Below are 144,179 nucleotides of genomic sequence, written 5' to 3' on the forward strand. Positions count from 1 at the left end.
AATGCCAGTAACAATTGCCTCATTCACCCACCTATTTAAGCCCCAGATAATTTCTCTCATGTAACTACAGGATCCCCAATTGAAAGGTAAGTATACATACAACAAAGAGCTTACCTCTCTACTCTTGCATATACTGAAGCTCTGTAGGTATACAAGAGTCCCACAGCTTTGAACTTCAACACAAAACTGCAGCTGCCACCTTTTTTGGCCTTCCCTAAATATAACTTGGAACACTCAATATTCAATTTTCAAAGCTACCCGGCTATGTCTTTAACTTAAGTAGGTAAATTAGTCTTTCTAATGAGTGTTATTCATCCCATTTTCATTTTGTGTAGTGTGAGCAAAAGTATAATGTGGGATTATTTAACATAAATAAATAGTATTGGAAAGGTTAATATGAATTTAAGTACCATCTGGCATTAACTTTCACAATGAAAGGGTGTATGTGTTTTTAAAAGAGCAGCTCTGGCTTTAGGTTTTACAGGGAAAATATATTTCAGAGCTTCTTTTTTCCAGGTGTGCCAAACAATCTTAAAAATAAGAATAAACATTTTTTTAAACAGTGTGTTATTATTGCAATTAACTACTCCCCTTTTCAGAGGCTCTGTGCATCAGATTACATCTAATTGCCTCTAAACAATTTACTGGTGGGTTGCTTATAGAAAGTAAACAAATACAGTTTAACAGCCATTTTAGTGAAGGTTGGTTTGCTTTGCTCTGCTTTTCCTTCCCTGTTTTTTGTTTTTCCTTATACTAACAGGGAGAATCATTAGAAATTCCTCTTAAAATCCAGCCATCTATGCTTAAGGATCAATGCTTGGTAAACTGGCGGGTATTCTGCAATAAATTCTCCCATTTATAGACTTTTCTTAGACCTAGTAGCTGCTAATGTCATTGAAATTGATTATTTGTGGTGTTTTTATCACTGCTTAAAATATCTAATTGCTTTTTCTCCACGGACTTGAATTTCGGTTGCTTGTTGCTTGACAATTAATGAAGGGACAAAGCCCAAGTAATGTGACAAATTTGGGGCCTACAGAGACATTATTCTGTTGATAACCATAGACTTCATCAAAATGGATAGATTCCCAATTTATTATACTGAATTTTAGTTTCAGTTGTTTTAGCTGAATGCCATGTGCCTGTTTTCTTATATAAAAACCAGAGCCACTTTGGTTAAGACAGTTCTGTTAGATTTGATCAGCAGTCACCTAGCCATGTTTTCTTGCTTCATTCAAAGCTACATACAGGTTACACTGTGAAAAACTGAAGGGATCAATGATCAGCAAAACCAGGTATCTGAATCAATTGTAAATCAGGAAATATATTCGTAAAAAATTTGATGGCTCATCCATTCTATTCCTATTAGTATCTTATATTACTTATAAAATACTTATAAGATACTTATATTAATTACTACCAACCTGCCTTCCATCGAGGACCTGTATACTGCATGAGTCAAAAAGAGGGCTGTGAAAATATTTACAGATCCCTCACATCCTGGACATAAACTGTTTCAACTCCTTCCCTCAAAACGATGCTATAGAGCACTGCACACCAGAATAACTAGACACAAGAAAAGTTTTTTTCTTGAAAGCCATCACTCTGCTAAACAAATCATTCCCTCAACACTTTTCAACTATTTACAAAGTCTGCACTACTATTACTATTAATCTTCTCATCACTCCTTATCACCCATCCCCTCCCACTTGTGACTGTATAACTGTAACTTTGTTGCTTGTATCCTTACGATTTATATTGACTGTTTCCTAGTATGATTTGATTGCTTATTGTACCCTATGACTATTATTAAGTGTTGTACCTTATGATTCTTGACTCTTGACGAATGTATCTTTTCTTTTATGTATACTGAGAGTATTTGCACCAAGACAAATTCCTTGTGTGTCCAACCACACTTGGCCAATAAAGAATTCTATTCTATTCGATATAATTGTTTGGTCAGTTCAAATGAAGGTGTTTGTTGTTGAGAGTTATCATAATATTCATACTCATTGATTGTACCTAAATCAATTATTTCTCCTAAAACTAAGATGCAATGTAAGTATTTTAGAGAAAGAATGGAATGGGAATAGTAAAATTTGGAGGCAGAAAAAGCATGGGCAAAAGTGAGGTCAGAAAGTTTGCAAACCAAAACATAATATATAGAAGTAGAATGAGCTGAAAAGCTAGAAATAAAAACTGCTGAAAAGTCATAGACGATAATAACAGAAACGCTGGAATCCCTAGAAAAATGGTTTAGTGTCAGTTAACTAAAGATGCTCCGAAAGTTATATTACGTTAAATAAGAAGCATTTGACATTTCTTATATGGCTCAGATTCTGTGTTGGGAAGAATATAAGAAATGCCAAAGTCTTCTTATAGATGCATCATCTTCTAATCATCCCTTCCAGGTCACCTTCAGTAGCCTTGCCCAGGATCATCTCTTTTGGCGGGGTGAAATCTTCCGTGTCAGACTTAAACTATTTCTAATTTTTGATTCATTGGGTTTCAACGCAGCAAAGGATGCATGCATGACTTGCTCCACACCACGTCCTTGTCCTTTGAATCACTGAGTTTATTGTGTTGATTAATAAATTTCAAAGGGGCTTTTGTGAAATATTAGTGAAGGCTTCATGTGATCAGGAAAAATGTGAAGCCTTTCCCCATTGCTGAGTTAAAGTACTTATTATCCATCCTCAAGTCAATACAAGATTATGCTACCATGAAATTTGCTGCCCATATGGTCACTTTCTGACCTGTTTGTGTTCTGTCTGTTTCAAATCACCAACAATTGGTAGTGTCCTGATTACACAACTGCAGAGTGAAGGAACTTGCTCTTGTTCACTCTTGATTTCAAAGTGAGAGTGAGAGTGGTTCAATCTTTCTCAGTCTTCTCTGTGATACAGCATGAGCAGATAAACTCAATTTGAAACCCTTGCTTATTGTTGCCAGATTACTTCACTCCCTATCTGACTTACTTCCATATTTTACTCCCTACATGTACCTACCTTTATCCTTGCTCTTGCTTTCTTGTTCACTAACTCATCCACTCACACACACACACATTTTAACCCCTTATTCTTTCCCTTCTGCTCTCTTCCCAGATTTGAATTTCCTTGTCCTTGCAAATGGCTAGGCTCTGATGAAATGAAGAAATCATCACAGGACACAGCAGGAAAACATTTATACTGTAGTTAGGTTGATGGAGAAATGCCATATATCTTAAAATTATCCTTCAGCAGTTCCATGTCCTGTCCATGAATTTCTATTTAAAAAAACTGGGGAAGGAATAAAATGTATCTCAGGAATAATTTCTGTCTGTTGTTTAAAAAAATGATGAGGCATTCTATTGCTTAATAAGAATTTATTTGTTTATTTAAATTGTGGTGCAGAGGAACAATGTTTTAACCCTTCATGGCAATCTGATCCTTCAAAAATTATGCCTTGAAGCAAAGACTTTATAACTTGAGAGGATGGACAGATGAAACAGTGGCTATTGCCCTGACTTTTATGTTAAATCCCTCAAAACAGTAATAGTATGGAGGAGCACAGTGGAAAGAACAAGGACTCAGCATAGACCAACTGCAAGAACAGTTCATCAAAGATGAAGCTTTGAAAAATGAAACTATTAATTTCTACTCTGTCATTCTAGTCTAGTTACTATTACAGATGACTAACAAATGTTTGAAAAAAGAAAATAGACTCTTAAAACATTTCTAATCATTAGATATACAGATAGATTATTACAAAGAAACAAGATTCTAACTCAACTTCAGCAAAACCCTAGAAGAAGGGGGTAACAAAGATCTAAGAGAAAAAGAGAGAGGCACCACCCAACAAAAAAAAAGAGAAAGATATGTGTAAGAAGGAAAGACATAGTTGAGGCTGAACTATGAGAAAAAGTTGCAAGTTAAGGATTCAACAGCTAGAAATCCACCATCCAACCCCCTGCAAAATTAAAAGTATAATGAAATAAGGAAAAAATTGCCAGTTCTTGACAAGTCTTATCCTCTACCTATAATCCATAATCTTATAAATCATCTTTAGAATGACTATTAATTCCTGTTCATAAATTAATGGCTCCATTTATAGTCTAATAGCTTCTTGTATGATTTGGTTTAGGTTACAACGGCAGTCTATAGTGTGTCACTAATTTTAAATGCATTTTTTTTACACAGAGATACAGATGCATAGAAACCACTATGCAATTACGAAAATAGCTTCCAGATCTCCTTAAGCATAAATAAGTCTCCAATTGTTTCTGTCCATCCAGAGTGTTCAGGCAGAGTGGGTCTCCTCCAGGTCCCTTCAATTAAATGTCGTCATCTTAAAGAACCGAGGAAACGTGCCTTCTCTGAAGTGGACCTTGTCCTCTGGATCAGCAGCCCCAGAGATACATATGGCATCCACCCTTCAACTGTTCCAGAGGTTTCCTAAAACCTGGCTTTCATCCCAGGCCTGGGATTTGGGTGGAATCTCTGGCAATTTTCTTTTTTTTTTCTGGATCTTATTTATGTGGTTTTGCCTGGGTGGTCAGGTTCTTTTTTAAATTACGTACTTTTAAAAATTACGTATTCTTCTAAATATTGTAAAAGCTACCAGAATCTTTTTGGAGTCAGGAAGTCTAAACTCCTACAAATGAAATCAAATAAATAATAGTAAAAAGATTAACTGGTGGCATTTTTATTTTTAGACTTTGACAGTTCATATTAGGCACACATGGGATGAACTGATTGCATGATATATATTTTTTGTAATAAATTGATTGAACATTACAATTAAAAAAATAAGAACTAGCACATAATAAGAATAAAAAGAATAAAAAGATAAATATAAAATGCAGAAAAGAAAGGGGGAAATAAAAATAGAAAAAAGGGGGAAACAATATAGTAAGAAAAAGAAATGTATAAAGAAGTAAATTCATCTTTAAAACAAGTATAAACAATTTTAGTAACTTATCACCTTCCTTTAAAATACAAAAAGTAATCTTTTCTTCCTATATCTCATCTCTTATTATAAAGAAACCTTTAAAACCGCGTCTTCCCTTTACTTTTAACAAACTTGTTCCTTAATCCCATTAAATAATATCCTAGGAGTTGATTTTTTTTCTCTCTCTCTCATTTTTTTTCTTTGTCCTTTCTCACAAAATTCTTCAAAACTTTTAACAAATATCTTTTGTAAATCCAATATAAGAAAGTTATCTACATTACCCTTTTAGTTTGTTAAGACATCAGCCGGTTTCATTTGTATCTCCTGTATACAATATATACCGTATGTGGTATAAGGTATATTGGTATATTGAAAAAGAGCCAGGTTATGTTTAATAAATTCACCAAAGAAACATTTTTTATACATCTGGAGAAGAACTAGACATAGTAGACAGCAGTGGGGTTCTTCTTTTTCCACTACCGGTTTGGTGATTGTGCGTGCACCTAACGTGTGTGTACCTAAAACTGCAGCATTCCACACACCAGCTGAGGGCTGCAGCGCTATTAAGCTGAGAGGATAAAGAAGAGAAAAGCGCAAAGGGAGGATGGGAGGGCCAATCCTGAGCTCTTCTCTTCTTTATCCTTCAGCTGATAGTCAGAGGCTTTTTTTTCTCTTCTTAGCTGATGTCGGGGGCTTTTTTTACTACCAGTTTGGCCAAACTGGGCCGAACGGGTAGCATACCACCATTGATAGTTGACCACTACATATACCTTAGCCAATGAATCTCAATGGAAGGTGATACAATAAAAGAAATTGAATGGCATGTTAAATGGGGTTGGCGGAATCTAAGCATCATTTTCAAGAACAACCTCTCTCCATGCCTGAAGAGAAAAGTTTTTGATCAGCGTGCCACAACCTGTTCTATCATATGCTGGTGAAACATGGACATTAACCTTACTATTGATACAAAAGCTATGAAGAAGAACTATGGATTACAAGACCAGATAGAAAGATCTGCACATGGATTAGACAGCAAACAAAAGTATATGGGTTTACTCTCATCAGGAGGGTAAAAGAATTCAAATGAAAATGAGCTGACACATAACAAGAAGAACTGATGGCCAGTGAATCAAGGCAATCATAGAACGGATCCCACTTGATTAAAAAAAAAATCCACGAAAGATACCTAAAACCAGATGCATCAATGACATCAGCAAGTATTGCAGGCCCAATTGGCAAAAAAGAAAGCTCAGGGCGGTATTAGTTGGAAATATGCAAAAGTGGCCTTCATCCTGCAGTGGATAGACAATGGCTAAAACGATAGTGATAATGAAGGATGTACCATTATATCCTTCCACATCAGCCCATCATTTTTTAATCCACTTTCAAATCAGTCTTGGTCCTTATCTGGTAAATTGATTCTTCTTCTATGTAATCTTTTAAAAGCAGTCAATTTATATTGGCAGATATTCTTAAAATTCTGGATGCCTTGTTCACAAATACCCTTCCATATGTCCAATGTTAAAATAGTTTGCTCTATTTTTTAGCAGTAAATCAAATGTCAATGTTCTTCTCCTTCAATTTTAATTTTTAGTTCCTTTTGGTTCCCTCTAGTGTCCAACCTTCAAAATCCAATCTTATCATTTTTTAAAGTATTCAAAACAAGAGCATTTTCCTATGGGAAGGGGTTTTTTTTGATTAATTTTGAAATCTTATTTCAAATCCATCTGGACCCTTAGTCTGTTTGTATCAACATTCTAATCACTGTTTTACTATGTATTCCCCCCAAGAAAATTTTAAGTTCTTAAATTTGTATTTATAACTTCATTTCCTAAGGATTAAAGGACACTCACCTGGTGTAATTAAAAAAAAAAAACAGCCATTCTAAAGGTTCCCGGTATCTGAAAAGCTGTTAACAAGCAACTTCCAAAAGTGTTTAAGAAAGGAAGTATATGAACTTTATGCCTCTAAAAAGGCTGACTGCAGTTTAAGTAAGCTGACTATTCCCTCATTTTCCAGAGCATTAAACCTACAGGATGTTATGAACTAACAAAAACCATTTAATAAAACTTATGATAAGCAGGCTTGTAATCCTGCACTTTGGATTGGCCCTTGGATAGCGAACAGGGATTGGTCCTCACAGAACAACCTGATTGGCTATTAGTTTAACATCTCTCATTGGGCAAAAGTTAAGCATTTGGACACAGGTCATTGGTTAACGGGTCAGTAGCTAGCTCTATAAAAGGGCTGCTGCTGCCAAGGGATTTTGCTCTGTTTTCTGATCCTTAATAAAGAGTTGAAGTTCACTAATTCGCTGACTTGTCTCAGTTACTTACACCCATGCCCAGAATATAACACAGGAGACAGTCTGTTTGGCAGTCTCCTTATGAGGAGCAACTGTCTGGAGAACCTGTGGGCAATCCCAAGTTCTCTCCTTGTTCAGCTCAGCAAAAAAATGTCTCATCTTGAAGTGCATTAGTTGACATGACAAACATGCATTTGTCTCTGTCTCCAGCTGATCCTACAGCTTCCTATATGACTTAGAATAACTTTTGTCACTTTGAATGTACACTAATCGGCATACATTAAAATGAAATTTCGTTGCATACAGCTCTCAAAGGGTCACACCCTATATGGAATAAATACCCTTAATAATCAGTTTTGCCAACAGAATATAGCCATATCCAAGTCCCAAAATGGTTAGCTCTAAGAATCTAATTTTGGCTTACTTATCTAATTGACCACACTCTGTAAATTTGCAAATCTTCTACCGCCACTGAAATGGACATCTTGCCCAATAAGTGCATCAAAAACAGGAGAGAAGCTGAATCCAAATGGAAAAATACTGTTCAATTTCTTATCCTTCAGCTTGAACCTGAAAAGTACAGCCTCCATGGATGAACAAAATTATACATTAACAATGCACTTAAATATCAGTCTTTAAGCACAGGACCATATCTATGTGCTTGTAGGTGTAAATGTGTATGATTATTTTGTTTTAAAAGTGAACCATGCATGTATGCCTAGATCAAAATAATTGAAGTTCCATAATGTTGGGTGTAGGGAGGGAAGAGAGAGTAGTTTCTTCTTCATGAAAGCATGATAAATAATTAATCAATGCAGCCATGTGGCAGTTTGAAATGCAAATGTGATGGCTGAAGGTACAGTGCTCGCTATCAAGAGGAAAATGATGTGACTGAAATATACAACCTGTTCTACCTGCTGATTGGAAAAAGCTTGGACATGGGGATGAAACAGAGCCAGGCAAAAGCCTCCTTGGCCAACCCTAATACCTGCCTTCGACCTGCCACTTGCTTTCATATCCTGTCCCGAAACAACTCTTGCTTTAAAAAATGATGAAAGAATTTACTGTACGATGGAATAAAAAGAACACAACCTGAAGAAAATTTTCCTCCAGGTTGCAGGCTGCTGGAGAAAAGTCTCTCTTTTAAGTCTCTGTTTCTTTTCCTCCTTTTTTTTTAGTCCTTCTTTATTATTAATTTGCAGCCTTTTCTTTGCTATCCACATTCTGCAGAGTCATTCCCGCAAATAGTTTCATGACTCAGGAGGTGACAACATCAACTTGCAAAGGAACAAAGGAAGGAGGATGGCATCCTGTGTGCAAGTCAGCAAGGGAGAAGTATTTTTTTTACTTATCAAACTTGGCTATAAGCAAGGATCTTTTTATGCAGCAGGTAAAAAGGGGGAATTGAGCTACTAAGGCATTGATCTGCACCGCAGAGACATAACGTTTAAAGCTCAGATCTTCCACACTACAGTTTGCTTGGAAGATTCCATTGGAGGAAGGAGGACAATCTCAAAGGAGACTGAATGGGAGGGAACTGAGTCAGTGTGTTCTCCATAAGCTGCTGAAGCTGATTGAACCTTGGCAGCCTCCATTAAAAATGCTTATTGGATTGATGAGGGCAAGAATAGTTGAGGGCAACCCTAGCCATTCAAAAAGAGTCATGTGTTTATAGGAACTGATTTGTACTGCTAGTCCTTGAACTGTTTAGAGGCAGAGGCAGTTTACAAGGCTGGTTGCTAATGTCTACATGTCCAATACAGTGAACATGTATATTTCTTGGTCATCTTCTAACAGGAATGGAGAAACAGTGCCCTCCAAGTATTGCCAAATTATATTGCACAACTAGCTATAATTAAGGGGTTAGCAACATCTGAATGAATGTTGTCTGCTTGTAGTGCATGCAGTTCTAATCTATTTAAGACCAGGAATTATAAGAATAATAAAATAACAACAGTTGGAAGGGACGTTCGAGTTCTTCTAGTCCTATCTCTTCTCAAGCAAGAGATCCTATACCATTTCAGACAAATGGCTATCCAATCTGTTCTTAAAAACCTGCAGTGTGAGAGCACTCTCATCCCACTGATTAATTGTTCTCTCAGGAAATTTCTCTTTTCTTCTAGGTTGGTTCTTTCATTGTTTAATTTCCATCTATTGCTTCTTGTTCTGCCTTCAGTCTAAAGAGGTGATAAAATTGTTGTTATTTGTTCACTCATGTGTCACTAAGATTTACATGAAGATGTGGTATTCTGTAGCAAAGATGTGTAATGTTTGTAAAATCTGAAAGGAGATAAATGCTTTTTCACAGAAATGTATTCACTTTAACCCATTGCTGAAGCTATGTACAGTATATCACATTTTATTGTGACAAAGTATCTCTACATCCAAAACAACATCCAAAACTTCTTACAAACTCGGATATACAAATATTCTTTAAGGATAACAAAAATATAGAGATAAGACATTTCATACAATGTCAGAATAAAGACTCCTTTGCCCTCTTTTGTAGTGCCTGAAATTTAGGTTTTGGTTTTTTTTAATGGATTATGGGTTATTATATCTTTTGTGTTTTGACATTTAATTCCTCCCATTAAAATAAAGTACATGATGGAAGTAAAAAATTCAAACCTTCCATAGGTTTGAAGTTGAAGTTTTCCCCATTGCATTTCAATAAAATTATTTTAAATGCAACATTGAAAAGAGCTATTCCTGCAAAAAAGAGTGAGCCTTTCTACCTTAAAATTAATTTAATCTAAGCTAAATAAAACACATAACTTTGAATTGAACCTAAATTACCTGGAAGTTGTGTCATCTAATATGGAACTATGCATCTGGTTTTGGTCAAACAATAGCCAGCATTTGAATTCTGGAAACTGAAGCCCATATCTCTTAAAGTTGACAAAGTAGACCACAAGCCACTTCTTGGTAAGATAAAAAAACGTGGGATAGATAGCATCATCACCAGATGGATTTGTAACTGGCTAAAGGACATGACCAACCACATACAATGTGTAGTCCTAAATGAAACTGCATCTACATGGAGAGAAGCATTCAGTGGGGTACCCTTGTTTTAGGCCCAGTACTCTTCAACATCTTCATCTATGATTTGGATGGGGGAATACAAGGGGAACTCATCAAATTTGCAGATGACACCAAGCTGTCAGGAATAGTCAACACTCCAGAAGATAGGCTTAAGATACAGAAGGATCTTGACAGACTTGAACATTGGGAGCTATCTAACAAAATGAAATTCAATGGTGAAAAATGTAGGGTTCTACAGAAAAACCAAATGCATAGGAATGGTATAGGTGGTAACTGTGACAAGGATCTTGGACTCCTAGTGGAAGATCACTTAAACATGAGCCAGCAGTGTGCTGCACCTGCCAAAAAGCCAACATAGTTCTAGGCTATATTAACCTAGAGATAAAATCAAGAGCACATGAAGTGTAATACCACTTTATAATGCCTTGGTAAGATCACACTTGGAATACTGCATCTAGTTTTGGTAACCACAGTGTAAAGAAGATGTTGAGACTCCAGAAAGAGTGCAGAGAAGAGCAACAAAGATGATTAGGGGAATGGAGGCTAATTAGAATTCAGTAGCTTGCAGTTCCGGTTTTAGCAATAATTAAAAGCAACACAACAAATTTGTTGAAATATATATTCCAGTCTATTACTTTGAACATATTTTTTAAAATAATCCATTTCTATCTCTTAGTGGCATTAAACATTAAAAGACTGTGTTAAATGTACGTCAAAATTTCCAAATATATTTCAAAATCTCTTTCCTCCCTTCCTCTAAAGATATTTATTTCATTGCTTCAAAATGTCTGGAAATTGTACATCTCTAATTTATTTCCATCTTTAATTTCCTTTGACATTAAGTAAAAAAAATTGTCATTTCTTGTCTTACTTTAAAAGATAACTACTAGCTTCATATCTGCACTTTGAAATAACTTCATTTGGTTTTATCTTATGATCTTTCAATTCTTAGATAAAGGTCTTTTGGTCCCATTTTATAATTAAAAACATAAATAGCTTTAATGTTTTATTGTGAAAGAATAATGTTGCTTTTGTCTAACAAACCAGTGTAAGAACTTGGGCTATAAATTGACTACAAAGCAAAAGTACAGTTGTAAGAAGAGGAGATGGCTGTAATGACAAGCGTATTTTGCAAACTTGGGAGAGATCTTTTGATAGATGATAGAAAGACAGTGCTACAATACACTCAAGGAAGGGTTGACACATCCAACAGGGAGCTGCAGCCAGCCATCTCAATTTGCATGACTAATCTTAACAAGCTTGGGGTTTTTTATTTCTAAATATTACTTATATTTTTGTAGTGTGTTAGGGATCTCCTTGTGACAATATTTCTGCTTATCTATTACTATAATAGTGGGGAAAAGCACAATGTTTTTGAAATGTATGTGTGTGTCTGGATCTGGGACTGGGACTATCGCCTTGCAAGTCTCAAGGGAGTTTCTAGTTGAACAGACCAAACCAAACACAGCAAGATAATATCTAACTATTTGGACATATCATGATCAATAACTAATGCTCTATGAAAAACACATATGCCCCAATATGATTTTGAAAGCTTGATGCTATGGAGTATTCCACATCTCAACAAATATTTCAGCAAAGAATACCTTTCCATACCTCAGTTAAATGTATATATATTCTCTTCTTTTAGAGTGTTCCCTACCTCAGCAAAGAAGTGTCCCATAATATGACACAAATAACATAGCATACTACTCAGTGGGTGTGGAGGTCATTTCCATTTGTCCTCCAGCTATCGCTCTTTCAGATAAACCAAAAAGCAGGGCTTATATTGAAGGATCAAATTTAGCAAGATGAAGAAAGGGTATCAGGATGTGGAATGTATGTGGAGCCTTGGCCCACATATGAAACTAAGTGGGCTTGCACTGTGATGCTCTGTCCATCATCTTACTCATTTGAACCCGCCCTCCCCTTCCATCCTGACAAGGCAGTCCTGTAGCTATTCAGATGTTGAGTCTGTCAAATTTAAAGACAATGACCAGGCCTGCTCTTTATGAAATCTTTACTGCTGAATGGCAAGGGTATTTTTTAAAAAAAGAAAGGGTAAAGATAATTAATGAGTTAGCCAATTTATTAAAAGGTTACAATTACAAATTATCCGACTGGTTGTTGCTTAAATCAAGTAATATATACTGAGCAATCCTAAATTAAGTCAAACATATTGCTGAATTACCCAACTTTGTTGTCAGATGGAAAGGCGGGTTATGATTGTCAGATGGAAAGGCGGGTCAGCCAGATGTTCAGACTGGATTTGGCATTTTTGTCCACCTATCAAGTCCTTCCCAAGGACTGAAGATAGGTAGATATGGAAGTTTGATGGGGTTAAAGATATTGACACAAGATATCTTCCAAATAAAGTTGTCTTTTGCAATTGACTGATGGTCATTTTTATCAATGCCAATGGTGTTCCAGTATTAGTACTATCTTTGCTTTCTCTTGGCATTGTCATTCTATTTCTGTTTGCAGGTCTTTGTATTGTTTTATCTTCTCCAGTTCTTTCTATTCTATTCTCCTGTCTCCAGATACTGCCAGATCTACCATACTGACTTTTTAAATTTTTATTACCAACAGTTGTTAAATCTGGGGTGTTATGTGGCAGGTGCTGTCAGTTTGAATTGAAGTACCAGACCATTTTAGCTTCTTACTTTTCTATTTATTATTATCGTTATTATGGTTTGTCATACAGTCAGCCAGATGTTTAGTCAGGTGTGGATGTTTTATGACGTTAAAGGTATTGTCACAAAATATAAGATGTTCCAAGTAAAGTTGCTAATTATTATTACTTTTTTTTTTCAGGGCGATCAAAGCAGAGGATCAATATTGTTAGAAGAAATAAGACATTGGATTTTCATTTCATTTTTCTGAAATGTATTTTTCTGTATTAGAAACTACATTGATATTCTAGGTTCAGCTGGGTTCAACAGTCCTTCAGGACTGTTAATTGTGTTGGGATATTTATACAAACTCCTAAGCACTCTGAATTAAAGGCATGTAAAATATCTATTTGCAGATATGGATTAAAATCACGTGTCAAGAAGCAAGTTTCATCTACTAGAGAGGAAACCACAATCTTGTTATATTTAGTAAACTCAATATTTGGTAACATAAGGATTATTGGATGTAGTAAATTATACTGATTGCATGAAATTTAAATATTTGTTCTGACTTGTACTGTCACAAAGTGATTTATGAATGGATGACAGAATCACATCTTAAAACCTTACTATGTAATTTACTGCAGTAATGAAGTACTTCATTCATTAGTCACATATTTTATTCCAATTTTTAAATATTGCATATTTTATTATTCTACCACTAGTTTGTTTTTGTTTTCTCCATTTTATTTCAATTGATTTATTAATTCATCTGTGTGTGTGTGTGTGTGTGTGTGTGTGTGTGTGTGTGTGTGTGTGTGTGTCTTCTCACATAACCAAGTAAAATACTGGTCAGCAATCTTATAAGAAATGTTTGTTGATTAAATATCCATTTCTGCTTTCTTGTGTAGATTATTGGCATGTTCCCACCAGTCATCACACACATCAAGATTTGGCAATGACATAATCACTCTAGTTCTCTACCCTGTTATCTTATCCACATTTGGAAGCAAATGAATTCCAGCTAGCCATCTTAGAGATTCCTCTGATACTTCACTTCTCATCCGATCAGAGAAAATCAGCCATATATATCTATCTGTCTGGAAAAACAGGTAGGATACAGATTTTTAATCTCTTTTAAGAGTGTTTTTTACTAATAAACTAGTGGAGTTTCTTCTCAAACTGAAAAGAAACTCTACCAGCTTATTAGTACCAGTCTAGACTTAAATGCATATAATGCAATTAAGAAAACGTAAAAAGTCAAACCATGTTAGCTTTTTTGTGGAAACGTATTAGCTAGCCATGGCATCATGTTAACTGGAATTTTATTGCAACACTATAAAAATAGCATGTCAGTGTAGAGATATTTAGAACAGGGAAAACTCTTCTGTTTTGATTGAAAATTATAACTATAAATTATCTTTCTATAAACACTGCATTTCACAAGTGTTATCACATTTTCCCATTGTTATTTTGCTCTAGCCCTAAGTATTGAATAACAACTTTTGGGTCCTTCAATACCCAATTTTTTTAAGCTACTGAAAAGCCAGTTTACTGTAGTTTTGTAGCTTCCTTCCATTTTTTCCCTTTCTTATATTTTAACCATTGTGAAGGAGGATGTTTTGTTTTGCAGAGAGATTGTCATGTTGTTGCTGCTGCAAAACAATCTGTGTTGTCAAAAACAAGATAAAAAGAATTTCTGTATTTCTCAAGGAGAAGTTCAAAGGTTTGAAACCATTTCTTTTTTAAAATATGGTTGCTTTATTTTGACATGACTTATAGAGTTTGACATGCATTTGTACCCTCACTATTATGACAATTGTATTTAATGAGTTGAAAACACAGTAAAATATTCTACAAGCCAGTTCACCAATGCCAACTGAAGACAAAAGGGAAGACAACATGAAGTAGAGGGGGGGGGAAACCCCAAGCTGAATAGTTGATGTATCTGAAATATAATGAGAAACTGCTCTCTTCCATTGCACGTGGGCTCTTTCAAAGTACCATTTTGGTCACACAGGATCCAAGTCTTTTCTTGAGTCAAGGCTGAATGTGAGCTTATTAAACTATGTTTACTTAGCTTCATGTCATAATAATGAGTGACTGTTACAGATGGTTTATAGCAGTTCCCCTGGAATTAAAAAAGAAAAGGGAAAGAGAAATCAGACTCCGTCTTTTCTATAACACTAAACACCAAGACATTTTTGGATATTTATTTATTTATTTATTTGATTGGTTGTTCAGTAGATCACAATCTCAGCTTGAGGCAATGTATGATTTTTATAGCCTTTTATCTCACAATAAGTTGGGAAGGCAGGGAAGTTCATCTTAGGAAATTCTGATCATCCCAAGAGATCACATAATGAAATGGGGTCATGAACATCAGTCCACCCATCCCTACCATGAAGCTTCAACCAAATTTTCTGGACTTGATGTTTTCCTCTAGCCCGCATAGTCTTTGCAAGATATAGTCCAGCAAATTCTGAAGTTGGGGGGAGTTTTCTTTAGCCAGTTCCCCATGGTAGTTTCATTTTTTTCATTCTCATGGTTAAGGATGCAGGGAATTAAAAAAAAATCAAGATGGCAGCTGTACCTGCACAATGAACCTGCACTAACCTTCCTTTTTGTGTTGCACCCACAAGTCACATGTATTTATTTATTAAATTTATATGTCCCCATATCTCACTCTGCAAAGTAACTTTTGAATGCAGTTTATATTCAAAATAATAAATATAAAAACACTAAAAGTATTCTCCTATAAAACTACAATTTTAAATTTCATTAACTTTTAACTTGTATTAATATTTAACTTTCATTATTTTTTAAATGGGAAGTTGGCATACCAATGAGATTGATCTGCCCTATCCATGCCATCAGAAGAGTGGTCATTCAGGTCCCATTCAACCAGGGTACTCTGGCTGGCAGGATCTACAAAAGGGGTGTCAAACTCAAAGCCCACAGGCCAGTTCCGGTCCACGATGTGGTGGATCTGGCCCATGGGGCTGTCCTGGACTACCCAATGTGAAGATGAAGGAGCGGGTCAGTGTGGCTTTGGTCCAGTCTACTAAATGCAAAAAGAAAAGATCGGGCCAGCTGGGCTTCGGCCTGATCTACCCAATGTGAAGAGGAAAAGTTCAGGCCAGCATGGCTTCGGCCTGGTCTACCCAGTGCAAAGAGGAAAGATCAGGCAAGTGTGGCTTCGGTCTGGTCTACCCAATGCAACGAAGAAACATGCCATCAGTTTGGGAGTGATGTCAAGCTGGCCAGGCCCACCCAGTTAGCCACACCCAGTCAGTCATTCCCACCTGGCCCCCCGAGGTCAACCACAGCACTGATGTGGCTCTCAATGAAATTCAGTTTGACACCCCTGATCTAGAAGAATAACCTTCTCTACCATCTATCCTACCCTTTGGAACATCTTGCCCCTGGAGTGAGGTTGGCTCTAGCTAACCTTCCACAAGAGCTTAAAGACCTGGCTCTGGCTATTGGCTTGGGGCTCTAATGGAGAGGCTTCACACTGAGGCTGTTTGATAGATTAATAACAGATCTCACTTTTGCCCCTGCTTATCCTACTTCCTCCCCTCTCAACTTTTAGTTAGGATTGAATATTTGTATTTTTATAGTATTTTATTTGTATTGTGCATAGTTTTGTACAGTACCTTTTTAACATTGCAATCTATTCGTAGGAAATGACCAAGCTGAACCCAAGGGAGGAGTCAAATGCATCATCAGTTTCAAGTACCTCCATGCCCACAAGAGATCCAAGTCCAACCCACTTTAAATGCCACTGACTCTTATCTACCACCGATTAACTTTGATTGTAAGTAATTCAGATTCTTGTAGAGAGCATAAGCTTGTAATAAACTTTCATATTCATTTGAACCGCCTGGATTTCCTGATTTTCCCATGCTTGACACCAGAATTGCCTTGTGTAAGATGGTCATCCAATAAATTTAATACATAATACTAATAAATAATAATATTACAAAGTAAAGCATCATCCTCGTTTTCAACAATTTCCATATAGGCCTTGTCAAGTTTTATGGAAAGTATACATCATAGGAATCTGCCATCCAATATGTTGTTTGGAAGTGTGCTTTCCTACTTGGACAAACTTAAGGAAGAATGAAAGGCAGTGTTCCTTATGGTATGGTAGTCATTTTGTGAATGAGTTTCTAGCCATTTTATAAGATCATTCATGCATTATCAGAATGTCAAATGAGCTCCTCGGTCTCTCTTCCCATCACCTAGAGCAATGTTTCTCAATTTTTGCAACTTGAAAATGTGTGGACTTCAACTCCCAGAATTCCCCAGCCAGCTATGCCAGCTATACTGTCTGGGGAATTGTGGAAGTTGAAGTCCACATATCTTCAAGTTGCCAAGGTTGAGAAACACTGACCTAGAAAGATTGAAACTTTGTTGTTGTTACTTGCGAAGTCATGTCCAACCCATCATGACCACATGGACAACGTTCCTCCAGGCCTTCCAGTCCTCTACCATTTTCTGGAGTCCATTTAAGCTCATGCCTACTGCTTCAGTGACTCCATCCAGCCACCTCATTCTCTGTCATTCCCCTCTTCTATTGCCTTCAATCTTTCCCAGCATTAGGCTCTTCTCCAGTGAGTCCTTCCTTCTCATTAGGTGGCCAAAATATTTGAGTTTCAACTTCAGGATCTGGCCTTCTAAAGGGCAGTCAGAGTTGATCTTCTCTAGGACTGACCAGTTTGATCATCTTGCAGTCCAAGGGACTCGCAGGAGTCCCTTGAAACTATCCATTGCATATTTGCTTACCACATTGTGAAATTAAGGCCACTACAGGTAATAAAGCAATACTAATAACTGGAACTAAATCAAACAAGTAGCTATCAGATACTGATTAATGGAATGTTACTAGAGAAGATGCAGTTAGTTAAGTACTCTCGTTCCACTGTTGCCACTTGTTGAACAGTGGTGGGATGCTGCCGGTATAACAACCAGTTCGGTGATTGCGTGTGCATGCCTGACACGCACTGCGCGCATGTGAACAGCTTTCCAAAAAGCTTACCTGCTATTATATATATATATATATATATATATATATATATATATATATATATATATATATATATATATATATATATATATATATATATTCTGAGGTTCTCCGGTATTTGTATGTGGATCTTTGGTTATTCGGGTTTTCTCCGCGAAGATTGGAAGTAACTAGGCAACGTTTCGATGAAGTCTCATTCATCATCTTCAGGCTTGTGTCTTCGGCTTTGTGCTTCTCAGAGTGATGTGAGCTTGTGATCCCCCAGCAACTAAGACTAACCTGAGCACAACCAAGCCCCCACCTGAACAGAACACACCTCCAGCCAATCAAAAACGGCCAAGCCCCCAACCAATCAGAACACAGCCAAACCCCAACCAATGAGAACACACCCCCACCCAATCAGAACACAGCCAAGCCCCCACCCAATCAAGTCACACCCCCACTAGCAGTTAAAAGGAAGAAGCAGCTGCAAGCTCACATCACTCTGAGAAGCACAGAGCTGAAGACACAAGCCTGAAGATGATGAATGAGACTTCATCGAAACGTGCCTAGATACTTCCAATCTTACGCGGAGAAAACCCGAATAACCAAAGATCCATATATATATATATATATATATATATATATATATATATATATATATATATATATATATATATATATATATACATACATACACACATACACATACACATACACATACACATACACATACACATACACATACACACATACATACATACATACATACATATATATATTCCTTAAGTCTTCGCGGGTATTTATATGTATGGTATTCAGCTTTGTTCGGGTATTTTCCCATGTCATTATAGTTGTGCTATTAAAGTTGTAGCAACGTTTCGGCAGAATCTCATCTGCAATCATCAGGCTTCTGTATAGTGTTGGTCTGTGAGTCAGACTTTCACAGCTGTTTCTGTTTTAAATTTGGGGCTAGCCTACTGCTGTGCCAGAATGGTTTTTTCTTCATCCAGGTTTGCAATGATGGGTGACAGTGGTGATCCCATAGGGGCTCCTTCAATTTGCTTGTATCTTTGTCCTTTGTATATGAAATATGTGTTGGTTAAGCAGTGTTCTGCTAGTTCCATGAGGTGTTTAGCTGGTTGGTATTTATTTTTGATGATTTTGAGAGTTTCTTTTATCCGGACTTGAGTGAATAGTGAAACCACGTCGAAACTTACAAGCAGATCTTCTTGTTCCATGTGTAGATCTTTGACCATTTCCAAGAGGTGGTATGAGTTTTGTACATGTGAAGTTGCTGCTTCAGCATGGGCTGTAGCTGCTTTGCTAGGTATTTGGCTAGGTTTTGTAGTGGTGCAATACAAGCAAATTGAAGGAGCCCCTATGGGATCACCACTTTCACCCGTCATTGCAAATCTGTTCATGGAAGAATTCAAATCCAGAGCCCTAGCCAATGCCACCCACAAACCCAAACTTTGGTTAAAATACATCAATGACACATTTGTTATTTGGCCCCATGGAAAAGAAAACCTAAACAATTTCCTAATACACCTAAACAGCACACACCCCAAAATCAAATTCACCATGGAAACAGAAACAAACAAACAACTACCATTCCTAGATGTACTAATCTACAAAAAAACAGATGGCACACTAGGACACACTGTATACCAGAAGAAAACACACACCAACTGCTACCTCAATGCCCAATCCCACCACCACCCAGCACAGATAAACTCCGTGGCCAAAACACTAATTGCCAGAACCAAATGCCTGGCAGACAAGACACACATAAAGACTGAACTATGCACCCCAACTAAAGTACTGACAGCCAATAGCTTCGACAAAAGCAAAATCACTGGCTTGATCCACAAAAACACACTGAGACATAAGAAGATGAACAGACCTATGGAATAGCTGTCCTGCCCTACATAAGAGGTACTACAGACAAAATTAGTAAGATATTACACAGGCATCACATCAAGACTGCCTTCAAAACAGACAGAAAAATAGCAGCCATCCTAAGAAACCCCAAAGATAAAATTGACCTGGAAAACCAAGGCATATATGAAGTCCCCTGTGCATCATGCCCTGCCACATACATTGGACAGACCAATAGAAGAATAAGTACCCGCCTAGATGAACACAAAAATGCAGTAAAAAAAGCTGGAACACACTTCCTCACTAGTCCAACACATGAAAGCAACAGGTCATAGCATCAACTTCAATGGCACCAAAACCCTAGCCACTATAGAAAACCCCAGCTACAGAATTATCAGAGAAGCCATAGAGATTGAAAAAAGACCTGAAAGCATGAATAGAAGAGATGACTCCACCAGACTGTCAATTATCTGGAAGCCTGCACTCTCAAACAAAAAAATCTCCACACCACAAGCCAGCCAAACACCTGGGCACAAACAGACTCCCCCTGATACCTCCAGCTCAAACACACCCCAACCAGGCACCCAGATGAAACCTAGCTTCCTAATAAATGATAGCCGTCCACTTACTTGGAGCCAAGCCGCACTAAAAGCCTCCAATACAGGAAACACAATTTTGCCAGCCAATCAAGACAAAAAAAGCCACAAAACAGACAGAAGATATTAGAAACACCAATCAAGCAGAACACAGCAAACTCCAAGACCAATAAAAACAGTCCAAGAATCCCAACCAATCAGGATGAAGAAAAAACCATTCTAACACAGCATTAGGCTAGCACCAAATTTAAAACAGAAATGGCTGTGAAGCCTGACTCACAGACGAACACAATACAGAAGCCTGATGGCAGATGAGATTCTGCCGAAACATTGCTACAACTTTAAAAGCACTTGGGCTTTCTCCCGCATAAAATTTTCCAATTTTGCACGGGAGAAAACCCGAATAACCAAAGATCCACATACAAATACCCGTGAAAACCTCAGAAAACAAATATAATATATTTATATAATGTATGTTATGTACTGGGGAGTAACACAGCTGAGGAACAGTAATCCACTTTGCCACGCGAATCAGCTGAGAGGATACAGCGCAAAGGTGGGTGGGCGGGCCTACATGATCGTCGGAGCGAACCGGTTCACTGCCAGCTGATCATTGGAGCTAGAGGTTCACCTGAACCAGGAGAATCCCACCCCTGGTCTTGAATGAAAACAATGCACTTCAAAAAGCAATGCACTTCTATTGGGAATCAGAGGCCCATTCATTGTTTTTACCTGGAAGCTACCAATCCACACTATTTGGTTGCTTTATTAGTCCTTATCCAGCCTGTCACAATGCTCTTATGTAAGACTAGCCCTGGAGAGAAATCCAGTTGTGACAAGAAAAAAAACACACACCCAAGTGCCATTAGCATATTAGTGTCCTCTATTATTCAAACACCAATTAACATCACTCAGTGGCTTCAAATACACGCTAAAGAATGATTACGTGCAATATTTCAGAACTCTAAAGTCATAAAGGGTAGATCTGAACCCAAATGCAATGGATCTAGGTAGTCTATATTATGTAACAACAGATAGCGACAGGACTTAGACTCGTATAGAACTTCACAGTGCTTTACAATAATCTGGATTCTCCTTTTACTGACCTCGGAAGGATAGAAGGCTGAGTCAACCTTGGGCTGGTGAGAATCAAACTGTTAAACTGCAAGCAGCTGGCAGTCAGCAGTACTGCATGCTAACCACTGCACCACCCTAGCAAATGAAGCTGATTATCTACTATCTTGTCACAATGGAGAGACAGTTAATTCTATCTGCTTCTACAAGTTAGTCTACTTCAGGGACACTGAATATTGTTTTTTATTCAGGCATGATATTCCCTCTGAAAAAAATCGGGCCGGCCAAAAGAGACCCCCCCACCGCGCGCCAAGAAATCGCTGCCCAGCTCCCTTTTCCTGCCGCTCAGCGGCCTCCGCCGCACCGCCCGCCCGCTGGGCTCCGCCGCACCGCCCGCCCGCCCGGGCTCCGCCGCACCACCCGCCCGCCCGGCCGGGCTCCGCCAGGTATCCGGTTGGGGTGTCAGTTGCTACCGTCCAGTGCGGCTCCGCGCAGCTCCAGTACCGCAGATGCCCGGGAAGGGAAAGGCAAAACCAGGAGCCGCTGCTGCCGCTGCAAGCGCCGCCGCGGCTCTTCCTTTTGCCTTCCCTTCCTGAGGCAACGCAGAACTGGAGCCACGCAGAGCCACGCCAGCGGTAGCAACTCCTGACTCGGGCCTCCAAGGGAGGGGAAGGAGGAGAAGGAGGGGGAAAGGGGGGCGATTCTCCCAAAAATCGGAATTCGATTTTAATCAGAAGAATATCATGTCTGTTTATTGTTATTGGCTCTTAGTGAACACATAGAGAGCAAGGCGGGGTGCACAACTACTCTCATAATTCCTGGCCTGCATGGAAAATAACTTTTATTTAGGGGGTATGAATAGTTAATTAATCAATTCCTCTGAAGCATACAGGTTATGTAAGAGCTCATCAGTGCATTTTCATCAGCATTATAAATTCCATCTAAGTAGGCATGGGAAGCATATCCTCCCTTTTCTAAAATCAAAGCTACGCCTTCAGATGTTCTCTGGTGACTTCCAGTTTCTCATCCCTTTGTACAAGAGATCTAAGTCTATCATTCCCTCTCATGTCTCCATATGGTACAGTTTCCCATAAATTTTTCCTTCGGTCATGAAATGACAGCAAAAATAGATTGTCACGCTGGACAATTACAATTTACTCTGGGGGAGTCGAACTCCTCTGGGTGTTTTGAAGCCTTACTGTAAGTTATATTTACTTAATTTATGCCTCTACTGACAAATAATTAGGTCAGCAATTAATTTTAAAATGCAAATGGACTGCATGCTTTCATCTTTTGAGAAGCATGTACCCTTTGTCTTTCATTCATTCTTGCATTAAAGTCTTAATGGGTTTAGTTTAGTCAAGGAAGAAAATTATACTTTCTAAGGCTTTGTTTACTTGATTGAGTTGGACTTTTTAAAATTAAATATTGACAGCAAATGTTTGTTCAGATCATGTGAACAAGAATTTAATGAAATAAAAGAACATAATCCTGTGGTACTGTTAAATTTGATTTTTTTAAAGAAACATTTTTGCTTATAATACATTTATTGACCTTGATTGTCCAGATACATGTACACAACACAGTCCTGACAGCAGAATGCCAATTTTTGAACAGTTTTTCTGAAAACCAAATGAGAGATGTTCAGTATAAAAAAATCCCATTAGATAGAACTAATGCCTACCATCATTTTTGTGGCTTTATAATATCCCACACTCTAATGTGACAATGTAACACCCACACATATGGAATGGAATGTGATAAAATTAAATAGACGTGGAGTAAAAATATTTAAATTATTATAAAATCATTGTGGGGTATTCTCTTCCCTTCTACAGCAATAGCAGTTGCTGGTTTGCAAAAGTGACAACTCTGCCTTGCTAGGAACCAGTTCAAGGCTTCAGATCAGCCCTAAAATTGGCCTTTCGAGTTGGCATAACGATGCTCTTACCAGCAACAGTTTCATCATTCCAGACTGGGAATTGGGTGACACATAAATTTAATAAATAATCTGTTCACAACAATGTGAAGCCACAGCTATCAGTTCTTTATCTAGTGTTGACCTTCATATGCATAAAAGTTTTTTCCCAAGAACCTACTATTATTATAGTTCAGGGATCTCCCATGCTGACTGGGGAATTCTGGGAGTTGAAGTCCATCAGTCTCAAGTTGGCAAGTTTGGACCTCTGTTATAGTTGTTCACATAGTCAGCCAGATGTTTATATTGGATTTGGCATTTTTATCCACGTATCAAGGACCTGCGATAGGCAGATGTGGTTGTCTGATAGTGTTAAAGATTTAGTTGCAGGATGTAAGCTGTTCCAAGTAAAGCTGCCTTTTGCAATTGACTGGTGATGATTTGTCAATGCCAATGGTGTTCAATTGATACTCCAGGTGTTTTGGAATTGTATCCAAGGAGCCTATTACTTTTGGTACCATCTTTGCTTCTTGGGAAAGACTTGATAGGCGGCTAAAATGCCAGATTCAGCTGAAATATCTGGCTGACTATGCAACCAACCATGTAATTTGCAACTGTTCATTTAGGGAGAAAACTGGTGTTTGGCTGAAACTGACTCAAAGAAACATTAGGATCTGCAATCTCAGTAGCACAGTGCAAATCTGAAATGAAAAAGTCCCACTACCATTGGTAAAGTAAACCAAAATATTTCCATTCAGCCCTGGTAGTCAGGGGCTAATCCTTGAATGAAACCTGAATAGAAAGTACAAATGCAGTAAATCTGTATTCAACGTAACACTGTGCATGACTGGCTGGTTCCACACTATTGCCATCTCAGAAAATAGGGCCAACCATTCTGAGCTGAAAAAAAATCTGATGGATCATGACAGTGGGATAATACAGAGACAGCCCTAACTCTCTGCTACCACCTTAGTGGCGTTCTAAATATTTGCTTCCAAGATCTTGTCTCCCTTTACCCAGGGGTGGGATTCAAATTTCTTAACAACCAGTTATGTGGGTGTGGTCTAATTTGTGGGTGTGGCTTGGTGGTCATGTGACTGGCTGGGAATGGCTTGTATGTAAATATTATAAATATTTATGTAAATATTCAATTTTTTATTTTAAAAAAGAGCAACTTTTACCCCAAATCAGGCAAAGCAGGCAGGCAGATTGAGTTGCTCACAGAATCACAGATTCATTCAGAGATCTATCTTTCTGCAATTGGCTACCTGAGTCTGTCACATAAAATTTGCTTGCAAGCAAACACATAAAATTTGTTAGCAAGCAAACTCACAAAATTAACTCACAACATACCATGTATGTAAATATTGATTTTTTTATAAAAAAAGAGCAACTTTTACCCCTTTCTCTGCTACCTACAGAAATGGCGAAATGGGAATAAAGTTGATTTCTTTCTTCTTTAAGTCAAAGCAGCATTGAAATATCCAGAATTGGATCAGCTAGGGACACCAAAGAAAGATATGTTCTCAAGTCCATCAACTTCTTGGTTCATCTTTGGATTCATTTTATTTGCTTCAAGACACAGAAAGAAAGGAATACAAAGCTTACAAAAATATGCAAAAGGGGGAACCAACAGAAAAAAAGAAAATGTTGCATTATAGGTTTAGAAATGTCTTGGGGGGGGTGGAGGTTTAAGCACAGCCTTAAAGCTTGAGTCTACAGAATAATATTGATCCATCTTTCCATCCCAGCAGCAGTCAGTTCAAAAGCAGAGAGTGAACATATACAATATCATAAAGCTAAGTTATAAGTTCAAGGTGGCATTTTCTTTTCACTGTTATAAGAATAACTTCTTTTGCTATGCCTGATAGATCCATAGTTCCTGATTCAATGGTAGATACCAATATTTTGGTACATAATTCAGGATTGTATTCACATAAACTATAGCCTTTTTCCAAATAACAGGGCCTTTGGCCAAATTTGAATCATCCCTGAATTTAATTGCAGAAAACAGGCAGCTTGGAATGTGATAAAACAGGAAGTTTTGGAAGAGCAGAAAAGAAAAAGCTGATGACAACAAACAAACAAGGGAAAATGCAGCATCTTGGCTTCATATTTTTGCTTTGGAATTTCTCTGTAGGCTTTAGTAGCGAAGAGATCACAAAATGATTCCATAATTAAGCTTGCTTATTTGTTTGTTTGGTTATTTATTTATTATTTGCCTTCAAATAAGCATTAACTCCTGTTAACTGCCTTGGACTGTAGTTTTCTTGCAAAAAATTTTTATTAGTTGTTTGCTATTGTCTGCTTCCTAGGGCTGAGAGAGTAACTGGCGCAAAGTCATAACGAGGGAATGAAACTCATCCCTTCTCCCAAAGCATAGTAAAAGTTTACAGTCCCAGAAACTTGAAGGGAGATGGCTTCATTCATTCATTCATTCATTCATTCATTCATTCATTCCCCACCCAGTTTACTCATAGCTATCTAAGCTGACATTTGAAGTATCATGCTAATTGACCACTCATTGGTGTTTTTAAGAAAGTGTCAATGTCCATAGGCAATCTCACTCCACCTAGGCCCTTAGTCTACAAAAGTGTAGATTTATAGGGTAGGAATCAAGAAGCAACATTTGGGATGTACAAGTATTACAAGCAAACAAGAGGGCTATCAATCAATTGCCAGACCCCCATGTTACACTAAGCAGTCCATTGAAGTGTGATTCCTGCCTGGAGCTTGGTTAGAGCTTGACCTGACTTTGGTAGCAACAGAAGAACAACTACTCTGAGGTAGTGCAGGAACTTTTGAAGGAATACAAAGATTGGGTACCACTTTACAAATTTTAAGAGTTTTATTTATTTATTTATTTATTTATTATTATTATTATTATTATTATTATTATTATTATTATTATTATTATTATTATTTATTATTTATTTATTTATTTATTTATTTATTTATTTATTTATTTATTTATTTATTTATTATAATAGCAATAGCAATAACACTTAGACTTATGTATCGCTTCACAGTGCTTTACAGCCCTCTCTAAGTGGTTTACAATGGCAGCATATTGGCCTCAACAATCGGGGTCCTCATTTTATCCACCTCGGAAGGATGGAAGGCTGAGTCAACCTTGAGCCGGTGAGAATCGCACTCCCGGAGTGAGCAGTTAGCCCTGCAGTACTGCATTCTAACCACTACACCTCCACGACTTTTATAAGGACTAAGTTCTTATATGGATGTGGTTACACAATCTTAGGTGGGTAGAGTTAATGGGACAATAAAGTATTTTGTACAGTTATCTGCTACATCATGGTATATCCAGTCTTTGAAAAATAAAGAACCCTCATAGTCACCCAGACAACTTTGTGCCTGAGTTGTCTCTCAGTTTCTAGCACAGGTCCCTAACCATCAGTGGTGGGATTCAAAAAAATTTACGACCAGTTCTGTGGGCATGGCCAGGTGGGCGTGGCTAAGTAGGCTAAGATTGGGTGGGCATAGCTTTTTTTGGCAGCACCTCCCACCCCATTTTGGGGCCTACCTGGCCTCAGGGGAGCCTCTGGGCGGGCATTTTTGCTCCCAGAAGGCTCTCCTGGGGCTCAGGAAGGGAAAAAAAAACAGCATAGAAGGGGCATGTAGCACCCTTCCACACTCTATTTTGAGGCCTTCCTAGCCTCAGAGGAGCTTCAGGTCTTTGCTCCCAGAAGGCTCCCTGGGGCTCAGGAAGAAAAACAAATGGAGCATGGGAGGGGCACACAGCACCCCTCTACACTCCATTTTGAGGCCTTCCTGGCTTCAGAGGAGCCTCTGGGAGCCCATTTTTGCTCCCAGGAAGCTTCCCTGGGGCCCAGGAAGGCAAAAAGGGAGGGAGGGAGGGAGGGCTGTGCCCTCTCCCTCCCTTTTTGCCTTCCTGAGCCTCAGGGAAGCCTCCTGGGTGAAGCAGTAAGAAGCGAGGGGAATCACGGCACAGCTGTTTGTACGAACAGCTGATTGTCGGGAAGTAAAAAAAAAATACCTTAAGGAGTGACTGGGCGGGCGAGCATCGGGCGGATGCATCGGGCAGGCAGGGCAAGCAAGGAAGCAGCAACTGAGTGACCGGGTTGGAGCCATGGCCAGCCAGAAGTTCAGCAACCCACACCAAATCCTTGCTACCAGTTCGCGTGAACCGGTGCGAACCGGCTGAATAACACCACTGCTAACCATGATATTAAATTGGCTGCATAGCACCATATGGACTTTTTTCATTTCCATTCCTTCTATTGCTTTTGAATATGATTTTATTGTTAAGAATCTTTTGAAAATGTATTTCACGAGGCTTATAACAGAATCAAAATAAGGAGTAATGAACTGTTTCCTCACCGGGAAGATAAATAACCTGGGCAGGGTTAAACTAGATGTGACATTAATTGCATTACTGTAATTACTGTGCTTAGTTTTAAAAATGTTCCCATAACAGATAATGGGAGTTTTAGGCCAGGATCAGGATAGAGACCCTAGAAGCAGAGCTAACCCTTTCCTCTTGTGGTTTGATCTAATTAACAAAATTCCAAAGCTGTTTCTCTTTGAAAGGAAAGTTTCTATTTGCACCCAAGGCTTTATAGTGAGATTCTGACTTTTGGTTTCACATTCAGAAGGCATGGTTTTTCTACTGCTAAAACCACAGAAAGTGGAAACTAGACCGAACTAGAATTCAGTCAGTTAAACCAACATGAAATATCTATAGATGGGAAGCAAGAGAGTGCAGTTTTTAACCACTGTGATGTCCTCGGAATTAAATCTCCAGAACCGTAAAGCCTACAAACTTGAAATTTGGCATGTATGTTCCTCTTGGCTTCTAGGTGGTCACCAAGAAAGGATTTTTCGAAATGAACATCAGAGCATTAGTATTTTGTATATTATTATTAACACACTCTGATGCTAAGGAGTTCTAGTCTCCCTCCCCACCTGAAAACAAATCTGTTCCAAATGCAAAACACAAGCAGAGGAGAGAAATTTCAGTTTCAATTTTAGTTTCACAGCACCAGGCAGCTTTAATACAGAACAGTTGAGCTAAGTCACGCCCAGGCTCCTTTCTGCCTCCTTGCTCACACAGCAAATACTCTTTCAGTTTCCAAAGAGCCCTCAACTCTCTCACACACTGACAGGATACTAGCCAGATAAATATCGATGGAGGCTGGTAGGCAGAGGCAGAAATTTTTTTCTTTATTTTCCTCCCCAAAAACTAAGCTCAACTACATAGTTTCGTAGCAAAGCAGGTATCGAGCTAGTACAGTGTATTTGAAAGATGTTTGGGTAGAGAAGGCTATTATATTAGATAACAAAACATCTATTGTACTCTTTTGTTACTTTGTGTCATGTTTAAGTATTACTATTTATAATTGGAATAATGGTGAGGATAAATACTTGCTCCTTACTTTTTGTCTATCCATTTCGGACTTTTAACAATGAAATTAAGAAGCCAGATAAAATCAATAAGAATGAATCTAATATATTTACAAAATGAAATCTTTGTGTGTTTCTCAGGTATATCTCTCCACTGTTGTTCAGTTTAATCAGATCAAGAATGAGTAGAATAGGTGGTTTCCTAAAGAAAATCTGGATAGATTTTCTAAAGACCATGATACTGTTGTTCTGAAAATACATTCATAGAAAGAGCTAACAAAGGGAGCAATAAATATTTTCTGTCACATGAATTATTCAAAACGGTGTCACTGAAAAGTCAGAGTTATGTTTTTAATTCTTTTTTTTTTTCAAAACAGAACCACTTAGTGCTTTTGAAATCAAAACTTCATATATTCATTGCTGTTGTAAGCGGGTTCTGCCATGACCATTTTGACAGTCTGCGCTCTTTTCATATTTTCAGGGATATAATCGAATCAATTCAGTCAAGTTCCTAATATGTCTTCTATTTCTGTAAGGAAGAGACAGAGACCTAGCAAATTCAGGCTGAGTAGAGAGCTCATGATTTCCAACAGTAGTCCCAGGCAGCATACTCATGCTGTCCCTTATCTGCATTCTCATAATATGATATTTGGTTCCACCACCCTCATTCTCTAGGCCAGCTGCTTTCTCTATAACTGTTCTGACCCAAACCCTTTTCCAATAAAACAAACACAAACCAAAAGGAACAGGAACCTTTTAATGATTCTTACGAATCCCCGGTTAAAAGGCTGCTGCAAACTAAGTTTGATAAGCACGAGCCTCGCCAAAACTGTGCAAGATAAGGTTACCTAGAAATATTTTACAAGAGTCTTCAAATACCAACTAAGATACTGCAATGTCCACGAGGCTCGAGTTTCAAAACGTCTTTGCTTCCTACAAAGAACATCTGATTCACAGCTGGCTTTTATCTTCTTGAAAGAGAGGCCTTGCAGCCTTACTCCCGAATCGCCCATGCTGCTGCAGCTGCTCTTTCCTGCGAGCAGCCCTGTATGCACATGTATTTGCCACAGGCTCCTCGGAAACCTCCTCATCGCTGCTGCCAGCCCCCACAATCTCTGAGGCAGCAGTCCACTCCCTAATGGTCCTGGCCCCTCATCTGAGTCCTTGCTCTCCTTAGCCGTCCACACCTGCTGCCAGCTAACCATAACAATAACCATGTCTATTGTTGGCACAGACAGTGCTATTGCAACTTGGGAACAAATCTCATCCAGTTTCCCACTAGGCAAAATCCAGGCTGAAAATCAGTCAAGCTGGAGAAGGATTACCCAGTATGGAACAATACTCTTGCATAAACTCTAGCGTGTGTTTCTATGGCTTGCCGATGCTCAAAAGGCAACTAGATTCTACCATAATTTTCTCCAAAGTGTCAAAATTTAGAGTACCACTTTGAGAATTCTTTTTTCTTGCCATGTTGGCTTGGACTTCTGGTTGATCCAAAACATCCAGAAGGCTGAAGAAAGGTCCTTCTAGTAAAAAGATCCTGGGATACCTTCAGTTGGAAAATGGAATGGAGGTGACCACAATGTAATGAATTGTACAAATCTCTGTGATGTCTCACCATGACATACATCATTATCTCAGGAAATGTTCTCCACAAAATGCATAGATATGGGGAACACAAGTTGGTCACCATATCATCTATCAGGTTCATCTGCCTTCAACTTCAACTATACTGTTGGGATTATAATTTTCAACATGCCAAACAGATACTTAGTCCTTCATATATGGGATGGGCTTGACTGAAAAAGCCCATTCTGCAGTGTATTAGATATGAACTAGTCTTCTACCTGAAAGATTGCCTTTCTGGGTTTTGCCACATAAGTCTCCACTAGGATCAATGCTATGAGGTAGCATTAGTTTAGCAGCTGTCTGATTCTTCAGTAATAGAAGCTTGTGGAGTTGCGGATTAGCTACTCAGTCTAGTGGCAATAGCTTTCCAATAGACATGTACGGAATCATTGATTAGTTTGTCCTCTCCTTGTTTGCATTGGAACGCTGTTCAATTTACACCAATTAAAGAATGCTTGGTTTGTGTATTGAAGAATAATTAAGGGACTGAATTCCCTATAGGCTGCTAAAATGACATCTGACTGGAATGGTGATTACAGCATGAAGGCAACATTAGTATTTAAATAGTTTGACTGCTATATAAAATCGTTACAGCAGCTCACCATGAAAAAGAGCATTAGTTAATTTTGCCTATAACTGAATTATTTCTATGTATTTCCCTAACCCATTTAAGCATATTTGACAAGGTTAATCTTAAAACAATTCCACAGTGATCGGTTTCAGATCCAGCTAAAAGCACCATTTTTAATAATTAGAAATATTTCACAGCCTATACACTATACGGCTGTGTTAAATCTAAATACAGAAAATGCCAAAGCACACTCAGATGTATGTTTCCTACCAACTCATCATTATTTTTGAATATGAGTGACTATATATCATTATATAAAGTATCCCATGGCAATATAATAGATGTTGGTTTTTATCTTGTAAGAATTAGTTCAAATCCATGCTGAGCTGAGACATTCATTGGATGGATAGTTATGTTGTGATAATGAGATGAATAATCTTTTCTTACTACGAGTACTATTAGGATAAGATTTCAAGAAAGAGTTCTGGTGGCTCCATCAGCAGAATGAGGAAGAAGGTCCAGATCAGGTCTATAATGCTTGTTCATATTTAAAATGAGAGTTGGGAGAGAAAGAAACAGAGGTTAAGTGTAGTTAAAAAAATAATAAACTAAACTACTGAATAAAGACATGGAGAAACTCAAAAGATATGGATGTGACAAGTATGGAGCAGAAAAGATTCCAAATTTTATTTTTATTTTACTTGTAGGTCATTCCAGTTGTAAACAACTCTGAATGTCCTGCTTTTCATACCAGCACAAGCAAATGGGTGGTCAACCATATGACAAGCAACAATGCCTGAATGGTAGATCAAAGCTAATTTAGTGGATCACAAATTGTGTGGATCAGATCCAAATGTTTAAGAAACTGAAGGTTTTCCACCATTGCTTAGAACTGCTGCTCACAGAGATCAATCATACAAAGTGTCCCAAGAAACACACGGCAAGTGATTAGTACATTGGCAGCAAAACAGTTTGGCAGCCTGGTCTTATAAATTGGCTTTAGCTGTTGTAATGTAAACAGTAGTTCATCTTGCACCACTTTCTTGGCGCCAGCACTAATGAAATACCCCATTTTATTCAAATTCAGATTCCATTCCTCGTCTGGCCTGAAAAATTGAACATCACTTGTCTTATGGCAGAGCTTGAGGCTAGAAATTTCTACAGTTTTGCACAAGGTTAAATCTTTACCACACTGGTCCAATTATATGTGAATTGCTGCTGGTTGATATGTCTGGCCAAGTCCAAAGATGATACAATGAAATTCCAATTGAGTCCAATCCTTTATTTGCTGACACCTAATGGACAGACTCAAGCTACAACTTTCTAACCTGCTTGCTCAGGAATTCTGGGAGTTGAAGTCCATAATTCATAAAAGGGCCATAGTTGCCCACCCCTGTACTAGACATATCCTGAGAGATTCTCGGGTGTGGCTACCCTGAACCACTTCCTCCCTCCCCCATCCAAGTTCAGAACTGCGTAGTTTCTTTTTTTGGGTCTCTTTTTGAAATATACTACCTCCTCCCTAGGAATCTTCGGTGGTCTTGCCGAGATTCCCTCCCACTCCTTCTCCAACTGCACATTCTATAACAAGTAGTTTCCCATCCTTAGGAAATCATTATTAATACTCAGCCATATTACAAATCCTGGAGAACCAACATTCCTAGACTCTAAGAGATAGTATGACAATTAGTAAAGTGCTGTCATTCTTTGTAACTTAAAATCTTATTGACAGCACAATTCTTTTTGTTTTGTGGTTTTTAAGATTTAAAACACACTAAGATGCATGTTCACTCACTGCTTAATTTTTCATCTTTGCTACCTTCTTGCCTACAAAAATAACATGGTTATTCTATGTTTTGTTATTTCAGCCTATTATACTGATCATGGACCAGTTCAAGACCCTATGGAAACATCTTCATTGAAATATTTCTAGGAATTCTTTGAAACATGTTCTTATTTCCAGTATACTCTTTAACTGATAGAAAGCTTTACTGTTATAAAACAAAATAAGTTTCAGTATAGGCCCCTAGAGGGCATTAAACCAAAGTCACAATTTTTCCCAAATGTTCTTACAGTCATATACCAACCATTGTATATAGCAGTAATTTATTTATTTTATTTATTTATTGGTTCTGAATGCTTCTTTTAAACTCCCCTTACTCATTTGGTCTCTTCACATCACAGTACCCATTTGTATTTTATCTGCTGACTTTCTCAAAGAAATGCAGCATCTTTCTGCTTTAATGTTTTTTTTTTAAATCTAGATTATAGCAGACACAAATAAAATTGTACCTTACTTCCAGGGGGAAAAAATTTAAATAATAAAAATACCCAAAGGGTTAGAGTAAAACTGATACAGGGGCATTGGTCAACTCACAAACTGGAATGTGCTGTGTGAATACTCTATTTTAAAAAGGGAAAAATAACCCCCAATGGAATAGTCACCACCCACACAAATAAAGCTGGACAAGCATTCGTTTTTTAAAGTCATGCCAATTTGAAGGATGGCTTTGAAAAAGTCTTGGCTATTTCAGTACAGTTTAACATATAACAGCTTGCTGAAGATATGAATAGAAACCAAACAGTAACTCTATTTTTCACGCTTGTTTTCAGAGTTCCAACTGGCAGTAAGGGCTTAGTGTTTAATTCTTATACTTTATATGAAGTATGAGAGCTTTACACCTTAAAAAGAAATAGCTTTTCAACCTCTCGTCATTTCTTTTTATTACACATGTGCTCTTAAGTGGATAACAGATGGACACAACCTACATAATAATAAATATTCACACTCACAAGCTCCATTCTCAGATTATCTGTAAACTAACAGGGCAATAGAAGGGGCTATGTTTACCACCATTGTTAAAAGGGTTAAATTAAAGGTGGTCCTTAACCCTTTGCATTCCTCAAGGCCAACTTTGTATAAAGTATAAAGTGACTGGACTTCCAGTGAGAAAATGCATGTGGGATACACTTATCAGTCAGTACCAGAGTTCAAAGAAGTCTAGAAGATGGTCGTGACAATGTGTTCAAAGCCCTTTCTTTTTTCAAATGCGTCACACAATAAAACTTGGGCAGGACTACATTCACACAAGTTGTGGCCCTCACCCTGTCATTTTTTTATATTTCTACAAATGTCCCTGCCTCACACTGTGCCTGTGTTAGTTAGATTTTGTCAGGATACAAACAAGAGAGACAATTTGATGTACTGGAACTAGGAGTTCCAATCCTGTTTTACACATGAAAGCCAGCTGAGTGAGTTTGAGCCAGTCACTGTCTCTTGGTTTACCTCATCTCGTAGGATTAATGTTGTGGGAAAAATAGAAAATTCTCTTTCATTGTACACATGTTGTACATTGACAATATACATTTGATTTGAAAGAGGAACTAATATTAGGTATGTTCACCATTTGAGTAATTTATAAAAATAATATTGGAATGTAAAAAGCTAAATAAATAATAAAATTTAACAGATTTAACAGATAATCAGAGTTGGAAGGGACCTTGTAGGTCATCTAGTCCAACCCCCTGCCCAAGCGGGAGACCCTACACCATTTCTGACAAATGGCAGTCCAATCTCTTCTTGAAAGTCTCAAGTGATGGCGCTTCCACAACTTCCGAGGGCAAGCTGTTCCATTGGTTGATTGTTCTCACTGTCAGAAAGTCTCTCCTTGTTTCCAGGTTAAATCTCTCCTTGTTCAGTTTCCATCCATTATTCCTTGTCTGGCCTACAGCCGCTTTAGAAAATAGCTTGACCCCCTCCTCCCTGTGGCAGCCCCTCAAATATTGGAAGACCGCTATCATGTCTCCCCTGGTCCTTCTCTTTACTAGACTAGCCAAGCCCAGTTCCTGCAACCGTTCGTTGTATGTTTTAGCCTCCAGTCCCCTAATCAACCTGGTTGCTCTTCTCTGCACTTTTTCTAGAGTCTCAACATCTTTTTATAATGTGGTGAACAAAACTGGATGCAGTACTCTAGGTGTGGTCTTACTAAGGCTTTATAGAGTGGTATTAGTACTAGGCGCTGAACACCAGCGCCTAGGTACATAGACAGAGCTCATATATTTTCATGTTAGTGACCTGACAAATCTAGTCAGGGCACTATTGGAAAAACATAGATAAATATGCTTCTTGTAAAACTAGAATTGATCCATTTATCCTTAGAATGAAATGTTCACCCAGCCAGAAGATAATTATTGTGATATAAGGAAGGCTTACCTTACCTTACCATGCTCAGTAATCCAAATTTCCAGCAATGGATTCTAGTCTTTAGAGTGATCTCTTGATAGCTGTTTCCATAATAGCTGCATATATAAACAGATAACGTTAAAAAGAGAAGAGCTTTAAATCAGGAAGCCAGAGTCATTCAACAGTGAGATGGCAGCATATAAATTTAACAAATAAATAGATTTAAAATTTAACAAATAAATAAATTTAAAAGAGCAACAGAGCCTTTCAACCACAGGGAACAGCTGGATATTCCAGAACTAAAGTGGGGGGGGAAATCACAGTTACTAAAAGGCTTAACTTTTTTATCTACTTTACTCTGATTGGTTATGTTATATCCTTCATTAGGCTTGTTCACAATAATCAGTTGGATCTCTTAAATTTATAAATTATATTAGCACACTTTATGTATATATTGGTGTTTCTCAAATTTAGCAACTTTAAGATGTGTGGAGTCAATTCTCAGACTTCTAAGAGTTGAAGTTCACAGGTCTTAAAGTTGTCAGGGTTGAGAAACATCGGTTTCTATATTATAGTTTATAAACTATACAATACACAATTATTGAACTGCATAATACAGCTGTAAAAAAAAAAGTTTAGTTATGAATTTAGATCCACGCATCCCCTTTCTGGCACCCTCTGCTTAATCCTGTGTCTATTTCTCTACCCATTTAAACACATGAACGGTGGAATGTCTGATCAGTTCCGCAGCACAATGAATTAGCATTAACACAGGAAAGATTGTGCTTGTACCTCTTGAGACTGCAGGCACTTTTCTCAACAGAGGAATCCAAAAGTACTGAATACATTTCCTGCTCCGTGGCTCAATTCAAACATATACAGTATTTTGCTTGGGAAATTCTTTCTTGAGTTTTCATACATGTTCTTCCTCTGATGGTTGCAGTCATACTGCCTGCCAAGGTATAAAGTTGAAAGTTGGCAAGCAATGCGGCTTTTCCCCTTTCCCCCCACAAAATATCCCTCCCCAATCCATATGCCCATAAAATCACAATTCCCACAACACTCAATTTGCTTTCCTTTTATCAGGAATGCTCAAGGATAGAAGCTTAAGGAGTGTTATTCTCTCATTTATCTTCTAACAGTTAAACAAACCAAAGATGAAAGACAAAATGATGAGTTATAAAATATATCTGAGAATGAATTGCCTTGATTCTTGTATTATTATTATTGTTATTATTATTATATCATCATCATAATTATCATCATCATCATTTCCTGAATGCTGGTGCAAGGGTTTTTTTTTTCCCCCTTTGGTAACATTGAGGCTTAAACAAAAATTGTCTGGCCATAAGTTTATAACATTTGCGATCTGATTCATTACTAGTTTTTAAAAAGCAAAGATAAATGGGAAAGCCGGTCTCTTATTTTCTACCTGCCAGATATTTTTCATTTTATCTGCAGTACTGCCAAATACTAGCAACTAAGAAAATTCCCACATTCCATCATATGGAGCTAATAGTCTGAATGTCTTTCTTTATCAATATGTCATGCATGAATAACTTGGATGCTCTCCAGGCATATCAATTTTCAAACTTGGTTGCTTCTGATAAATGTCAGTGAAAAGTTCGGGACTATTTTGTTTAGGATTAAGACATTTAAAACTCCACTTTAAAATGCTGAAAAAATCCTATAATTAATAGAAATACACATACGGACGCCAAGGATGTTTGCAGTGGTGGGGGGGGGAGCATCATGACAGGGGTCAGAGTTTGGTTCATGTGGTTATGACCACTATATTGACTTCTTTACTCCCTCTCTGTGGACACCTTGGAACTCCAGTTATATTGGCAGCTGCCAAATTAGATGCTTTCAAAGCAAATTAGACAAATGCATTGGGGACATATGTTAGCTCAGATGGCTATACATTACAGGCTACATGACTAAATGATACTTCTAGCTTCTGCTTGCCTACTGTAGGAGAAATTATCTTCCACAGATTTCCTTATGCCTGTATGAGTTTATGGATCCAACTTTTAATCCATATTTGAGGTTATTGGTATCTTTGCCATTGGAAAAAAGCATGGTCATGCATGAGGTACTGTGAGCCAGGATATCTTCTTCGGTACCAGATTTTAGATAAATTCCACTGTGGAGAACACACATAGGCAAGTGAGAGTACATTATGTACTTCTCCCTTTATAAACCATTACTTTGTCCTTAAGCATTCCATGGTTCCTATACGTATCTCACATTCTCCAATGTTCTACTTTCTAACAGCACATGGCATATCTCAGAATGCTTTTATTTTATTCATATGCTGATCTTTCCTTACAAGAGTCATTTACTTGATTTATATCCCATCTTTCTGCTCAAACACACAAGACAACTGACGCAATCAATAAAATTCAGAGTACCCAAAAATCAAAATTCAAATACATCCATTTAAAATCAACACCAACATTACTTGGCAATTGAACTCCTTGTGAAAAAGTTGCATCTTAGTTAATGTTCTATAGGAAAAGCGAGTGTTGAGAGGACTGCTGTAACTCTCAAGGGAAGGCAGAACAAGAGAAGATCCTCTACCATATCCTAGACAGTTGAGGTTATGACACCAAGGGTACCTTCCAAAATGCTTCTTCTGCAAATCTGAATGTCTGAACAAACACTTGAGGAAAAAGGAGATCCTTAAGTAATTGTTTAGGGAAGCCTAATCTTTCAGTGATATTGTATCATTCCTGTGTCTTCCACCGGTGAACAATCTAGCAACAGTACTTTGCATCAATTGGAACTTCTAGACATTTTTATTGTAATAAGATTTACACTGGAGTTACGTGGCCAGTAAAATTAAAATATCAATAACAATCACTTGAATACCATTGGCCACTGACAAAATCATCACTGGTCAATTGCAAAAGGTAGCTTTATTAGAACAGTTTACATCCTTTGATGATTCCTTTAATACCATCAAAATTTTATCTGCTTATCCCAGGTCCTTGAAAAGGATTCAATAATTGGATAAAAATGACAATTCTAGCCTAAAGATCTGATTGGCTATGTAACCAACAATAATAAAAAGCAAGGATCAGATAATGATCACATTAAAAAGTTGCAAGGTGAGATACTGATATACCAGCCTGTGGTAGGTAATTTTATTTTTTCCAATCACACTGAAAGTGGATGGTCTGTGATGATCTCAAAGTCCTCAAATATATTTTAAAGGTTTCTACTGCCTGTTTTAGACAATAAGTTTATTTAGAATGATATTACTCATATGACTGCAAGAGGCCTGCCTCAGACATCTCTGACTTTTACATACACATGAATTATAAATTAAATTGGGTTTCTCTAGCACTAGAGTGCATACAATTGTCCCTCAAAATCATGCTACTGTCTCACTCACTTTTATTTATTGTTTTTAGTTTGAGAGCTTGTGCTTGTGACAAGTGGGGAATAAAAGGTCCATAATGTCCCACAGGTTCCTAAAATGATTGATTCTCCTGCTTGATTACATGAGGCTTCACTGCTTGCATTACTGTCTCTGACCTGGGAAAACCAGGGTCTATGACAATTTGCCATGACCAACTCGCCATAGCCAACTTGCCATGGCCAACTTTCCATGGCCATCTTGCTGCAGGACAAAAGTTACACTAATATCAAAGAAATAGTGGAATAGAATCATTAAAGAAAGGGAGCAAAAAGGAGGGACAGAATGAAATGTTAATGGCAAAAATTAAAATAGTTTTCATTTCTTTTAAATAATCAAATTAAATTGTTAAACTGTCCTGCAGCAAGTTGTCCCATGGTGAGTTGGCCGTGGCAAGTTGTTCTCTAGCAAGTTGGCTGCGGTCAGTTGTCCTGCAACAAGTTGGTTGTGGCGAGTTGGCCTATTCCAGAAAACCAAATCCCTTAAAGGCTTCAAGAGTGGCACACACAAACTGGCACAGAAATGTTTCAGATCTCTGTTTCTAGAATGCCTGTGATGTACTTTGGCAGACCTTGATTTGTATTTGTCAATAGTGATGTTCCACCGAGCTGATACTGTAGTATCTGGTTTATTGGTGAGCATCTATTTACACGCTTCTAAAATTCACTCCAGATTGTGATTTCTGCTCAGGTTTGAATATCTAGACTTTACAGATCTTTGCTAATGTTTCTGGGTAGTTGCAATCTTTTCTTCCTAGATAGTCTTTCCTATTGTGTATAATCTGTAAGTTCTATAATTCACTGTTTCAATGCCGTATTTCTTGTTATAGTTTTCTCTTGACCAACTTCAAGATTTGTTTTAAAATTTCATTTTACCTTGATTCTTCAGAGAGCCCTTTTATCTTTACTTCACTAATTCCTACTTTTTAATGCTTAGATCTGATTCTGTAGCGTTTGCCTACTTATTGTACTAGTCGGTTACCTATTTTACCCTCAGGCAACCTTTGTAATATCTCTGATATTTCAGTCACTACTTTATTATTTTCATTCACTGAATATTCTGATCTTTACTTCTTTTATTTCTTCCACTTTCTTGTTGTTTCTTAATCATCCAGTGACAGATGACAACTTTCCCTATTCCCTGTGCTTACCCTCCTTGCCCCCACCTCTTTCCCTCAATGTTCATCTTCTGACTTCAACTCAACAGGGGCCAACTTCTGAACTTCTATGGAATGGCAGTCATCACACTTGTCTCCCTTTTCACTCTGGGGCTTTTGTACATACATCCCTTTGCTGTTACTGGTTTTTTTTCAGGGGTGGGATTCTACTGGTTCAGCCCAGTTCTATAGAACCGGTAGCGCTGAAGAGCAGCTGACACCGAACTGGTTCACTTCTGGTCTTCTGTTTGGCCCACCCACCCACCTGGGCTCTAGGCTATGCTTTATTCGCTGTTTTTTTTCCACGTCAGCTGCTTTGCACGGCACAACTGAGTGCCGAGCGACAGCAGGAGAAAGTAAATGCTTGCCAGAGCTGGTGATTTGTAAATACCATGCACATGCACAAAGCACCCGCTGACCGAACTGGTTGTTATACTGGTAGGATCCCACCCGTTTTTCTTCCAACACACATGCATGTGTGCCAAATGTGCACTGCGCACACATGCGCAGTTTTTACAAATCACAGCTTTGGCAAGCATTCATCTTTTCCTGCTGTCGCACGGCACTCAGCTGAGTGCTGTGCAAAGCAGCTGAGGTGGAAAAAGCAAGGAATAAAGCACAGTCTAGGAGAGACTGGTAGATGGGTCCAGCATAATAGAACAAGTTTGGTATAAGTTTGGCCTAGTAGTTAAGCCAATGTGATTTAGTGATTAAGGCACCAGGCTAAACACTGAGTTCTAGTCCCATCTTAACCATAAAAGCTAACTGGATTGCCTTGGGCCAGTCACTCTCTTTCAGACCAACTCATTTCACAGGGTTGTTTTGGGGGGAATATAGGAGGAGGAAGGTGTGTTGGATATGTTCATTTGCCTTGAGTAAAATAATAGAAGTTAGTTATTAAATAAATAAGTATTGAAATAGAAAGAGAGTAGAAATAAATATGATCAAATAAAGCTAAAATTGAAGTGTATACATAAAAATAATATGAATGAGTAGGTTAGAAGATAAGATTTAAAATTAGGATAGGGAAGAGAACACAGTTGCTGCCAGATAAAAATGATTCTCCAGAACACAATACAAAGTCAAGAGAAAATGTAGTGGCTGGAGCTAGTTGGAACTGAAATAGCAAATAAAGGTGTGGACTTCAAGGCAAAAACATCACAGCACTCAAGTAGAATGAAGACACAATAGAAAGTTAGTTTACAGATAGAAGCTTTAAAAGAAGATAAATGCAAGTAAAGGTAAAGAAGCAAAAGACACCAATCAAATAAAAAGGCCTTTACTCTTCACTTCATAAGCAACGTTTATTTTCCTGGCTCACATTGTTTAAAAACACTACTGCTCCATGTGAATCACTATCCCTAGATCCTAACAAATTTGTCAGGTTTGTCTTTTGTTTTGTTTTTCTGATAATGTTCATGTAATTCTTAGTTTTGATTAGCCCACAGCAGTAATGGGCACTTCATTAAGATAGCTCTTAATGACTAGGGTCCCTGGTTTTTTTAAAGTTTAGTTGAACATTTATCTTAATGTGATTTATGCTAAGAATATCTCTGGTGGGTATGCTGGGTTTTGGCTTCTTGTTTTAACAATACTCCAAATTATCTTTTTAGTAGATGGTCAATGATTAGCTGCTTTCTGGGCAATGGATGATTAGCTGCTCAGTCATGATCTTGTGAACAAGCAAGCTACCACAGCAGCCACATATTAGTACATCTTAGACACATTCTCAACATTCCTTATGTACCATCTATTAAAATACAGTAGGTTGGAATATTTGTATTTCATAAACAATGTGTTCTCATTTATCCTTTCCTGTTACTCTAATATTGGTCAGCAATTTCTAATGAGGTGAACAGATGTTTTTGTTCTCCAGTACTTTTATTTAAATATGACATTAAATACAAGTAATCCATTATATTCAAGCTCAGCAGAATATAACATTTTTAAAACATTTAAATTTTTATTGGTAAAGTATAACAATTAGACAATATGATCTACAACTAAAAATATAACATTGCTAATATAATCATGAGTAATTAATTGAGTGACATTTGAAGAAATCATGTATACACATAAAATATTACTATAAAAGTAGATCAACTTTAACATATTATTAAATCTAGCTATATAAACTATACCCTTTTCTCAGTTTTAATACAGTATATTATTGTCGTGCAATATATAATAAACTCTTAATATTCTATTATTCAAATGTGTTAGTATAATAATGTTACAGGCATTATGATTATTTAACCTTGTCTTAAATTGTAACTGTAACATTAGGAATTAATTATAAAGGAACAGCATACATCAAGATATTTGTTTTATAATAAGGGTTTCAATGTTAAATTGCATTTACATGTATATACAGGTCTGTATTTCTGTGCATGCTGATAAAGGAAAATAAATGAACAAAATAGAACAAGGATAAAACATTTTAACGTGTAATGTTGGAATGATTATTTGTCAATGTAAAAAAAGGCACGATAGAAAAAATAAATAAAAGAAATATAGTTAAATAAGATTTCAGACTCAGATAAAAGTGTTATGAATTTAGAATCATAATAGCTCCTTCAACATTTGGCTCTTAGAATGACCAAGCAGTAGCCTCTGGAAAGTTCACAATAGGCCCTAAGCTCTTTGGTTCTCATATATTGCCCTAATGCTCAAAGTAATCAAAACTGGAAGCCATTTGCAGTCTTATCTTACAGAAAGCCATGGTTGTTGTAAGAATGGGAAATGCTCATTATGGCTTCTTTTTCCAGGAACCTTTGATTCAATATAAATCGCATTTAGCATCTAAAAGGTGCTCCAAATATGAAAATTGCCCTTGTGCATTTCATTTTCCAGCAGCTAAGATGAAGACTTTGGGACTTTAACTATATGTACTATTTTCCTTCTTCCCTCAAGTCCTTCATTTTATGTAATAAGCAACTTTCAAGAAAAGCCAAACGCTTGGCCTGAAGCATTATAATAATGTGATTAATCTAATAAAAGCTTTATACCATTGTGGTTTTTATTTACACCATGCTACTTGCTTTGAACTTTCCTGAATGAATGCTTCTACCTTTCACTTTTATCTATTTTTAAAAGAAATTATGAAGATTTCATGGTTGATGTTTTGTATTGCTCTTGAATACATACATATATTTCTTGTACTATGAATAACAAACTTATTTTCTTCTACTACTGTTTTATTACCCTGTACTTTACTGCTGAAGTGAAACTGCTTAAACAGATTGGTTGAAGATTTTAACTTTTGTATTTTAACCAGAGATTGTACAGAGATAGGGAACATTCTCATATGTATATATCTAATTTTTTTTCTAATAGAAATAAAGAATGCAGAAATAGCTTTTGCTATAGTTAAACAAGCTACTACATCTTGTTTTTACATACAATAAACCATTGAATAGAGAAGTGCTGTCCATTTAGCACAATGTGTGTTAAACAATGAATTAATTTCACACATGCATAAAATGGTGTTCTGTTCTATAAAATAGGAAATCAATTTTATCTGCTTCCATTTTATTCATGCACAAACCAAGCTTTACTGTATTATTAGAATGGTTAACCTTATAGTTTTACAGCTTCCCAAAAGATTTTTCTGTCTTTTCTTCATGAAAAGAGGAGATTCTTCCATTTCCTAAGGTGAATGCCGCACTTTTCTGGAAACACTGCACACTCGTGTCAGTAGCTCCAGTTTTTCACACTTTATTTCCTTCAAAAGTCTTGAGGGGAAGCACCATGCAGAGATTTATGGGGCTTGAGTTTTCAAATTACTGTATTGCTTCTTCCGAAGAAACTTCATGCTATAGAAAGGCCATGCACCAGTTCCTATGCCAGGAGCATTTGGTAAAGACATTCCTGGGTCATTCTCAATGATGAGGTTGAAAGAAAATTTCCATTTCAACTATATAGTATATAAACATGACGTCCATAAGATCTGCACCATGTTAAATGTGCTACTCTCTGCAACAAACTGCATCTGTAATTAATAATTTGCCTAGCCTAGAAGATGGGAACACTGATTAAAACAAGATTTTTCAAAGAAAGGGAAAGAGATTACTTCCCCCCATTTATATAGAAAATGCTAAAATGTTCGCTGATGCTTTGGGGACCCTCCATTCTCTATCATAAATTTTATTTATTTATTTATTTGGTTTGTCAATTGCTTACAAGATAATAGGTATAAGTAAAAACATAGCTATGAATACATGGATACATATAAGAAAAATAAATAAATAAATAAATAAAATAAAAGAAACAATAGGACAGGGATGGTAGGCACGTTGGTGCGCTTATGCATGCCCCCTACAGACCTCTTAGGAAAGGGGTGAGGTCAATAATAGACAGTCTAAGGTTAAAGTTTGTGGGGTTTGGGGAAGAAACCACAGAGTCAGGGAGAGTATTCCAGACATTGACCACTCTGTTGCTGAAGTCGTATTTCCTGCAATCAAGTTTGGTGCGATTAACCTTGAGTTTGTATCTATTGTTTGGTCTTGTATTGTTATGGTTGAAGCTGAAGTATTCATTGACAGGTAGGACATTGCAATGTATGATTTTACAGTATATACTTAGATCAGCCTGATCTATACTTAGATCAGACCGAAGGCAGCATAGTTCTAAGTTTTCTAGGTCTAGAATTTCAAGTCTGGTGGCATAAGGTATTCTGCAACGAGTGGAGAACTCTTCTTGTGAAATATTTCTGGACTTTTTCAACTGTGTTAATATCAGATACGTAATGTGGGTTCCAGACTGATGAGCTGTATTTGAGTATTGGTCTAGCAAATGTTTTGCATGATCTAGTTAGTAGTGTAATATTACCAGAGAAAAAGCTACATAAGATTAGGTTAACAATCCTTAACGTCTTTTTGGCTATGTAGGCTCTTGCACTTAGATCATTAGAGATGAGTACTCCAAGATCCTTGACAGAGTTTGGATCATCAACAAGGTCTTGACTATTCAGCCTGTATTTTTTCTGATTTTTTTGCCAATATGTAGGACAGAGCATTTATTTGTTGAGATTTGAAGTTGCCATTTGTTTGACCATTCTGATACATAGTCATGGTCTTTTTGAAGGGTAGCAGTATTGTCTGTGGTGTTGAATAGCTGTACATCATCAGCCAAGAGAACACAGTTGCTCTTAATATGATCACAGAGGTCATTTATGTAAAGTATGAAGAGAGTTGGTCCTAGAACACTGCCTTGGGGGACACCACTGTTGACAGGTACAGAATTTGATAGGACGCTCCCAATTTTGACCATTTGATGTCTGTTTGACAGGAATGCTTCTATCCAGTTATTCAGGTGTCCAGAGATACCATAAGATTTTAGTTTTAGGAGTAGTTTGTTGTGTACCACTGAATCAAAGGCTTTACAGAAGTCTATGTAGATTGCGTCTATTGCTTTGCCCTGATCGAGTTGTGTAGTCCATATGTTTTTGCAGTGTAAGAGTTTCAGATTACAGGAGTTTTTTTCTGAAACCAAATTGTTTATTAGAGAGTAAGTTGTTTGTTTCTAAGTGGAAGATGATGGATTGGTTAATAATTGATTCCATGACTTTACAGGTGACGCAGCATAAAGAGATTGGTCTGTAATTTTCAACTAGGCTGGGGTCTTCCTTTTTGAAGATGGGGATGACTGTGGCTTGTGACCATAGTTTTGAATTATATCTGAATATAGGAATATAGGAAAAACTATTTCAATACCCATATCCTAAAGACAGGTTGAGAACTTCATGCCCTCTTCCAACAACTATCTACTTTTGCCACACACTTTCATTTCTATATTGTGTTTAAGAATGTCTGGAATTGGTTTCCTGTATCTTTTTCTCATGATGGTAATGCTGCCCTTATAAAGTCAGCCCATTGGAATTGAGTGGCTAATAAACTTAAATAACCAGTAGTAACAAATTGGTATGTAACACAAACAAAATGGTCCTACGCAGTGATGGGCTGCAAATTTTTTAACAGCTGGTTCTCTGGCTGGGTAGGCATGGCCAGTTTGTCATGTGACTGTGTAGGTGATATCACTCATCACACCCAGCCCCGCCTCCTGGCCACTCACCCCAAAGGAACAGGTAGGATTCAGCCAGTTGGGGCTAATCCCACCACTGGCTGGCCCTGCCCTGCCCAGTTTTCGGCCTGCTTTTGGGTGTTTCAGGCCATTTTGGGGCCATTTTCAGGCCATTTCTTTTGCTGTTTTGGGAGCTGTTTTTTTGGGCCACTTTCAGGATGTTTTTGAGGGCATTTTGGGGGCTTTTACAGGCCATTTTTGGGCCAGAAATGTCCAAAAATGGATTGAAAACAGCACCAAAACCAGGCCAAAAAACGGGCAGGGTGGGGCCAGCCAGTGTTGGGATTTATCTATTTGCTGAACTGTGCCTAATCTTAACTACTGGGTTGCCAGAACAGGTGTGAACCGGCAGCAGTCCATCTCTGGCTTTACACATGCAGCCAACTTTTAAGCTCCTCCTTGTTCTCCACATAACCATCTTAGCCATCTTCAAGATACAATCACAATGTCCTGTTTATTCATTTGTTCAATTTCTTGTGTGTGTTTGTATAACGACCTTTCAAGATATTTCACTATTACTGTCCTTTATCAGGCTTGGAGAGTTGCCAGGCTGATATCTCTGATGCCACATTGTAGCAGACAACAATCGGCAAGAATGCAGGAACAGATCTTCACCCAAATGAATTGTCTCCTGCAAAACCCCACCCCCCTTTTGCTTTTTCATTCCCTATGGGAGGGGCCATTCACCATCCACCTGTGGCTTTACTCCCAAGTTGACCCTTGTTCCTTAGCTGTTCTCTGCTTCCAACGCAAAGCACTTGTCAGACTCGAGGACTGGCCCGTGTTCCTCCCAACCTCTTCACTGTTTGAATCTGCTGCCAGCTCTGCTGGCTGCTGGCGGGCCACAACATACATACACATACATACATACACATATATGTACACACACACACACACACACACACACACACTTACACATACACACTGTTGGGACCTGCCAGCTGCCAGCGGAGCTGGTGGCAGACTCGGACAGTGAGGAGGTTGGGGAGGAACTTGGGCCAGTCCTGGAGTCTGGGGAAGGCTCTGATTGATGCTCTGTCAGAAGCAGAGATAGGACCAGGGCTGTCTGACATTTCCCAGCTACCTTTAGAGTCCGAGATAAGTGTGGAAGAACAGCTGGGGCCTGTTCCAGATGCACATATGCACAGAGCTGTCAGGAGAGGAGAACAACTGAGGAACAGGGGCCGACTCAGGAAGAAAGGCACACAGGGATGCTGAATGGCCCCTTCCTAGGGAATAAAAAGAAGCAAAAAAGGAGTAGTGGTTGCAGGAGACCACTACTAGTGGTTCCACTAGTAGTGGTTCGTATTTCTTTCAGAAGATTTTCATGGTTCCTGCCTCAGAGACCACTTGCCAGGAATTAATTTACAACTTTGCAACTGGAAGCTCTCGGTTTGGCAATTATCCAAGGACTGATAAGGTCTGTTCTTGGAAGTATTGCAGGGGCTTTTCTGTGTGTGAATGCTATGAATTCACAGCAACTAAATAAAGAGGGGTTTTTCAGGAGGAGTCTGTTTCTTGGTTCTGCTAATATATCCAATGCTTCTCCGAAAACACCCCAATAAGCCCAATCCTAATTTTTTGGGGGTGGGCCTAATATTACCCCTGCCCCGAAAATAAGCCCAGGGGGACGGGCATGGCCAGCATGAGTGGCAGCAGGGGGGCAATTGTCTGGCTGAAGCTGCAGCCCACTGGCCCCTTGGGACAGCACAAATACCACTTTTGCCCTTCTTTCTGGGTGCAGCACTTCTGGTTGTTGGACCGCTTCCCAGAAGCCAGCAGCTCTGCAGTCAGCTGCTTGTTTTCTCCCTCTTTTTGGGAGGCTCACGGGAGGCTTTTTGGTGAACGGGAAGAAAATGGGAGGTGGTATTTCCTACCTGTCATCTATTCCTCAAGCTCAGCACAGATTGAGGGAAGGGTGGCAGGTAGGAAAATCCCCCCCCCCCCGCCGCCTCCAGTTCACCAAAAAGCTTCTATTCTGCTGAAGGTTTGGAATGGAGGCGCCGGTGCATCCATGGCGCATCCAGGTCACAGAGTCTGGCCTGCTGCACCTCAAAAAAAGTAAGAACGCCTCAAAAATAAGCCCAAGTGCTTATTTCCAAGTCTAAAAGAAAATAAGACTTGGTTTTATTTTCTGAGAAACATGTGTGTGTGTTTGTGTGTATGTATGTGTGTGTGTGTGTGTATGCATGTTTGTTAAATTAATTTTTAAAAAACACACAGAAACACTCTGCTTTTTCACTTGTAAAATGCTTTATGAATAATTCTGCTTTCCCCATCATTCAGTCACTATCAATATAGTGATCAAACTTTCTCACAAATACTGGCATTTTATTGCAAAAAAAGAAAAAAAAAGAAAAAAAAAAGAAATCTCATTTTGTGTTAATTACTACAAATACAATTCGTTATCATTTACATGTATGAAAGAAATCTTCGCAAATTTTACAAACATGGCTTTTTCTATAATGAAGAAAAATGTATTGTTACAGTATTAAAATACCTATCATTATTACAGTCAAGGGAAAAAAGGATACCAGAAGACTGAGGAAATCTACTCTATACAATCATGTGTGTATTTTTTATAGATATCACAGCCAATTCCCAATAAGCCTCCCTAAAAGTGATTTTGGGAAAAACATATTATAATGTCTCCATTACATTCACTCTGATATAGATAACTATCTTTTGAACCTGACATTTATTTGTTTGTTTGCTGCCCATCTCATTAACAAAATGACTGTAGTCCTTATTAGAATGCTTAAAATAAATTAATAAATATGTTCTGAGGGAAGGGAAGGAATATTGTGTCATTTTACATCACTATTTTTTACACTAATTCCAAGTGTCTTAAACTCATGAAAGTAATGTTCTGCCCCCTTGATCAATTTAAAGATACTCCTGCTGATACAAAGGAGAAGTTCAAAAAGATCATTAAACGTAACCAAGAGAGGGAGCAGGTCACTATAGCTTTTCTTAATGAAAATTTGAAAAGAGCTCATGAAATTGATATTCTTCTAATCCAAGAGAATCCTGAGTGAGGGACATTCAGATCCGAGTGATATCCAATTTAGCACTAAAAAAACTATTGTTTGTTGATCAGGATTTATTGCCTGAAGTAAACTGTTAGACTAGCAATATAATTACTTTTGCAGCTCACCATGGCAGCACTGTTTACATTTACTTAATAAATAAGACAATATGCTCTGTGGATATTTTATTAAGCCATAAAGCATCAAAAGCAGAGAATTTTAATCATATGAATATCCTATACTGTTGCCCTGCCAGTGTACAAAAAGTAAAATATCAAAGGAAGAGATTCTCTAACACAGACATAATAGGCAAAATTATGTTAACAAAGCAGTTGCCAGAAAAATGAAAAACCACAACATACAAAAATGCTTTGTTTTTTCTAACTATTATACATACCAGGATATTTGAGGTTTTTAAAAAGATTGTGAAAGTGGAACTTTTAGAGATTAGTGAATCAAATACTACATTAGCTTGTTAAGGAACAGTAAGCTTATACTGTAGCTGCAAAATATTATGGCTGCAGATCACCATAATTTGTTGCAGCAGAAAAAAACAGACTACAGAGAATAAATTTAGGCTGGGGGTGAGGGGGAATTGTTAGTTCACACTAGGTGATAACTTAGTGTGGGATCTTGTGATGAAGAGGAGGATTCTGGACACATATCTTGCCTCACCAATCCCATTCCAGTATATTTGTTTAAAGATACTAGTTAGCATTGCTGGGAAATGTCTTCAGTAAAGAATCTGGGCTAGATACCAGCATGTATAAAATAACTTATTCAGTAATGAAAATCTGCACCAGTTTTTCAGAGTAGAGTGTTTTGCTTCAGCTTATCAACCAATTAGACATTTTGAGATGATTAGCAATTTTATCTTTCTTTCCCAATTTTCCATTATTTTCTCTGGAAACCTTGGATGGAGCCTAAGAGCCCTTCAATGGATTAGAAGGAAAAAGCTCTGTTGTATTCAGATTACATTTGAGTCACATGAAATGTAGTTGTTTTCTTGGTGCCATAAACTTGTTTGTCTTAGTTCTGCTCATTTTATTGAAGTGCAAATCCCAGCATTTCATTCGATAATCAAATACAACTGAAAGGTAGCACTATTAAAATATCAGATATGATATCACATGGTGCATTGTTTTATGATTCTGTGGCCTTAGCTGAAAAATACACAGATTGATCTTGCTGAGTTAAATCAGTGGTCTGTCAACAACACTGTCAATATTTGTTGCTTCAGAGAAACAGTATTAATAACAGCAAACTTAGAAAGCGATAATTTTTCAATGATCAGTTTTCTAGCAAAGAGAAAGCTAAGATGCATTTACCGAATCTTGCAAAATCCTTTGTCTTATTCCTGCAGATACAAGGCGTAAGTGGTCATGCTGTTCATAATTTTGAGGCATAAAAGAATGGTGTTCAGTAACTTGTTTAAGCAAATATTCCATCTTTAATTTTCCAGGTTACCTTAAGTATTCTAATCCTTATGCCCTGTGAATACAGTAAATCTCATAGAAACCATTTTCCGAATCTTATAAAATGAAATTTAAGGCTTAGAATATCTAATATCCTATGGACAAGAAATGGATTTTACTCCTGGAATGTGTTCAGAAACAACCATCCTTTATGTGTCACATTGTACAATTATTCTAGCCACATCTAATCTTTTTATTGCTTATATTATATTGACTGAAAACCATTTTACTATTTAAAAATGCCTTTGCTTGAAATTGTTACAAACATCCAGCATTGTGGGAAACCAATAAACCTTTTTTCCAGGAGATTACTGGTATTTGTCTTTTGATATCACTTAATTGAACCTTTTATAAATGTACTCTAGATTCCACTTCAAGTATTCCATTTTTCAGGGAACTTCCGGTTGCAAGGCTTCGGCGGCGGCAGGAATCCGCTTCTCTGCGGGTCCCTGATGCGCTGAGGTACCCCCGATCCAACTGGATTTGGGGGTTGTCGCTACCCCGAAGGGGCAGCGGAAGACAGAGGAGATCCGGGCAGGGGTCTGGGGATATTGCACCCCCCTTCCCCAGCCGGCTAGACTCCTTTTTCCTGAGGCGGTGGAGCGGCTGTCAGAAATGGCAGCCACAAAGGAATCTTCAACCGGATAAGACTGTGCAGGAGGAAGTTTTTTAGAAGGAGAAGTTTTCTTGGCTGAACCGGGACATTAAGTTATTTTTAAAACACCCTGGAAACCTGACTTGTGGATTGATACAATTGTGTCCAAAAGATTGTTACAGCGGCGAAAGTGCTGAAGGAAAGTTCACTCCCCTTCCTTACGGAGAAAGCAAATGAGCACAGAAAATCTGCTTCTTTAAGGTAAAAATAAGCTCTTTGTTATAAGTGGGAAGGAGAGGACTAAAAAAAATCTTTACAAATTTGTTGGAGGAGACGCCTTGAAGATTATAAGACCAGCAACTAACTGTAATACGGCTTTAAAATATATTTGGGATTTTGCCCCAGGAGGAAAAATTGCAGAGAGAAGAAGAGGAAATAATTTCTGTCTGTTTGGATTGTTTGATAACTTTGACATTTGAAAATTACTTTAAGATTAAAAACATCTGGGTTGTTCTTAAAAATTTACAATGGCACTATCTGTGGATGAATTAAAAATGGAATATGAAAAATTAAAAGACAACAAAATGGCGAGGATTTTTTGGGAGCTGTCTTCCACTTTTTAGAAATGGCGGTTTCTACGTACCAGCAAATACTTGAGGAAGGAGAAGGAGGAGGAGAAGAAGAAAAGGAAGAAGCCATTTTTAATGGACAAAAAAGTTTGATTAAGAAAGAAAATAGGAAGAGAGGAAGGAAAAATGAGAATTTAAGATTCAATAAAACAACCAAGAAAAAGAAAAATAAGGTGAAAAAAAGGTACAATGTTAGAAAGCAATTGAAAAGAGAATTACAACGGAGAGGAGAAGTTAAAAAGGTGGAGGTTAGGAGAGGGGGGGGGGCAAAAAGACCAGACTGGAGAAGAAAGGGAGGCAAAAAGGGGGAAAAAGCCACAATCTGAAACAAGATGCCAAAAAGAAGATTTTTTTTTAGAGATAAAGGATAAAGGATTGTGCATAATTAAAGAAAGATTTTGCAAGAGTACATAAGATAGTATTGTAGTATTTGCATTTGAAATAGTCTATTGGAATATTATAAGATTTAACAAAATATTAAAATATTAAAATGTTTAATAATCTCAATATTTAATAAAATATTAAAGAGAATGTGTAAAATGATTAATGCTTAGTTATTGTTTAATTCGTTATTGTTTTAATGTTATTATAAATTTACTATTTCATCTTCTTATTCTAAAATAATGTATTAATTAGAATTAGAACTAGAATGGAAATTATATACTTAACTATATTATGAGTTTATTATTCTTTTATTTTAAAATGCAACATGTAGAATGTACTAAGCAGAATCAGGATGGAAATTATGTATTATTTTAAGTGTCACTTTAGGGGAAAGATAGAAAGGCGTCACACTTTAAAAGTGATTACAGGGGAAATTCTTTGCTAAAGAGAAGAGATAAATAGATGATTGGAAAAGAACGGACAAAAGATACAAGTATAATGATTTTGAAACAAGATGAAATAAACAAAATATAATTAAGAGAGTGAAAAGAAGGGAGAAGTTATATAGAAAATATAGAATGATTAATAAGATATGAATGGTATATAAGGTGAGCATGAATTTGATTTAGGTCTGTAAAAAAAGATGTAACCCGGGGCTAAGCCACTTTTCAAAAGGAGTTTTATGTTTTATGTTTTGTGTTTTGGTTAGCTATGTTTGATTGTGAATTAATAAAACCTTGGAGGAATAAAACTAAAGGGAGAGAAATTTGGAAAAGACATGTACAAACGATAATTAAGGAGGTTTTATCTTTTTATGTCTTGTTTTATGTTTTGTATTTTGTGTGTTTATGTTTGATTGAGAATTAATAAAACCTTGATAGAAAGAAATATAATTGAATAAAAGTGAAGGGAGAAATAATGAGAAATTTGGAAAAGATATATATGTGCTTAAATGGAAATGTGACAATGTGGAACTATGCCTTAAAAAATGATGTTTTATTTGCCTTGTTAAAACTTATAAGTAATTTTTAGAAAGGAGGTTTTATGCTTTTATGTCCTATGTTTTGTTTGTCTTCAAAAATTAATAAAATTTGTTTTTTTTTTAAAAAGTATTCCATTTTTCAGGACTAAGCCCAGAAAAACACAACTGATTGGCCATACTGCAACATGAGACATTTTCATACAACAGCAAATCCCTATATTATTCATGAATTACCCACACAGAGAAGTAATCTATGCCCCCTCCCGCAAAAAACCTAAAGAACTAGTGATATTTTCCCAAAAGTCAATAAAAGAGTTTCCAAATGAAAGGCTGTTCAAACTGCTCATCTGTTTTTGCTTCTGAAGACTTGTTACAATAAAAGTGAACATTTAAAACTAACAAATGCCTTTTTCACATGCTTGTGTCTGATTTGGGTCCATAATAAAGTATCTTACCCATCTTTATGAGAAAACCTTGGCCAAAATTCCTGTGTACTTCTATTAAGTTTCCACACACTTTAGATAGAAAAATAAATTGAAAATCATATTAGGAATTATAATGAAGATATTTGAAAATATTTCCAATAAATAGATAAAGCTAAGGATGTATTTCTTGTGGGTGAATGTATTTATTATTGTATTTTATTTAGTCATCTAATTAAGCACCCCTGTATTTTGGTAACTGGAATTATTGGTGAAGGGAAACATTATTCCAAACTGCTTTGACTTTAAATGTACATTTCTACTCTGAAAATGGTTGCCTCAAAATTATATGAATGCATTTTAAATCATTTGCACCATACACTTTAACTAAGATTATTAACACATATTGCTAACCTACTGCAACTGTATATTTTCTTTCTCAATTACTTTTAACTTTAGAGTTTTTAAAAAAGACACAGAATGGTTTAATTTAATCAACCTGCCTACAAATTGTTGCATTGAGCAATAGTGTCTTTGTTTTTGTCACAAAAAGTGTAGATGGCTAGTGCTAATAGAAATGACTTTCTCAATGAGACTACATCATGTTAAAGCGCTGAGGATATTAACAGGATTAATATTTACCTTATTAATGGTGCCTTCATTTAGTTGATGTCTAAGAATTAAATCCACATATTACTTTAACAAATAAATGCAACAACAATTTATACTTACATAAATGCTAACCATGTTTTGGGACTTAGTTTCTCAAACACATTTTAATAAATATAAATATTTTAAAAGTGATAATTGCCATCAGAATTTCATTTTTATATGTATAGTATAAGAAATAGTACCATGTTAATTATTGATCAAGTTAGGAAATTTTTGAGAAGAGTAGTCTATCAAGTAACCAGTTATCTCTTGAACATTGAGAATTCTATGTCTAGTTGATTTGATTGGCAACAAATTGCAGATTTATGCCATGCCCTTTTTTATCTGTTTCTTTTTCTAAAAAGAGCTGAGAATGAGAAAAAGGCAAGGACAGCGAGACGAATGTAAATAGGTTTTTAAAGTTGAGTCCTTAAGGACTCTGGCAATGCATTCTCCACCGTTTCAGACAATACATTCTAGCCACTACAGTCCTGGAGGAGGTGCTAAACCTATCTGCCATTTCCTTCTAAAACAAGACAAAAGGTAACAATCACAAAGAAAATAAGATGATTTGCTATTGTGTTCATGTTTTCCTTCCTGACTCAATTCAAGTAACCCAAAAGCACAAATAGAACTGTATGAATTCAGAATAAATGCAGATTTAATGCAGAGGCAGAAGGCTATATGGGAAGTCACAGATTATCTTATATTGAAATGCTTAATATGGAATCTCTACTATGCTCATCATCTGAGCCATAGTACAGCTCAACAGATCCAAAGGTGAGCCCCCTGGACACAATTTATTAAAATTTGGATGAAGATTTAAGCAGTGCAGAGCTGGGGTTAGGACACTAAATAGGATGACTACAACAGATATGGCAGTCTCTTATCTGTTCCTCTTGAATTCACTGGTTCTTCCTTCAACTATAAATGCCATTCAATTGCACTGGGCATCCTATATTTCTTCCCTCACCAAAACTGAAATAGGATTCAATTGCTATTTGAACTGACAGTTCTACAGAGTGAAATGGAGACATCATTGTTTTTCACTTTAGAAAGTCATGATCCAGCTGCAATAGCTATACAGTACTATATTCCAAATGAGAAAGAAATGTTTTTTTTTTATTCCAAGCCTTCTTTTTCCTCATTCCCAAGAATATTGTGTGAAATATGACAAAGCTAAAACAACGGTTCGCAAATAAAGTTCACTTTTCTGTATTTTATGCTCTCACTCACACACATAGAAGCATAGTTGCCATTAAAATCAGTGCTTATATCATCGTAATCCTATCTTTCACTGTGTGCTGTTATGATTATTCATAAATCAAGCATATGTAAGGGGAACAGAAGCAGAAATAATCCTGCATTCTAATACAGTTACATAGTTAGAGTGTGTTGCGATTTAGAATTATAATTTATTATTTTGGTAAGCAGCAACAGTGCACATGGGTCTTATGATTCAGTTCCACTGAGCCAAGTTCAACTAATTAGATTTTGTGAACAACATAGTGTATTACAAAGCCAATAACTGACAGCTGTCAAGGTTCTCACTTTCAAGGTTTATTTTGCAACCTTGTTATGCACCACTTGTGCCCATCTTAATTAAGAATGTTAAATTGCATATATTGATACATATCGTGTTGCTGGCATTGCTTGAATTCCCATGGCGACGTATTGAGCAACTATGTTCTCTTAAGCTTCTTTACAGAAGAATGACTGGACTGCCCCCTTTTCTGTACACTTTTATTGACATTTGTCATATTCACACAGGGTTTGAAATATTTACATCATAATTCATTGCATTCAGTTCCCTCTCATGTTGCCTGAAGACCACAACTTTGGGACCAGCAAAAACTGCTGTGTAAAATCAAAGCTATTTTTCTCAAAATGTAAGGATGCTCCCTATCCTTTTAATTTAGTGCAATAGCACTAATCTAGCAATGAAGTTCCCATAAGACAGGCTATCAATGTTAATTTAATGAGTATCTAATCGGCATTATGCACAGCTGGGAATTAATACAGCTTTAGCTTTCATGCTTAAAGGCAGTGAGTGAATCATATTGTTTCATTGTGCAACTGGACAAATTGTGTGCATGTACATTCACATACTGTAGCAAGCTGGATTTCTTTTCTGTCACATTTACTGTGAGTAGCTACAATCATTTCATCTCCATCTCTGCTTGCTTCTAACACATGATTTTGTCTACTATACAAGATATTAAAAATGTTTCTTGACCTGAACTTTTTAAAACTTTTATTTAATTGTGGAATTCTTCAAATGCTTATGTGCAAAAATACCACCCTTGAAACACCTAAAAATAAAACACATTTAGACTATTGAAATAGTCTAAAAATAAAACAGTGAAATATTATTTAATATCAAAATAAATGAGTACATTTCACTTATCAGATTAAGCTATAATCTTAGACACACTTATTACGGTGAAGACACTTTGAATACAGCAAAAGTTACTCTGCCTAACATGCTTAAGAGTCTATTGCATAAATCTCAGAGGTTATGTAACTTGTCAGTGGTGTCATAGAGGAACACCAGGTGATAAATGGAACCATGGACACTAGTCATTTCCAAACACTATACCCTCTCGTAATTTAGTGACCAGACCATGCTGTGAATGAAAATGATCCTTGTGGCTCACATAGGTATTTCCCTACAACTTTCCAAAATAATTTTGGGATGTTAAAATAAACAGAAATATATTTTAATCTGGTATCAAAAATATAGAAATATTGCCAGATGGAAATCCTAAATGTGAAGAAGGAAGACAAAAGTTAGGTAGGAGTTCAAACTCTTGGCTAAAATTCAGGATTGGCCAATTATTTCCTCTTAATTCTACATGCCAAAAAAACTCAGGACATAGCCAAGAATGATGCAGCTTTATGACAATGAAGAGACGACTCATCACACAAGTGTGCCTGTGAAAGGCCTTCTGGCTTCCGGCATCTAGCTTCACGCAAACATTTTTTGGCTACACTTAAGACAGATAGTTGGAATCAGCCCTAAGTTTCCCAAAAGGCACAGCTCTTTTTAAGAACGAATCATACATATAATAGTGCAATTTAAGAATAAATTATCCAATTCCAGTTAGACTGAAACTATATTTTCCTCATTCTTAATGTTTTAATATTGCTTAAGTAGAAATCAAATTTAATCTTCATCTGGACAGATAATAATTATTACTAATTCCACTGCAAGCACCCTTAGTTTTTTCTGTTTCTATTTTTGAATCTCATAAAGCACATTAGCACAGGGAATCTAAATGTTTAACAAGATTTAAGGTTTAGCTTATATACTCTCCACAAGTATGTAAACCAAACTTTGGATGATATATGTCATTGATATTCATTCCAAAATGTATTTATTCATATTTATGTAAGTGTGTGTGTGTGTGTGTGTGTGTGTGTGTGTGTGTGTGTATCCCACCTTTATTATTTTTATAAATAATTCAAGAGAGCAAATATGGTATTCCTTCCTCCTCCTATTTTCCTCACAACTGCCCTGCAAAGTGAGTTGGGCTGAGAGAGAATACTTTACTGCTGCAGTCTGTTTCCACATGTTGCTTTTGCCATGTGACTTGTTAAGCACTGTTACCACTAAATGCAATGAGGATTTCTGTATCTGATTATTTCTGCTTACCAAAAATATACCTTGTTAGGCTTCAGGCTACAAATATAAGGACAGACAGAGGATAAAGAATTACAATTTATCATCCTCCATTCTATAATTATAGTTTTAGGCTGCATGCATATACAGAAGCTGTTTTTTCACATATAAAACATATGCTTGTATGTAAATGAAAATGGGTTTTCCAGATCTAGGTTGCAAAAATCCAGGCAACCAGTAGATGGTAGGAAAAATACAGGTAATCCTTCACTTATCCCCACAATTGGAACTGTAACTTTTGTGGCTAAGCAATTTTAGTATCCTTTTGCTAAGGTTTTTAAGTAAATCACCATGGTTAAGTAAATCTCATAACAATTAGGCATTGGTATAACTACCTGAGAACGCCATATCTACGCTGCTAGAGACCCCAGGATGGGTTAGACTCATCTAATGGATGACCCCTCCAGAGTGCTGGAGAAAGCCACCACTTGAAGGAACGCCGGGTCTGAGGAGAAAGTTGTACTCTGATCGATTTGTGGCTGGTTCCTGCCTGTTGAAAAGGGAGCAGGAACCATTGAAGAGATCGGGAGTGAAGCCATGCCCACGGGACGATCCCGATGCACGATATCATCTTCCCCAGTAGTGTGGACAGTTGCGACAGGGGAACAGTGTGTTGATGTTGAACTTGACGGATGTCGTCAGTAAGGCTTTCCCCCCAAGCTGGAGATAGAAAGACTTAGCACAGGGATGTGTCGATGACCACTCCCAAGTGAAGTATTCTGGTTGTGGGAGATAGATGGCTCTTCTTGGTGTTGATGGAAAAGACATGGTTCTGGAGACAGCACAGTGTAGCTTTTAAGTCTCGATGGGCAGATTGGATGGACAACGACTGTATCAAGATGTCATCCAGGGAGCATTGGATTTTCACTGGAACTGACTGGAGTGAAGCCACCAACGCTGCTAGGACCTTTGTGAAGACACTTGGCACCAACGAGAGCCTGAAGGGAAGGGCCCAATATTGGAAGTAGAAGTTCTGGTAACAGAAATGGAGAAACTGGCGATGATGAAACCAGATGGGAATATGGAGGTAAGCCTCCGCGAGGTCAATGGAGGAGAGGAGATCACCCTCCCGAACGCTCTCTAGAATAGAATGCAGAGTCTGCATCTTGAAACGCCTATATGGGATAAACTCATTCAAAAATTTTAGATCAAGAATGGCACGCCACCCCTCCGAGATCTTAGGGACCACGAAAAAACAAGAATAAAAACCACATCCCCATTGATGTTTGGGGACTGGATGAATAGCCCTTATGTCCACTAGGTGTTTTATGACCGAATTCATAAGAGCTCTCTTTGAACTGTCCCATGAGACTGGACAGAATACAAAATTTTCAGGGGGTGGTGAGAGAAATTCCAGTTGTAAACCAGACCTTACTGTGTTGGTTACCCAGGCGTCCGTCGTTGACTCCTCCCATCTGGAGGCGAAAAAGGCCAAATGACCCCCGATGGGTGGGGAGAACGAGGGGTTACTTAGAGCAATGGAAGGAACACCCCCTTTCCCCCGTTTACCAGCAGGATGTTGTTGTCTGCTGGATGCATCAGGCCGCTGTTCCTGGTGCTGGAGATATGACCTCTGTGGCCTGGAAAAATGGGGGTTGGTCTCGGCTTGGAAAGGAGGTGGACGGTAAGGGGCCGGGCGGTAGTCTGCCTTCTTTCCTATGGAGGAAAGCACCTTTCTTTTGTCCCTGGTTTCGATGAGGTATGGCTCTAGTGCATTGCCAAAGAGCTTTTCACCTGTACAGGGAGCAGAAGCCAGTTTCCATTTCCAGCAAGATTCCGCCTGCCAATTCCGGAGCCATAGGGGCCTTCTTGCTGCCACCGAGGCCACAGCCCTGGAAGCAAATTTGGCAGAGTTAAGGGTGTCGTCTACCGTAAATTCCACTGCCACTATAATCTTGATTAGGTCCTGGTGCGACCTGAAATTGGATGCTGGTATGCAGTCTTGAAGTTGGTGCATCCAACGGATGGAAGACCTGGTGAAAAATAACAGAGCAGTCAAACCCCAGACAACCCACGCCACTGCTTGATGGTTGCATTTAACAGTCTGTTCGGAGCGCTTATTGTCAGCCTTGAGAACGTCCTCTGGCTCGGTGGGGGTGCCAGAGGAGAAGGAGGAGACGACAGGAGCGTCAACAGAGGCACAGCCAAAGCATTAGCCAGGGAAGGACCCACATTGTAAAATTGCCTGTCGAGGGGTGAGGGCCAGCTGCAGGGGAGGCATACTGTTCCTTGACTAAGTCCAGGAATAGGCAAGGTGAGGGAAGAACCTCAGTAGAAACTACGAGTTTGGAGAAGAGGGAATCTCCATTCCTAGAAGGTTCTCCTTGTGGTTCAGGTGCCACCTCCTCAGGGGACAGCTGAGCTGTAACCAGGGCCTTGTTAAGGAGAGTTTTAAAGAGTGTTGGTTTAAAGACAGTGGCTGAGGGTGGTTGATCTGGGTGTAGATCTTCCTCCTCTGAAAGGTTCAGGTCCCAGATTTCCCCTTCTTCCTGATCCAACTTCTGAGGAGTGACTGCGCTCATATGGAACTGTGCAGTTGCCTTCCCCGTAGTCTTCTCACTCAGAGTGGGTTTGCTCCTGAGGAAGACAGCTTGCTTGTTGAGGAAAGGGTACCTGGGAGTAGGCCGGGAAAAGGGAGTGAGCCCTTTCTAAAGGCCTAAGGATTTGTTGAAATCCTTGTGCCAAACCCCGTCTGATGGCAGTGGAGACCATGTCCTGAATCTCACTGGGCCTGGTTGTCAAGGAAGGGTCAGTGGGGCAAAGGCCAGCAGCAGAGAGGGTGAAGGTAGCCTCTGGCCTAGGCCATGAGGTACCCTAGGTAATGGAGGGAACAGGGGGGAAGCTCCAAGTGGCCTGTTTAAAATTAGGCCCTGTCCTGCTTAGGTCTTGAGGCCCTATCTGTTCCTCAAGCCTCTGGGAACCAAGATTGTAGATGGCCAAAGGAACCTGGGATTTCTGACACTCCCCTGGTAGGGCCTCCATGGCTACCCTGGAGATCACCTGGCTCAGAGGCCTGTTTAAGTTGCCCTCTCATCTGTTCTATAGTTTTGTTAAACTGCCTAAGGCAGTTTTTCAGCCTTGAGTTCGGCCTGGGAGGTCTTTGTAGGGGGGGGGGCAGTGCCTTTGCTCTGTTTTTAGCTGCCACTTCCCTTTGGATGGATTGAGTGTGCTGTCTGCATCTTTTTCTTCTGGCTGGTTGGAGGCCTTGAGCTTCTGGGCCAGAAAGGTCTGCCTGGGCCCTGTCTTGATCCATGGTGACAAAATAGGTCAAGCACAAGAGCTGCTAGAAGCAACCAGCGATATGTGCTGCCTATTAGAGGGGCCTTGCTTTTGAAATGGCTGCTCTGGGACTGACAGTTAGATCATGAGGCCACTCATGATGGCCACTCGCCACGGGCGATAGGGAATTGCTGTCCCAAGATGGCTGCTTGCACCTGCTGTGGTCTCTGCTTAATATTGCCTCTCCTTATGCTGCTGTAGGCCCTGAGTGGTTGAAGGACTGCTGCCCCCAATCATGATGGAGCCTCTCTTTAGGCTGCTGCAAGCCCTGAGCAGCTATTGCGGCCGAAAAGCATCAGCCTGAGTCAGGCGATCAGCTGGCTGGAGATTTATCCCCGACCCGATCTTTACGATCGCAGCCAGCTGAATCCATCGGGGAAAGGCCGTGGGGGAGGCTGGATGACACTTTCCTACTTACAGCCCTCCCAATGATGTTTTTGCCTCTCCCTTGTTGGCAATGTCAAATCCTCAGCGTTGCAGGAGAGCGGAGCCTCGCTCTCCTGAAGGGACCACTGCACCGGATCCCTGGGAGCAATGCCTGAAGCATGATCGGCTTCCTACTGTTGTTGAAGTTAAGTTAAAATGCAAATAACATGCTGCTTTGAGAGACACTAGCTCACAGACGAAAAGGAGCTGAGTCAAAGCTGGGGTCACTCTCACAGGCTGTCCTTTTTACAAGACAGACTCAGCTTAGTGACATCATCAGGAGTCGTCTAACCCATCCTGGGCTCTTGCAGCAGCGTCGAGAACACATGATCCTGGGACACACAACTATCATAAATATATGCTAGTTGCCAAGTGCCCAAATTTTGTTCATGTGACTATAAAAATGCTGCAACATAAGTTTGACGACTGATGGCAAGTCACCTTTTTCAGTACCATTATAACTTTGAACAGCCACTAAATGAATGGTCGTAAGTCAAGGATTACACATATATAGAAAACCACCCATCTTGTGATTCATATCCTCATCTGACTTCAAATCACCTATCCCTCCTCCATTTCCTTACAAAATAAAAATAATGATGGCAAAGATTTTGTTTTGGAGTTTACCCATCTGCCTAAGAATAATAAAGATAGGAGATAGAATGGAGAAAAAGGAGACAAGTCTTCTAATGAATCAAAGCAGCAATTTGGGCAAGCAACCAAATGTTTGTTGTAGGATGTAAACTATTCCAAGTAAAATTCCATTTTGCAACTGACTGATGGTGATTTTGTCAATACCTATGGTGTTTAAGATAATGCTCCAGAAGTTTTGGGTTTGAACACAAGATGCCTATTTATAATTGGTACTGTCTCTTTGCTTTCTTATGCTACAGTTGTTCTACTTCTATTTGCAGGTCTTTGAATTTTCTGATTTTCTCCAGTTCTTTCTCGTCTCTTTGTAATCCCACCAGCAGTCAGTTTGTGAGATCTCCTTATAGCATCTAATCAGGTGGTCTACTGATTCTTCAACTTCTTTAGAGGTAGAATTTGCTTTCTCTTCAATTCTGGCTTTGTATGCACTCATTCTTAAGGCTTGGTCTTGTAAAGCCAGAATTAGCCCGTTACTCTCTTCAAATTTTCTGCTCTTAACCATTGCCAGGTCTTGTTTTTATCTGCTATGCCTATAATTTTTATGTACCTGCCTATGTAATACTTTGCCTTTCTATGTCTCTTTTTTATTCTTCATTATGTCTATCTTGTACAGTAGGCCAGTTTGATCTACTATTCAGTAAACCTTCATGGTGTACCAGTTTCAGTGCATTTTCACATATTCTTCAAATGCCCTTTTTTTTCTTCTTAACTGTCTGGTGTTCTTGAAACATCCCATGCCAACCCATTTTCTTTGATAAGTAGAGTCTGTCATCCTTGCTTCGTGGATACAGAGCATGAGTCATTGTCATTATTTTTCTGGTTTTCCTATCAAGGGTTTTTAGTTCTCCTTGAGTCCAGCCCACTATTCCCAGCAATGTATCTAATGACTGGAACTGTCCAGGTGTTAATTGCTTTGATGGCATTTCCTCCACTGATTTTGAACTTTTAGATCTTATTTACTCTTATTCACTCATAACTTTCTTCTTGACTTCATTACACTTGATGTTGTCAGCTTGAAGGATGCCCAGGTATTTGTAGTGATTGTCTTCATCCAGCTTCCTAATGTTGCTTCCATAGGTCATTTTATTTCTTTCAGTTTTCACAATTTTTCTCCTGTTGATGGTGAGGGTGGAACATTTCTCCATTCCAGATTTCATTACAATGTTTCAGCTGTATATACAATCAGTGCTGAGCAGCAATTCTATTATGTTTCGTTGCATAGTCAGCCAGATGTTGATGGTGTTAAAGGTATCATTTCAGGATGTAAGCTGTTCCAAGTAAAGCTGTCTTTTGCAATTGACTGATTGTGATTTTGTCAATGGTGTTCAAGTGGTGTGCCAGATGTTTTCAGATTATACCCAAGGCACTTATTACTATTAGTACTATCTTTACTTTCTTTGCCACAGTCATTCTATAATACTTCTATTTGCAGGTTATTGTATTTTGTTATTTTGTCCAGTTCTTTCTCTTCTTCTCTTCTGTTGTCTCCAGGTACTTCAACATCCTCTGTCCAGTTGTCTTTCTTATCGGCAATTGTTAAGTCAGGGATGTTATATCGCAGATGCTTGTGTATTTGAATTTTAAAGTCCCAGAGCACTTTCTATTGCTTTGTCTATTTTGTGGTCATACTAGTTCTTCCTTGAGGGCAAATGGCATTTCTTGCAGATATTCCATTGCATCATTGTTGCTACTTTGTCATGTTGCTGTTTGTAGTCAGTCTGTGCATTATTATTATTATTATTATTATTATTATTATTATTTTGCAAAAGCACCCAAATTTGTTTTCAGGTGTCAATGTGAGGTGAATAGCCCAAAGGAAGCAAAAGGAACTCTATGTTATTTGCATCCACTGAAATGCAAATAGCTGCATACAAGAGGCAGTGGAACAATACCATATCTGGTCTTCAAAAACAATAATTTGGAAGAAGTCAACCTGGCAATGCTGGCATACACACAAAGCACAACAAACACACTTTACATCTAACTGCAAATATATTTTACTGAAGTACATGAAGCTTGATATGAAACGTAACAAGAGAATAATCCTGTTAGATACAGTGCAAGTCTATGGGTACAATTTACTATGAGTTGTAGTTTGCAATACCTTGGGGGATTCAGGGAATATTTTCTCCCCAAAGGAGCACATTACACCAGTCCCAAACAGACTCTAACAAAAATTGATTGTAGGTGATTTCCAAATGTTTTTCTACACTATCAATTGAATTTTCTGGTAATCACTCTGGTAATAGTGGATCAAGAAATAATGTCATTAATGGCATATTAATGATAACATGAAAGAGTATAATACTTCAAGAGTATCTATGGACAAATTGACATTGTTATATGTTATACTGTTCATTCATATTACATTGTACACTGGTCAAAAAAAATAAAGGGAACACTTAAACAATACAATGTAACTCCAAGTCAATCACACTTCTGGGAAATCAAACTGTCCACTTAGGTAGCAACACTGACTGACAATCAATTTCACATGCTGTTGTGCAAATGGAATAGACAACAGGTGGAAAGCAAAGGCAGTTAGCAAGACATCCCCAATAAAGGAGTGGTTCTGCAGGTGGTGACCACAGATCACTTCTCAGTTCCTATGCTTTCTGGCTGATGGTTTGGCCACTTTTGAATGCTGGAGGTGCTTTCACTCTAGTGGTAGCATGAGACGGAGTCTACAACCCATACAAGTAGCTCAGGTAGTGCAGCTCATCCAGGATGGCACATCAATGCGAGCTGTGGCAAGAAGGTTTGCTGTGTCTGTCAGCATAGTGTCCAGAGCATGGAGGCACTACCAGGAGACAGGCCAGTACATCAGGAAAGGAGGAGGCCGTAGGAGGGCAACAACCCAGCATCAGGACTGCTACCTCCGCCTTTGTGCAAGGAGGGACAGGAGGAGCACTGCCAGAGCCCTGAAAAATGACCTCCAGCGGGCCACAAATGTGCATGTGGCTGCTCAAATGGTCAAAAACAGACTCCATGAGGATGGTATGAGGGCCTGACGTCCACAGGTGGGGGTGGTAAGCACCACAGCCCAACACTGTGCAGGACGTTTGGCATTTGCCAGAGAACACCAAGATTGGCAAATTCACCACTGGCTCCCTGTGCTCTTCACAGATGAAAGCAGGTTCACACTGAGCACATGTGACAGATGTGACAGGGTCTGGAGACGCCATGGAGAACGTTCTGCTGCCTGCAACATCCTCCAGCATGACCGGTTTGGCAGTGGCTCAGTAATGGTGTGGGATGGCATTTCTTTAGGGGGCTGCACAGCCCTCCATGTGCTCGCCAGAGGTATCCTGACTGCCATTAGGTACCGAGATGAGATCCTCAGACCCCTTGTGAGACCATATGCTGGTGTGGTTGGCCCTGGGTTCCTCCTAATGCAAGACAATGCTAGACCTCATGTGGCTGGAGTGTGTCAGCAGTTCCTGCAAGACGAAGGCATTGATGCTATGGACTGGCCCACCCGTTCGCCAGATCTGAATCCAATTGAGCACATCTGGGACATCATGTCTCGCTCCATCCACCAATGCCACGTTGCACCAGACTGTCCAGGAGTTGGGAGATGCTTTAGTCCAGGTGTGGGAGGAGATCCCTCAGGAGACCATCCGCCATCTCATCAGGAGCATGCCCAGGCATTGTAGGGAGGTCATACAGGCACGTGGAGGCCACACACACTATTGAGCCTCATTTTGACTTGTTTTAAGGACATTACATCAAAGTTGGATCACCCTGTAGTGTTTTTTTCCACTTTAATTTTAAGTGTAACTCCAAATCCAGACCTCCATGGGTTGCTAAATTTGATTTCCATTGATAATTTTTGTGTGATTTTGTTGTCAGCACATTCAACTATGTAATGAACAAAGTATTTAATAAGAATATTTCATTCATTCAGATCTAGGATGTCTTATTTTTGTGTTCCCTTTATTTTTTTGAGCAGTGTATATATCCGTCTCTTCTGGAGCACCTAAAAGTACATAAAAATATATTGTCTGGGACCTTAACAATAAAATTTTCCCATCAGGCTCATTCTATTTATTTACTTACTTATTTGTTTATCATATATCTGCACTACTGATCCCAGTGACTCTGGGCAGTGTACGATAAAAACATAAAAAGTGATATAAAAGCATATATAAAAAAAACAAAGATAAAAACAGAATTAAGAACCAAGTTAAAATATTATAAATTTAAAAGGCAGGGGGAGTTATCCTCACATCCCCACCACCCTAGGATCTGATATCACTCTCTTACTCCTATGTCAATTGGCAGTCAGAAGGCCAAATGAGGAGCCGGCCTTACCTCTGAGGGTAACTTGTTACAAAGGATGGGGGCAGCAACAGAGACGGCTTCTACCAATCAAACTTTTTAACTGAGAGGATCTGAAACATACCCTCCTGCTTGACCAAGAGGTATTGGTCAGTGTCATTGGGATGAAATGGTTCTTCAGATATCCTGGTCCCAAGCCATGAAGTGTTTTAAACCTGATAACAAAGATCTTGAATTGGACCTGGAAACAATGTGGCACCTATTACAGCCTAGGTAGCAGAGGAAGTTACAACCTGAGAGATGCTTAAAACTACTCAGTGCCAGCTTCTACACCAGCTATAGCTTCTGAATACTCTTCAAGAGTAGCCCGATATAGAGTGCATTGCAGTAGTCCATTAGTGATTGAAAGAAAGGGTACTATTGCAGCGAAGGCTGAAACTATACATAACCTGAACTTGAGCAAAGGCAGTGTCCTGGGATCATGTGATCACCTTCTGAGATCTTCTGACAAACAAAGTCAATGGAGGAACCAGACTCACTTAACAACCACAATGATTTATTTAACAACTGTGGCAAGAAAGGTCATAAAATGGGGCAAAGCTCACTTAAAAATGCCTCACTTAGCAACAGAAATTTGAATTGGTTGAAAGTGGAAGACTACCTGTACTTACTGATACATGTTTGGATATTTACAGATTGTTATAATATGAAGGTTAATTCAACTCATTTATCTGCAATATAAAACAACTCCTGAAAATAAAGCTGCCTTAGTGCACTGAAGAGCTTTCTGTTAAAGAAAATAATGCAAAATAATGCTTTAAAAGCAAGAGCCAAGGAAATTGTTGTTGTATAACTTAGGAATGCTGGACTTTTGCAGTTCTAATGTCTGCAAGACATTTTATTTTATTTTTTTTAATGGTATAGCCTGCAAGAAAATTGTACTTAATTAACAGCTTTGAATAAAAATCTGATTATTATTGGCGAAACTATCAATTTTGCAGTTCAAATGTCAATCTGAAATTGATTTTATTTCCAGTGAAGCCTCATTACAATGTTTATCAAGGGACGCCTTTTCCACTATATTTTCCTTAACCATTTAAATGTGAGAATGTTCATCTACGAAAACTATAACATCCTCAAGTGAAGCTGTATTTCTGTTTAGGAAGCAATAGCTAACTGAGGGAGACATTCAAATGCAATCAAAGGGGATCTCAGCTTCACTGAGTTCTCACATGACAGCTTGGATCGTTTCAGATCTCTTCCAGCAGAGACAAAATAGCATCAAAAGCAGGAAGCATTTTCCCACCCCCTTCTTTCCAAGGATGAAAACACAACATCATTAGTCAAATTTACCCTGAACCTCTGCCTCCTCATGTTGATTTGCACTCAGGTTGAGTAAACATATCTTTCCATCATGGTAAATAATGTAAAAAGCTTATCAGTAACTTAATTGCTCAATGAATGATGCAGTATAAAATATAACAACTTTTTTTTACTGTACTACTTTTTTAAAGTAGTAAATATCATTTTTTAAAAAGCTCTCATTATATCTTCAAAGAAAATATATTTTTTCCTGAATTTTAGTTATGAAGAACCTAGTCTAGGTTTTTCTTTTAACTTCTAAAAAGCTACCAAAACAAAAATATGTAATGGTTCCACAAAAAGAAAAGAAACTATAAACTTGTTTTTATACACGGAGGATGTTTTTTCTTCTATGCTAATATTTTATATAACATTTAGCCTGACAAACGACAGCCTTAGAAAAGCCAACCATAGAAATTAGAGACAGTAAACTAAAGAACATTTATTCATCTCTCCTATGGGAGAATTTGTTTCAGGTTTATATTGACCACCAAAGTTTACAGGTATTACAACAGGCTTACAGAAAACTTTCCTCTTTTCTTGAACATTGATCCTTATCTTTATTAGTGAAAAACAGGACTGTGTGTTAGCAAGTCTTTGCTTTATGCACTATTGGGGGGAAACGGTAGCAGATATTTGTAAATAGACAAAGAAATCATAATCAATAGTGTGCAAAATATTTTAAATTCTATTCCTGAAATGTCCAATTTAGAAAGGCATCTGATGAGTATAAATGTCTGAGACCTTGAAGTATTTCAGCTAGTCTGAAAGCATGTGATTAGACTAACTACACTAACTAGTGGTCTTACAATTCTAAAAATTTATGGACAAAAGTATTTGTCTTTAAATTCTGTGTATGGACAACAGTATTTTTAAAAAAGATTGGTAAGTTATATGTCATTGACAGAACAGATGCTAGCAAGGTAGATTTGCAGAGTATTGGTTATCATTATGGTTCTTTGACAAGTTTTTAGTCTGACACTGGCATTATCAAAATAGTTGTGACCTATTTTATCTTTTCACAAAAGCTAAAATAAAATATTAGACAAGTTGGAATTTCAGTTAAACCCCATGTTTCACTTTTTCTTTTATTTATTTATTCTTACAAACTATTACAATCCCCCCCCAAAATAGAACATTAATACAAATGCAAATTTGAAAGTATATAGAAAAATAAGTTACAAAATAATGATTATTGCTTTTTTAAGCAATGAAATAAGAGTAAACATTCAATAAACCTCCAATACACCAGTATGAGATTATTTTCATAGAGTACTATGCAACTTTGTATGTCCAATTTCTAGTCAAAACCAGAGGTGGTATTCAGCAGGTTCTGACCAGTTCTGAAGAACCGGTAGTGGAAATTTTGAGTAATTCGGAGAACCGGTAAATACCACCTCTGGTTGGCCCCACCCCCATCTATTCCCTGCCTCCCAAGTACCAGCTGATTGACTGGGTCTTCTTTTGTTGCCCTGCACAGGAGAACAGAGTTGGAAAGCAGGTTAGTAGGGAGGTGAGGGAATGGGGATTTTGCAGTATCCTTCCCCTGGAGAGGGATGGGAATGGAGATTTTACAGTATCCTTCCCCTGCCATGTCCACCAAGTCATGCCCACTAAACAATGCCTACCAAGCCACACCACACCCACCAAGCCATGCCCACAGAACTGGTAGTAAAAAAAAAAATCCCACCGCTGGTCAAAACATCTCCATAGTAAACTTTTAAAACATTGGTTAAATGCAATTAGAATCAATAAAAGAATGAGAATGTGTAACTAGTGAACCCTAGATTAAGACAATATGTAGATAACATAGACTGTTAGTAATGAACTTTAAAAGTTGAAGTTGATATGGCACAATTCCATATGTAGAAACAGAGCCTAAAGCAGATCCTTTGCATAGTTTTCTTTTTGTTTGATGCTACCATGTTTCTCCGCCAATAGGAAGACCCAGCATGTTTTCTAGGCATAAAATGAAATTAAGCCCCTCCCCCCAAATTTAGGCCATGCGAAATTGGGGGGGAAAGGGGGGGGGAACTTGCCATTAGGAGTGCCCCGCGGGCAGCTACGCCTCACCATCAGCCGCCCCTAACAGCCAATCATGGTGGAGCACAGAGGGCTCCCTTACCCAGGTCAGCAGGCGGGCGGTGTCGGCGTGGATGTCCGGCAGCGTTTCAGCCGCTTCTCAGGCCTCCATAGCTTCCACAGTTCTCACCGGTGCTGGCGCCTCTCTCGCCAGCGCCGTGTACAACAACAGCATCTGAGTCGCTCCCACTTTTCCGCCGTCCCCGTAACAACAGGGAAAAAAAAGATTTTGAGGTACCTGGGAATGCCGTGTGCTGCATTTTGGTTTAATCCTGAGCGGCTGGGTGGGCATGAGAAGGGCCGAGCAAGCGTCTCTGCTGCTGCTACCCTTGGTGCTCCAGCCTCAGGCTCTGCAAGTTTGTAAAAGTCCCAGTGCGCAGCCCGTTCCTGCATTCCAAGAGCCCAGGCCGAGCTGCAGCTGTCCCTCTCTCGCCAGCGCCATCTCCAATAACAGCGGCAGCGGCGGCGGGAACCATGGAAGTTATGGAGGCGGCTCCCCCACTCAAGAGGCGGCTGAAACGCTTCCATGGTTCCCGCCGCCGCTGCCACTGTTATTGGAGATGGCACTGGCCATCGATACCATGTGATTCATTTAAGAACCATGTTGATTAGCTTGACAACCATGGTAAAATGGCTTTAAAATTGGGTCTGGTTATGTGATGATTCGTTTTATAACCACACCAAATTACCACAGAAATTCCAGTCTCAAATGTAAGTCATAAATCAAGGATTACCTGTAATTAAAAGATAAGAAAAAAGGGAGAAAGATCTAAAGGATAGTTCCTACAATAAAAAGAAAAGCAATCAGACTGTTCAAGGGGCTTCTTGCTATTTTAACTAAAACAACGATACCTGATGACTCCAAATCATTCACTTATAAAAGTAAAAGGGGATTGCAATTAGGTAGCTGGAGCAATGGACATTAAAATGGCAAATTCAATTCAGTCATGGAGTAAATTAAAGCATATTAGAACAATATATGCTAGTAGTGTTTCAGTTGTTTGTGAATAACAAGAAAAAATATTGGTGATTGTAGTTCATGGCTTGATTTTTTTTAAAAAAAGTCAAGTTTTTATGTAGCTACCAAGTAGGCGGCAAACTCCACATTGGGAATCATTAGGAGTCAAAAATTGCATTCCCAATATTTTAAAGCTTTATACATATCAATGGTTTGACCTCAACTGAATTATAATAAACTTTCCGTCAGTGTCTCATAAAAAATAATAATAATTGGGAAGGTACATTAAAGTAATCCAAATGATCATGATGGTAGCAAACCTTCCAAAAGTATTTAAATGTTTGAAACTTTTTAATTTTAAAAAATAGTGAGGAAGAAAAAACATGACAAGAGTTTATAAATTTATACAAGGAAGGGAAAATGTGGGGCAGGAGAATTTTTCCTGTTATTTGGTAGGCTAAGGAAAACTAATGAGTTATGCTGGAATATGAAAATTCAAGACAATAGAAAGTGAAATGTTATGGCACTGGTACCATAAAATGTAGAAATCAATGACAGCTAATGTGGATTGCTTTAAAAAGCCTCCCTTCCTATTAATATTCAGAAAGATGTTTGAAGCACCCATCTTCCAAAGAACTTGCAGGAATAATAAATGTAATGCTGTGGTTGAATCAGTCTATAGTTGGTTATATGGGATTGTTTTTTTACTGTAGTGGGTTTTTTTGTGATTAATTTGTTTTTTAAATTATTTTGCTTATAATGAGTTACTTTGTACTGCAGTGGGATGCAACCCACATAACCTTGTGGATGTATACAATCTGAATAAGTAAATAAAAATAAACAAAAATGGGATTAGATAAATTCCTGGAGGAAATAGCTATTATTTATAACGGTGTACATGGTGTTCATATTCCAAAGGCGATAGCTGCATTCATACCGTTTGTAGGCTTCCCATAAAAATCAAATTGCCACAGCGGGAATAAAAAATGTATTCAAAAAGATGGGGTCTAATCCAGAAGATTCTTACGTTATCAATTTTGTTTAAATAAATCCTATTATCCTTTTCTGTTTCCTGCAATCTAGCTTGCACTTGAGTGGCCTAGTTAAAACATAGTCATTTACATCTGTTTCTTATCTGATTTTTGTAAGATGGCTTCTTCCAGGAAATATTGATCTTAGTGGCTTCAGCAAGAGATTTATTATTTCTCCTGTCACCAATGGAATGCATAAATTAAATGTTCATGATCAGATGACTAGCTAATGACTCTAACCTTTGGGCAGAGTTACAGAGCTATAAAGGCCTGCCAATGGAATTGGTAGGCTCAACCTGAAATTCTCTTGTTCAAAGATACAGATTACTATCCAGACATATTATTCGCCTCCATAATATATCTATATGAGCAACATATACACAGTACCAACTATTTTTTTCTATGTCCACTCTAAATCTAGATGTACGCATATGCATTTAACAAAGAGATGCTCTTTGTGTGCCATGCTGTATGTGTATGAATTGGATGTGTATCTTTTGTAAGCTTCTAATGGAAGCATTGAACATAAAATGAAAAGTCTTTGGCAACTATTCCCTGGAGATGAAGCACAGAAATAAATTATTAAAAATCTATCCAATGCTTTAGGCTGATTTTTGCTTTCATTATTTCAATGCCCAGAGGAGGGTGGTTTTTTTTTTAAAGTATATGGACTAGATCTCATTAGATATTAAATCAGATTCATTTGGGTATCTACGGAGCCAAATAAATTTTACTATATTATTCTTAATTTAGATGTGGGGCAACAAAAATACATTTTAAATGCGATTTTATTTTGTATTTACAGTTAAAATATGTTTTCCCCAAGAACTTCATATTTTAGGAAAGTGTTAATGAGATTGAAGCTGTATTTCAAAACAAAATGTTATTTCAAACATAATTAAATACATAATATAATTGTGTTTGTCCTGCCCTGCTGCTAAATTTAAATGTATCACAATTCTTATTTGTGTTAATTTTTTCAGTGAAAAAGTAATGCAAATATTATCATATGTAACAAATATTGCAAAAAAATGACTTAGCCCATACCCAATTTTAAAATTGTAATCCATTCCAAGTATATCAATAGATGTTCCTCATACCTAAAAAATTAAATGTTGCACTAAATCCTTTTTCCATTCTTCTGACAGGATGGTCCATCCTTTTGTAAAAACCATGAAGCTAAATGTGTTCCACCCTCTATACAAATAATTACATCCAATACAAGGACTCTACAATATCTTAGTCTTTTTTTAATTTAAAAAAACCCTTTATCATGTTCACCCACAAAGTCTCCTGGATTTAAGCTAAGATAAAGATTAAATATGGGCTTGGAAAATCAAAGCTTTCATTATTCCTTGAAATTCATGGAAGACTATTCAGATATTTATGTCTGATTCAACTTCCTAAGAATTCACAGATGCATCATCCACAGTTAGAACAGTAAAGGCATACAATTAAACTCCTTTATAAATGGTTGTAAGAGCAATAACCATTTACCATTTACACTTATCCCTGGTAATGGCATTTATCTGTTTCATCAAATAAATGCCAAAGCTCCACAACATATTACCATCTAGGTAGTTTGGCACTGACCTAAACATTCTTGAAAATCTGCTTCTAGAGAGGCACTTGAAATAATTCTTATGAGCAGAAACAGGCAGGAAACAATTGTGGGTAGAATTTAAGCTTTTGCCAAAACCCTACAAACTGAACATTGTATTTACCCTCCCTAAAACAGAATTTGCCAATTGGAAAGGATTCCACAAATCATTATTCCAGCCAATCTAATCCTCATATATCTTATATGTCATATTATTTTATCAAGATTGTTTGTCCCGACTTTCTAAGTTAACTTTTTTTTTAATCCCAAAGTTACACTTAAATCATCTTTATATACTAAAAGCATTGGGAGCAAACAGAAATAGTTGAAGAAGCACGTAAAGTCTAGAATGAGAATTTAGAAATACTGCATCTAGTTACATTATTGTTCCTAATAAATGAGTATTAGCAAGATGACTCAAAGCCTATAAATTCAACACTTACTCAGAAAATCCCTCAAACACATTATAAGAAAATGCTTTATCCTATCTGAAATGTTTCATATAAATATGTCTTTAGCAATTTAAACCTAATTATTTTTGTCCTGTTCCCCATAGTGACTTACCTCTTCTTATAGAATCACATAATCATAGTCTTCACTTATTATTTGTGTGCCTGTGTGTATTTGCAAATATGTCATTTTGTCTCATTTTTCCCATTACTATTCCTCAAAGCACCTCATAGGATTACCTTTAATAGAAATTGATCAATAAATAATCCATTTCAAGTTAAAAGAAGGCTCCAAAAAGAATTATGAACAACAAACATATAAGGCAAAACAACTTAGCTCTAATCCTGTTTTTAATGATTACACTGTAGCTGAAAAACCAATAAAAATAGATAACATAGCCTTTAGAGGGGTAAAAGATGTTTTTAAATTGAAGAACCAACGTCCCCAAAAAAACTGGTCTTGTGCTGCAATCTGCATGATTGAGATAGAAAGGACACAATAGTGGACCCGGGAAATTTAGTTCACATTAAAATATACAAAAACATTAAAATATCCAGGCTTCATTGTGACAGAAACACCATGACCCCTCTGAAATGGGGGGGGAGGGGGGAAATCACTCTGCCTCTATTTTCCTAAGTTTTTGGATTGGTTAAAGAAAAAGAAAGTGACACTAGTTCTCTTCAAAACAAATCAGTCTAGTGTAGGTGCAGTAGATTCCCATCACATTCATTGCGTAACTTCTCCATAGATAAAATAAAAATTGGAGAACAACAATAATAGTGTGTGAAGTTGAATTTCATACTTTTTGAGAAAGTGATCTTTTGAAATTCTCCATATCCATTTTCATTTTTCATAGTTAGAAAAGGCTTGGGAGAAAAGATGGGAGGGAAATAAGAAAGTAGCTAGATAAAGATGCAATATGTTATGAAGAAAAGTGTGATGAAAAGAATATAAAGTGCTTAGATTACAAGTACCCATTTTTTTAAATAAAAAAAATACTTTTCTTACAATTAACATTGATTTTCTTCACTCAAAGTACTCTACATTTGTTATACCAACTGGAAGAATTCTGCCTATTTTAATAAACAGCAAAGCAATGAATCATGTTTTCTCCTCAATTTGCTTATTTTAGTATTTTAGAGAAAAGTAGCTGATATCACAACACCATAAATTATCAGAGGTATCCCATTTTGTATTTTTCAAAAATTATGTTTTTAATTTTGTGTTAGCAGGTTTCTTAGGTACATAGACTTATCTAATTACTGCTAAATAAGTCTGTATCTAGAGTTAATAGTTTTCACATAAATCAATCCTATAAAGTCTTCCAACCTAATGCTTTGGTTTCTTCTGTACATACAGGTATAAATTTACTGTTATTTCAGAACATTCATCAGAAGCCTAGAATTACTTTTTAGCTCCACTAAGCATTCAAGAGCTTTGAAAAGAACTCATCTGGGGAGAAAATAAATCCATAAATGTTGGCACTTTGTTATTTCCTAAAAAGTTACGCATGCACAACATATGACAAGAGTACGACATATGTACGGACATATTTGAACTGACATGATAGACAATAGTAGTTGCAGCCTGTCATGTCATCCATCTGCATATTAAACAGTCCCCAAGTACACATTGACACAGAAGACCTTAATAGCTTGGAAGCCGTAACAATATATTGAGTTAATAATTGGCATGTTAAAGAGCATCTCCCACTCTCTATCAGTCTTTTAGCTAATTTGCTTATCTATTGTCTTGTCTATCTAACTATGGATAATTTAGGTAACTTAGAATTGTTGGTTTCCCTTTCATCATTTCCAAAGTGCAGTTTCTGTTTTCATGAAATATTTCTTTGTAAATCAGATCCAAAGAGAATGTCTTTTTTTTAAAGTTTGGATCCAACCTAAGTCACCTATCATTCCTACTTAATAGCAGATTTGAGATTTATAACTTCACTACTTTCCTCATGGTTGGCCTAATCTAAAGCCTTCTGAAATCTGTAAGAAATATTGTTCAGAAAAAGTTGGTATGCAACAGTGGCTAAAAAGATGGATTATAAGTAGAGTAATATTATCAAATCCCCAATTCAACTATGAACTTTTTGGTTGTATCATGAAAGCCATTTTTACTGAAAAAACCCTAACCTACATTATTTGTTAATTACCAAATTAATATAATACAGTTAAGCCATAATTAAATGTATATCCCTATACATACATTTTATCTTTATCATCATTATTCATATTTTAATTTTTGCACTTCTATCCAAAGAGTGTTCAAAAGTTTACACAAACCAGTCTGTTTTGAATAAATTTTAAATACATACAAAATTACTAGCATAATTTTAAAAGTAAAATATATTAAATGAGTAGTGTACATACACACAAATTTCCAGTTTTACCAATAAACCTATACAATACAATACAGAAACTCAAAAGTTCACTATGGTATATAATCATTTTTCATAGTATATTCAGGATGCATTTTCAGGTTTATAGTCATTTTTTTCTCAATTAAAAATAATAATCCCAGATATATTGTATACAATGTTGAGCAGTTATATGCCTTCTTCACATTCTGTTTTTCCTGATATGTACATTTTTATGCAAAGAATTAAATCTATTTAATTCTTTGCCTTAAAAAAAAACCCTCTTAAACTTGTAGGCTAAGACAATTGAAAGTAAAATTATCCACCTTCCCCCCCTCAAAAAAAGAAAGAAAAATTTCATCTTTCTGTCTCTTTTTTCCTTGTCAAAAGTTGCCCACTCTAACTTCCATAATGTAATTTCACATATTTTGACTCAATTACATTTATCTCATAACATCTATGCCAAATCTTAGTATTCCTTACTCCATTGCACTTCTCTCCCTTAACAGTTTAACACCATAAAGATTTGCTGCCTCAAACTAAATCTCTACTAATCCAGCTTCCTTTTCCCGTAACAGCTATGATAAATTCACCAATCAGATGTGAGTGCAATAGCTTGCATTTGACACTGCAGAACAACACTATTCAGAATTAGCTTCCTGATGCAACCCTTATGACTATATCTCCCATTAGTCTGATTTCCTTTACTTAACAGCAGAGATGCTAGAAGTTGTGGGCTACTATATCCAAAAGAAATCATATAAAACTTCTTGTTGAATTAAAACTTCTGGAATTGATGTGTTAATGCCTTGTCTGAAATCAAAATATGAATGTCCAGGATTACCCTACAAAATTCACAGTCTATATAGATACTACATATGTACACATACAGAATGCATACTGTTTGTGTACATGTGTACATACATACAATAGTCTGTACACATACTATACTGACAATAAGCTGTTTTGCAAGGGCAGAGTGGCACAGGAGCAAGAAATTGTCTAGCTTCTGAACTAGAGACTCATTGTAGTTCTTGGTCTCATATTTAAAATTATCTTCAGGAATTCAGCCTCCTCTACTAAGGCACGGATTTCACCAGGATGGGGAAACATGGAATGAGAAAGTGGAATAGGCACAACCGGCACATATTTTGGCAGCTATATCTTCTTTGCAGAGATATAAAATTACAATTAATTCAAGAAAAAATATATTTAATGTCTATTGAACATCTATGTACATTATTAGGAAGGATGTTCATATCATCCAAGGATGAGAGGTGATGCTCAAAATATGGTAATGAATTTTAGTGGACAAATTCACTCATGAATATATTTTGTTCTGGACAATTCATTGGGTAAAAGTTTTAAAAATATATGCAAGTGGTAAATGAATAGGAAGTCAACAAAATAGTTATGGAATGCTTTCATAACAGATAAAATGTTATAGTACAAAGATGGATTGACCTCTATTATTTGTCAATTATGCAACTATCTGAATAATTTTCCTCTTTCTATACTTGAACAATAATTTACCAAAAAGCATTTCATTAGAATTGAGGATTAGTCAGATATTTAGAATGTCTGCATCATGTTATATGTTTAATTTACCTATTTTCAAGTAAGTGAAACGATTTAGATATTGATAATTTAATTATATAATATTGCATGTATATGTGAAATTAACTTTGAATATCTTTGTGGAATTTTAAGAATCCACCTTTTCGTACTAGACCTGGTGATTGTAAAGCTCTTTATCTCGTGCCAAAACAAAACCACCTAAAATATCACCATTGGCTATTATAACATAAGTCCCACAAGCTATTGAAGGGCAGAGGTTTTATCTTTCCTCCTTAGCAACTTAATTTAAGTTTTAAAGTGGCTCAGATGTTACGATTCTAAATGTTACTAGTTCATAAGATGTTTACTTGGCCTTTGCCAAATAGAAATTAATATGAAAACAGTGAGAACGCAAGCTCAGTGAAGGTACAGATATATTATAAACACATATACATACACCCAAAAACATGCACACATACACATGGGGCGAGGGGCATGTATCCAATCCACTTCATTATCTGTTTGGTGGGACCTGTACTATCTGCTAAATATACCAATCAAAAGATGCAACTTATTCTTAAAGCAAAAGCTGTAGGTCCTTCATTCTCTAAATCAAGCTGTGTAGTACTCTTTCGTTGTCATGTGCACTTTAAACAACCAGGAGTTTAAGTCAGCTGCAAAGTAAAGCATCAAATGATGGGGAGGGGTCTGTTTTCAAAATAAAAAGAGTTTGGTTCAATAAATGGGGAAATAAGCATAATTCTGGAGATAAGACATTAGGCAACTTGTGACCAAGAACTTGTTTAGTCTTCAAAATACCTCTGTAGAAAGTCCTATCAGAAATTCTGGCTACTCTACTGAATAGACTATGCAAGCTTGATGGATCAGTACCTTGATTTTGTAGTGGTTTGTAGAAATGAATAGAACTTCTAGAAAGAAGGAAGACTATGGCCTAGACTGGAGATTAGCGTTAGATCCTCTCCCAGTTAAAAATCTATCTGTCTCACAAAGCTCTTGTTCTTATGAGAACACAGAAATGACCTTAAGAGTTTTAAAATAAACAGGAAAAATATCACATCCACTGTTTTGTTTCTAATTTGTCCCATGCCATTTCTCCTACTAACTGAAGAATTTGAAAATTTGTATTAAAAAATAAAAGTCTAATTTCAAATATTAATCAGTTATTCAATAAATTTCTACCATCCAAATTAAAGGAAGACTATAATTAATGACATTTTTTACTGATGTTCTTAAGATTGCCTATGGCAGACATCAAAAGTCAACTTCTCCAGCCTTTAATGTGGGAATCGATTTAGGAAATGCAATGATAAAAAGCAGAAATATCAACAAATATTAAACAGTTTCTAAGAATAAAGACAAATAGTTTCAGTGATGATTTCAATGCAAGCAGTATCTGTTTATCATTATATCCTAATGCTATATGTATTGCTTTCAAATGCTTTCGTTTTTTTTCACAAGCATTAAACTATTATTAGAGAAAACATGCATGCAGACCATTTTCAAAGTATAGGATCTTATTTCATGCAAAGAAAACATACTTTGCAATGTAACAGTTTCAGAAAATATTGTTATGGGCAAATACTGTAAAAAATGGTACATATTTTGCATACTAGCTTGAATCCACACAGAAGAGCTATAAGCTTTAAGAATAATTGCAATAGTCTTCACTGAAAATACCTACTAGAAAATCAGAGAAAATACAGGATGGATAGTTGTAAAGAATGTGGTTTAATTTTCCTTATTATAGGAAGCTAATATATTCTATTTACTACCTCTCTTTTTTGAAAGGTAAAGAGTTCATTTTGTACACATATATCCATCCATGCACCATTCATATTTCAACTGCCCATTTTGTACTAATAATCATGGTGATTGGATATCCACTGCTTCAGTGGATGAAAATGGCTTCTTTGGTGTTACAGTGTAAAACTTACATTTTTAACTAGGTTAATAAGGGCCAGGAGACAGTTTCAACAGCAGGTTATTTGCCTTCAATAAATTGATTCCTTCTTCCTTTACACACTCTGTGCATTGGGCAAGTGTAATTGAAGCAGACCCGGCTGGCTGACATCTGTTTTGTTACAAAATATGCATCTGCCAAGTAGCTGGACAGCAACAGCCATTTGGTATTCACTGAAAGTACTTGCAGAACAATAATGACAATAATTGCTTCTGATTCTTATGTTTACAACATTGCCAAAGAACCATTAGGACTTTATTTATAGATAATGCTTATTAATCACATGGATTTGAATTTTCAAATGTATTAGATTAATATTCTTTTGTAGACTCGCTCTGAACTAATACTGTGATAAGCACAGTAAAACTTGTTTGAAAAAGATTAATATACAATTTATAAACTGCAGGTGATACATGCTGTATACAGGTTATGTCTCAAAATGGTGTTTCAGATCTTCTGCATAAGAGTTGCTTGTGCCTCTGAAAAAGGTTTACAGTAGTGGATAAAGTATATCCAGACTGCTGCCAGAAGCACACAATATGGATTATGTCAGGTAATTCTACTGTTGTTTAAGTCACAGTAGGTTCCTATTTTTTTAAATTAATCATCACTTTTAAAAATCTGGATGATCTAAATTCTAGACATCTAAAAGTCCATCTTCTGCCATATCAGCCTACGCACGCCCACCAAGATCAACAATGGGTGTTTTATGTCCCACTATTATTGGGAACAGTACTTCAAATGATAATAAACACCCAAATCTTATTTTAGCCATGCTATGGTTACCCTTCTGACTTTCAAACATTTTAAGTGATATGAAGAAGCCCACTCTTTTGTGCTCTGAAATCTGAGCATTATTTAAAGATATATTTCTTGTCAGAGGTGCAAGTTTATTCTCCTCTAGAAAATCTATGTGTTTTCTTTGGACTGGATTTTGATCTGGAGCAACTTTCTCCTACATTGTACCTTTTATTTTGATCTGTTTGTCTTTGCTTCATTTATGCATATGTATATTGCATATTATTTATTATTTATTTGTTTGCCACCCATCTGGCCATGAGTAGCAAAATAATATCCAGTATGTCTAATTTACATTCTATTGATGTCCAGGGTTTAACGTTGAATAAGTATGAAACCTCTGTATATTATTTCTACTATAAATCTTGGTTTGCCTTCTGTTTTCAGGTTGGAAAGCCTTAACTGGAAAAAATACAGAAAACCTACTAACGCTAACATTAATTAATAAGTGCCATACTTCCTATCAAAATAAATATGTATTTGTCATATTTGAAGTTTGCTGCTTGTATAACAATTGCAGTGCTCTTGATAAAACAACAAAATAAAGTACTATTCTTCACTTCATATTATACATATATTTTTCTAGATCACATTGATACATGTGTTTTTAAAGTATCACATTTAAAGTGTCTCTTAATATATACAAATAGGCCTACTGTGTTACATGGGACTTATTCACATCTGTGATGATCACTCTGTTCAGTGTGGATTTTTTTACCAGGCACATCTATGCTTGGGAGAAAGAATTAACCATCACTATGTCTTTCTTCAACATAAACACACCCAGTTTCTTTTTCTGAAAACAGCAGGCAAATTAGTATATTTGTAACTATTATACTAAATATATTTTGCTATTATTCTAAGAACAACTTAATCTGTCTAGATTTTTCATAATCATATTATCACGTTTTATTTTAAATAATGTCTCTTGTGAATTCTTCAGAAGTTTTGAAAGCCTTCAATAATAATGGCTTTTAGGGTTTTGATGTTTAAATTCTAAACATCATTATGGTATGCTAGTAGTTTTCCATATGCACAATATTAGATTTGAAAATACAATCCAGAGTAGGTAGGTCAAGATTCCTCAACCTTGATTTCTCTTCTGTAAAATGGGCATAACGAGGCTTTCTTTCACAAATAAATTGTTGGAAAGAAAGAAATAATAGCTGAAAGGTTCTGAATGTCAAAAACTCAATTGCTAAACTGAGAGAAAAGGAGTAAATAGGAATAATGTAACTGTATGAAGTATTAGCAGCTTAAATTTAAATTTATCATTAAACTTTAACAGGATGAGATGAAAAGATGAAAAGACCAAAGCTGCTACAGAACTTTTGATAAGAAAATCTGCATTTAAACAAACAATATATAAAATGCATCATGACTTAATTGCTCTTCAAGTATAAGACAAAGAAATACCAACTTTAAAATTTATTTTTGTTTTATTTTTTTATCTCATTTTTTGATGTATAGTAACATATTTAGCAAAAATTTAGAGAAATTTTTAGAGAAAAAATATTTCTAGATGTAATTCAATTTGTCTATACTGAGAGCTTCATTAGTAACATTGCACCTCGATAATTAGTCATTTTTCTCTTTTTTAATATATTTTTTCAGAATAAAAAACCACTGAATATTTTCCGCTCCTTTTTTTAACTGCATGAAGTTTTCATGATTAATGATATATTAATATGCTTATTAATAAGATCTACAGCAAATTTTACTTATAGCCTAATAGATTTATTTGAATTATTAGTGTATTAGTTAAACAAAATTCACTTTCAAGAAACACAGTTCTATGCATACTTGCATGAAAACAACCACTACTTAAAGGGACTAACTCCCAGGCATTGATCCAATCATAATTTTAGGGGATAAAGCTAATTAAGGCTACAATTCTACACCCATTTACCTGGGAGTAAATCTTATTAAAATGAATGGGAGTTCATTGTAATATTTTTTAGAGTTATGCTGCTGCTAGTTAATAAAATTTAGTTTCTATTATCAATATATTAAAACAATGTAGTTTTCATAAACTCCAAAGATCTGTAGCATATTGTGTCTCAAATAATAAAAGATGTCAAAACTACTTTCAGAAAAAAATTGGAATATCTATAAGAAAAATTTAATTGGGGCAGAACTCATAGATCCATGTAGTTCAGGGGTATCCAACCCTGGCAACTTTAAGACCTGTGGACTTCAACTCCCAGAATTCCCCAGACAGCCATGCAGCCTTAAAGTTGCCAAGATTGGATACCCCTGATCTAGTGAAACATAATATTTACTACAGTATCTAGCAATAAGAATTTCTAGGCAGAACATAACGGCAAGTTCTACGTGTTGTTTGCTTCCCTCACATAGAGACATAGTGCCTTTAGACATGGAGGTTTATATACCTGTATCAGCTGATATCCACTTTCAAAACTATTACCTATGGCACGTGGTATGACAAATTGTTATTCAAAGAAAATTATCAACCCCACTGGGGAAACAGAAGGCCACAGGTTTGCCCAAAGTATTGCTGATCTCACCATTGTCATGGAAACATCCGTTTTTTCTCTCACAGCAATAAAGAATAAATAATAAGCTATTGTTGTTTTGTCTTGTAAACAAAATATATATATAGATGACTAGAATACAAAACTTAAAATTGCAGAAAAATAATGTGGAAAATATGTTTACTTTCATATCTTGCTTATTTTGTTTTGTTTATTTTATATGTAATTGGCTTAACAAAATTCTATAAAAGTGTGGAGTAGTATTTTTTATTTTAAAAAAGTTTTGTATTTGTTCGTTACCTGCTCTTTTGTGGCTTATTTTATCAAAGTCAACTATTTTTTAAAAAATTCTACCATTAAGAGAAGCAATTTTTGTTGGTATCTTCAACCTATAGTACAATCCTAAGCGCATCTGAAATATTCTTATCGAATTTGGTGGAGCTTGTTTCTCATTAACTGAAAAGAAGACTGAATCTAAGTTTCAGTTTAAATATATTATTAAATAAATCTTTTCCAACATGAAAACACCCAGAATCTTAGGGTGGTGGCATATATATATATAGCTGTCATTTCAAATCACAGCCAATGGTCTTCCATTTCCTTTCTTCTGGTTACCACCTTTATTTAGATTTAACGTGTGTGTGTGTGTGTGTGTGTGTGTGTGTTTTGAAAAGTATCTTGAGCTGATAGTGTTAAACAGACCATTTTTAAGGTAACTCTTCCCAATGAAAATGAAACTAAACTTGTAACAAATGTAGATTTATTACTGACAACATAAGGTTTAACCTTGTGATTAAGACACATGCTCAGTATTTGATAGGGTGGCCTTAACTTGACTCATTCATTATTTATATGCATGTATATTTTAATTTTGATTATTGGCCTAACCAAAATGGTACTCCTAAACGCATTTTCTCAAATATAATTTTTATGGACATCCAGATAGAATTGTACAAAACGTCTACTTTTGTAGCTGCTTTACTGTCTTAAACAACACTGTCTTATTGAGGATCTCCACTGAGATAATTAAAAGAGCAAATCCTCTGTGCTATTTCAGAAGTAAATCCTATTGAGTAAATAGGCAATGGGACTTCCTTTAAAATAGGTGCGTCAGGCTGCAGCCTGAAATATACTTCCAATTAAATATTTTCTCGAACAAAATATAAGTTCAAACTAGCTATGTTAGCTTTGTACTATAACTTAAGATATGTAATATTAGGTTACAAAAGCCACATTTCAGCCTATTTATTTTTTGAAAATGTTAAACTGCACTGGTGAAACCTACAAAGTAATATGCGCATATGAAATTTCTGTGATAGTTTACTATTAATAAAAGGATTCTAGAAACATTGTTTCTGTTAAGCTTGTATTATTCAATGTAATCTTTTCATGTTATATATATAATCTCACTATCTAACCCCAAATCCCAAATGGGATAAGACAATATTTTTTTTAAAAAAACAGAACAGTAATAATATAATCAGAAATATAAATCACAATTAAAGCATACATTAAATATTTATACAAAATTCAATATGAATGTCTTTTTTTGTAAGACTTTTGTTTAAAAATATTAAGCTCTAAAGCTTCAAGTATGGTGTTCCATAGAGTTGGTCCATAAGGACAGAACAGATCAACGGGTTATCTAGTCTAGTGCTTTGTCCCCACAGTGGTCAGTCATACACCTATGGGAATCCAGGGCATGACATGAGGGTGTCAACACAGTGCCCTCACTAATTACCAGTGCAGATTTATGGATCTTCAAGAAATTATCTGAATCCTCCAAGAGGCACATATGGAAGAAAGGAGTCCTACGGGATACAGGTTCCAAACCACTGTAGATTAAAATCGGTACCTTCAAATGCAGCTGAAACTTGATGTGTATCTGTGCATCTGTTTTGGAAACTAGAACCAAATAGAATTGATTTCAGATAAATAATTCCTAACTTAGTACTTTATATTTTTAAGCTCTGTAAAAAGAAGATTAAATTCAAGTTACTGATTTTTTTTTTTTCAAGACGATGTTTTTCTAAAAAAGCTTAAGCATTAAGGTATATTTTCTGCTGTCAGAAAAATTGTACATTTCAGTGATATCAAACAGCTTCAATTAATTGTATTTATATTTTTCCAGAAGCTAATTTGTTAATATTTTATTTTTTTAATTAATGGATTAAATGATTTATTTATTCCTTAGTGGCTTTTTTCTTTTATACATTACATATAATGCTACAGGTTTAAAAACTTTTTAGGATTTAAGAAAAAAAATCAAATTCAACTGAAAAATATTCTTGTTTGTAAACAGGTGTAAAAAGTGATAGATGTTGTTTTGTCTCTCACAATATATAGATATCTATTCATAGTACATAGATGAATGATATTGCAAGCTGCTTGGTTTTTGTTATAGTTCAATTCCATATCGCCATTTCATAAATTTTGCATGAATATTCTTCAGTAAGATAAAAAGAATATGCTTATACTATACATGCATCCATGCAAAAAGTCAAAGATTTTTTCAGACTTTTTGAGTTTTTGTATGGATGCATAATGTAATTGTATGGATGCATTAACAAGTCTGCGCAGGAAAAAAATATTTTAATAATGTGAAAAGAAACTTTCTAATATTCTAATCCACAACTTTCTGAAGTCAAATCTCATTCAAATTAATAGATTTAAATTAGTTTAAATACACTTAACTCTTTTACAGCACTGTAAAACAAATTATTATAGTTTGATACAAACACCCAGAAGAATTAAGTCAAACCCCAAAAGGTTTTAAAGAAGCACATATTTCATACATTCTATTTGGTTCTTCATTATTTTTGCATATAAAAGCTGCATACTTTGTTAAACCTTTGTGCTTCTCATTTCCATTTTCTTTTGTTAAGCAAGTACCAGTAACATAACTACATGAAATGGATTGGTTTATAAATAAACAAATTATATATGCATGTATGCATGTATGTACATTTTGCAGCATGTTCATTAAAAAAAGAAAATTTAAAATACAGGATGTTTATTTTTAAATAAATGTGTTCAGTTCTATAAACAGTTTTGGATTGTCACTGGTTCAAAATAAGCTCCTGATTATATTACATTGAAGATTTTTCTTACAGCATCGAACCAAAAGTTTTTCTTATTACTGAAAAAGTTAACATGCTGCTTTGAGTTGCCAAATTCAGAGGAAGCTGGGCGTCCTGGTCTGATAAATACACACAGACAGGAATTAGATTAAAACCTACTTTTCTAGAGCAAAGAAGGACAACAAAGTGCTAAATGAAATATGATCAAAGGACCCAATACTGTTTCTCCATCCCACTGAAAAAAATGGCAATATTCTGATCACTAGCATGTGCTTGATCCTTTTATTATTTGCGAGGATATGTTAAACTCATTATAAATATTTTAAACCACAGCTCTCTATTTTAATTTTGTTGTTAAAAACATTATTTTAAAAAACCACAAAAATTTTATTTCTGTATATATTGTTGTAATATTTGATTGCTCAGAAAAAAATATTCTATTTTATTCAGGCCAAATCCTAATGATTAACTATTTTGTACCCAAGATACTAATATTAATTTATATACTATATTATTGATATGCAACAAATAAAATAGGTTTACTGAAGTTATGTTTAATGCATTTATTTCTTATTTATATGTAGGGGCTTACAAGATGATATTTGTTATTTATGAAAGCATAAGAACTGCAAAAAAAGCATTTAGCTTGATAAATACATATCCAAAATTCTTATAAAAATAAGCATAAATACCATCTAATCATTTTCAGTGGACTTAAGCACACTGAATTGTGTGCTGAAATATAACCAATATTTCACATTCTCTTGTCAGTATGTTTCAGAAATTTGGATTTTTTAAAACATTGTGATATTAATACATCATTTTGTTAAAAGCAGTAAAAACGTATTTCAAATCGAAGTGATGGGTTCAAACTGTGAAGGTAATATTTCATCTCTATTTTAAAATTATGCAAAAAGTTGAATTCTATTAGTGGAATCCAAATCAAATATTTATACCTAATTAAATAATTATTGTGAAAAATGAAGTTCAGATTAATTTTATTTTTTAAAAATAACATTTACCCATTTCCCATGTTTTAATAACTTTCACATGTCAAACACTTCATATTTCAAAAGAATATTTTTCCTTATTAATACAACTGTTATGTCCATTTCATATCACTATGATTCAAACAAATGGAATTGAACTAAATCACTTATGCTAAAATCTTGCACAATGTAGATTGACATTCCAATTTATACTGCCATATGTTTTATTTTTTCCTATCTAAAGTAAGTAAATAATTTTTAGGATGTTATACATATTTAGCTGCAGAAAGGGAGGTTGGAAATACATTTTTAAAACTCTTTGGTTAACTTAACAGCTCAATATGATTAGTTTATTCATTTGCTTATAAATGCTAATTATTACTCTAACTTGCAATCTAGTAAATAAATAAATGGCGTGCTGCATTTATTTCCTCCAATAATAACTATAAAATTGTAGCTTTTGATTCAAACACAGCACTGAAAAAATGTGTAAGATCTTTCATACATAACTTGAACAATATAATTGTTCTTCATGCCTGAAGGTAAGCAATGTCAAGATAAATGATAAATAGATTAACAGATATGAAATATGTTACCAAATACATTGTTAGAAACAGATAATTATAAAGAAATAACTTCTCTGAAAGTATTGAAAGCATGTCAGCCAGGGGGGAAAAAAGGTCCAGTAACTTTGTGATAGTAGCATACCATAATGATTATTCACAAACCTAAAAATCTCAGGCAGCAAAAACATATACTCAGATACTGAATTTCAATTAAACAATAGAAAAATTACATACATATGCGTGCTATGCATAATCTCAACAAATTACAACGTTCTTGGTAAGAGTTCAATCAACATGATATTTTTATATAGCCTGTACTTGGCCAGCCTACAAACTTCTTACCTATCAAACTGAAATCAGTCAGAAATAACAACCACCACAACCACAGCGTACCAACACACACAAAAAATAATGTCTTCCTTTCCCTTTTTTTCAGTTACTAAATTTTCACCAAGACAGAATATTATTCATCAGGTGAAGAAGGAGGGTTGTTTGGGGGAGGGGGGGGGACTTACTGGGAAGTGAAGGTTTTCTTCCGCAATCATACCAACCTTAATCTAAGGGCTCCTGGGTTAACTGATCAGCCCTGTCAAGAAGGAGACAAGTGAAGAAGCAAGTTTTTTTTTTCCCCCCTCTGGTATTTTTGGTCCTCGCGGCAAGGAAGAGGGAGAGGGGGGGGGGGAAGGCGGATGGAAAGAAGGCAGAAATAAAAGAGTGCAATCAGACTAAGGTACCCAGTCAAGGAAGAGCAGAGGGGGACACAGCATTCAAAAACGCGGCGCTCCGCCAGTGCCGGTGCCGCCGCCGCCGCCACCACCACACACCAAACGCATCGCCACAGAGCAGCGGGGGCGGGAGCGCGCGCGCGTGCACACACCGCTCCCCCACCACCACCACACACACACACACACACACACACTCTCCGCGCGCATCTCTCTGCTAGCTCAATAGATCAATAGAAAACTAACGATCCCGTCAGCCCGGGTCACTACTGCGAGTCTGCGAGCGGAGGTCGCCAGGTCTGGGTGCCCGCGGTGGGCTAAGCCATATACCAGCCGACCGTCCGTCCAAGAGAGCGGCGGGGCAGCTTCCGCGGCAGCTAGGTCTCTCGGAGCGGGGTGTCAAGGCGAGGCGGGGCAAGAGCGAACGGGGTTACCCAGCTCGGCGGCGTCAGCCACCCACCCGAGGCTGTCCTTTCGTTACCGAAGGCGGGAAAGACGGGACGGCGGGAGGAACAGCCGCTGTAGGGCGCGCGCGCGCGAAAATTGTTATGCGAGACTCATTAATGCAGCCTCTCCCTCCTCCTTTCCTCCTCCTCCGTTGCCCCCCCCCCCCGTTCTCCGCAGAGCTGTTTCCAGTCTGGCAATGGAGGCTCTCCTGTCCCACCATCTCCCACCCACCCACCCCAACTGGAAGCGAGGAGCCGGCTGACCGGCCTCAGCCCCGTCCGATATAAACCGCCGCGCTGACGGGAGACAGGCCGGGGCGGACCGCGGGAAAGGTGGCAGCGCGGGCACGCGCGCGTGGCGGACGGTCCAGGCGGCGAACTGAACTCGGGAAAAGTGAAGCAGCCCCAAACGGAGAGAACGGCTCGGGTCGGCCAATGGGTCGCGCCGTTTCGGACGGGCGGCAGTTGCGCAAGCGAGGCGGGGAGGCTCCTTTTCCGCGCCTTCCGGCGCTTAAGGAGAGGCAACCTGTCAGCCCCCGCGGCGGGACGCACCTTCCCGTCGAGCCGTCTTGCCCGCCGGGCTGCTGCGAGGCGGATCTCACCTGCCCGCCTTCTTCTCTCCACCCATTCCCACCCACCCACCCCCCCGCGCACCCCTCTCCCGGCTTCTTTAGCTTAAAAGTCTCCCGCTAGGGTCAAGCTGCCGGCCGCAAAGCGTGAAAGGCGCATCTGGTGCTCCCGTTTGCCTTCCGACGTCCAAGGAGGCGGAGCAGATTCCCCAGAGAAGGAAATCTTTCGGAGGCCGACGAAGAAAGCCGAGGCGACGTGCAAGGACGATGCACGCGCCCACCAATGACTTCGCCCCTTCCCCACTCTCCAATTTCCAGCTTTGAAAAGTTCCTAGGATCGCGGCGCGTCTCTTTTTTTCTCCCGCCGTTCAGTTCTCCTTCCTCTGGGGTTCGCAGAGGACTAGCCTCTTGAGTCCGATTCCGCCCTTTCACACCCAAAGGGCCTACTTTTTCACCTAATGTATTTCGTTTTTGTTTTTTTGTTTTAACTGCAAGACTAGAGAGTCTCTTTCCTTTCTACTGCTGTCGACAACTAAGGCCGGTTTATTTCCAGGGGCAAATCGCTACTTCTTCAGAGCGCTTGTTATTTCGGGCCACCTTATAAACCAATGGCTCAAAAACAAGGATTTAGATCATTTGCTATGGCTGTGTCACCACTGGGAGAGGGGCAGAAATGAGAGGCGCCTTGCCAGGTACGGCATCAATCTGGCCTCTGAACAAGGTGCAAAGTTCCCCACAAGCGGCTGTTTAGAAGGGGTCGCAGATGATCTTTAAAGATTTGGGGGGCTTATATAATAAAATGCAAGGGGAGCAGATTATTCTAAGCGTTCGGGCTTGTCGCCGATCCAATTTTATCTGGATTTACTCTAATTTGTGCTGCACAGCCCTGGGGAAATAATGTCTTGATTAATGTAATCCTGGGTTGGGATCCACCACAAAGGCCTTTCTCCCAGGAGAAGCTTCCTGTTTGTCAAACAAACATTTAAAAAAAGAAAAAGCAAACCAGAAAGTATTGCAATCTGCACTCACCTTTAGAAGCGGGGTGGGGGTGGGGGTGGAATGAACTCACCAAACGTGAGAGGAACATTTAAAAAAAAAAAAAAACTATATTGGCCTCGCGGGTTTTCGTGCACGCCTATCAGCGCGCCCAGGTGGCAACCCCGAGAATTGTGGCCCCCTCCTCGTGAGCATCTGTCTGGAGCCCTTCGTTCACTCACTGGCGCATGCGCGTGCACGTTCCCTCCCTTAGCTCCTTCGACGTTTTTTTCTGCTTTCGTGCACCTATCGTACCTGGCTTCCCCCGCTCCACCTCACTCGACATACAGTAGCTGCCTGGAAGGGGAGAGTCTTATAATTTAGAAACCAGGCCCGACCCTTATTTTAGCGCTCTACCAGAGATACTTAACACCAGTTAAGCAGGGGAGGAAACGACAGAACACACCTACACTATGACAGAAACTGAGCTGCCCGGTCCCCATTGCAAACGCATAGAAGATCAAAAATCGCCTTAGAAATACAAGACGCCATTCCTAAAAGCCTCGCCAACTTCCGCAGCAGCCTAGGCAACTTTCGACAACCATGAAACACAAACATCGTCGTCCAAGGACCGGCTTAAATATGAAATCGGCCTAATTCCCACAAAGGTGCTATAACCTTGTCATTTTTATAAAGCACCCTTTTGGGAGGAAAAAAAAAGACCGCTACTTTTGCAAAACTTGCTACAGGATAAAACGCCCATCACAAATGACCAGTCTCCCTTGGCCCTGAACCGCCTGTCCCGTGCGCCTCCCTCCAAAAGATAGCCCTACCAGGGCTAGCTGGATGGGCGGTTTAATTACCTCTAAGGCGAAGCCTGGGGGGAAACCTTCACATAGAATAGCTTATCTCAGGTAGCAGAACTGCCACCATGTTCTTCGGAACATTTCCAATTTCAAAAATGAAGTTTAAAGGCCAAATCTGCACCAGGGCCATCAGATTTCTTGGGTCTCTTTCTCTCCCTAACCAGGTCAGACCCTTCTCCCACTTTAGGAGTTCCAGACCCTACACAGCCTCGAACTGGCCTCGAACTTTTCTGTGTGGAGTGTGAAGCAAGGAAAATTCACAGGCAATTTACCTTTGTAGCGAAGATGTACCTCCACCTCCATCCATATAAATATCGCCTTGGTTTCATTTACAATAATAATCCCAACAGTAGTATTAATAATATGAAAAGTAATCCCTATCCCTCTGAAAAGGATATATTCCCTTTCCGAATTAAAAATCGGATTGGTCTATCATTCGTGTGCTGGAAATTAAGAAAGACAACTGGAAGATTAGGATGCCCTTCCTTCCTTCCTATATACAATGTTTTCCAGGTGGTTAAACTTGAGACAGAAGGGATGCACAGGGTGGGGAAAGGAGGAACCACCTTTCATCACACTTGTTACAGGCATCCTAACTGCGTTCACGGGAAATGCCACGTCAGTCCTGCCATTTTCCGAATCTTCTCGGAAATAAGCGGTTATATAAGAATACGCATCGTCCGTCCCCATTAACAAATATACCTAAAACGAAGCAGTGGCAGTGATGATGTGGAAACACCCACACAGAAAGAGGAGGTTAAGAGACAGAGAGTATGAAACAATGAATAACTTGGACAGCGAGAGAACGTGATGTGGGAGACACAAACACGCGCGCGCATGCACGCACGCACAAACCAAGCACAACCACAGCAGCGGATAAATTGCAAGTCCTCCCTTCCCTGAAGGCGAGCAGGCGGTGTCTGTGTGTGTCTGTGTGTGTGTCTGTGTCTGTGTGCTGGTGTGAAATTCCAAAAAGAGCAGCCTTTTAGCTTGACCTGCAATCTGCACCGAGCTCTTCAGACAATAGACAAGTTCAAATGTCAAATTAAGAAGGGGGTGCGGGAAACGAACAATGTAAAGCAGAGCTGCCTAAGTATTTGGTGCCTTCTCCTTTGGGTTCTGCAATAAGATACGTAAGATACATAAATGTGGATCTGGATATATGCGTGGGTTTTATATGTTTAAACCCACGGATGCGCACGCCGCTGAAATCCAGATGAAAGACCCCCGAGCGATCAAGCAGGCAGCTCACAATGGGATCCTGCCTATAATAATAGCAGGGCTGCTCTTGGGTCTCCTGCTCCTCACCACCCCCACCTCGCCGCTCCCGCCCCCCCGCCCCTCACCCCCGCCCCTATCACACCGAGTCCATCTTCAGGCCTTTCTGGCCATTGTGTTTAGGGTGGGCACCGGGGTGCTCCCTAACTCGAGAAAGCGCCCGGATTGTTCAGGGGCAGAGAGCGATTCCTTTCCGGGTCGGCCAGAACAAGGGGCGCCTCCTTTCAACTGGCTTTAAAAGCCTGCGGGAGAAGGGTGACATTGTTCGGTCCAGTCGGCTGCTAACTTTCCGTCTCACTCGGCTGGTTTTAAGGGACGCCTCTCCCCCATCCGCGGCTCTGAACAATCGGAGGGCGCGCAGGCACTCCCCGCAAAGGTGCCCTTTCTTCTCCCCTTAAGCCCGGCTGAGGCCTGCTCCGTTCCTGCCTGCCTGCCTGCTAATTTATTACACAATCCGAGAGGCTTTTGTTAGGCTGGTAACAATAAACAAAGCCCAGCCTGGGGCCTTCACAATGAAACCCATGGATAAAAAGAGCAGGCCTTCCCCACTGTTGTCTTCTTACGGTGCCTGACACTCTTTCATATATTCTGCCTGGCCTCCCACCCCACCCCACCTCTTCTTCTTTTTAATTTCGCTGCTCTAGCCCTCCTTGGCGTGGCAAGGAGTCCAGGGGCTGGTCCTGATATATTTTAAGATCCATCTGGAAAGTTCGACTGGAGACAAACTCATCTGCTCTTTATGCACCCTTCCTCAAACTACTGGCAAAAAAAGAAAAAAGAAAGCCATTCTTTTGAAAATTAATGGAATCTTACTTGTGTATTGTGCCTTTTAATGCAACTGAAGGTTATTAATTATGAAATTTGCTAATTAAGAATTTGGCTGATCATGGATCCATATTACTACACAGCTAAACATTCTGGCATGTAAGTAAGTTACTGTACTATTAAATGCAACCGAAAGATGCAAGAAATCCCTAATAATAATCCCTCAATAATACTGATTTCTGCTACAAAGGCACCTATCCATAACTAATTAATAAATATTCCCTTTATACTAATTTTTTAATACTAAAATCTTAGTATTATGCCAACTGAAGTCACTGTGCGTGAGCCATATACATTTATTTAATAAATAATAAAACCAAACAAAAAAAACTACAGGATGGTGAAATTTTTATAGGTAAGTGTGTGAGAGTATCTCTCTGTGTGTAGAAACTCAGGTGTACACATAAGTATATAAATGTGTGTGAGAAAGAGGGATATAATGAAAGAATTTAGCCTTGTCAATTAACTTGTTGCTAGTTTTTGCATTGTGTGTTGTTTCTGTTTTATTTGTTTTTTGTAGTCTTTGATCCAATCAAGGAAAATGCTGAAAAGTTGCATTTTTGAATGACACACACACAGAGAAACACAAATGATACACATTTAAGATATAAATGAAAGTTTCACTGAATGGCAGTGGAGAGGGAAAAGAGGAAAAGGCAAATCAAGATCAAAGTTGGAACATAGGAGAAGAGAGGTTAAGATAGCAAACATTTTTAAAAATGCTACTTGGATCCACGAACAGATGCCCTAGCACTTGCAAACTGTGGAATTAACAATCGTCAATGAAATGTGATAAAGCAGTGGTGGTAGTACTCTCTGAAGAAAATTGTGCTCTAGAAATATAATAGTCTTGGATATTGTAAAAGTGTTAGCAGGCAGATGCCTCAATATGGAAACTTCGATTTGTGTAACTAATCCAAGGAATTGTTAACAAGTCAGTCCAAAAATCCTTAAATTTGATTTGGTATGTTTAACCATGGGAAGAGAGGTTGGGGGCTGAGGAAAGATCTTGAACTTGTTATTGAAGAAAGGAGAACAAAACCTTAAGTTTATTTCATTATTCTTCAATCATGCCTGCAGGGATAAGAGTAGGAAGGAGGGAAGGAAAGACTTCCAACTTCTGTTATGTCCACCTTGATTGCTATGTTCTGAGACAGGATTGATTATAGCTTCCTTGTCCAACTTGGTTCCCCCTCCAGTTATTCTGGACCACAACTCAGCCATGCTCTTGGGTTGTGATGTTAAGGATGCTGAGAGCTGCAATTAAACACATTTGGGGTGTACCAGATTCAAGAAGACAGAATGCAAGATTCCAGAACAAAAATGTGGTAGATAGAGAGGATGGATAGAGTAGAGTAGACATGCAGAAGGATTAGTATGACTGTTTAACAATAGCACCACATATTTACTATCTATCATCTATCTATCTATTTGTCTAAGCAAGTGTCATACTCTGTGATCCTTGAAGAATTGTAGATATCCTTAATTAGTATTAGAAAGTTGTTTTAGCTCAGTGAAAGTCAGATAAGAATGGAAAAGTAACAGCCAATAGTCACCAACCATTCAAACCACACAGATCATTTTCAAACTATCCTTTCCATGTTAGGAAGACTTAGTGAGAATTTCAATCAGAATTAACACCCCAGGCAACACACTCCTAATAGTAGTCTGCTATAGATTCAAATATATAGGATGAAAATATCTGTGTGACTTGAGATCCTGTTCTAGATAGGGATAGTTTATTAATTAATTATCTCTAGGGAGAAGTTAAAATCACTTCTCTCACTTCAAACACATCTGTATTACATTTTCTTCTATTGTGTTTGCTCCTTTAGCAATCGTTACTTTCTTATTCTTAGGGACAAGAATGAGTAAAATAAAAAACACCCGCTTCACTGAGATTAGGTAAGAAAGAAATATTCCATCCTGTGAGAACAAATTAAGCTTGTTATTTGGGTTCTCAAATAGGCCCCAGAATTTCAATTCCTGGTGCAAGAAATCGCTTTATGGCACATTGCCCATTCTTTCTCATCTTCTTTACTATTTTATTTATTATATTTTTACCCTGCCTGCATTATTTGTATAAATAATAACTCAAGGGAGCAAACTTCTCCTATTTCCCCACAACACTGTGAGATGACTTGAGCTGAGAGAGAGTAACTAGCCCAAAGTTACCCAGCTGGCTTTAATGCTTAAGGCAGGAGTAGAACTTGCAGCCCACTGGTTTTTAGCTTGCCTCCTTAACTACTAACTACTAGACCAAACTGGCTATCTGAATGTTTTGAGGTTGGTGTGTCTTTTTAATGAAATGGAAATAACTTAAGAGTGGCTATTCAGAGTTCTTAGCAGTTGAGCAGTCACAGTGACAAGGTTCCATTACTGGTGCATTCTTTGTTACCTCTTTCTTATGGTTCTGACTGCTCTATCTAAAAATAGTAGGTTGGTGTTTTTAAGGGTGAGAAGGGCACTATTTCCTAGCCACATACTTCCTCTTCTCCTCCCTCCTGCTCACAAGGCAAAGACATAGAAAAATATACTTTTATGAAATATAGATAGATGGGAGATAGAAAGAGAAAATAAGCCCCTCCTTTTTTTTTTTCTAACAACTTTTGGAAGAAAGCAACCGATGCTCAGTAAAAAGTACTTTGAATCCCCCCGCCGATCGCCACCACAGCGAGCCCCCTGCCGGCCAAGACAGAGTTTCCTCGAAAACTTAAAAAAGTTTTATTTTTGTTCAATATACCGTATGGTGAAAAAAAAAACTAACAACCCATAAAATTCCCTTATAAGCTAGTACTGTAAAAAAGCCCACAACAAAAATAAAGTAAGTTTTAGTGAAGCTAGAAAAGCTCTGGTTTTGGCTTCGTTCCTCTTTGGCTGGAGCATGGCCTTTTATCTAAAGCCCAGTGCACAAACATATAGCTTAATGTGACTAGTGTTCTTCCTTTATTTCTTTCTCTATGGCAACCAATATGTTCCGCTCAGAAATGTTCCCCCATCAAGGAAACAAATGATCTGGAGGGAGCAGCTTTATACGGCATCTGTTCCAATGGAACACACAGAGTTAACCCCAGTCAAAAGGGAAGCAGAGCGCGTCCACGAGTGAAGGGAGACCGGCCATTCTCCTCCACCCCCATCTGAAACCGACACCTCCCTACCAGCCATCCCTTGATCTTATATCGGGATTTGCTGTGTTCGGGTGGCGGTCCTTTTGTTTTTTTACAACTCAGAATATCCGCATGTGTGAGTGAGTTGGGGGCTTTCTAAGGCAAAGAGGTTGGAACACTAACAGGAGCAATAAATAAATAAATAAAAATGGGGGTATGTGGGAATATCAGAGAAGAAACCATCGGGATGGGGAGGGGGACGGCCACCGCGTTAGGAATTTAAAGAGCCGGCTCAAGTTTTCTTCGGGTCTGCCCCGATCGCCTCCAATCGCTTCGCCCTCCGACCTGGCTGGGCTTTCTAATTACTCCCGTTAGGTTACCCTTCCGATCTGCGCCTCCGAAGGAAGAGGGCTCCCAAGTCCTTCCGTGAAATCCGGGCTCTAAAAGGAAGGGCGCCGAGGAGGATTGGAGGGGGGGTGGGTGGGGTGGGGGAGTCGGTTTGCCTCGGAGAAAGAGAGGGAGAGCTGGAGTGAAGTCGGCTGCTTCTGCTTCAGTCCCAGCCTCCTCCGAGGATAAAATGAAGGGATGTCCTGGTTAGTTTTGATTGATTATACTCTTTCTGATGGACTTTCACTACAGAGCTCTGGATGTTGTGCTTAACCGTCTGTTCCCTAGTTACAGCATTAACCCTCTGCGCGCATCACTGCCGGCCTTCCCCGCTGCCGGGTTGCTACCCCTCTGGGTCAGCCCGCGTCCCTTAGAAAGCGTACAGTTAGTGTTTTTAAAGGCACCCCCATCTCTCTGGTGGGGGGGGAGGTGGGAAAACGGCACCCGTCTCCGACCGCTTCTTCGCCAAACGCGAAACCTTCTCTTTCCTAGCGATGGTCTTTCTTTCTTCGCCCCCTTTCTCCAAGTGCTACACCAGTGGCCTCCAAAGTGTAACAAGCACCACAAGCACTTAGAAATTGTTTTCTTTCTTAGGTTAATCTTTCACTAAGGTGCTTGAGAAAGGGGGGGGGGATTTCCTCCCATGCATCCACACTGCTCCAGGACGCATGGGAGGGGGGGGGTTGGAGAGAAGAAAAAGTAAGAACAAGAAAGGGGGAGAAATATAAATGCACTTACCAATAGGCGCTCCAGCATGTACAGAATTTGTATTTTAAGTGCTTTGCCATTAAGGAGGAAAATTCGCATTCTCGACTGCAGCGCAACGATCCAGGGAAAGATTTTTCTTTGCACTGACTCCACTAAGCCCAGCTCTCCACTAGTCTATTATTTTCACTAAAATATATGAAAATTTATGCAAATGAAAATCAGCACTAACTGTTCTCCTCTTGTTATACTTTGGATTTTTTTTCCCAGACAAAGCAATCACACTCTACAGGAAAGCGGGGTGGGGAGTGAGTAGTTGGGGAGATCTGAAGGATTAAGTTTTCTTTTATACATAAAATAAATGTTTAAAAAAAAATAAAACGTCAAACTCAGTTAGCAACCTTCTTTGTTTGGTGAGTATAGGCTGGGTTCCGTGAGAATTTTTTTTAAATTATTATTATTATTATGGTTATTATTATTATTATTATTGCATCTGCAGAGGCGCTATCACGTTTCATCAGGCCACCTGAGACGGCTTTTGAAAGCATGTACTGTGAAATTCATAGCAGTAATTTAGACAAAATCCTCACTGTATATTAATGAAAGACGGCCCCATGGCACCGCCGCTATCCTCCCCATTCAGTGTAAACAAAACCACGAGACTCACTCGGTTTTTGAGCCTGATCCAAGCAAAATCGGCTGGAAAAGAAAACATGGGGTTCTGGCACCGACTATTGACTCGGCTGCACCTGGAGATCTTACACCGATTCAGTGGAATCTTGTCTGCGATCCTTCCTCTCTCTAGCTCGGCCGGGAAGAGGAAAACCTCGGGAAAGACTCGGGCCATTAAAAGAAAAAGAAAAAAGGAACTCGGGCTATTTCGCCTTTCCTGAGCTGAGAGGCTGTAGGTATACAATTCACACTACTGTCTCCCATCCCTTCACCGCCACCCCCCTCCCAGAAGCCAACCTAAAACGGCGTGTCGTTTTTAACCGTACAAAGCTGGAGCTGGAGCGAGGGCTGCCGGCCTCGGGTTCTTCGCCCCACCGGGCCAGTCCCACATACCTTCCCTTTTCCGGGATGTGGTGTGTGTGTGGGGGGGGCAATTGGCATTCCCCTTCGTTGGACTTTCCTTTGGCAAGACTAGGAATTGGAGGGAAGACCGCGCGCGGTGAAGGGGTCGTGTTGCCCTTTTCAATGTAAACGCGCTGGGTTTATTTTATTTTATTTTTTTACCGAAAGGGGGACCGGGCAGAGGAAGGTGACAAGAGCACCCATACACACACACACACACACACACACACACTCCGCCAGTCCCCAATCCACACTGAACGCCCGAAAAGTGTGTGTGTGTTTTTTCCCCCTCCCCAGAATCCCCAGGCAAGTCCGCGTCCTCTCGCTTGGCTCGTCACTTTCTCTGCCCCGTTGTTCACTGAGGACGCCGCGACGCCTTTCGCACCACGGCTCGTCCGCCCGCCTCCCTCCCTTTCTCTCCCCGGCTCCCTCGCTCGCTCTCCCGCCCACCTTAACTCTTTCAGCTGGAGGAGCAGCCATCCAAGGAGCCGGGTCTACCTCCTGCAAAATACCCTCGGAAAAAAGGGGTGAGTTTGAAAAAAAAAGGCGAAGGCCGCTAGAAGGGAACTAAGAGCCCTTTGAGGGGAGGGGGGGTTAGTGTGGAGGTCGGGGAGTCGGAAAGGCAAGTCCCGGCCTATTTTAGAAAGCGACGGGAAAGTGCCGCGAGGGCGCGTCGGCCCCGGGTTTTTGCCTCAGCACGTGCTGAAAGAAGAGCCTTTCTTCCCCCTGGCAAGTTCTCCTCCGAGGGCCCGGTGGGTCGCGGGCACGGGCTCCTCCAAGAGGGAGAGGGAGCCCGGGTATTGTACTTCCCACACGGCGCGCAGCCACCGGGACAGCCTCAGACAAAGGAACCCGGAGGCCGGTTGCCTGCAAGGATGGGCCAAAAGCTCACGGACCTCGCCTCGGCTTGCCCTTGGGAAAGTGGGAGGCCGCATCGGAATGAGGGGGAACCCCCTTCTTTAGGCACCCGACGAAGCCGAGAGAAGAGCGAACTTTGAAAAGATGCCGGGAAGACGACAAGCCTGCCTTCCTTGTGCCGACGGGGCCGTGCGAATGGGGGCAACCTGCCCGACACACGGATTAAGCGCCCATCAGAGGAATTTTATGCACGCAAGTAAAATATTATATCGTGGATTTTCTTTTTCCTAGCACCACCAACAGCAAAAAAACAAAAAAAAACCACCCTCATCCCCGCTCCTCTTTATCCTCCTCCTCCCTTCCTCTCGTTGGCTCGAAGACACCCCCCACACACACCAGCGCGCGCGCGCGCCGCCTCCTCCCGCCTTTCTTTCGCCTCCCTCTTCTCAGCTCAGAGCCGGGAAAACTCCGATTTATTCGCCGGGCTCCAAGAGTTAAGATGTTGTGGGTCCTCGGAAGGAGGAGGGAAGCGAGGAGGAGGAGGAGGAGGGAGGCAAGCGCCAGAGAGAAGAAACCAGGGGAGGGGGACTTGAGGGGGGGAGGGAGGGTAGGGCAGGTTTCCAGCCTCCACGACACTTTGCCTAAATTAAAAAGCAACCAATCGGAACGGCCGGAAGGGGGGGCCTCGCGTCCTGAGCCAGTCATTCCGGGCCTGTCAATCACTCAGCGGGTAGCCAATCCGCGGGGTCCCTCGCGCTCGACTTCCTTGTATTTGGGAAAGTGTGGTGGTGGTGCGCGCGCTCTCGGCTGAGGGTAAACATTCGGCAGTCCCTGCTCTGCGAGGGAGGGACGGAGAGAGAACTGTCAGAGGGAGAGAAAGAGAAAGAGAGGAGGGGGAGGAGAGCAGGCGGCGGCGGCAGCACACAAGCAGCGGCAACGAGGGAAGAGCGTTACTGAGCTGAGCTGCTGTCGTCCGGCACCGCCGGAGCACTGACGCTTCGCGAACCTGGCAGCCAACTGGAGTTAGTGGCTTAAGGATACCATATATGCGCGCACGCCACCGCGCATCTCTTCTCGCCCAGGCGATTCCAAGCCTTTCCCTCGGAGCAGCTGGACCGCCGCCTTGCCTTGCTCCCTCCCGTCCAGCCCAGTCCTGCCCCGATTAAAGGAGGATCAGAAACTGTAAACTTTCTGCGTTGGTTTGTTTTACTTGGAGGAAAAGGAAGAAAGAACGCCTTGCCCGCGATTCCTTTCCCCATGTGAAAAGAAGAAGAAGAAGAAAGAGGCATCATCCCAAAGGAGGAAAGGCAGAAAAGGCAAGGGAAAATGTCTTCTCCAGACTCTCGCAAAAAGGTTGCCAAAGGACTCCTGTTTCCAAGGGATCCGGGCGCTTCAACCGGACGCCAACTTTGAGCAATGCAGTCTCCTCAGCTTCGCCTCCGCCGCCAGCCACGCCAGAAGTTTTCTTAGGACACAAACAAAACTTGTGTGTTGGGGGAAAGGAAGGCAAGCGGGACCATCGAGGAGCCGAGGCGCGCCGGCGGAAAGAGAGAGAGAGAGACCGGGTGCGCGTGACGGGCGAAAGGAAGGAGCCCACCCGCCTTTATTTACCGCCGCACAAAGCCTTACAAGAGGGAAAACGGGGGGGGGAAACAAAAAAAAACTTTCCTGGCGGGGTGGGGGGCAAACAACCAACAACAACAACCTAGAAACTGCGAGAGAACTATGCTCCTGAGGGAGGAAAGGAAAGCCAAAGGGGGAGCTATTGTCGGGTGACCCCCTCTCCCCTAGTTTTTGCTCTCGCCCCCCTCTCTCTTTCTCCCTGCCCCCCACCCCACCCTCGCTACAATATACTGGCTGCTGCTGGCAGGTAAATAGCAAGAACTGTTCGGAGAGAGCCGAGGAAGCGCTGGGGTCGGGCTGCCTTTTCTGAAGAAGGAACCGCGAGCCCGGGAAGGTGCGCACGGCGCGGATCTCGCCTCGGGGCCGGCCGGGCGCGCGGGCCGGCGAGGATTCTCCTCCCACGCTCCTTGGCTGCGGAGGCTGGAGTGCGAAGTGGAGGGGGGGGAAGAAGAGCAGCAGCGATGGCTACGGCGGCGTCTAACCCCTACCTGCCAAGCAACAGCATCCTGTCGGCGGGTTCCATCGTCCACTCGGACTCCGGCGGGGGGATGCAGCCAGGCAGCGTGGCCGTTACTTCGGTGTCCGGCGGGGGCTACCGGACCGACCCTTCTTCCGTGAAGATGGTCCAGAGTGACTTCATGCAGGGCGCCATGGCGGCCAGCAACGGCGGCCATATGCTGAGCCACGCGCACCAGTGGGTGACAGCCCTGCCCCACGCCGCCGCCGCCGCTGCTGCTGCCGCCGCTGCCGCCGCCGCCGTGGAGGCCGGCTCGCCCTGGTCCAGCAGCCCGGTGGGCATGACGGGCAGCCCGCAGCAGCAGCAAGCGCAGCAGCAGCAACAGCAGCCCGACGTGAAGGGTGGCGGCGGCGGCGGCGGCGGGCGGGACGACCTGCACTCGAGCGCGGCATTGCACCACAGGCCCCCGCCTCCGCACCTGGGACCCCCGCACCAGAGCCACTGGGGGTCCACCACGGCGGCCCACTTGCCTTCCATGGCCAGCCAGCAGCAGCAGCAGTCGCTCATCTATTCGCAACCCGGCGGCTTCACGGTCAACGGCATGCTGAGCCCCCCGCCCGGCAGCCAGAGCCTGGTGCACCCGGGCTTGGTGAGGGGCGACACGCCAGAGTTGGGCGACCACCCGGGCCATCACCACCACCACCACCACCATCCGCACCCGCACCACGGCGGCGGCGGCGGCGGCGGCCTGAACAGCCACGACCCGCACTCCGACGAGGACACGCCGACCTCGGACGACCTGGAGCAGTTCGCCAAGCAGTTCAAGCAGCGCCGGATCAAGCTGGGTTTCACGCAGGCCGACGTGGGCTTGGCGCTGGGCACCCTGTACGGCAACGTCTTCTCGCAGACCACCATCTGCCGCTTCGAGGCCCTCCAGCTCAGCTTCAAGAACATGTGCAAACTCAAGCCCTTGTTAAATAAGTGGCTGGAGGAAGCCGACTCGTCCACGGGCAGCCCGACCAGTATCGACAAGATCGCCGCGCAGGGCAGGAAGAGGAAGAAGCGGACCTCCATCGAGGTGAGTGTCAAGGGGGCTTTGGAGAGCCACTTTCTGAAATGCCCCAAGCCCTCCGCCCAGGAGATTACGAACCTAGCGGACAGCCTGCAGCTGGAGAAGGAAGTGGTCAGGGTTTGGTTTTGCAATCGAAGGCAGAAAGAGAAGCGGATGACCCCCCCTGGGATCCAGCAGCAGACGCCCGACGATGTCTACTCCCAGGTCGGCAACGTCAGCTCCGACACGCCGCCCCCGCACCACGGACTTCAGGCGAGCGTGCAGTGAAAAAGACAGACAGACAGAGAGACAGACAGAGTCGTCGTCACAAACGCGAGAGGAGTTATTAGAGAGAGAGAGAGAGAGAGAGAGAGGAGGGGGCGAGGGGAGAAGAGAGGAGACCGAGAGGGAGGGAGGCAAGCACAGCGCTGGTGGGCAGTCCGGGTGGGGGAGGGGAGGGAGAAGGAGAAGGGAGGCAAACAGGAAAACAAAAACACGAGCTGACACCTGCAGCCCCACGTTTGTGTTCGGTCCCTCGACCCCATCATTTTTACCCGTCTCTGTGTCAGAAACATTCGGAGAAGTCCAGCCCAGCGATGGGAATTCCATCTCAGCGTGGGGAAAACAGCGTGATGGAAACCCAGACAGACCAAAAAAATTGATACTTTCCTTTTTCTTTTTCTTTCCTTTTGGGTAGCAAGACAAAGTCTAAATTAGGTCCTGTCGTTGCCTTCAGGCAGCGATAAAACAAGCACCACTGCCTATTTTTATTCTCTCCCCCTACCTTTCTCTCCTCTTTCCTCAAATCCTAGCCTCACCCACCTGCCACAGCACTCACCATTCTTTTTCAAAGGACAGTCCTGTGGGATTCCCTGAAACTTTTCTCTCCAGCTCAAACACGTGCACCTATAAACACAGACAGGCATTTTAAACACACACTCATACATACACTCACACACACACTCATGCTAAAGGGAGAAAAAGAACTGCAGCAGGAAAAAAAACCAGTAACAAATATTAGCTGCTTTCCAGAACTTAGTTATTCTTGGCCAAATTACATTAATTTTTGGTGCAGGGTAGGAATCCACTTGAGAAGGGTAATATTCTGCAAAATGGGGGGGAAGGTGACTGTCTCTTTAGATGGGGAAAAAATGCATCATCTTTTTTTTTTTTAAAGCAGAATAGGAAAGCAAATTTATACACAATGAAAAAGAAAGAGGAGGGAGGAGAGAAAGAAAGAAAGAAACAAGGCAAGTGGAAAGCTGACCCTGAGAAGAAAAAAAGGGGGGAGGGCTCCTACTGCCTGGAGGGGGTGGAGGGGGGAAGGCAAGGCAAGGTTGTTGGCCCTTAAAGTTGGAGCTCCGTAGAAGGATTTTGCATGAATTAAGAAAAACAGCGAAGTAAAAAGGAATGATTCAGGGGCTGTCAAAATTATGCTTCTGATGGCTGCCAATCACCCTGGAAGATTAATTTTTTAAAATCTCACTGAATTTTTTTTATTAATATTTTTTTTTATTTCTGGACTAATTCAGATAAAGGGATTTAAAAAGCAACTGGGCATCTGCAACTGCACTTATCTGAACTTCTCTCCTAAATCCGTTGCCAACTTGCTTGAATGGGTGCTGTGGAAGTGATTCTATAATACTGCCATTTCCTCGCAGTGTTTTTGGTAGGTTTTAATAAACAGACTTTTCAACAAACAAAAAAGAAAAAAGACGGCAATAGAGAAATGTTTAGATCCGTTGTTGATCTAAAAAAAATTTGCTTTATATTTTCATTAAATGACTTCTTTTAATATTTTATTCAGAATACCTATGAACTACTGCAAAACGGTAATTTATTTTTTCCCCCAGATCTTGTATTACGTGTTTTTTTCAAACGAGCACAAATTTAAAAAAATAAAATGGAAAAAAAATATGGACAGCTATTAGGTAATAAGGGTATCTTTTGATGTGATAATTTGATTGTAATTTAATTTGAGTAGTGATTCCGTAAGAGCTGATTGAGAAAATAAATTTGTTAGAATGAAATAGTCTTTTGTCTGATACATTAAAAAAATGTGTCCAGTAAGTTGTCTTAAGAAAATACTGAAAACCTTTTAAATGACGGAATCAAAAATAGAACCAAACTGTTTTCTGTAGCTTTTGATGGTATTTTGACAGAGGAGGAAGAGAACCTTTCTTTACCAGTACTGGTGAAATTAGCCATTTAGAAGTAGTTCCACTCCTAATAAATTGGTAGATAGTTATACAGTATTTCTAGATCAATGCATCGAGAGTGTGTATTGGATTGATATAGCAAGACTTTAGAACAGAAAGCCATTGTTTAATTCCTTTTTTAAGGAATAAATTTAGCACAGTAATCCCAGGTGATAAGCTATCTATATAACGCCCCACTTCTCCGTTTGCAATATGTTTGCAATATAATCCGTAAAGTGCGATCCCCCCCCCAGAAAATATATTATTTCAATACATTGTGATGTGTATAACTTTTTATTTAATTTATCGCCATCATAATTTAACAAATGATACTTCTGAATATATGGATATGAATAGGGAGAAAGAAAGAAAAAAATCACCCAGAGCTTTAATTAGAGTTCTGATAGATTGTAATTGTTGTACTGCTCTAGAGAAATATCTGGGAGGTGACATGGTGCAGATACATTAGAAGTAGTGCTCCCTTCTTCCACATTTTACATTAGTCTTATTATTATAATAAATGTGAATTTTGGTGATACTAAGGATATTGGTAGATGTACCACTAACATGCTGGTTATCCTGTTTGATACTATTACACAAGAAAGGCAAAGAAGCTAGGACAGGTTTGAAGTTTGAATCCCATGTTTGCAATAATGTAAATGTGTGTTCTGCATCCCACCCCACCCCCAAACAGAAGCAGAAATCTAGAAGTGATGACCACCCTAAGGTTTTAACAGACTTCTTAGCTTTCTTTAACTTGATAAATGTTTGAAACAAATAACCAATGTTATTTCTTTCCAGTAAGTTTTGAGACCAATACCCTGAAAGGCATTGTTTTAACTTCAGATTAAACTGGTAAATACGGCATCACATGCTTATTGACTTTGGCAACATCCTAAAAAGGATGGAAGAGACCTTGGTAAGACTAGTGTAGGGTTTATGTTATTTTAATTTTCGGAGTCCCCAGTTACAGTTTTACAACTTAAAAGACAAATGAAGCTATTGACTGCGTGCAACAGAAGCAACAAAATAAAATTTCCAGTGTTGAGGCCATAAACTGGATTTTATGTGATTGATACAGTGGCAACTACATGAGATAAAATCCTACATTCAAAGCAGAAAAAGAATGGAAAGGGATGGTGGTTTTGCCAGAAAATAAGTCTGTATATAACTTGTTTTAGTTATTTGTTTATTGCATTTTGATGAAAGCCTGTTAAGGAGGGTTTTAGGTCAGTCACTTCTTGAAAGCAAATATTTGCAAAATATGTGTCGATATGCACACAATCTACCAAGGTGCCTGCCTATTTTCTTTCCTTCCTTCCTTCCTTCCCTCCCTCCTTCCTTCCTTCCTTTGTAGGACTGGAGTTTCAGAATTACAAGGCCCTCCAGCACTAAGAGGAAGCGTTAAGGAGAACATATGTTGTTATATCATGAAAATGATGGAACTGCTTTATCTCATCAGATCTCTTAATGTTTCAAAGCACTGTATTAACTGACCAGTTCTGTTTTCCTGATTGGTAATTCAAACTGCAACTCTTTAAAGGCACAACTGGAAAAAAAAGTTTCATTAAGCCTAATGGGAGATTTACTTCACAGTTAGGCTCTTTTCCTATATTCCATTCTATCAAAATATTTTACAAAATATTTTACAAATTATTTTGTAATTTGATATGAAATCAATCCGAGTGATTCCAAGGTTTACATTCCTTTTCTGTAAGCTTTTCTATTCTCCCACCCTGAGTTTCTAGTTGACCTCATTATGTTCAGTCCAAATCTCTAACCAATATAAAATGTCCAAATCACCTCACTGATCACTGTTTTCGACAGGCAATTTTGCAGAATATAAACAGAAACTTTCGGCTTGTATTTAAATCACAGAAGATTTTTTTAAGCGATACTTTATCTTTTAATGTAGTCAATGGCATTTGCATATTGCAATGGTCAAAACTTGTTTTATATGAAGGGTTTTCAATTGAATCTTTGGAGAACAATCAATTCTAATAAGAAATGCAGTATATATTATTGATAATTTTATCAATAAGTGTCATATTTTCCATAATTTAACAGTTACATTTGTTTTTAAAAGATTATATATTTGTAAAATATTTATCCTGTCGAAAGCAACAATATATCATTGTATTACTATTTATTCATTTATTTTTGTAATAAAATATCAACATCTTCAAGCTAAAAGCAAAATGACATTTCTATATCTTTATAGAGATATATTATACATTTTATATACCTGCTAAGATGTAGACATATTTCAATAAGTAAGGATGGAACATACATCTTTAACTGGCAGCCCTGAACTGGTGGCTCCTTGACCACCCCATAGCTTAATGTTTGCATGCAGTTCCAAAGTGGTGAATCACATTGTAGGATGGGTGCCATACATGTTGGTCAGGATTGCAGGCTTGTATTGTATTAGATTAAATGTCATACTTCCCAGTCTCAGGCTATTTTCAAGAGAGAGAAAAAAAGATAGAAAGATAAATGTAAAGAGGAGAGGGGCCCTAAAGAGAGGCACAGACACAGATAAATATTTGTCTTTTTAATGCCATTGTTTCAGTGTATTGTTCAAAGATCGGAAAGAATGAGAAAGGACTTGCTAGTTTTGATGTCTGAACGGTGGGTGATGTGGTGAGGACTCTAGAGGCAGATGGCAATTGTCTGGCCACTTCCTACTAGCTGGATGCAGAGCAACATTAAGAAACATTAGGCTGGTGGATACTGCATGCCAATCATTGTGCGTCTGAGAGAGAGAAAGAAACAGAGTAAGGATGGAGTAGATCTCCAAGGGGACATGTGTAGTTTTCCAAAGTCCAAGCACAACTTCCTGAAAATCTTAAGCAGTTTGTATTGGACACCACTGCTGTGGATTTATGGAAAGTTTAAGAAGAAGAGAATGAAACTAAGCATGCAACTCTATATATGTCTGCTCAGAAGGTAGCAGCCCCATTTAGTATTCCCAGGTAAGCAGGCACAGGCAGAACAGCACAGCCTGTCATCACTTGGCCTCAGGCTCCACTGATGCAGATGGTTGGCCTTGTTTCTCCAGAGAGCAAAATCTGCTGGTACTTTGACTGCTCTGCGGCCTCTGCCTTTACCTTACTTGCTGGCCATTCAAGTGACGTCACTGGCTTTCTAATGCTATATCCAGTGAAGGGCTTGAAAGGGAGGGAGAGATGGTGCAAACCCTTTACAGGAAATAAGGGTGGCTGAATTTTGCTGGTAAACCTGTGTGGCAAGAAGGATAGCAGCCAAAAGGAAATTGGGCATGCACTACAGCTTCTTTTCATCTTTAGCCTGTGGTCTTGGTCTCTCTGAGAAAGCTATTAAAGATACACAACAAGGAACACAACACCATTCCAAAATAAATAGGAAGTTTGTAGGATTTACTTCTAAGTAGAAAATAGCTTTAAATGTGCCAAACATTTATCAAAATTGGATTCAATTAGAAGTTAAGATGAAGCTGTTGTATTTACAAGCAATTCAGGCTTACTAAAATCAAAAGTCAAACTTGCCTTTCTTCACCCTGGCAACCCTGTTTTAAGACCTTAAAACCATAGCAAGCAAGATGCAAAAAAGGCAAAAAACGAGAATGCACTTACTTGGAAAGAAGCCTTATTAGACCCAATGGAGCTGACATCGGAGAAGATAAGTAAGGGGTAGTTCTGTTACGCTGGATGGAGATATTTACTTTTCCTAGAGGTGGTATGCTTCCATCTCTTTGCTACTCTTTGGTACATGATCAGGTCAGTGCTAGGTTGTTCATATCATTTAGAATGACTTTGAGCTGATTTAGAAGATCTTTACCAATGTGCAATTACTGATTGGTGCTCTTTCTGGAGCAACTGGTCCAAGATAAATGGGCTTTGGAATTGATTGCCCCTTTCACTATCTTTCCCCTTCACTTTTCTTACTGTCTGGTTCCCTCCCTCTTTCTTCTTTTGCACACTGTTCACAGGATGTAGTTGGTGTGGTCAAGAAATTTGATAAGCTCTTCTGAAAGATCTTTGCAAGAGAAAAGGGAAGGAAATAATACCCATAGTGTGGGTGACTATGACTGGGTAGATTAATGGAAGAGCTTTAAGATGCAGTGGACTTTGGCATGCATTGAGCAAGAAGAGGAGGAAAGGAGGAAGGAAGAAGATAAGGACTCCAGAGATTGATGGTTAGATGGATGGAGGATGGACGGACGGAGGGAACAAGTTTCCTGATGGAAATGCAACCCAAACTCAAAAAGGAGCATGCAACTTGCTTGGGATCTAGATTTCGGTACAGAGAATAATTCTTCTTGGCCGAATTTCTTGTCCTTCCTCATAGGGCTGTTGAACTGAGGTGCTGAAGAGCACAATTTTTGCTAAAAGTGTTATTAAATAATATGTTATTATTATTTCCCTGCTGTTACTTAGCCAGCCAGAATTGCCAGCTGTTGCACATCCTACAAGTTCTCTTCCTCATGGTGACCATTTAAGTCAGACATGCAGGATCCTTTCTTAAAGATTTAAATTTCGCGGATGAATTACCATAAACGGGTTGCTTAGCAACTGAACTGAAGCCCAGCTAAGAACACACAAGCTGCTTTTTCCTTTCCTTTCCTTTCTTCCTCTTCTTCCTTCCTTTTCTCTTTCTATCTCTTTGGCATTCTCATTAATGAAAGAACCATTCGAACACAGCAACCTGTCTTTGGATCATCACAACTTCTGCCAACACCATCAGAGAGTACAGGCTTACATTTAATTACAGATCAGAACAGTTTGAATGGGATGTTTTTTTCTAATCTATTTCCCCAAACTCTGCATCTTCAGAGGGAAGGGATACTTGTGTTTAAGGCTGTGACTTTAAAAATATAGTGAAGAAAGTAGTTTACAGTTCCTTTAAACTACTTTTACAGTAGTTTTACAGTTTATCATGCAGTCTACTTTCTTGAGAAAAAAATCCCACTGAATTCCCCCACTTCCTCTTAGGAGTAAGCCCAACTGAATTCAGTGGGATTTTTTTTCAAGAAAGAAGGCTGCATGATAAACTGTAAAACTACTGTAAAAGTAGTTTAAAGGAACTGTAAACTACTTTTTTCACTATATTTTTCACTGAATATTACAAATAAGTGCAGTTTTTATTCTTATTTTCACCTTGTAATATCTGTAGTATCAGAAATCAGAATATTTAAAGAGAGAATAGTTGAAGACATATAATACAGTACAATAACTGAATCTGGCCAACTAGATGGAGTATTTTTAACACTAATATTTGTGTTATGTCCACTTATTCATCCATATTAGCATGTACAGATTTGTTCCATTTTTCACTTTTAGATATAAAATATATGTTGCCGAGGCTAAATACAAACTAGACTCATTCTTTTGCAAACTCAAATACTTCTACAGGAAATTAACCCCTATCTACTCTGTTTGTTCGTTTGTGTTTGTGTGTGTGTGTGTTTGTGTGATTGAAATTTTCAACTTAATTTATAGCCCTAACATTCGTCCATCTAACCATGCCTAACCTTGCTTAGCTGCAAAGCCACACCAAGGTCAACTGAATACCGCCATTCACACACCTGGAAAAAGCCAGTGATAAACCAGTTCCATACTGTTGCCACATGGAAGTGTCCATGAAATCATCAGGACTCAGTGGAGATTTTATCTTTACCTACTTCAATTTCATCTTTAACCTTCTCATAGCATGGGTGACTACTAATAGATTATTTTGCTAATATAGCTTAAAGGGGGAGAAATAGCAATAGATCCCAATTAGACGCTTTCTGGAACTGATTCTTTATAAAAGTTGAATATTAAGAATCTGTTGATTGCTTTTATATATTGGAATCTGTTTTCATTTTGTATTAAACCGTCTTTTGGAGACAATGAATGGCTAGAGAAGGCATGCCCTAGAGTCAGAAATGGCAGAGTTTGAAAGTTCATATGAACCTCACAGAAGGACCTTAAATTATCAGAAGGTTAGAGTTTTTTAGCAGTTTACAGGGTTCTTTTGTAAGGTATCTATATAGAAATCCCACTGAATTCAAGATTATTAGGGACAACTGGTTGCTAAGGATTTATAACATCACCTGACCATCCTTCAGGTGATATTATAAATCTTCTCTGCATTAATGTAATGTGAATCTACAATGATTGGACGGCAGACCTAAAAGTATAGGAGCTATTTTCGGATACATGAAAAAGTTGAGTTTACAAGTCAGTTTTGGAAAATTAATCACTGTCAATTCCACTGTCAATAAAGAAGTCTATGGAATGACCCTTCGGGTTGCCCTGGGCCACTTTCCGGAATTGCGGGCCAACCCCAGGGTTTTGGGGCACCGCGGAGGGAGGGGGAGAGATCAAGGTTAACTTCAGGATCACCCTTTGCCCCATGGAGCCTGAGAAAAGCCTCCAATTCCCTTCTCTTGGTTTTAGACTATTTTTTCTCACTAAAAGGAAGGTTGCTCGCAACACAACAGCGACAACTTGACAACTTCGGATCCCCAACTGCTTCCTCTCAAGGCACACGCTATATTTGCTTCTCCCTGCCTGGCTTCTGTGTGAAGCGAAGTTCTCTTGCAGAATTTCTTTCTTTCTTTCTTTCTTTCTTTTCTTTCTTTCTCTCTCTCTTTCTCTCTCTCTCTCTCTTTCTTTCGTCCTTCCTCTTCCCCTTCTTTTTCACACCCAGGAAAGACAAGATTTAAGGCTTTACATGACTGCAGAGAAAGGCCGTCTGCAAGCCAGCCCTGCTTTCTTTCGCACGGGGGTAACTCGTGCCTCGGCCTACCCTTTCCAACTGGAACGGTTTCTTTGAAGCCCGGAGCAGAGGAGAAGGAAGGGAACCGCAAAGCTGCTGTGTTTACGTGCTCCAAATCGGCATTCAAACAACTGGAGGCTCTTGGGCAGAGACCACGTTGTGCGTACAATAGCCTTTCTGTTATACCGGCGCGAGAGCTGGCGGCTACCTCCGCTGCCGCCAGCGGTTCCCCAGACCTCCTCCTCCTCCTCCTCCCTCCAGACCCAGCGTCGAACAGGGAGGGTTGACTCTGAAGCTCCGCGCTTTATCCTGAGCTGGAGAGACCGCGGAGAAGGAAAGGCATCCTTTACGAATCGCTCCCCCGCCTCCCGCCCATCTAGCCGAGCCCCGTTCTCTGTAGACCCTTTATGTCAGAAAAGTTACCCCAGAATAAGCAAACAAATATAGTTTGAAGCGCCTCTCTTCTGAATCAAAGGCAGGAGAGCCAGCTCTTCTGCATACCTACGGTAGTTGAAGAGGTTCGGAGATGCGCAAGGCCGCTGCTCCTGCGCCACTTGCCCGCATTTCGGCAAGTTTGGGCTGGAGTCGGTGACCAAAACTTTAAAGAAAGGGACGGCGGCCTCGCCGGAGGGCCTTGGCATTGTTAAAGGGCCTACCTTCAAACTCGATATTGCCATTTTCAGGATCAAGCTAGCTTCAAAACGAGATTTAAGATCAGAGAACGCGGGTGTGTTTAAGAAAACGTTGCAAGACTCTCTACTTTCTTCCCTATAGGCCCTTTAAAATAAAAGCTGACACTCAAGCCAAGAAGTTGCCACATAACCAGTGAGAACTGCAACGGAGGGAAGGCAAAGGCTGTGTTGGCTGCCTCTTCTTCCATTGTTTTAAACTAGTGGGAGACCGTGGATTTTTCTCCGTGGACCTGAGTTAAGCTACAGGCACTCTTCCAAGTCTCTAACTAGGCTACCCGTCCCCCATGGCACCAGCATGTTCCTTAGCTGCCTACTAGACCCTGTTCTCAGTTTGTGCTTGTTATCTAGAGCCATGTGCACTGTTGTGTTTGAAGGCAATTCATGCGTGTTTATTACCCTGGTGATTTTTTAAAAAACTTTTCCTATTGGTCAGAGAAAAATATTTCTCTGGCAGAAGATGGAAAAGGGAGGGTGCAAATACATGGTTGGGAGAGGAAAGAGGAAGGCACTCAGTAAACATACCATCTTCTAAACCTTTTTGTCATAATAGCAACGAACTAGAAATAGGTGCCGTTGAACTCAATGGACCTTACTTGGCGTAACAGATAGGCCTAAGATGGTCCTTTTACATCACAACCTTATGTATAAGATTCCAGTGGGCTTCTCTGAGTGAATATGTACAACGTGTAGGACCAGGGTTATTTTAATAACATTCAAGATAGTTATGATCCGTACACATACTTCTATATAATCACACAAAAATGTCTTTGACTCCTTCATTGGCTCGAAATATTAAACTAGATGAGAAATGCAATTTTAAAGATCACAGAAATGTATCCCTATAATGAAAGGGTAGTCCTCCACCCATTTAGGGAGAGGCCATTGGGGTATAAATTACTTCATGGGTGGCAGTACTTGGTTCCTCTTTTCCAAACTATCAGTTTTAGCTGAAAGTACAGTACTTCTTATAGTTTGGTATCCTACTTTTCCACATTTGGATGTTTCACCACAGAATGATAAATCCAATTCCTGCCCAGTGGTCCCCCGGCATAAAGTAAAGGTTGTAGAAGTGGTAAGAGATACTCTTGCCCAAAAACTTGAAGATCTAACTCTCTTTTGTCTCAACCCCATTGCTCAGAATTCTTAGGAAAAGGGAACAACAGTAGCCCTTGTAAGTGCGCCTTTGAATCTGTTGAAGAGTAGGGTTTTGTTGGACTCCCATCTTCTCCAGAACAGGGGTCCAAGATGGTCACCTGTGCATACCCAGCCCCATTTTGGTCTGGCCTTTGGTTGGGATCACCATAGTTCAGGGGCTGGTGTTCAGGATAGAAATATTATATCCAATCTTTATTGTTTTTACAAATAACTCAAGGCGTGGAACATATCCAACATATTCTCCTCCTCCTATTTGCTCCACAATAACTTTGTGAGGTGAGTAGGACAGAGAGAGAATGACTGGCCCAAAGTTATCCAACTGGCTTTCATGGCTAAGGTGAGACTTGAACTCAAGGTCTTCTGCTTTCTAGCTTGGTGCCTTAAAACCACTTGAACGGCCTCTGGTTTTTATCTCCCTAACTCATGCCTGCTGTTAATATTCTTATATCTGAGAAAAGGATACTAATCCTTCCTACTTTTCTTTTTCAACTGGGAACTGCACATTTTTTAAAAAAAAACTGATCAAAAGACTTTCTGCTCCATTTCACTTTGTTGTTTGCCTCCACTCTAGTCTTCTTCCCACAGTTGTCACTTTTTTTTTTTTTTTTTTTTTGGAGTGCAAAAGGATATCAGGTGCTGGACTAGGGAAAGAAAAAGAAGATGCAGCTCCTGTGAATATATTCCTCCATCTTTCCAACGATTCTGACTACAAGCAGTAGAATTATAGGTTTTTGTGTAGTGGACCATCCTAAGGGTAGATTAGATAAGGTGGCTGTTATTCTTAGATTTCGCTCCTGCCAACCACTCCTTCATTCCAGCTTTAGAACATCCATGTGAAATTGGTTGAACTGAGGTTCAAGTCACTCCTTGAGTTTCCATGGCTGTAGGTGGACATGAACCTATGCTTCTGAGGTCTAGTCAAACACCTTAACCACTATTTTTAAAAAGTGGCTTGTTTTGGGCTAACAAGAGGTACACATTTGTGGTGGCAGGAAACTCAGAAAAGCAACTTAGGTAGGCTGGTGTGGTGTGTGTCTCCATTTGGCAGATTTTAGAGTCACCCCCTCACATTTTTTCTCCTATGGGCTCAGTCAATGGATTTCCACATTATAATTTCTCTCTCTCTCTCTTTTTAAACTTCTTTTAAAGTAGCCGCCGGAAAGGAGAAAAATAGTGTGACTGGCCAATTTATTTACTTCCGAAAACAAAAAGGCCACAGTACATTGCAGCTACTTGAGCCCAGAGCCATTTGATCAGCAACTGTTTCAGGGAGCCTCCACGGAGGCCAAGCAGGCACCAAATAGGATTGGAGAAGGAAAAATGCTGCCCAGCCCTGAAGAAAATGCAGAGATTTCTCCCCCCCATCCCACCCCATAAATAAATAAATAAATAAATAAATGGCTCCCTCCCTGCCTTCCACCCCAATACCTCCTTTTGAGCCCTTTCACCTAGCTATCCTTGTGAACCGGCTGAACGCCTCAGAGAATAGCTCCATCCAGCTCTATTTAAATCAAGCCGCTCTTCGCCTCTGACTTCAATAGGAGATGGATTATCTCCCTATTATACCTCCCAGGCCAACGGCTAAAGGAAGTATAGGCGGAGGGGCGGTCCTGGGCTCCCCTTTGTCAATGTCTTTGCCCCACAGTTCTCTTTGCCTCCAAGTTTCCTATCCTTGGGAGGTGGTTTTTTTTTTTTTTCCTCCTTCCCTTGTTCTTCTTCCCTACATTTTTCTTCTTCAGCTGACTGGCAGTTTCAGCCTCTTAAGTTTTTGTGATCTCTCTGATGATTCCTAAGCTTGAACAATTGAACACATTTTTCTCCCACCTGATTTTTTCCCCCTTTCTTAAAAAATAAACCCCTTTGGGTTTGTTTGCTGTTTAAACACGCACAGCACAGATGAACATTTCTTAGGAAGTATCCCCACTCAGCACCTGGAGGGAATTCTCTTTGAAATAAGCTCTACCACCCCCTTCAACTCCCCAGTTCCCAGCACGGGTCAGTCTGACACTGCTCACTTTTCATCTATCTTTCACCCAGTAGCTACAGTTTACTGAAAAAAGGATATTAAAAGGTCTCTCTGCCAAATTTGTATCCTTACACAGCCAAATCACAAAGGTAATGATTACTGGTTTGTCTATGGAGTCCCAGGAACACATTTGTTTGGTGTGGATCAGATTAGGATCAGGCAGTGATCCTGAAGGGCTGCCTTGAACTGAATGGCTATTTTCCCCAGAGGGAAAACCCTAGATTACTAAACAAGGATTTACTGAATTATCCCTGTTCCCACAATACCTTGAGTTTATGAACTAGTTAACCATGTTTGACCTATTGTAACTTGTTTTTGTAGAACTGTGTGTGGGATTGCAGTGAAAACCTGTGCTCCAATGGACTTTGAAAAGGGAATTATCCCTGCTTAAAGTTTAAGGATTGATCTTCAACTATTAAAAGGACAGGATTGCGTGCAAGGGATGGTTGGGCAGACCTTATCAAGCTGAGACAAACACTTCTGTTCTTAATGAACCAACAGAAGTCATGGCTGTCATGCAAAGATAAAAGCCCACTCTTTTTATGCTAAATATGGTTATGACTTTTAAAATATATTTTGAAATACATTGCAGCCTTATAATGTGGAAAGTTGCTAACTGTCTCCATCAAAAATGATTTTAATAATTCCTCTGTAGCACAAAATGGGTCCCTCCCATTCTCTTACTTCTAAAGCTTTCTGTATATAATCCTTTTCTGGTTCTCTCTGATAATGCAAAATGATAACAGTCTGAAAATAATCTCCTTCAACAATTTCTTCCTACCACACTCCACTCCAGAAATGTTATCCAGAAGAAAATGTTGTTTAGACAAATATCTTTCTCTTGCTGGCTGTATGGTTGCCTTGGATCAATATTTTCCTCCAAGCTTGTGGTGCCTACAACAGCCTTGCCAACGGAGATGTTTTCCAGATGTGTCAGATTGCAATTCCTCTAATCCACAACTAGGATGGTCATGCTGGAGAACAGTGGTGGAAATTGTAATCCAAGATTGTTAGAGGTTGACGCAGAAGATACATCCACACACTCATCTTTCCTTAAAGGACACGAGTGCAAGGGACTCATGTAATTTGGACAGGCCACCATTTATATTTGTAAATATCAGATAGTATGGGATACGAGCACATTCTGGGCTACTTGGAAAGGGAAGGGAGCATCATTGAAAGAGACTGCTTGCCTGCTACATTTGTGATCCTTGGAGTGAGGCTAAAATCAGCATCCTACTTGAAAGCAAACCCTGTTGATTATCTAGCATTTGTTCAAAGTTCAAAAGAAGTGGGTAAGGTGGCTCACACTTTTTGTTCAGTGGTACTAAGTGCAACGTATTCCATCACACTTGCGGGAATATTGTTTTGGGTTTAATATTCTTCTCACAGTCCAATGGGTTCTATGTTCTATGAGTAGTCCAGTTATGGCACATAAAATGGGCAGCCTTACAAGTCTCAATTTGCTATTAACTCATTTGAATTCCCTTCTACTCCCTTCAGGATTCCTGAAGCGATACATATGCCACTGTGCATGTATTTGGACACGCTGATTAAAGCGGGCCTAACTTCCAAATGATGGACACATGACTGCTTGGTGCAAACTATTTTGAAGCAAGGGCAGTGACTGCAGAATGTTGAAGTCCCAAGGACCTCTGCAGCTGAAGTCCAGGAGTGTGTGTGTGTGTGTGTGTGTAGAGAATGCATAACAAATGGTGAGCAGCAAGCAAACCTAGTGTGTTTTAATGCTTAATCCCAAGAAAAGACGAGCTGTCCAAAGGGAACCCCAGGTAGGCCATTAAGTCTTAGGGTTAATATAATTCATCTGCACGACTGGTGACTGGCGGGAACCAATTAAAAAATGGAGGGAGGCACGCTGGCCCCTACTCATTCCATTCCAGGCTTTGGGATTCCTTACCTCTAGTAAGATGGACTGGTGGCTGATGGTGTGTGGAAAGAAAAGCTTTGTCTGAAGAAGAGAATATTTTCCATTCAAAGTGGACCATGGAGAGTCAGAACGGAGTCTCTGGTGCCCTCTGTTCCTGCTGAGGCCTTTGACACAGAGTTGGATGGCAGCGTTCATCTTTCCGTAAATCTAGAATCACTAAACTCTCCCACCACCATCCCCTTTTGCTCCGTTCCACTGAAATCTTTTCAAAAGGTGGGTCCTTCTGCTCTGCCTCACCAAGCGAAGGGGCATCTCCAAAGCATACTACACAGTCACAACCCCCACCCTGCTGTCCCTCCAGGCCACCCCAGCTTTCTCTCTGACGGCAGGACACACAAGGAGATTCTGGAGCTGCAACTTCCAGGCTGCAATAGCCAACTGCCTGATTTCCATTTCTCTTTCTCTCTCTTTACCCACCCCAATCTCTGTCTTTAGCTCAAGTAAAAGACTATGGGTTGGTTACATGTCTGGCCCCAAAGTTACTCAACTCCCTCTCTTCCACCCTCTGGCTCACATTCTCACTATGGCCAACATTTTCCCAAGGGGTAGCAATTCTGCTGGGAAAGGGGAAAGCCCCACGCTGCAGATCATAGACTTTTTTTTTAACCTGTGGGCCTTCCTGCTTCTGACCTGACCCCAAAAAGACTGGCAAGGGAAGAAGGCAGTCTCCTTTAGGATTACTCTTTCCACCAGGTTTAGCTGTCATTTCTATATCTGCAGCATAAGGTGCTTTATTATTCATGCTATCTCCCACATCAGGATGCTAGTGATCCAGAGCTTTAAGGGTGAAAAGTGGAAGCTCTCTCTCTCTCTCTCTCTCTGTCCACCCCCTCCCTCCCCATGGAGGTAATTGAATAACTCAGTTTTTATAAAGGAGCTGAATGGCAACTAACTGATCCTTGCCCAATCAGGTACCCACTAGATAAGTTGAACTCTATCTCCCAACATTCACAACTGGGTTGACCTATATCCTGGCACTGTATCAACCTGTAACACTGAAAACCCAGCGTGTTGGGAGCAAACAGAGATTATCTAATATCAGCAGCAGCCAAGAAAGAAATTAAGTGGCATCTTGTGAACATTGGTTAAAAGGTGCTCATAAAACTACAAAGTGAGGAGAGTGAAAAGACAATACTGATACCAAGAATTCCTCCTCTCTCTAAATCCCAAATGTTTACTTACCATTTCTGGATTCTGGGCACTCAAGCCCTCTCTTATGTTTCTAAACTGGTGTTTCACAAACTTGGAAGAACTGTATTCTCCTGGGAAGCTCCCTCATTTTCATAAAATTCGGGGGTGACTTCTTAACTGAATTCACCTGCTCAGGATGGGGTGGGGTCTTCGGTTTCTTTTCAAACACTCTTCGGCCTTTCCAACTTTTTTCGGATACTGATGCAACCAGACTGTAAGCCTGGATGGGATCATTATTAGTAGCATTAGTCTGAATAATACTATTGCACCTTTCTGGTCCGAAAATTTCAAGGTTGGAAATTTATAAGAAAATATCCTTGACGTAGCTTTTAATACATATACATTTTCTCCCTCCCGCTCTGCCTCCATCTGTCTTGCGCGCACCCACGCACGACTTTCTTCCAAGTTCCTACAGCAGTTTCGGGAATAGTAGCGGGCCGAGCCTTTCCGGATACTCCTGCGCACTCCGAAGTTTCATTCAGATAACAGACCAGCAAGGAGTTCTTTGGACCTACTGCCCGCTCCTAAATTTTCCAGTAAATACATATTAGTGTCGTCCGGACTTCCACCCCCCCCACCACCCCACTTCGCACTCGGGTCGACTTTTCGGCCGAGCTTCTCACTCGGCTTCTGCTCTTTGGAATGCCGGCCAGACCGTGTGGCTCCCAGTCAAAGATTAAGCATTGGTAAATGGAGGTGTGGGAAGGAAGGCGGGATGTGAGCTCTGCCAGGCCATGGGCAGGCAAGGGTCGAAAAGGTTCCAAGAAGCCACTGAGGGCTACTAACTTTTCCCCGGAAGACAAATGTATGGCTTCTCAAGGCACTGCGGACAAAACGTTAGGTTAGAACTTCGAGACCGTGAGAGACGCGCTTGCAAAAAAAATTCAATCCCGGCCTCATTTGACATAAACCGCCACCCGAACCTCCCCGTTCTTGGGATCCCGCCCAGCCCGATTTTTAACCCCACACCATGGGGTTTATGGACAAAGTCAGCCTTACTTTGTCCAAGGAGCAAGCTACTTTCTTAAAAAAAAAATCAGCCAAGCAGTACCAAGCGACGAACAAAGAGGGTCTTCGTGAGAGTACAAGGAGTGAGGGCACGTGGGCTCCCCAAAAGGCAGAACCACCGTCGGTCGAAAAATTAATGAGAGTGGGTTTTTAGTCGCTCTGGGCCTAACGCTCTAGGAATTACCTTTATTCACAATATCTTTTTTTTTTTTGGAAGGGGGGGAGACTTGACTGAAATCTACCGTTTGCTCCCGTGTAAAACTTAGTGTTGCAGGAATAAGGGTCTCAATAAACAGAGCTTACCTCCAAGCAACCACGTTTCTAGTCCTGAAGGTACTTTCTGCAAGAGAAAACGTTGAAATATTAATTTCAACCACATTTTTTGCATTAAGTGATATACATTTCTGTCAAGCACACAGGCAGTCACATCTAAACCCAGGGACAGAATCTAAAAAACTCAGGAAGACTTTCTAGATAGAAAGTTTGCACAGGAAAAGAACCCTTTTGTCTCTCTCTCTCTGTTTACTCAAACTGGACGCTCTTCAGCTAAGTTGCGCTATCTACAACAACACTATAAAGTACTTACACTTTGGTTGGAAAAAGACACCCTAGCTTTCCCCCCTCTTCTCACACCCCTGATCCTCCAGGAAAATAAATACATAAATAAATAAATAAAGGATCTTCCCTGGACACATGGTTATCCAGAAAGGGTATTCAGTACAGTCTGCTTAAATCAGAAAGGATTCAGGAGCCGGGTAGGTATCAGAAGTCAGGCCTTATTCCTGCAAAGTTTAATCCAGACGGGAAACACACAAGCCAGCCCGTGGAAGTTCTCCAGATGGTTTATCAACGGGAAAAGTCCTGCCAGGCCGCGTTCTCCCTCCCCGCCCTTGAAAGTTTCCTTTCGAAATGATAGCGGCTTCTAGGCTGAGAACCATTTCTCCCCGTTTAAAGATCTCCCTTCTTTTTTGTTTGGGACTTTTGACTATTGGCCGTAAAGTCTGGGGCGCCATCTAATGGCAGCAGCGAGCCCTTCTGCTCCGTGTAGGCTCCGTTCGTGCAAAAGTGCCCGCCTGTTCGCTTTCCCGGGCGGGCCTCTTTCCCTGATCCTGCCTAAATCGGTTGCTTGCCCCGGTCCGGCCCGGCTGAATTATCGCAATCGCCGAAGTCAGCATTTGTGGGTCTGTTCTCTGGAGGGTGCTGCCGAATAAAACGCTCATTCCAGAGAAAGGAGGATGGGTTGCATTTTGCTTTGAAGAATTTGGAAAGTATCCGAGATTTCCCGCCTGCTCTGCTTCAAAACAGCAGAATGGCGGGCGGGCAGGCAGGCAGAAGTTCAGCCAGAAGCCTACTAAGCCAAAGGTGCAGCGCAAAAGAAAAAGGTTTCTGCCTTTTCCACTCCTTGGCCAAGCTCAGGAGGACCACCAGCCAGGTACCCTTCTCTTCCAGCAAGCAGGGCGGTGGGGCAGAGTGATTATAGGGTGCTCAACTCTAGACTCTAGAACTAGCTTTTAATGTTGGCTTGCTTCAGTCGTTCTCGGTTTATCCAAATCGAGGTGATGGCTTGAAGTATGATGAAGCCCTGACCCACCATGCATGCAAAAAAAAAAAGGGGGGGGGTTGGGGCTTTGATTTTGCCTCATGGCTGCCATCTTGATTAACTCTCACACAAATCCCCAGTATCCTTCTGCAAGCCTGGACTGATGATTTAAAAAAGGAGAGAACCAGATCTCAAAGCCTAGATCAACTTCAGTTATGCGCATATCTGCCTTTTTATTTTATTTTGAATTATTCAACAGATACCATAACCCTAACCACAACAGGAAGATATTGTGATACCTCAGAGTTCAGCATGTTTTAGGCAGATTTTTTTAAAAATAAGGCTTAATTGACTACTAGGCCCAAGTGTCTGATGCTAAAGATGATAGTTTAATGGAGGAGGCAGACTTGGATGTAATTGGCTGAGTACATACCTGTGAAAATTTAGTAAAACTCTAGTAGCCTTCTGAGAGTAACTGACACTATTAAAAGATTTAAGCCTTTTAAATAAAATTTGTTAATATAAAAAAGTGCTCTCTGTCTCTATGCCTCATTTTTGACTTTCTCAGATTAGTACAACTGTCCTACAAATGCTACCTATTCAATATTCAAAATTCTACCCCGGTCCTAGAGATTTCCCCTTTTTGTAACATCTCAAGATACAACTGTGATCTGTTAAACTGAAAAGAAAAATATCAGGCCGGTTTTTACTTTATTGGAAAAAAGTACTGTACATAGTTTGTTTTTATTTACATAATTTTCTCAAATTCAGTTTTTTTTTTAAAAAAAAGGACCCTGCCTCCTTAAAATAACAGATGTTTCTCATGTGGAAAATGTCCCAGTTTCAACATCTAACATTTTCCAGGACAAAATTTTGGTTATGGTGATGCAACAATCTCTTTCTTTGCCTATAGTCTTTAGAGGAAAATTACTAGTCAGAAAAGATAATGCTGAACTAAAAGGACGCCTTTCTGTGATTTTATTATGGTGATCAGCATAGATTACCCGATAACAGCCTCTAACAACAAGACAGTGCATACAGTTCTACTTTTTGCTGAAGAATATGCTTATTACAATGGCCACTCCAATTGCTAGCTAAGAATAAAAGTATGTGTCTGCCTAAATTGAGTAATTGCAATATCAGTAACAGTATAAAACATGATGTAATATGTTTAAATATTTTAAATGCAAAAAGAAAACTTTGAAAATGAGCAAAATAAAAACACAACCCCAATGCCTTAAAGTAGCAAAATTTCCCATTTCACAGCAATAAAATGGTTTCACAGCAAAATATTCTGAATATATATTAATTAAAATCCAATTAATACTAGCAAGTGCAAGTGGATGGACATTTTTTGGAAGGAGTTTCATAAAATAGGGACCACCACTGAGAAGGCATTGTCAGTAATGTCTGCTAAAGCAATTAATCTTAAAGTCAGGTCATTGTTCACACGGCTCAACAATTGTAGAAACTAAATCTGAGGATTTAGTTAATTAAAACTCAGGAAGGCTTAATCTGTATTTAATGTCAAAGAATACTAAGAATACTAGGGTTGTGATCTAAAGAAGGAACATATGAAGTAATGGACCTTACTTCATGAAGCTTATGCCATAATAATTTTGATGCTATTTAACTTGTAACTTGTAGTTACATCTTTGAAGTTTTATCTTCATTTAATTAAGATCTGGTTGTTTTTAGAAAAGTTAAACAATACAATATTTTATTACCTGTTTGTAAAGCTGGCTATTTATCAAAATAATATTAAACTCATGTAAGAAACATTGTTGAGTTGTTTGATCACTATTGAAATATTGCTGACATCTTTATATATGATGTCATTAGTGATACTTTATAAGTGAGTAGTGTCAAAGCTCAGTAATGCATATCGCAGGAACCAGTCTGATAGAAACAGATGTTTGTTATTCTAAGTACCAATAACTATGGCAAGTTATTGGCAAGGTATTTAGAGGTCCACCCATAAACTTTCCAATCATTTACAGTATTTATCTGTCTATCTTCACATAGATATCTAAAAACATACACACTTTTTGATAATTAATATATCCTAAATGGCCATCTCTCAAAACAGTACATTCTGGGCAACATTACCACACAGAGAAGGGTTAGTGTAATATGAAGGTTTATAATGAGGATGGGCTGAAAGCCACACCTGGCATGGGACTGGCATTACAAAAGGAGACACAGCTAGATAAACAACGGGGGAAGAAGGAAAAACTTTTGATTAAATTTATATTAATTATGTTGGTTAATATGATTAGTTCCTGTGTCCAGTACTGAATAGTTTCCCCTATTTGTCAAATTAGCAGTAAAAGCATTGACTGTGTTAGGATTTTGGAAATTAACCCCTAGAAGAGTATTGCAGCAGTAGTCAAGCCAGGCAACCAAAGGAGAGCGGAAGGGCCCAGAGTATACACACACTGAACACAAACACTGTTTGTAGTTTAAATAGTTTTTAATCCAGTTAGAGTTTAAGCATTGTCATTCAGTCCATTAAGTCATTCACAGTATTTCCATCCAGTAAGACTCACTAGTATAGTCCAAGTTAAGAGTCTGCAATATCTTTATCAGCCGATAAAGATATCTTCTCCTCCGGTTTCACTCTCCAGAGAAACAAACGCTGGATATTCAGTAGAATTACGCAGTAAATCAGCAAACAGTAGCAAACAATAACAGTTCAGTCACAGGCACTCACAGTCAGTAATCTCAGTTAGTCGCAGTAGCACACAGTAAGTCGCAGCAGCACACAGTAACAGTTACAGTAAGTAAGCTTTCCAGCTTCTAATGCTTCCTTATATTGTAACTTCTAACCGCACCCTTAATCGGCTAATTGCTCTGCTGCATTGTGCTTAAAGTGATAAGCACTTAAACCATGATATCTAAGTTTTATATATTTATTCACCCAAACCATATTTGGTATCAATGTTATACCAACATACTCCCCTTTGGGTGAAATAAATATATAATACCTTACAATCTAATCCCATATTTTTCACAACTCTCCTGGTGCTTAATGGCACCTTGAGCTTTAGTAAAATTATCAGCTAAATTGTCCTCCGACATACAGTACTCTAGCTGAATCATCTTACTTCTTACAGATTGTCTCACGTTTAGGTATCTTAGATCTGTATGCTTGCTCCTTGTTTTTACTCCAATATTTGTGGCCATTTGAATTGCTGCCTGATTATCTTCATGTATAATTATAGGATAATCTACAGTTATACCTATATCAATTAACATTTGTTTATACATTATTAATTCTGTACATAACAATGATAAACAGGAGAATTCTGACTCCATAGTAGACAAACTTATATGCTGTTGTCTTATTGACTTCCAGCCTATTAATGTATTACCCAGCATTATGGCTGTTCCTGAAGTCGACTTTCTAGTGTCTCTTTCTGATGCAAAGCTAGCATCTGCATATGCACTTAGAATTAAATCACCCTTTGGTTCTAAATACAATGAATAATTCATTGTCTTTTTAAGATATCTTAATATCCTCTTAGCTGCAATCCATTGTCTTTCACATGGTGCAGAATTGAATCTAGCCAACTGATTCACGCAGTACGATATATCTGGTCTAGACCAATTACTAATATAACTCAAACTACCAATTAAAGATTGATAAATCACCTTATCAAACTCAGGGCTTTGTACATCAGTGTTGCTAAACTCCTGACTCATTGGAGTCTTAGCTGGCTTACAAAGCTCCATCTTGTAATCTTTTAGCAATTTGCTTATCTTATCTTCCTGAGATATCTTAAAACCTTTCCGTGTTTTCTTTATATTCAAACCGAGATACTTCTTTATCTCCCCTAATTGCTTGATCTTTATTCTCTTTCCTAATGATGTTATTATTTTATTTGCCTCATCATTAGTTTCAGTAATCAAAGCAATGTCATCTGTGAATAGTAATAATAATGATACTTTCCCATTTGTCTCCCTCTTAAACAGACATGGATCGGCTAAACCAGCTTTAAATCCTATATTGTTAAGTTCCTTTACAATATACTGGTTCCATTCATAGCCTGATTGTTTAAGACCATAGAGACTTTTCTTTAACAACCAACAATCATTATTATCCTTATTTTCACTTTTAATACCAACAGGTTTTTTCATATAAATAATATGTTTTAATGGGGCGTGCAAGTAAGCAGTTTCCACATCTAAATGGTTAACTATATAGTTTTTACTAGCTGCCCACACTAAAGCTGCCCTCAAGGTTGCTGCCTTAAGACTAGGTGCAAACACCTCATCATAGTCATTAGCATTCTGCCTAAAACCTTGGGCTACTAACCTTGCCTTATGGATTAAATTACCATCTTTATCTGTTTTTACCTTAAATATCCATTTACAGCCAATGGATTTCTTTCCTACAGGTAATTTGGCATTTTCATACACCTTCATATCACTTAATGAATTCAGTTCCTTATTCATTGCTGCATACCATTTTTCTTTTTCCTTAGTAGGATACTTTTTAATTTCTTCTACAGAATTAGGAACTTGATTAATCTGGCACACTGTGTTAGCCTGGTACCTATCAGGCGGTCTAGATACACGTGTAGTTCTTCTGGGAATTACAGGGCTTACAGGAGGACTTTGTTGAACTACTACCTGTTCATCTTCCTCATCCTGTTCAGCTATTGAATCTGTTTCTTCCTTTATGGGCACTATTTCATCCTGTATTTGTCTCTTTACTTTATTTTTAAAATTACAGGGATAACTAATGGGATTTCTATAGGATTCAACAATTACATCTTTATTTGCATCCTGTTCTAATTTCTCCCATCCTTCATGTTCTAGAAATTGGGCACTAGCACTACATAACACTTTAGATGTGCCTTTCTCCCAAAATCTATATGCCCTATGGTTTGCCTGATAACCAACGAAGAAAAATCTTTTAGCTCTATGTTGCCCTTTTTTCTGAGTTGTGCAGGAATATGCACCCATGCTGGTGCACCAAATGTGTGCAGGTAACTTAGATCAGGTTTCCTGCCATGCCATCTGGTGAATGGAATTTCACCTGTTGTTGTATTAACAACGTTGTTCAATATGTTATTAGCACACATTGTAGCCTCCCCACAAAGAGTCAGGTAACCCAGAATCATTTAACATTGTTCTAACCATTGCCTGTAGTGTTTGGCCTCTTCTTTCAATAAAAGCATTATGTTCTGGCCTGTATGGAGCAGACTTCTTATGCTCTATTCCAGCTATCTTAAGTCTGTTCTGGAATTTGTTATTAATAAATTCCGATACCATTATCTGTCACCAGGGTTATCAGTTGCCGTTTAGACTTTCTTTCAGCAAACTTTAGCCAATTGAAAAATGTTGATATGTTTCAGTTTTGCTTTTCATTAAATAGCAAAACCCATATCTAGAATAATGGTCCATAATGCTCAGTATATATCTAGCACCCCCATACTGGGTTTCTTTGGACCTATTATGTCTGCAAATACTACTTCTAAAGGTTCTTTTGTTTTGAAACCATTTAGCCTATTTGCAGGCAATACTCTTGCTTATCTTCACAGCAAACATTACAACGCAAATATTTATCACAAGGTTTTAACCTTATTCCTTCAGATAACTCAACTGTACGTTTTAGCATTTTAAAATTTACATGCCCCAAACGCCTATGCAATAAATGGATACATTCATCATGAGGCTTTATATTATTAAATACAGTTTGAGCCTCCCTTTCTTACTATTATCTAATACATATAATGTTCCATTTAAAGCTACAGTTACCCTTTTGTTATCTTTTTCAATTATGCAATTATTATCCTTAAAAGTAATTACATAACCTAATTTATCTAATACCCTTACTGAAAGCAAATTAAACTTTAGTTGCGGTACATACAACATTTTTATATCCTGGTTTATGTACGGACAACGTGCAAAACCTTGACCTTTCGCTTTCAGGTTCCAGCCGTTAGCAAGAGATATATGTTGAGAACTTGTAGACATTTTTATAAATTTTGTCTTATCTCTTGTGATGCAGTGGGATGCGCCACTGTCAACCACCCATAAATTATTCTTCACATCAGAGTTGCTAAACGTGGCTAGTTCAAATGCTTTCTTTGGCTTTTTTACATTCTGGCTTTTTCTTTTTGCAGAACTTTGCCAAATGTCCTCTGCCTCCACAATTAAAACACTTTTTAATTGTGTATGCTGTTGAAGATAAATTCTCTTCTTCCGGTGCTTTAATTTGCTTTGCTGGTTTCTTTCAAGCTTTGAAGATAATTTCTCTTCTTTCTTATCTTCTCTCAGCTCGTCACGCTCACGCCTTCTTCTGGCTTCTTCTAGTAGCCTGCCTGTAATCTCGGTTAATGAGAGGCTTTCTTTTGGTAATACTTCCAACGAAGTCACATAGTCATCATAGCTTTGATCTAATGAAGATAATATTATGTAGACTTGTTACAGTTCATTAAATATAAGCTCTTTTTCTTGCAAATCTTGAAAAATGCTCTTCATACAGTTTAAATGAACTAACATATCTCCATTCCTCTGAAGATGCGTTCGAAAAAGCTTCCGTGTAAGATTTATATGTGCTCCTACACTGTCCCGAACATAAATCTTCCTGAGGTTCTCCCAGCAGTTTGCAGCATCTTCTTCTCCACGAATATGGACAAGCTGCTGATCACAGAGAGTCAGTCCTATGATGCATAAAGCCTGCTCATTTTTCTGTTTAAAGTCTTGTAACTTTTCGTTATCATCATCATTAGCAGGATCCCAGCTACTCACATCTGGTGGGTTTGCTATAATGTCCCACAAACCTTCTCTGCGTAGAAGTAAACTACATTTCATTGACCATGAAACATAGTTTGTTCCATCCAGCCTGGATATCATGGACAGTTGTGACAAATTTACTTGTGCCATTACTCTTCAGATATTTTGACTATTTTAAACTAATTAAAACAGTTTGTTTTTACAGTAATGTGCAACTCACACCAACTCTCTCCGCTATATCCTGGTTAGTTAGACTATGCTGCTGGGCCCATAACCAATGTTAGGATTTTGGAAATTAACCCCTAGAAGAGTATTGCAGCAGTAGTCAAGCCAGGCAACCAAAGGAGAGCGGAAGGGCCCCAGAGTATACACACACTGAACACAAACACTGTTTGTAGTTTAAATAGTTTTTAATCCAGTTAGAGTTTAAGCATTGTCATTCAGTCCATTAAGTCATTCACAGTATTTCCATCCAGTAAGACTCACTAGTATAGTCCAAGTTAAGAGTCCTTGCAATATCTTTATCAGCCGATAAAGATATCTTCCTCCTCCGGTTTCACTCTCCAGAGAAACAAACGCTGGATATTCAGTAGAATTACGAGTAAATCAGCAAACAGTAGCAAACAATAACAGTTCAGTCACAGGCACTCACAGTCAGTAATCTCAGTTAGTCGCAGTAGCACACAGTAAGTCGCAGCAGCACACAGTAACAGTTACAGTAAGTAAGCTTTCCAGCTTCTAATGCTTCCTTATATTGTAACTTCTAACCGCACCCTTAATCGGCTAATTGCCTGCTGCATTGTGCTTAAAGTGATAAGCACTTAAACCATGATATCTAAGTTTTATATATTTATTCACCCAAACCATATTTGGTATCAATGTTATACCTAACAGACTGACAGTACTTTTTAATCTCTTTCTAAGTCCAGCAAGTAGTGGAAAGTAGGATGAAAAAAGTAGAGAAGGAATTGTGACAGGAGCCCTCAGGAGTTATAGTTGAAGAGATCAGAAACCAAATTTCCCCAGGATGGAGATCAGAAATCAAAATTCCCCAGGAGAATTTCCTCTCTCCTCGCTGTGCTCTTCTATACCTATTCTCCCCCATTTGAAGAAAAGAAAGACAAATCTTAATGCTCACTTCTATGCTCTATAGACAGCTCATGTGAAAGAAATACAGGATTCTTCCTCTTGATTTTATTGCTTACCACATTCCACAATGCTTTCTGGACATGTAGGTTACAATACTCCAACAAACTCTGTGAAAGGTTAGAAAAGCAATTGGATACAAAAGAGGATCTGCTTCTTTATTTCAGCAACATTTAATAAAATGGTGGAATAACAGGAAACAAATATGTCCCTTCATTGTATCTCTTTTAAGGAATTGTTCCCTTGCAACTTTATAATGTGGGTAAGTTCCTACACCACCTTTCTTTTTCTAGGCAGCCATACCAACCATCTTAACTTCTCAGAAAGCCAGAGTCCATCTATGGCAATAAAACAATCGGGCAACCATCTGCAGCAGTCCTCAACCTTAGCAATTTTAAAATGTCAATTCCCATAATTCCCCAGCTGGTATGAATTCCAATGCCCGAAGTTGATGTCCACATATCTTAAAGTTTCCAACGATGAGAAACATCAGACTCATTCAAAGGTGCATTCTGCAGAAGAGCATCTCAAAAGAAAAAAAATGAGGAAAAAATGAGGAAACTTGTTGTTCGTTGACCTTGGCATGCAAATGGCCTTATTATGCCATTGACTGCTCAGCATGCCCAATGCTCCATCATATTCCCTTCACTTTCTGGACATCAGGATGCTGTTCATAGCTCTTATCCTGAGGTGCAGTACTCTAGAAAACTAATGCTGTTTTAATGTACTTAATATCCGTATTATGGATATATAATAAATAGAGACTATGTGGTATGTTGGAGTAGATGCTGGCTGATTATATACTAGATAAGGCAATGTGTCTGACTCCCAGATATTTGGCAAAAGATTCAGCAGAAAAGTGTCCCTTAATTCACAGCAAGTAACTTTCATTTTATTAGATTGTTCCAATACAGCAATCATCCCAATGTATGCCTCACAGGGTGGATAAAAATGATTTTTTAAAAATCAGATTTTTTAAAAATTTAAATCATTTTGGTTTTTTAAATCAAATTTATTTTAATATGTTTTATTCAAAATGCTTTTGGAATAAATATCTAAAGATAGTTTTCTATTTAAGATACATCAATAATTTAGTTTATTCAGCATGAAATAGAGCTTCATTATGTAGCATGAGGATGTATATTCTACAATACTTATTTTTGGTAAACTCATTCAATGAATTCAAGCTCTGCAAGCTAAATAGGAAACCTTCATTTTGTTTGCAAATTATAATATCAAAGATATTATAAAGATACCAGCAAGAATCAGTCCTTACATTTAAAGAACACCTGTCATTTCAGATTCATCATAGCAGCACCTGTTGGTGGGCATCCAGTCACCTGTTGTCTGCCACGTCCCTCACCTTGTTGCGTCACTGCCGCATCACCAGCCATCCCATTAAAGTGAATGGGACTGTTGGTGAGTCAGTCAGAGGAGGAGCCGCTGTGGGACAGAGATGACAGTTGCTTTTTAAAAATTATGATTTAAATCGAGTTGATTTAAATCAAGACTTTTTACTAGTTGATTTAAATCAAATCCACTCTGATGCCTCATATGTCCATAATTTTATAACTGAATCCACAATGAAGCTGTTGTGGACTTGACAGCCTCTTGAAAAATAAAATAGACCTCATAAGTTTGAAATTTTCCAGTGAGTTTTATTGAGTCAAATACATTGAACAAGTGAAAGCTTCCACATTCTCTGATAAGGGAATCTCTTTGAAGTACATGAGATTTGCTGTCAGGAAATTGGGTTTAGGATTGTTTGGACTGTTTACATTTCTTGTGATTATTAATTCTGGAGACATTTTTGAGAATTTTTTGACCAATTTCAGGTGCTAAATGGGTAAAAATACATTTGGGTCAACTTTTTGGTCCAAGCAAAATTTGATTGTGGGCTCTGTAATTATAAGAGATATTCTGTACCATTACTAATGTAATCTTATATAAATATGGCATATTATTAGAATATCTGCTGACGGCATATTTAGTGACTTATTTAAGTTAAATAAAGCAAAATTTGGTGTGTAGACTTGCTTCAAAAAGTGATGCAAATGTCACATTTTGTATTGAAGGTGTTCACTGTCAAAACATCTGTGTATTTCATTTGGGATGTTTCTGGCACAAAATCATTCTTCTTTAAAAAATAAACCCTCATTCCAATTGAGTTGGAATTCTGGTGACTTCATTATCATATCCATTACTTTCTTCTGGGACAAATTTTTTTTTGCTTTTCTACCAAAGCAATTCATTAGATTTCTGAAAGATTTGTTCTCATATTATGGAACATAATGCTGACTATTAAGAATGCCAGAAGCTTCATTGCTGTGCATTTATTTCCAGGATTCAAAACTTTCAGGGGGGAAAAATTAATACCCAGAGCAGAGACTCATCTTGGTTGTTTTATATCTTCTGCCTGACCAAGCAAAGAATGCCCATAATGCCTTCTTGATGAACAAAGCTATGATCTTCACATAAGAGAATATTTTTATCAAAATCACACATATTTATGCATCGTTACTCAAAATATCTTAAATACAAATTGAAAATCACAAAATGCAAATTCCCTCCCTCCCTTCTTACAGCAGGTTATATAAATGGGAATAGTGCATATTGCCATTTCTGGAAATGAAACCATTTTTATTAAGAGACCAATGCAAAGTCTTAAGAAGTCAAACTTGGTTACACTCATTTCAGATTTTTCAGCATATGCTTTTCCCCCCTGAAGGCCATCGATTCCTAAACTTTTTATCATGGAAGGTAGAAACTTTAATGCTTTCAATATTCCACCATGGTAGCAGTATGGTTTGAATCAGATACACAGCACAATGAGGAGTTTGAGAAGGAAAGAACAACCTTCTGGTTTTATTTGTATAGGTATGAGGAGGAAATCTGCTAGTGAGACATTTTAAAAAGCTTGTTTGCCCTTAGAGCCAAAGGACAGCATGTGCATTGTGGACAGAGAGGCATAGCTGCAACAACGTTTTTGACTCAATTGCAACTTGGCATTAACACTGTCTGGCAGATTCCCTCACCCTAATTGATTTGCACAATGTTAAAGCCCAAGTTAGTGTACTATTAGCAGTATCTTGCAAAGCACATGGTTTTATATATAAAACTTCCCAATTCGACTTAAGGTAATTTCTATTTATTGTAAAAGCACCTTCCCAACTTGCATTTTTGGGAAGGATTTTCACATGAAGCTCTGGAGAATTAGTGGCCATAAGAAAACAGAGAGAGAAAATAGCATCTGATAGTGGAGGTTCAAATATTACTTTTATTATTATTCAGAAATATTACTTTAAGTTCAAGAGACTGTTTTTGCTCAGTGTGCTATTCATTGTTGATAGGCAATTTCAAGATCCTACTCTCCCTACTTATAGTTCTTATAAAATAGAATAGAATAGAATAGAATAGAATAGAATAGAATAGAATAGAATAGAATAGAATAGAATTCTTTATTGGCCAAGTGTGATTGGACACACAAGGAATTTGTCTTGGTGCAGATGCTCTCAGTGTACATAAAAGAAAAGATACATTCATCAAGAGTCAAGAATCATAAGGTACAACACTTAATAATAGTCATACGGTACAATAAGCAATCAAAACATACTAGGAAACAGTCAATAAAAATTGTTAGGATACAAGCAACAAAGTTACAGTCATACAGTCATAAGTGGGAGGAGATGGGTGAAAGGAAGGATGGGAGAATTAATAGTAATGCAGACTTACTATTTATACAAACTTAAATAGTTTGACAGTGTTGAGGGAATTATTTGTTTAGCAGAGTGATGGCGTTCAGAAAAAAACTTTTCTTGTGTCTAGTAGTTCTGGTGTGCAGTGCTCTATAGTGTCATTTTGAGGATAGGAGTTGAAACAGTTTATGTCCAGGATGCATTGGCAGTTCTTTTAGAACATACCATCAAATGGATGGAGGACCGTTCTTTGCAAAATAGGACATATGGCTTGCCTGCATTGGAAACATCTCCCTAACTGATTATCTTTCTGTAGAGAAGAAATGATTATGAAAAAAATAATGGGTTGTTCATTGACAAAAGCAATTCTGGAATCAAGGACTTCAGGAGGACATCAGAAGGAACGGTGTGTATATAGAGATCCTCAATTATCCATGTCATGGTTGTCCCAAAGGTTTTTTTTTTAAAAAAAAGTTTTTATTTTTTAACAACATAAACAAACACAAACATCAACACAAAACATAAAACCATCTTTCCATTGTATAATGTGTAGGTTGGTACATATCTCTTGTGCATGGTTGTTGTTTTTTTCAAATGGCAATTGGACTTCATTGTTTTAAGAGTGCTCAGTTCTGGCTACACCACAGGGCCAGTCGTTCAACCTCTTGTCTATATGCAGTCTCATCACCATCTTGAATGAGACCAATGATTGTTGTATCATCTTCAAATTTCAGTACCTTAACAGAGGGATCCTTAGAGATGCAGTCATTGGTATAGAGAGAAAAGAGTAATGGAGAGAGCACACAGCCCTGAGGGGTTCAGGTTTGGGATGTGATTTTCCCTAACTTCACCTGTTGCTTTCTATCTATCAAAAAGCTTATAATCTACCTAAAGGTACAGCACAGCTAGCTGAATCATTTTAGAGGGAATTTCTGGAATGATGGCATTGAATGCTGAGCTGAAGTCCACAAAAAGGACTTCATAGGTCCACGTAGTCCACAAAAAGGTCCACGAAAAGGACTACATAGGTCCCTGGGGATTCAAGATGTTTAAGATGCCATGTTGACAGCATCATCTGCCAATCTATTTGCCCAGTAGGCAAACTCAAGGGGTTTAACAGCGGATACAGGATGATTTTCAGGTGGGCCAGCATTAACCTTTCCAAAGTCTTCATAACTACAGATGTCAGAGCATCCAGTCTATAGTCATTCAGCTCCTTGATGGAGGGTTTCGTTGGGAATAGGGTGATAGTAGAGTGTTTGAAGCAAGAAAGAACGCACGACACATCTCTAGTGATTTATTAAAAATGCGGGTACACTTGGGGATCAGTTGATCAGCACTATGAAATATGAAGTAGTTAGTCTTGGCAAGCTTTGAAAGTGGTTTCTCCTTGCCTGTTTCCTGGGAATTAGAGTCTCTGGCTCAAGGTCACCCAGCTGGTTTCATGGCCATTTTGGCTTAAGCTACATCAGCAACTTTAAGAAAGGTTCTGAGGCTTTCATTCTGGTTTGGGGGAAACATCTGGTTGTCTACCTCTGATTAAAACCATTGTTCTATATGCCAGTGGACATATAAAAAGATAACATATAGACAAACACAACCATCAAGTTGCTCCCTTCTGGGATAAGCAATGTTATACTGAGCAAAAAAGCAGTAAGAATTAGTAGGACAAAGAAATTAAAAATGTGACAGAAAAGAAAAGATAACTAAAACAAATTTACCCATACTTTTGAATCTTTTGTTGCAGCTATCCTGGTTGTATTCAGACTCCATAAGCTGCCTCTTGTTTTTAAAACTTCTTCTATCTAATGTCATCATAAGTATTATTTATACATTTAGCCATAAGTACATTAAACAACTGAGAGGACATCAGGCTTTCTAGTCATATTCCTTTCTGTGTTGAGCCATTCACTAAACATTCAATTCCTTTTTCTCCATACTTTATTTCCATTCCATCAGCTCATCATGTTCAACAACAAACTTTGGCAACTTCCATACTTGTGCAAAACATCCACAATTCCAACTTTTATCATATGCTTTATCATATGTTTTCACTAAATCAGCAAACATTCAGTAAACTTTCTCACGTTCATACATGTCTCAGTTACCTTCTGAATAGCAGTTTGCTGATTGACACATTTCCAGTCTGGCTAAAAGCCATACTGTACGTTCCAGGTTTTCTCATCGTCACCTCTTATATCCTTTTGATTGGAATTCTGCCAAATACCTTCCCAGACACACTAATCCCCTTACAGTTTTTACATTCACTTTTTCTACCTGTCTATTTGTACAGGAGGACAATAATGATGTTCTTCCAATTGTCAGCATTCTCTCTCTGTCTCACACATACACAGACAGAAAAAAACAAGATGTGCAGCCTTTCTATGCACAAACCACATCCATATTTTATCGTTTCTCAATTTGCACTTGCAGCTTTACCATTTTTCGACTTTCTCACAGCATTTATGACTTCCATTTCCTTACTTTTTCTTGGACATTAACTTTATAGCATACAGTAGCTATCTGTTCTTCAGCAAATTGCTATCCGTAATAGTATGGGAACAGAGGAATGTAAGAATGACCTTGGGAGATAGGGAGAAGAGACACAGCTGAGGGAGTGGTCAGATAAAAGGTAATTTAGCCCACAGCAGGAATGTGGGAGGGGCAAGTTGCTCAGGAGGGACCTATTTCTTGGGCTGTAAAAAGGATGGGGAGGGAAAAATATACTTTCAGACTTGCAAGCTTCTGTTAATACAAAAAGAAAAGATAAAAGTTTCTTCTGCTAGGTGTGTCTGACTCTAGGAAGCGTTGCTCATTTCCAATTCACAGCTGAAGATGATATGAATGAGGTAAGAAGAGAAAGTTTGTTGCAAAAAATAAACACAGGTTTAACGTGTATGTATAATAAAGGAGATCCAAAAAGAGGAAAGGATGATTAAGATAGAAACCTTACAATAAAGTAGAATTAGTTCATCTGGCTGTCTGGTCTACCTCACAAGGCTGACACTATCTTTGCTATACAAATCTCTAAAATACGTATTCTTTTCCTCACTTTAGTTTTATCTTAGATAATTTTATCATTTATAATTTTAATTCTGTTCACTCTGCTGTTAGCTCATTGATTAGTACTCTTCATGCATTTAATAAAGGCACTCCTCGACTTATGACCACAATTGAGCCCAAAATTTCTGTTGTTAAGTGAGACATTTGTAAAGTGAGTTTTGTCCCATTTTACAACCTTTCTTGCCACAGTTGCTAAGTGAATCACTGCAGTTGATAAGTTAGTAAGCTGGTTGTTAAGTGTCTCTGGCTTCTCCATTGACTTTGCTGGTCAAAAGGTCAGAAAAGGTGATCACATGGCCTTGGGACACTGAAACTGTCATAAATATGAATTATAACATATGCTTTATCCTTTTTTTTTGCAACAAACATCCAAATTTTGATCACATGATCAAAGGAATGCTGCAAAGGTCGTAACTTTGAAAAGTGCTCATAAGTCATTTTTTTCAGTGCCGTTATAACTGAATGGTCATTAAACAAACAGTTGTAAGTCGAGGACTATCTGTAAAGCAATCTTTAAAATTTCCATTAAAATCATTCTGTATTTTCTCAGCTTTTTCTATCTTAATCATTCCTTCTTCTTTTTGAATGTCCTTTATTCTATGTATTCTTTTCTATTTATTAATACATTAAACATAATAAAATATGTTTTACCTTCATTTTTTACAGCAAACATTCTCTTGTAAAATCTTTTCCTTGCCTCATTTGTATTGTCTTTCAGTTCATCATTATACCATATCCTTTTTTCGTACTTATGATGCACTCTGTCATATAAATCTTTTTATTCTAGGCTAACCTGTTTCCTTAGATCCATTTTCCATTCATTCTGCAGAAAAAAATTACTTGGTAATACTTTTTCATACAGGACTAATTTTAAGATCCACGGTGGCTCAGTGGTTAGAATGCAGTACTGCAGGCTAATTCTGCTGATTTCCAACAGCCAGCAGTTTGGAAACTTGATTCTCACCGTCTCAGGGTTGACTCAACCTTCCAAGATGGAGGACCCAGATTGTGGGGGAAATATGCTGACTCTGTAAACCACTTAGAGATGGCTATAAAGCACCGTAAAGTGATATATATGTCTAAGTGCTATTGCTATTTTTTCTTCATGCAGTTCTACTTTCAACTTTCCATATCTTTTTCCCAAAGTCACTCTTGATATTACAGAAAACATTGTTCCAATTACTTTTGTATTCTTCACTAATTCTCTCAAGATTTTGTCATAAACAATTGAATAAATCATGCTTTATACTTACATTTATCCCTATGCTATAGGTATTTATGCTTAAACACAAACAAACATTTTCCTAAGGTGCTAGGTCAGGTGTCAGCAACCTGCGGCTCTAGAGCCACATGCGGCTCTTTGCTGTGTGTGTCTCTTGGGTGATCCCACCACTGGCTGGCCCCACCCCTCACCCTCAACTCCCAGTCATTCCTCGCCTGGCCTGAGAAGGTAAAACACAAAAAACAAATGGGAGGGAGGGGGAGAGAGAGAGAGGGAGAGATCCATTTCCCACAGAAAACACCGGGAGCCACAAAAGCTGGGTAGGCATGGCGCGGGGATGTCATATGACTGTGTGGGAGTGACATTCAGTTAGCTATGCCCACCTAGGTTTGTGGCTCCCGGTGTTTTCTCTGGGAAACAGGCCCAAATGGCTCTTTGAGTGTTTAAGGTTGCAGGCTCCTGTGCTAGGTGCAGTTGCCATTCTCATGCATTTTAGGATTTCTGAATAGCCCAATCACTTTTGCAGTATACAGCCCACTAATTCGTTAATATTGCCTGGCAGAATAATACTTCCCTTGGATTGTATTGGTTGTATTCCTTCAGCATGTTGCCCCGTGTTTCTCATTCACTGAAGGGTAACATGTGACTATTAGCCTATGGAATCCTATTTTTATACATACTCATAAAAACCAAGATGACACTACAGACAATCCTCAACTCATAACCATTCATTTAGTAACTATTCAAAGTTATGGCAGCACTGAAAAAAAGTGACTTATATCCAAGTCCTCACAGTTACAACCTTGGCAGCATCTCCTTGGCCACATGATTAAAATGTGGGTGCTTGGCAATCAGCAGATATTTACAGCATCCCAAGGTCATGTGATTGCCATTTGCGACTTTCTCAGCTGGTTTCCGACAAAGTCAATGGAGGAAGCTGGATTTACTTAATAACCATGTGATTCACTTATTGAGTAAGGTGGTTTGCATAACCACTGCAGCAAAAAGAGGGATTGTAAAATGAGGCATGGCTCAAGGACAACTATCTCACTTAGCAATGGACATTGCAGTCCCAATTGTTGTCTTGAGGACCAACTGTAATTCATATTTCCTGAATGATTAGCCTTTACAATTGTAATTAAACTTACTTTGTCACTTCCCTACAAACATGCCTTCAAATTTATTCTATCAGATCAGACCATGTTTTGATTTGGATTTGTTATATTGCTAGATTCACAGATATCGCAAAATTAGTTTTCTTTCTTTCCTGTCATTAATTAATTCATACTCTTGACAATTTTCTTCTGTTCTATGCTGAGTTCTAATCTTTCATTTGCTGAAATTATCACCAGATATATATTGACTGCCATTGTCCACTAAGGCTTTAGTCGATGAAGTTTACATATAATGCATTTTAGGGAGTTGTAGTTATAGTCATACCATATGTGTCAATCCTTACAAGGAGACCATCAATCTGAGCACATTTTAACCAGTATGCCCTAAACTGAACTAAAGCTAAATTTTACTTCAGCTACGATCACACCTTTGTATCATATCTACTTACTATCAAGACAGGGCCTTAAAAGCCAACGTACTGTTCCCACAGCTTCTCAACTATAATATTTATACAGTTTACTGACTGCAGGATAAGTGCAGTCTTCCCTATCAAGAATAGAATAGAAAAGATAAAAGAAACAGATTTCCACATTGTTACCTTTACATAAAGTTATGTAAACTTCTACACTTTAAAACAGCACTATTATATTCCAACAACCCTGATGTTTTCCCTTGAACATAAGCTAGATTAATTAAAAGTAATAATTAAATTAATTCACAGGCCAAATTTAATCAAACCACAGGATTTGTCTTCTCAGTGAGAAATCAATTCCAAGATCTTTTTTTTTTATCCTTCCTTTAAAAAAATTAAAATATGAGAATATTTATTATGGAACACCGTATACACTGTGTTTTATATCAGTGGTCCCCAAGCTTTTTTATGCTGCGGCCCGGTACCGGCATCAGCTGGGCGCCGCCATCTTGTTTTGATGAAAAAGTTTGTTTTTTTCATCAAAACAAGATGGCGGCGCCCAGCAAACCAGCGGCCCGGTAGGATTTGTTCCACGGACCGGTACCGGTCCGCGGACCAGTGGTTGGGGACCCCTGTTTTATATAGTGAAACATCCTGAGGAAATTTACAATTAAAAACCATAAAAATATATGCTAAAACAATGCTTAAAAGAATAATATAAAAACGTTTCAATGAACCTTCCATTTAAAAGATAAGGGAAAGAAGAAAACAATGCCACAGAACTCTATCTCTTCTGCGAACCGATATCCCTTTCTCAGCTGCACACAAACACTACGCCACATGCCTCTCACCACATTAAAAGGCTGGTTTAGAACATAAAAATATAAAATTTCTAAACAACCCAAAGATCCCTTGTAAATTTCAGTGGCTTTCCTTATTCTTTCCCACCCAACTTCACTTTCCAATTAAATCTTAAGTCCCCACAGGAGGAGCAAATAAAAAATAATCTAATAATAAGAGAATGGTGGAGATGAGAAGATTGCCAAAGAGAAATGACATTGAAGTCATTGCAGCAGCCCTGCTGTTTCTACAGTATGAATCTGATTTGTAAAGCTGGCAATGGGCAAAGAGGAAGGGCAAGGATGCTACCACATCTGGAGTACAAAAATTCATAGAACCAGATGATAGGGAAAAGATGCAGAAAAATCTAGCTGTTTGCTGCCATCTAGAGGTTGACCATCTAGATTTTTGTAGTTCAAATATGGTATCCCTAGAAAACACTGGAGGGGCAGAAGATACACTGCTACACCTACCTATGACATATCATGATTTGGCACAGAGTTCCTAAAGATACTACAGATGACTGTCAATATAGGGGGCTGGGAAACAGGGTCTTTTCATTCTTCCTATTTTACTTGCATATTTTACTTGTGTAGAGTATTGGATATAAATAAATTGCAGAAATACGTGAAAAAAGAAATGTTAGCCAGGATGGCAGTTCACCCAGACAATCACTTCAATGGCAACAAAAAAAATTGTTACCATCACCAGCTCTAAATACTGTTCTTTTGATAGAGGCAAAATTTAATTTGGCAGTTTGCCCTACTATCCAGGCATGTATTTGGTTTTTCTGCATAGACTGTTGGTTGCAGTGTAATTTTCCATTGCTTAAAACATTCTTTCAAATGCTCCTGGGTTGAATAAAATACTTTAATGCATAGAGAAATTCTATCCATCCATAAATAGTTTTTCCTGATTCTGCAGGATGTATATGTATATGTATATGTATGTGTATATATAATGGGGCACGCCAAGGCGCCAATAGACGATGGCGAACCCTGCAGCCTAAAACAACTGATCATCAGGAGGCCGATCCAACCGACAACCAGCTGCTTGTGCTAAATCAGGCTGTGCTGAAGCTGACCAGGCTGTTTGCTGTTTGCTGCAAGGAGGAAAATTGATGGGAGGCAGAGGCCAAAGGGTGGGGCTGGCAGGTGGGTGGAACTTCAGCAACATTTGCTGTATAAGATGCACAGACATTTCCACCCACTTTTTTGGGTGGGGAACAGTGGTGGGATTCAATTTTTTTTTACTACCGGTTCTGTGGACATGGCTTAGTGGGCGTGGCAGGGGAAGGATACTGTAAAATCTCCAATCAGAGGTGGGATTTACTGGTTCTCCGAACTATTCAAAATTTTTGCTACCGGTTCTCCAGAAGTGGTTAGATCCTGCTGAATACCACCACTGGTGGGGAAGTGCATCTTATACACTGAAAAATACGATATGTCTATTTATCTATTGAGAGAGTTAGTGGAAGAGAGCAAGAAAATAGAAATTAAGAAAAATCTTATTTTAGGCTTTCATTCTGTACAGTGAATATCTATACCTTACTATTCTCTCTCTCTCTCTCTCTCTCTCTCTCTCTCTCTCTCTCAGAGAGAGAGAGGGGTGAAAGGGAGAACATATCAAGTTATATACAGCATGGCATATGTACTGCGCAGAATGAAAACCTAAAGAAAGATTTTTCTTGCTTTCCTCACCCAACATTTTGTTATAATGAAAAAAAAGGATGGAAAAGACGGTGCACAATAAGAGGAATCATTGATTCAAAGAAGTTTTCTAAATATAGGTTCATGCAATGGCAATTGTATATGCCCTTTTAGGGAGAAGTAATCCTACTGAACCCAATGAACTAATTCTTGAGTTGGCATGTGGAATTGCACGGTAAAGCGTATCTCCACCCATATGCTTCCTTCAAATCTTCCTTGTTAAAACCATTTCTGTGCGATGGAGGTATTCTAAAGCAACTATACTTGATTTCCTTAATCCTTATTTTCCCCCTTTCCTCCACCCCCTTCGTTCTTTTAAATTTCTGTAGAATTATTCCACTGAATATTTCAGCTGGTGATGACAACTCTGCAACTCTGAAAAATCCTCATGAAAATTCACATTTAATTTAAATATTCTTAACTTATTTCTGTCAGGAGATAATTCTAAATGCATTTTGATAATGTATGATGAGCCAGGAGTGCATTGGAACATTTAGAAAGTCTGCAAACTATAGGGTTCTGTTCCAGACATCATTTGGGATGCATGGATCTGGTCCCTCTGTATCAGTATTCATAAAGATTTAATTCCTCCAACATCCCTGAGCATAATTAGATATGTGGCACCCAAGCATATTAAATGGCACCTAACAAAATGTTACTTTCATTTGCAAATGTATTCTCTTCCCCTCGTTCCCCATACAGTAAGAATTTTTGGTTGGGTTGAAGATAACAGATTGATGACATGTGGTTGTGAATGGCACATCTCTCCATTCCTGATAGTCCCTCGCTGTGCAACTAACACAGCAAAGTACAGAAGAGAGTTCCTTCTAGAAACTTGACCTCTAAAGTAGCTTTTTTCATTATCGACTTGCTCATGACCGCCAGGATTAAAATGAGAGTCATGATGGTCCTTTTTTTAGCTTCTTTCACCTCTGCTGTTTCAGCTTCCCTATCCTATGCTTTGTTGCTGTCATCTGTCTACTTAACTTGTAAAATGCTAAACAAGTTCTGATATTTACCTGTTTATGATTAAATTGCAGAACGATCAGCTTCGTTCTATTCTAAATTAAGGTCTACATTAAATGTCATAGCATTTATCTGTCATAAAATGAGACACCGAGGACCCTAATTTCCTAGGTATTCAATCACTGCCCTACACCATTTCAGAAGCAGCTTGGGAACCAGCTGGCCCACAGTTCACAGCTCTGTGACAGCCCTGAGATGGAATCATAAAAGTCAATTAATCATTAAAAGCTGTTACAAGCGCATATCGAACTGGTCTGGCACAAAATGTTAATCAGCCCCCTATCAATATAATAAATGTGTGCAAATTGGAAGGATCAATACCCTTTAAGGCCCTAATGAATCAATTCAAGGGCTCTGGGCTGCTCCTTGGGGTCTTGGGAGCATGGCTGCCATGTGGCTGCTACATCTCCAGGCATGCTGCCAACCGAGGTCATCTATCCCAACAGGCGGTTCACTTCAGCAGCAGTTACCACGGTGACAGCATGTCACTGTTGCCCTAGTGTCCTTCCAGGGAAGGTGGAAACCAATGCATCACTGCCTTTGATGGATTTGTCAATAACACTTAGCAGGGGAGGGGGACTGCTCCCATAACATTGGCAGGGCTGCAATCTCCGAGCAGTGAGTTGGGGGTTATTTAATTGTGTGAAGGAAGGTGTGCCTTTGCATACAGGCAGTGACTAAACAGCAGCTTTGGCTGCTCATGGAAGGGCTGTTCTCGCAAAGCTTGGGAAATAACAAGACCGGCAGCAGAAGGGTCTGTTCTAGTGGAACATTAACCAAGTGGCAGCCCCTGTCAGGACTAACCTGGAAAATCTAGGATTAGGAATTTATTATCTACACCATTGCAATAAATCACTTATGAACAGTACTCGGATTGGGGATTAATCCTCCCGCTTCCAAGAACCTTGCTTGCTTCTTCTATCAGCCAGGAGAGGGAACTGTAAAATAAATGCCCTAAGTAGAATAATTTTCTTTTTCTCTTTGTCCAAATACTTAGCAGTTTGGTTCCTTTTCACACACTGTACACTGCACCACTCCATTTACATGATGGTCATACAAAAATAATCCGTAAAAATGTAAACATTGAAGATAATGGATTATCCAGCTCTGGATAATTCAGTGAATCTGAGTACAGGTGAAAGCAGGAGTAATATTTAGAAGGGAACTCATTTGTGTAGTTGAACAGGTTTGAGCCTGCTTTGGGACAGATTGCTATTCCTCTGAAGGACCAAGTGGACTTTCTTCAAGAAGATATTCTCTCTGGAAGTACAAGTGGCCATGAAGGTGGCCTTCATAACTGGAGCAACTCTTTTTCAACAAAACGGATTTCCAGCTATCACTCCAGCTAAGTTATTTGCAATGGGATTACTGAAAGGAAGTCCCTTTAAAATCCATGGGGAACTTGGGTTACCCCAAAGCCAAACCAGAGATTTTGAACGTTCCAAAAATCATCCAAGCAAGAAACCAAAATATTTTCTGTCAGATTGTTCTCTTTAAAGTCCACTACATAACACTACACAAATTCACTGAAATTTAAGGTCTTATTAAAGCAGGTAAGATTTGGTTAAATTATTTTATATTTCTTAGGCATATACTTTTGGATATATCTTTGCCTCTTTTTTCCTAGTTTTCTTCTTTATCAAATACACTCTTTTGTATATCTAGATACTTAGGTGAAATATTTTTACAAAGAGGATTTCTTAAAAGTTTTCACGTTACTTTTTCTGCATTTTCACTTTTTTTTTTTTTTTACAATAATGTGGTTGCTCTACCTTCCCTCCCTCTCCCCCACCTCCCCTGTTTTCCCAGAGTTATGCTTAGGTGAGAGTCTTAACATTTCCCACTTGAAGATTTCACTTGAATAAAAGTAGTCTCGAATACATTTTTCTTTTTAAGGTGGAGAGAAAACTCTAGGATAGAAGTCTATAGAGATTCTCAGTCATCCAGGTCACGGTTGTCATGCCAAAGGTGCTTTTTCAGGAAGCAACTGGACTTTTGGTTTGTTTGTTTTTTCTTTGCAGACATTTCACTTCTCATCCAAGAAGCTTCCCCAGTTCTGACGGATTTATATTCCTTGCCGATAGCTGGTCATTTGCATCTTAGGACAGAAGAAATTTGCTAGTAGGGAAAGTCATCCCCACTCCAATTAGTTCAGTGAAATATT

At 38.9% G+C, this 144,179-nt stretch overlaps 1 protein-coding gene and 1 long non-coding RNA gene across 7 annotated transcripts; one reads left to right on the plus strand and one right to left on the minus strand.

Moving 5' to 3' along the window:
• Window positions 1-14,508: 14,508 nt before the first annotated feature.
• On the minus strand, window positions 14,509-97,724 carry LOC148130555 (uncharacterized). Of its 6 annotated transcripts, none has more exons than XR_015749990.1 (4): window positions 97,508-97,724; window positions 35,926-36,085; window positions 35,169-35,249; window positions 14,509-15,019 (listed from the first exon to the last, which is right to left on the minus strand). It is a non-coding gene; the product is annotated as an uncharacterized LOC148130555 (long non-coding RNA). The 6 variants fall into 6 exon arrangements; XR_015749995.1 differs by lacking the exon at window positions 97,508-97,724 and adding an exon at window positions 88,777-88,835; XR_015749991.1 differs by lacking the exon at window positions 97,508-97,724 and adding an exon at window positions 88,751-88,835.
• A 2,521-nt stretch (window positions 97,725-100,245) lies between these two features.
• Window positions 100,246-106,771, plus strand: POU3F3 (POU class 3 homeobox 3). Its single transcript, XM_087967188.1, has one exon. The coding sequence runs from the start codon at window positions 101,491-101,493 to the stop codon at window positions 102,823-102,825; it is 1,335 nt and encodes a 444-aa protein (XP_087823314.1). The 5' UTR covers window positions 100,246-101,490; the 3' UTR covers window positions 102,826-106,771.
• Window positions 106,772-144,179: the final 37,408 nt, after the last annotated feature.

The sequence above is a fragment of the Notechis scutatus genome, chromosome 5 (assembly GCF_049901735.1).
Source record: "Notechis scutatus isolate UNSWTSFEM ecotype Mainland chromosome 5, rNotScu1.2, whole genome shotgun sequence".
NCBI lineage: Eukaryota > Metazoa > Chordata > Lepidosauria > Squamata > Elapidae > Notechis > Notechis scutatus.

Bases quoted from the DNA above. Each gene is read 5' to 3' on its own strand.
- POU3F3 (XM_087967188.1), top strand. From the start codon at position 101,491: ATGGCTACGGCGGCGTCTAACCCCTACCTGCCAAGCAACAGCATCCTG.